General features: G+C 44.7%; 1 protein-coding gene across 1 annotated transcript; it reads right to left on the bottom strand.

The window, feature by feature from the left end:
- Nucleotides 1-31,153: 31,153 nt before the first annotated feature.
- Nucleotides 31,154-130,423, bottom strand: CD59 (CD59 molecule (CD59 blood group)). Its single transcript, XM_069221867.1, has 4 exons — nt 130,235-130,423; nt 62,484-62,562; nt 55,281-55,385; nt 31,154-33,593 (listed from the first exon to the last, which is right to left on the bottom strand). The coding sequence occupies exons 2-4, from the start codon at nt 62,551-62,553 to the stop codon at nt 33,400-33,402; spliced, it is 369 nt and encodes a 122-aa protein (XP_069077968.1). The 5' UTR covers nt 62,554-62,562; nt 130,235-130,423; the 3' UTR covers nt 31,154-33,399.
- Nucleotides 130,424-144,179: the final 13,756 nt, after the last annotated feature.

Raw genomic sequence — 144,179 nt, 5'->3', positions numbered from 1 at the left:
CGCCTCCCTTACGGCTCCAATGGAGAGGTGTAGGCTTTTGTGCATTCTCAAGTTTACGAAATCTCATAAATGTGGGAATGTGTCAAATGTCATGGGTGTTGCATGGTAACACCCACCGTAATGTCCATGGCACGCCTCCCTATCGCAGGGGTGAGGCAATGCAGCGACTTGCGCTGCGTTGCCTCAGTCCATATCTGAAAGGTCACGGAGGGTGGCATTACGTGGCCTTGGAAGTATGGCCCGACTGGACCATCACTGAAAATGATGCTCCAACAGCGCAGGGGGGAGGCTTGTAAATATGCCATCAGGTTTATTGGATCCTGGTAACCAGGAGGAATATACGGGGAAGTAGCCGTGCTTAGTTTGTATAAAATAAAATTTAAAAAAATAGATGCCACGAACACACTTGCACCAACCATTGTCCCTGCCAGCGCTACCGTTGACAGTATCAATACAACTACTAACCATCACTCTTACAAGTGTGACAATTTATACTGTTTCGGGCCCTCAAAGCTGTAGGAATGGCTTGCATGGTAGGTATTAGTCATTAAAAATGTATATTGAATGAATAAACAGCCTTTGTTGTGCTCATATCTAAATTAGACAGACTGCGCCACCATGTGGCAGACTGACCTAAGCACTGATGCTGACATTTAAGTGCCGGTGTCAAGCACCGGAAACCTCCAGCTCAAATTAAGTACTCAAAGTAGCCCTATATACACCAGCCCAGAGAGGATTCGGTTCAGGACAGTGCAGAACTGAGATATGTTGGCTGAAGGGCATCCATGATCACTTCTGAATTGTATATTCCTTCACTTGTATTAACAGACTTTTATATGATACCTCTTGAAAGTTACTGTTGCATAACGTTGAACCTCCCTCCCTGCCCAGTGCGGGCCAATGAAAACTATTTATAAAAAAAAAAAACATTGGCAAAGCCACTAGGTTGTATGTTGGCTTCCAGCCTTTTAATAATTCTTGTTTTGTCATTTCTCTTGTAAAACTTTATTGCTGTGGAAGCACTGCCCCTTTATCAATCTAAATAAATTAAACATTGAGTAAGGGAAAAAATGTTTTTTTGGTCTCGAAAAAGGACATGTTACCTTATTACTCCATGGAACTACTTTGCGTGTGTGAATGTGCTACTTGTGAGAAGGCAGCATAACCTAACTCTTAGTCAGTCAGTGCACATGTCCTAAAACAGAAGTGAGGGGACTAACCGAGCTAGACAGTATGCTAGTGACATCACGGGCACATGGCATCAGAGTGAGTAACCCCACACACACATGATGTCACAGGAAGTGACATGACAGGAAGTGGCTTCACAAACCACACACTCACAAGAGGTGGCATCAGTGGCAATGCCCAGTGATACACGCCTATTGGATCACCATTATTACTACACTTTCCACTATCACAGGCACACAACTTGAGGTGAACCTAAGGGTTGCACTGCCAGGCATTGTTAACGACGTGAGTGGGCCCCATGGTGCTAGGATACTGATAGACTTGGGTATGCTGATAATTGCACGTTATTGGAAAACCTCCACAACCCCTTTGTTGGAGGTATTGACCAGAGGCATGGACTGGTGAGGTAAACTTGAAGAAATGATTTACATGGCATGGGGAAGGTATGGGGCACAAAGTGAGCTCCATCCTTGTTATGTGGGGTGAAGACTGACGGCTGTCACCCTGGTTGATTGCTGTATCGAGAAGAGGGCTGTAGTCCTGTACAGTGCTGTGACGTGATGGGACCATGGACAAATGTCCACTGTTATGACCCCTGTATGCCCGGAAGGGGTCATGGTGAAGTGAGAGGGTCATCACCCTGGAGCAGAGTGGCGCTATGAAGGAGAAGTAGGCCGTGACCCACGGAGGAAGAGCAACGATTGCCTCCGAAAACAAGACAGGTTTGGAAGAAATGGTGGAACTACTATGGTCTTGGAACTTAGTAAATAACCAACTACCTGTGAGGTATGTTTTTCAGACAGCTTATGTGTTTTTAAAATTGTGCCACAAGGGAGAGTGTAGATATACCTGTTGTGACGGTAATGTACAATTCAAATGTTTTGGTACTCAAATGCAAATGCAGATAAAATATTTCTATTAAAAAACTGACATCAGATCTTAAGATCTCACACATCTGTTTAGCAGGTCTATGAGGAGTACATTAGAGCACATTACAAGATTTAACAAATTAAAGCTGATCAGCACTTACGCCTGTGACATGAGTTTCCTGCCTAGAGGAAATGACAGCCCAAACGGGGATGAAGTTTGTCATCTGACTATCTACAGTAGACAAGTCACTGAGTCCTAGAAGCTAGGCATACTAAACTTGGCACCAAGAACAAAGCTCAATTATTGCATTGCATTAAAATACTAGAAACTGCAATGGTGAATATCAAAACTATAACATTTATTAACCTACCACCATTATACACACTGACAATCTTAGCACATTTCATTTGATATTATGAGCATGGCAAACAATACTTCCCTATGAACAATATTGTTATAACTGGATATTTTTCACATATATTAATGTAGACATTCTGGACCTTCCTTTATTGCCACAGTCTGTTTAACCAAAAGTAATTAGTGAGACCTTTCATATCATTGCATCCCTAACACGTGGGTAACAAAATCACTTTAAAAAAATCCAGTGCGTCTGACATCTTTTGTTGTGATAGGCAGCAGGATCTACCTTCTTAGACTGAGTATTCTACACATGGGGATGAACAGTCAGTCATCTGTTAACATAAGGTAAAAGATTCCAAAGAGGAGAGCCCATGAGATCTATGCACATTAGTGAAGAAAGATGTGCGATACCAGGACAGTTTCATAAGTGCGACTTTATCAAGCTCATGGTGCTGAAACCTCTTTCATGTGCACTTAAAAACACTGGGAGTGTTTCTATTGCCCTCAAAATAGGTTGCAGTTGTTCTGTAATCCCATTCCCACTGCTTTGTCAATATATTATTTCAAACCTTCTCATACAAGTCTATAATTAAGAGAGAATCTCCTGCACAGGTCTCTACACTAACACAAACTACACATGCTTAAGATTTCTCTCTTGTGTTTTTCCTTGAGGTGCCTGCTGTTCAGCCGCCATTAATGTAACCAAGGGCCTTAAGTATATGGACCGTCAGCACTTGTCGAGTATACATAAGTTGCCTATGCATGCTCTTTAGGAATGACTCCTTCAGCTTTAACCCTACACCGTAAAATGTAATAGGACAAAATAGTACATGAATACCAAAAGAACATTTCTGCATTCAAGAATCAATAGTCGACATCACTTAGCAGAAAAAAAAAATATTGGGGGATTTTTACATGCCTAAAAGCTTAAATGTCTAAAGTAAAATATTGAACTACGTGGTGAATTGATCATTAAGCTGTTTGAGTTCAAAGTCGACTAATGCAGAGACCGCTGTGTAGCATGCATATTCGTTTGAATCATAGCCACCACGCCACCTCCAACTTTCATCACTGTGGAAAATTGATGTGATTAGAACCACAGAGTTCAATTAGGAATATCTACAGTTATGAGATAGGCACGTTGAGTGGAGTGAGACCTTAGTAACTGCAGAAAACAGTGCTGAAACTTGTCAGTCAGATCAGTGGCCAAGGTATGGAGTACAAAGTGAGCTCCATCCTTGTTATGTGGGGTGAAGACTGACGGCTGTCACCCTGGTTGATTGGTGTATCGAGAAGAGGGCTGTAGTCCTGTACAGTGCTGTGACGTGATGGGACCATGGACAAATGTCCACTGTTATGACCCCTGTATGCCCGGAAGGGGTCATGGTGAAGTGAGAGGGTCATCACCCTGGAGCAGAGTGGCGCTATGAAGGAGAAGTAGGCCGTGACCCACGGAGGAAGAGCAACGATTGAACTGCCCAGGCTGCCTTGTGTTTTTTTTCTTCTGTTTAACGAAGCCACACAAACTGTATTTGTGTGGCACTGTAAATCCCCAAAATATTTTGTGTCAGGGTTGTGCCACAAAAGTGACACAAACCAGACGCTACATTTAAGTCTCAACTTAGCCATTTATTTTTTTAAAACCCTGCCACAAAGAAATTGGCAACAGGGAGAAACATGAGAGTAAATCTATTCTGCTTAATTGGCTAAGGGCCTGCCTTGGAGTTTGGCGGAGGGGGTCACCCCGTCATAAACACGACGGATATCCCGTCTGACGTATTACAATTACATTATAGCCTATGGAAATTGTAATACAGTGGAAGGTATATCTGTCACGCTTGTGACAAGGTAACCCCTCCGCCAAACTCTAAATCAAGCGTACAGCACATCATGTAACATGCAGATGACATTTTTTTATTTTATGTTGGTAGGTAGTGGGGTACTACCTTTAATCTTTTGTTACTTGCAGTTAATACATTGTAATCCTTCCAATATAGCACAGTGCACTATGAAGGACAAGAGGTGACTCTCCTGCATCCTGTAACCCTCACTATCCTATGTAACACATCCTATACACTGATTTACACACTTGTATCATTTGTCAGTGCATAATGTGTACATGTGATATAAATCATGCTGACACCCTGCACTGCTATAGGAAGCGCTATAAAAGAAATTTTAAAAATAGTGGTATTATTTGTGTAAATACTGGGACCAACTGAGATATCTGGCGTTCTTACAGTGAATACATACCTCTTACATACAGATACTGAACAAAGTCAAAGGCCTGTTAACAAGCTGTGTGCCTTTGTTTCTCCTCCATTGCATGTGTGTCATGGTACAAGGCTCCAGATAGCTCCCATCCAGGATACTCTGAATAAAAGGAGGCCTGATAGCCCTTTAAATTCAGCCTTTGTTATGAGCCCAGCTGGAGACAGAAATAGCAAAGCCCCCTCTCTGCCTCCACGTTGCCAGACAATGTGCAGGTGCTGCTAAATGTGTCCGGGTGTCTGAAAATGACACCAGGTCAAGTTTAACACTTAACAGTGTGGCCTAACTTGTTGACAGGCTGGATGGAGTCCACCCTGTGAAAATAGTGGGTGGACACCATCTATCCGTGTGTACCCTCGACTTGTTCCCTGCGCTTAGTCAAGTCAGCTGAAGTGAGCTGACACATTGCCCCTTGATAAATGCTAGAGTAGATGGAAAACATGTGAATGACAACCATAGACTAGTGGATGAAGGTTGGCTGAAAACCCCCATAAGTAACTTTGTAATAGACAACATTTTAGTAAAATTAAAAGGTCTTGGCTAACACATACCTAAAAAGCCAATTGGTCTGGTATAACGTAAAAGCCTCTTGCCTTTAAGTAAGAAGCCAAAAAAAGAAAGAAGGCATGACAGATAGAAAGAAGGCAAGGAAGGAGAGAAACAAGACAAGAAGGCAAGAAAGACAAATGAATGCAATAAAGAAAGGAGGCAGGCAAGAAAACATGCAAGGAAGAAAACAAAAAAAGAAAGAAAAGAAAACAAAGAAAAAAGAAATAAGGAAAAAGGAAAGAGAAAAGGAAAGAAAAAAGGAAAGAAAGAAGGCAAGAAAGAAAAAATGAAGGAAAAAAGAAATGAAAAAAGAATAAAGGAAATAAGCAAGGGAGGAAAAAAAAAGAAGAAAGCAAGAATGAAGGCAAGGAAGGAAATGAAAAAATGATGAAAGAAAGAGCAAAGAAAAACAAGGAAAGATAAGGAAGGAAAGAACAAGGAAAGAGAAGGAAAGAAAAAAGAAAGGCAAAAAAGAGGCAAGAACTGTCAAGAAAGAGAAAGAAAGAAGGCAACGAAAGCTGACAAAAAAGGGCAACCATGAAGGCAAGGAAAGAAGACAAAAAAGAAGGGAGAATGAGGAAAGAAGGAAGAAAAAAGAAAGAAGGCAAGAAAGAAAGCAAGCAAAATGAATAGAAAGAAGAATGAATGTAAGCAAATGGAAGTAAAGAAAGATATAAGGGAAGAAAGAAAGCAGTCAGGAAAGAAAGTAATAAGGAAATAAAGACAGACAGGGTTGCAAAGACAGAGCATACTCAGGAGCTCATATTTAGAGTTTGTGTGAGCTGCTGTTTGCATTGCTGTTGATTTTCAAAAGGCTGTGTTCTCCACAACCTTATCAGACTAGTGAAATAGCAGCAGTCAGGTAAACACAGCTCACTCCAAAAGGAATTTACAAAAGCACTGTCAGGGGACATCGACTGACATAGGCTTCAATGTGTCGTGTACATCAAAAGTGTTGTGCTATCACACCAAGCTCTAAACACAAACACAACACTAAAGTAATTATAAATGTCTATATATATTCTTTATTGCCAATTAATTTAAATAATTGAAATATAGAACAGAGTATGTATGCTGAACTAATTGACGAAATCAACAAGGAATCAAGTTAAAACAGAAGATCATATTAAAATGCCAAGACAGGCGGCAGTAATGACCGTAAAAGATCGGATAAAGAGTTAGTCACATTAAAACGTTCACGCTAAGCAGCGATTAGAGCGCTGGTAGTCATGGCTGTAGAAAAAAAAGTTTACATTTTGAGAATCCCTGTGATCCGCGCTTTAAAGTACCTGTGAGTATAAAGTGACCAGTGCTTATTAACAAATTAAACTGTCTTTTAAGTGACAACTGTGACATGTTTATCATGCAAAATACATTGATAAAAGAGATGCTAATGCCTTATTGCGATAAAGACTGGAAGTGGAAACCATCGCAGGCACATAGTCGGACAGTGTCTGAAGTTCAAAAAGGTGCTAGCTCGTGCAAATCATTGCTGCTTTCACGTGGGGTTGGACGATCTCTGAATTTCTGGGGTACTTGGCTTTGTTGGCTTTCAAAGGTCTTGCCCTGCCCCAAATGACTAGCTAAAGGCACATCATGAGCCAAACCCAGTAGGAAGTCTCTGAAGCACTAGGCTACCACCAGCACACAGGCTGCCCCAGGCTCAGCAACCTTAGGCTCACTATAAGGTTGCAGAGCCTGGGGCAATAAATCAAGTGTGATCCAGACTCCTAGCCAGATGCCTGGTCTGCAGCCTGCTGCCGCAAATCCTCTAGAGTAGTGCATGTTTTCTTAACCTCACAGAATTCCTCGCTGGTTGGACCCCCTTCCTGCTGCCACTGAGTCAGCTCGAGCACCTCCCCCAGTTCAGCCACCTGTTACCCTGTAGGCTCCAGGGCATCCCCCTCAGGTTCAGCCTCCCCCCTCCTCCCCAGGCAGGCAGACCCAACATCTCCAAGTGAGACCTGTGTTCCACCTCCTTCCAAGGGGAATCCTCCAGGCCATTGCCAAGCAGACAATCAACAGGCATGGTTGGACTCACAGCTAACCTCAAGGAACCTGAGACACCCCCCAACCCAAGGGAACCTGCGCCACTTTGGACAGGCGCTCAGAGTTGTCTACCGCAACTAGAGCTGGCGCAGCTCTGCAAAAAAAAAAAAAGACTATACAAGTGCTTCCATGCAATCAAATTGTACAGCGCCTCATCAGTTACCTAACTGCCCTTCACCCAACCATCCAGTAACATGCAAAAAAAAAAAAAAGACTCTACACTCTCCAACCAAGTTTGGGATCCTTTTTTCTTATAAGACCTAAACATTTCCTTATGCTACGCAGGCATAAGACCATACCTGGTGAGTAGGGCATCCTTCATGATAGAGCACGTAAGACCCTAAGGATCCTATAAGGAATCAGAGTGTCCCTCCCCTCTACCTCAAAGTGCTTCCAGGGACCCGCCCCCCCCAAAGCGCTTCAGGGACCATGTTCATGTGGAGAGCAGACTCAGTCCCCTTGGACCACAGATAAATGTCATCCTCCCTCTTATAATCCTTTACTAAGTCCTTTGGAATGTGTTCCCTCCTCTCAGGCTGCACTTTGGTACTGCTGCCACCATCTCTGCTGGAATAGCTCCTTTGGTCCAGCTCCCTCAAATTTAATTCATGAGACAAGAGCATCTTTTTCTTTTCTAAAGCTAACCTTCTCCCCTCCATCTCCATTTTGAGCTTCTGTAGCTCAAACTGGTGCACCCTCTCTGCCTGTCTGTCCTGCAACTCCTCAGACCCTTGCTACCTGCCCTGGAGACCCTTCCCACAAGCAGAACAGGGACATCCATCATACAACCCGGATTGCTTTGCACCTCCTCACCCTCATTCTCCTTCTCTGTGTGCCCCCTAGCCTGCCACCCAGGCCCTCAATACATTTTGCAGTTCCTCCTTCCTGATGGAGTTCTTGATGGGGCAGGCATGATCTTTGCAGAACTGTTCCAGTTGAGCTACTGTATACTCCAGTTTCTCCAACTCAAAAACAGCCTTTGTAGCCACAGCTGGTGCATCCCCAGATGCCGGGGACATGTTGGTGAGTACTCAAAAATGCAAAGTTCCAAAAGTAGTTCAGAGAGTTCCCAAGAGAAGTTAAAAAAAAAATCACAAAAAATGGACGATGAAAAAGTCCAAAAAGAGAAAAAAGCAAAAAACAAGTAGTATGTAGTCACGTAATGGTCTACACTGGAAACAGCATTGTACACCAATCACTGTATGCCAAGTACAAATACAAGTTCTATCCTCATCGCTGATTATCAGTGCTATAAATGGGGTCTCTGGTTGGCAATCACTCTAGTCAGGGTAAAGGAGTTACATTCCTAAGACAACCCCTGCTCACTCCTTTGATAGCATGGCACAAGCAGTCAAGCTTATCTCAAAAGCAATGTGTAAAGTATTTGGACCAACACACACAGTAATACAGGGAAAAAAACTACAAAAATGGACACCACACCAGTTTAGAAAAATAGCCAATATTTATCTAAATCAAACAAGACCAAAATGATAAAAATCATACACAAGGAAAGTTATGAATTTATAAGAGATTAAACTTCAATATAGCACTTAGAAATACAAATGCTTCAAATTGGTGATATTACGGCATTCGGACGGATTTGTTCCCAACAATCCAACATAATGGTGCTGGACACGGAGTCACACAGAGCCCCAGGTACAGTACCTTGTGAAATGAGGAAACAAGCCGGTGCACGGAGTCTGGGATCGAGGCATAGCTGGATCCGGTGTGGTGTCAGTTCCGGTGCTGTAGCACGAAGGAACGGAGGTGTCAGTGCAAGGCATTGGGTCCTTGCTGCAGAGCTGTGAAGGTGAGACCTCGTCGGTGCTAAGCGTTGGATCCACGCACTTCCGACGGGGTAGATATCTGGCGGTCACGGTGTGGTGTGGTGAAGGCAGGTATCATGGACATCGGTGACATAGCATTTTGGGATTCACAGAGTTGCGGACTTCACGAGGCTGCGGTGGCATCGGGCCTGCGGGGTCGTCACACTCTAGTGACGACCACAACTTCAGTTGCAAGCTGGGTCATGGGATCTGGCAATGGCATCAGTCCGGGGTCGACCAAAGTCAGCGCAATTGGTTCTTCTTGGTTTTTCACCAGCTTCTCCTTTCAAAGGCTCACTTGGTAGGGTAGGAGTCTCGACAGAGGGTCCAAGTGGTGGCAGAGGATGTCTTTGATGTCCCTGAGACTTCAGAACAGGGAGAAAGCTCAGTCCAAGCCCTTGTAGACACTTCACAAGCAGGAATATAACCATAAAGTCCAGTCTTTGTCCTCTTTCAGGCACAAGCAGCAACTGCAGGCCAACCCAGCAAAGCACAGTCACAGGCAAAGGGGCAGTACTCCTCCTCCAGCTCCTCTCCTTGGCAGTGATTTCTCTTGACTCCTGAAGTAATCTAAAAGTCTTTGGTTTTGGGTCTGCTACTTATACTCCTTTCTGCCTTTGAAGTAGGCAAACTTCAAAGAAAAGTCTCTGTTGTTGTCAAGATTCTGCCTTGCACCTGCCTGTCCCCAGACACACACCAGGGGGTTGGAGACTGCCTTGTGTGAGGGCAGGATCAGCCCTTTCAGGTGTGTCAGCTTCTCCCTCCCCCACTGAAGCACATGAGACTCATCAGGATATGAAGGCTACACCCCAGCTCCATTTGTGTCAGTGTCTAGTGGAGATTCACTAACAGCCCAACTGTCATTCTGACCCAGACATGGAATACACAAGCAGGCAGAGGCACAGAATGATTAAGCAAGAAAATGCCCACTTTCTAAATGTGGCATTTTCAAACTGACAATCTAAAAAACAACTTTACCAAAATATGTATTTTTAAATTGTGATTCCAGAGACCCCAAACTCCAAATCGCTATCTGCTTCCAATGGGAAACTGCACTTAAAAGATATTTCAAGGCAGTCCCCATGTTAACCAATGGGAGAGATAGGCCTTGCAACAGTGAAAACCAAAATGTGGCAGTATTTCACTAACAGGACAGATAAAACACATCAGTTCATGTCCTACCTTTAACATACACTGCACCCTACCCATGGGGCTATCTACGGCCTACCTTAGGGGTACCTTTGTAGTGAATCCTAGTTTGTTTTAATGGGATACAGGAGTGTAGGAAAGTACCATCTTGCCTGGCATGTTACCCCCATTTTTATTTGTGTGTCAGTTTGTTTTTGCATGTGTCACTGGGATCCTGCTAACCAGGACCCCTCTAGTCATAGTTTGTGGCCTATAAGTGTTCCCTGTGTGGTGCCTAACTGTGTCACTGAGGCCCTGCTAACCAGAACCTCAGTGCTTATGCTCTCTCTGTCTTTTAAATTGTCACTGCAGGCTAGTGACCATTTTACCAATTCTAATTGGCACACTGGAACACCCTTTTAATTCCCTAGTATATGGCACCATGTACCCAGGGTATTGGGGTTCCAGGAGATCCCTATAGGCTGCAGCATTTATTTTGCCACCCATAGGGAGCTCAGGCAATTCTAACACAGGACTGCCACTGCAGCCTGAGTGAAATAACACCCACGTTATTTCACAGCCATTTTACACTGCACTTAAGTAACATATAAGTCACCTATATGTCTAACCCTCACTTGGTGAAGGTTAGGTGCAAAGTTACTAAGTGTGAGGGCACCCTGGCACTAGCCGAGGTGCCCCCACATTGTTCAGGGCAACGTCCTCGGACTTTGTGAGTGCGGGGACACCATTACACATGTGCACTACATATAGGTCAATACCTATATGTAGTTTCACAATGGTAACTCCGAATATGGCCATGTAACATGTCTAAGATCATGGAATTGCCCCCCATGCCAAATCTGGTATTGGGGTGCCAATTCCATGCATCCCCCGGGCTCCAGCATGGATCCCGGGTACTGCCAAACTAGTTCTCTGGGGTTTTCTCTGCAGCTACCGCTGCTGCCAACCCTCAGACAGGTTTCTGCCCTCCTGTGGTCTGGGCAGCCCAGTACCAGGAAGGCAGAACAAAGGATTTCCTCTGAGAGAGGGTGTTACACCCTCTCCCTTTGGAAATAGGTGTTAAGGGCTGGGAAGGAGTAGCCTCCCCCAGCCCCTGGAAATGCTTTAAAGGGCTGAGATGGTGCCCTCCTTGCATAAGCCAGTCTACACCAGTTCAGGGATCCACCAGCCCCTGCTCTGGCGCGAAACTGGACAAAGGAAAGGAAAGGGGAGTGACCACTCCCCTGTCCATCACCACCCCAGGGGTGGTGCCCAGAGCTCCTCCAGTGTGTCCCAGACCTCTGCCATCTTGAATGCAGAGGTGTAAGGGCACAATGGAGACCTCTGAGTGGCCAGTACCAGCAGGTGACGTCAGAGACTCCTCCTGATAGGCTCCTACCTGGTTAGGTAGCCAGTCCTCCTCTGAGGGCTATTTAGGTTCTCTCCTGTGGGTTTCTCGTCAGATAACGAATGCATGAGCTCACCAGAGTTCCTCTGCATCTCTCTCTTCGACTTCTGCCAAGGATCGACCGCTGACTGCTCCAGGACGCCTGCAAAACCTCAACAAAGTAGCAAGAAGACTATCAGCAACATTGTAGCATCTAATCCTGTCGGCTTTCTTGACTGTTTCCTGGTGGTGCATGCTCTGAGGGCTGTCTGCCTTCAACCTGCACTGGAAGCCAAGAAGAAATCTCCCGTGGGTCGACGGAATCTTCCCCCTGCTAACGCAGGCACCAAACTTCTGCATCACCGGTCCTCTGGGTCCCCTCTCATCTTGACGAGCGTGGGCCCTGGAACACAGGAGCTGGATCCAAGTGACCCCGACAGTCCAGAGGCCCTTCTGTCCAAATTTGGTGGAGGTAAGTCCTTGCCTCCCCACGCCAGACAGTAATCCTGTGTACTGTGTGAACTGCAGCTGCTAGGGCTTCTGTGCACTTTTGCAAGGAATCCCTTGTGCACAGCATCGCTCAGGTCCCCAGCACTCGGACCTGCATTGCTCAACTCGCTGAGTTGACCACCGGCTTCGTGGGACCCTCTTATGTAGTGTTGAGACGACCACGGTGCTCAGATTTCTTGAATGCCTGTTCAAGTGCTCCTGTGGGTGCTGCCTGCTCCTGCGTGGGCTCTCTGTGCTGCTGAGCGCCCCCTCTGTCTCCTCCTCCAAGGGGCGACCTCCTGGTCCTTCCTGGGCCCGGGCAGCACCCATTTTCTTCAACTGCGACTCTTGACGCTAGCAAGGCTTGTTTGCGGTCTTTCTGCGTGGAAACAACTCTGCATCCTCCACCACGCTGTGGGAAATCTTCTGACTAAAGGAGAAGTTCCTAGAATCTTCGTCTTCTTCCACCCAGAGGCAGCCCTTTTGCACCTTCATCCACGGTTTTGTGGCCTCCTCCCCCCCCAGACACTTGCGTGACTCTTGGACTTGGTCCCCTTCCTTTACAGGTCCTCAGGTCCAGGAATCCATATTCAGTGCTTTGCAGTCCGTTGTTGCCTTTGCAGAATCCCCTATCTCGACTTTACTGTCTTTCTGGGGTAGTAGGGTAACTTTACTCCTACTTTTCAGGGTCTTGGGGTGGGGTATCTTGGACACCCTCAGTGTTTTCTTACACTCCCAGCGACTCTCTACACATTACACTAGGCCTGGGGTCCATTCGTGGTTCGCATTCCACTTTTGGAGTATATGGTTTGTGTTGCCCCAAGGCCTATTGTCTCCTGTTGCATACTATTGTATTCCACAGTGTTTGCACTACTTTTCTAACTGTTTACTTACCTGATTTTGGATTGTGTGTATATTTTGTGTATATTACTTACCTCCTAAGGGAGTATATCCTCTGAGATACTTTTGCCATATTGTCACTAAAATAAAGTACCTTTATTTTTAGTAACTCTGAGTATTGTGTTTCTTATGATATAGTGCTATATGATATAAGTGGTATATTAGGAGCTTTGTATGTCTCCTAGTTCAGCCTAAGCTGCTCTGCTATAGCTACCTCTGTCAGCCTAAGCTTGCTAGAACACTACTAATCTACTAATAAGGGATAACTGGACCTGGCACAAGGTGTAAGTACCATCAGGTACCCACTATAAGCCAGGCCAGCCTCCTACAAGCAGTTAGCTTAGCCTTTGGCTTGCAGTCTCGTGCCCCGTCACCTAGTGACTTTTACCCTACTTAGCTTGCTCTGTTTTAGCACATTTATTTCATTAAATCTTTTGAGATGGCTGCCTTGTTTTTAGTTAGGCCCATGTTTTAGTTTGCGTTATCACTGCGCTAAGGCGTTAATATCAAGCAACAAAGATGAACAAACTGTAGGTGTTCACTTGAGGTACTTTCCCTCTTAATGCTTTTGAAGGAATTTTGTATATAAATTACTGTCCCAAGCATGCCTTCTTATCTATTGTTTGGGAACAGACTTATGTCTTGGGGTCCTAGCAGATCTCTATAAATACTCCTCACTTAAACAGATAGTCAGAGGGATTCCGACCAGATGCCATTGCTGCTATACATCGCCTTGACGCTGACCCAGTCTTCATGTCCCTACCGATTCTGAGCTAGAGACCTCATTCCAAGGTAACAAGGGTTGGGGGCTCTTCTCATGGACAAGGCATTGGCAGATTAGGTTTAACATACCTAGCTCTCTTTTAGGTTAGAGGTTAGGCTCATTATGCTAGGGCGTTAGGACATATCATATACTTTATGTCATTACATGTTATTGCAAGATGGTGGGGCTCTTTGTATTAATGACTTGTCTTTACCATTCTGTTTCTTACATTTGTTCATTATCCTAATCATCGCAGCCCAGGCAACTTATCGCAGATTACAGTTTTGCTAAAATAAAACCTATTGGAACTTTACTGCATCTTCACTGCCTGTGTTTGATTGAGACATGTTATTAATGTGATAAAGGGGTAATCTCTGTTTAACCACGACACTCCCTAAGATGTCACAGTTTTGAGTCCATGCGTAAAGGCTGCCACAAATTTCCTTTTACTGTTTGGGTTTCTAGTGAGATGCTGCTTGTGAGCCGGGAGGGTTGGGACGACAGTTGCGACTGGTTGTAGGACTACAAACATAAGTACTGTCATCCTTAAACCAGCAGCCTTGCCTAGAACAAGAGTTCAACTACGACATGGCACCACCAACGATGGTGTTTAGGCACTAATTTACGGATACCCTGATTATCACTGTCTCACAGACAACAGGTACCCTAAGTACCATTATACGGAGATGTCTGTGGTTGTGGGGAAGATCCTCCTCAGCTGGACAGGGACCACCTAATTAGGCTGTAGGTTGTTCGAGCTCAAACTTTTAAAAGGACTTTACTCCCCATTTGGTGGTCCATCTCTTATACCTATTATGCAAGGTTGCTAATGCAATAGACATTCCGTAGAATGCTAGACAAGCATTAACACTACACCTAGTAGCGCATGGCTTAACAGATAAGGGCCGGAATGTCACATTCATAGTAGAAGCTAGTGATGCTTACCAGCCAGAAACATTCTACTCTTGGGTCACCTTTCCCGAGGAACACCAAAGATCATTTACATTCTACTCAGAGAATTGCAAACGTACCTCAATGGTACCAAGTTTACCAGTATCTTGAGATTCCAATTACTTATCAAGAACAACAGAACTGGTTTAATGGCGCCCTACCACATGTGATACAACCCGTGAGATTTGGTCCCTTAGGTAATGATGGACCAAAGTGGCCTATGTTTGCCACATATACACCTCACCTAGGCATAAAAAATATGCAGGCAGCAGACCTGCGAGACTTATATCTTGAACTAGTAACACTTTACAGATGACTCGTAATGCAAACTTAGAACACTACACCAGCGCGTCCAGCACCACCAGCTCCTGCTGGATAACAATTGGCTACTGGAATTAATCCACAAACAGTGGATACTATCATGGGTAAGGTACCTGAAAAACGAGAAAAAAATCCCGTTCTGGATAGCCCAGAAAACAAATCAGCTGAAAGCTGTGTTTCCCAATACGGAACTACAGGAGAAACATAGAATTCTCACAATGTGCTTGCCCTTCGGTATGGTTCCCTCGGTGGATGACTGCACCACATGGGGTACAGTCTTAGCAGCAATTTATACTACCACACATGGTACCCCAACACTTGCCAATTTTCCGGAAGTGTTAAAACAAATACAGAATGAGCAGGTGCTGCTCCAGTCATAGATTTGGGGATGAAATTAATGCGTAACTTCGACACAGTCTCCTCGATCATACTCAGTAATGTTAAAGGGGAAGCGTAAGCATTTGCTATACGCCAGTGTCTCCAAGAGATTCCACATTTAGACTGGGAGAAAGAGCTATAACAAACATTATTTCCGACACCTATGCTAGTATAGGACGGGATAGTTTGGGAGCCAAGCCGAAGAAACTCTAATTACAGAGTACCACCCCTAAGGAAGGTACTAAACAGGCACAGGAGGGTTTTAAGAAGCGCTGGGAAAAGCAGAAACAATTTAAAGATAGACCAAATCAGAGAGCAGATTCTCCACATCCGGAGAACTATGAAAGGAGATACACTCTAAGAAATAGAGAAAGTATAAAAGCTCCTGACAGATACACTGATTCACGCCCCACTCGTTCCTTTCACGACGCACCGGATAGACATAGCGAGAGAGGGAGCCGTCCTGAATGATGTCCTGAAAGTGTTGAACAGAAGAAAGACTCACTACAGTTGTTAGACAAAAAAAGAAGAAAAGTCCCCACACAGAAGCCATAGTTTAAAAAGAAAAAGGTGGCAGCACTGTCAATTAAAAACGCCAGTACACTTGAGAACATTGCTGAAGAACAAGATGTGGGCAGTGACACTGTTAGACAGCGCAGCAGAGGTCACGATATGCCGCCAGAGTCTGAAAGATCATCTGGTTACGACAGCAACTAGCAATTTTATTGCAGTTGAGACTGCGGACGGCCGCGTACTCCAACCTGACAGGGTTTATGATTTAAATATCCAAATTGAGGGAAATGTGGAGCGCTCCATTGGGATGAACTTAGTTGTGATATCCTGCTGGCCAAAAGGGACTGGCCACCTGAGCACGTCCGTAAGCTCCCACATGGGGAAGATGTCATTTTGCCTTCTTTCTCTGATCTTGTTCCGGAACCAGTAAAACAAGCCTACGCTTTCAATTGGACTTTAGCGCAGGCACCTGCGTTGTACCGCAATCATGTAGGTTGGGACAAAGCACTCTCCTTGTCATGTAATACCTATCAGGTCTACACCCCAACCTCAGCCACAATATCCTGTTACACACGAAGCAAAAGCTCCAGTGAGGGAGATCCTCACTCGAGTACCCGGGAGAAATTGAGCCCTGTGTCTCTGCAATGAATAATCCGTTATTCCTGGTTGCGAAACCAGACCATTCCTACAGAATAGTCTTAGATTACAGACACTTAAATAGTCATACATGTACATACACTATACAATATTCACACAGCACAACACTAATTAACAATATAGTGCAAAAAAAATACAAAATGACTTTGGATATTTCCAACGGGCTTTTCTGCCAAAACTTAGCACACGAAAGTCGGGACCTGAGTGCATTCTCATTTGGCTCACATAAATGCTTTTGCCGTTTGCCCCAGGGCTACAAGAACAGCCCAGGGCTATTCTCAGCCTGTATAACATCAATATTACATGATATTGATCTCAAGGCGTTGTCCTACGTGGATGACATCTATCTCACAGATGACTACCTCAACATTCATCTTGCCAGGGTCTATCGGATCGTCTTACGATTCGCAGCCCTTGGCTACAAATTAAATTTTAGAAAAATTAAAATAGCCTTTCTCAGCGTATTGTTCCTGGGATACGAGCTATCAAACGAGGGGAAGAGCCTGGCCCCACACTTTCTGGAGAAATGTGCTCAACTCCATCCACCTAACACTCTGAAGAAACTACAGTCTTTACTTGGTTTCTTCAACTTTGGCAGAACTTACTTTCCTGACTATGTACAACATATCAAGCCACTCTATGACTTAATACGCCCTGATTTTTCTAGCAGACACTGGACAGTTGAACACACATGCATCCTTAGGGAATTACAACAGGACACACTAGAAGCCAAACACTTGCACACCCACGACAATAAAATAAATTTGGTCATCAGAATAATTGCTGGTGCCATTGGGTTTACTTATGTCACCTTTGATGAGGGGAACACAGTGCCCAAAGCATATAAATCACATTTATACTCCAATGCAGAGCAACGTTTTGCACCCACAGAAAAACATTCTAACTGCAGTTCAAATGGCTGTCATTGAAGAGAGGCCACTTTCCCAAGGGAAACGCATCATTGTTGTTACTCCAGTGCCAACCTTCGAGGCCATCACCAAAGCAAGCGTTCCTAATGCTAAAGCATTACATCCACGCTGGATTCAGTGGGCAACCTCCCTGACCCCCACTGATGTTCACTACATCTTTGATCCAAAACTTCAGACACAAGAATGTTTCCAATACGAAAATTACTACCCTGCTCCTCTAGATATTTTGCCACTTGGCAGATACCATACTGTCATTTATACTGATGGTTCAACTCAACCAGCTGTAGGTACCAAACATCAGTATTCAGCTGCTTGCGCAGCCGTGAGTGAAGTAATAAAGGATGGAGTTTTCCACCCTCATAATACCTACATGCAGACCCTAGGGGACTGCACAGCTCAGCTGACTGAACTTAAAGCCCTTCTTCTAGCTCTAGAACACACAGGGCTAGGCTTGCCGACTCTAATTGCCTGTGACTCATCCTACTGCGTCCAGTCCTATAATGATTACATCAATCATTGGAAGCTGAACGGGTTTAGAGATTCCCAGGGGTAACACCATAAAACTCAAAATATTTGTGGGGGAGGGTGGCTGATATTAAGGATAAGCTACCATGTATCCAGGTAGTACATACATTGGGCCACCAGCGTGTAGGAGTATACGTTAGGGAAGGAGCCAAATCTACAGTAGCTACGGCTTCTGTGGCTGCAGTGACTCGTTCTCAGACGAGATTGGATAGTGAAATTCTGACAGCCGTGAAAGCTTCGGCTGAAGGCAGGTCTCTCCCAAAAGCATACCCTATAAAATACTCTTACCACATCAGTGCACAGAATGTTGCCTACGCAACTATTCCTGGGGTTGGAGATTGAGCAATCCACAATCAAGACCAGAGATTAGATCTAATAAAAGCAGCATGAGGGTATCACTTCTGCTCATGCTGGTATCTCAGCCACAGTAACACATTTACAGAAATGCTTATGGTGGCCAGGTCTATACAAACAGACAAAACAATACGTCCTTTGTTGTGACATTTGCAGGCAAATAAAGGGCTCTAATATCAAACGCCCACCGCAGATATCCCTCTTAGAGTCCAGCAGGCCACTACAATGTGTGTACTTGGACCATTGTGGTCCACTTCACACGGATGGTGCATACAAATACATCTTAGTCGCTGTAGATTCTTGTTCTAAATTCCTGTGGGTATGGCCCCAGCTGTCGGCTGACACTGGAACTGTTATAAAAGACTTGCTGGTCTTTATCAGTACATATGGGGTTGCAGCATTCCATTCAGACCAGGACCCTGCATTTGACTTTAATGCATTCAGGGACACCAGGGAGACGATGGGTGTTGAACTCCATTACTCCTCACCATACCATCCTGAGGGAAATTCGGTTGTGGAGAGGCAAAACCGTGATCTAAAGCAGTCCTTAACAGCTAGAGTATTAGATTCTGGCTGCAGTTGGCTTCATCACCTGTCTGGGGTCCAGAGAGCACTGAACAATCTGCCAAGACGGTCCTTGGGGGGACGCACTCCTAATGAGGTTCTCTTTGGGATACCTATGTATGCCCCAGATCTTGAGGGCCCTGGTTTGGTGGCAGCAGACACACCTTTTGACATAAATAAATGTCTCACTGTTTTACAGGAGCTTCAGCAATTTCGTGATGATAAATCACCCGCCAGTGCTGCCACCTTAGGAATAAGGGATTTACCAACAACTTCCACTGGCTGGATTCGTTAAAGTTGGGGAACTGGTTCTTGAGAAGATCGCTGTGAAGAAGGAATTCAGTCCATCATACAGAGCACCAGTCCCAGTCCTGGGAGTACAAGGTACCAGAACTGTCATCTTACCACCACTGCCTGGTTTGAGAGCAAAGAGATTAATTTCCATTGATGACGTCAAAGTTCACTATATCACCGATCCTGCACAGTAGACCCAGAGGTTCCTTGGGTTGTTCCCAATCCCCTCTCACTACCCATCAGGGTATACCTCTTCAAAGTAGAATTAACAACACTACTTCGGACTACAATACAATGTCCAATGATACTACAAATACCTCCTCGACCGTGGAGAGGGTGGAAAATGAGCTTTTGCTGATTCCAGTTACCACTTCAACAACAGCATCTGTCCAAGATTTGGCTGTTTTTTTACAGCAACACTACACAGAATGATGACACCCTCTATGAGCCTCCACGTGAAGTGGATCCATCCATCAGTATTGCACCTGCTCCTGCATTAGCAGGGACTGCTTCTGGTTATTTCATCGACATTGATAACTTTTCTTCAGACTCATCCACTCCAGTAATTGAAAATGTTTCAAAGACACGTAAGCTGTATCTATGGCTTAAAAATAACTATTTATTCCACCCATGGAACTATTTATGGTTCTGTTTGACATTTTTTGCATTGTGTCTATGGATTGGTTTCGTGACTGTTTTCTTTTTACTCATATATGGTCATTACCTTCCTGAAAGCTCCTCAGTTGAGCTTGTGGATGAAGTCTTCACTCCATTTCATTCCTCACATAAGGTCTGAAGAGGCTTGTCCCTTGTGAACATTTCAGCTGTGCCAATTCCTGATGGGACTGTGTGGGACAATGTTCTATTTGATATATATGGGCCTACTGAGGTTATTCAAGTTCCATAAGTATTCAAAATTTCTATGACAGATGTAATTACACTTGGTGTTGTATCTGATGATTGGGATGTCCAGACAGTTAATTCTATGTTAGCTGAAATGAAGGACTATTCAGTGTTTGAAAGTGATGATGTATATTGACATACAATGAATTATGGGGAAATGTTCTATCATAATAACTACCTGCACTGTCCCACTAGACACAGACCAGTATTTAACTACACACAGTGGGAACATTGTTCAACACCACCAGGGGGAAGCCCAAAACGTTATACAGATAAGTTTACTTATTTTTCTGGACATGACAAAAAATCCTGAGTCATTATTTCAAATTACATCCTTCCAAAATTAGAAAAATTGTGCTAACCGATACAAAGCTGATTCTCAGATTCCTTTGTTTCCTGTCTTGCAGTTGAAGGTTATGAATACTGGAAGGAACACTGTTGATTTAAAGAGTGTATAGGGAACACAAGATTGGCAAATACAGGATAGGGAAGCTTTAGTTAGTGCATGCCTGATTCCTGTGCAAATGATCTTTTTAAATTACACCATTCAACAGACGTCCTGTCTGGGGTTAACAAAAATGAAAGAAATGAACATGCCCAGTATCCCCACACCGGCAAAGTTTCATGATTGGCAATTCTTCCTGAATGTCACAGACGAAGGACTGGATGCAAAGGTTCAGACTGGTACCTATAACTCTTCACTTTCCAGTCCCGGCGGGTGGTTGATTTGGCCAATAGACACCAATGGATGTCAGGCACGCTTTTTGAATTCCTCAGGGGGTTTCAAGATTAGCCGGCTAGATCGACGCTTCGTCTCGGGTCAACACATGGGTATAGTTACAACATACAGTGTGGGTAAACTGTGCCAACAATGGGTACAGTCTAACACGTTAGTCGCAGTAAAAGAACATCTTAACACTCTTTCTAAGGATATAGACTTGCAGGACTTTTTGCAAGGTCCTAGAAAGCCACGCTCTAAAAGATTAATATATGCTATCTATAACGCGATCTGGAAGCTTTCTTAGATAGAAGCTGCTGCACGTTTAAGGCAAATAGATAAGGAAAACTTAAAAAAGGCTTTAGCTGTTGACGATAATGGCATGAATACTCTGTTCAACAGAATTTATTCCCTGATGAACATAGTGTTGTCTGCAATAGATATCATTCAGACAGACATGTCCCTTTTATATCATGGGCAAAGTCAGCTGTGTTCCATCATGCAGCTAGGTTGGACGTTACAGACTTTGAAAAATGGGCGAATTCCATGGAAGTACATTAACGGTAGCGAATTGTTCACTGCCTTTAATTATCCAGGGAACAGCAGATAATGGCTAAAAGGGAAGCACGTTTCACCATGCTTCATATAGAGCAGTTAGAAAAGTTGCCTTTCACAGTTGCAGAGTCCTTCCACAGTATGGCTCCTACATGGCATTATTAATCTGCCCATTTCCACTGTTCATTTTTCGAAATGACTGAAACACCTTGCCATGGGCAGGTACGAGCAACTAGGCGATAGCTATATTAAAGAAGAGTGAGAGTTGCCTTTTGATTATAAATGTCTGAATGGCAAAACAGAGGTCTCTCTTAGCAGAAGTGAATGTGAGACTACAGTTAGTCATTCAATGATCTGCAAGCAGGTGTCCCTTCATGGCCTTTGCAATGCCCTGGTCGCAAACTTGGCCTGTTTTCTGAAGGGAACTCCAGTCCCTTTGATTCGACCAGCATTTCATGCACTTTCAAATGGAAGTTATGTGGTGCTGAGCGACCAAAGCTGTTGCAGTGCGCGACCAGGAATTGCCTATGCAATTTCAGTCTCTAAGGTTGTTATGGCCAAGTTTTATTCACCCCCCCACACACAGGAGTTAAAAGTATCAGAAATGTGGCCTCACATTGGTACTGTAAATGTAAATTATGACAAGCTGAGCCGACTAAAGGCACTACTGTTTCAAAAACAAGTTGCATTGACATCTGCTAGAGAGACTTACGCTCTCCAGATAGGGAGATCATCAGTCCCTATTGAATACCAACTTCCCCAAGCACTTTGGAGAGCTGGTATCCAGAATTTTCAACACTTCGAGTACTACTGGGATTGTCCATTTCTTTAAGGCTGTCGGGTCTGTATTCATGTCCATCTTCCAAACTGTCTTCAGTGTCATCGAATCAGCCATCCATTCACTCTTTTCGAGTTTGTTTGCCGGCTTTCCTATAATTTTGGCATTGATTGGCAGGATACTGCTGCTATTTCTTCTGACTCGCAGTGGTTTTGTCTTTCCAGCTACACAAAGCAATGGAGCCGTTGTCACTAGCTCAACTGTGCCGTGACGCATGGTTCAGGTCTTTGATGCTTCCTTTCTGGAGGAATGGGAGAGTGACTGGTCATTGTCATTCCGAACACTCCTATGGTGTGTAAAACCAGTCTTTTGCTGTATATGTTGCCTCTTCGAACACTTGCCTACAGTGTGTCTTGCCAGTGCCTCCTGTGGACCAAGAACTGCTGATGTCCCCAAAGAGGGTTCATTCACGGTCGTGCCCTTTGAGACTAGGGCTGATTCGCGAGGCCGCTTATGAGCCTTCCTTGCTGAACAAGTTGGCTCTTTGCACTATGGAGGATGGCACTACTGCAGGTGGACCTGCACAAGAAACTACTCTACACTTTCCTGCTCCGTGGATCAGTCTGCCCATCCTATGATTGATCTAACATCTGACGATGTGGCCTCTTTCTTGAGGTCCCTTCCATTCGATGGCTTCAAAGATGCTCTTCAAGATCATGACTATTGTTAAACAATTTGATGATTGGCTTATTACACCGAATCCAAAATATACATTATTGCCCTTACTTTTGCCTGCTGTGCTGGTCATGGTCGATATTAGATCTCTGTGTTTTTTTAGCTTTTGATTTGAAATTTTTTTTAAATGTGATTTTTATCTAATTTTTATGTTTTTAGCTTTTAGTTCAGATCATTTTTTAGCATTTGGACTTTCTCACCTTCAGTGGCGTCAAGTTATGGCATCATACTTGTTACGGCAATGGCACGGGCGTAGTGAATCCTAGTTTGTGTTAATGGGATACAGGAGTTAGCTTAGCCTTTGGCTTGCAGACTCGTGCCTCCATCACCTTGTGACTTTTACCCTACTTAGCTTGCTCTGTTTTAGCGAATTTATTTAATTAAATCTTTTAAGATGGCTGCCTTTTTTTTTTTTTTTAGTTAGGACCATGTTTGAGTTACCAGTGCCACTGTGCTAAGGCGTCAATATCAAACGATAAAGATAAACAAACTGTAGGTGTTCACTTGAGGTACTTTCCCTCTTCACGCTTTCGAAGGAATTGTTTATATAAATTACCGCCCCAACCATGCCTTATCTATTGTTTGGGAACAGACCTACGTCAGGGGTCCAAGCAGATCTGTATAAATACTCCTCACTTAAACAGATAGTCAGGGAGATTTCGACCAGATGCCATCGCTGCTATCAATGCTACACGTCGCCTTGACGCTGACCCAGTATTCATATCCCTACAAAGTCTGAGCTAGAGACCTCATTCCATGGCAACAAGGGTTGGGGGCTCTTATTATGGACAACACATTGGCAGATTAGGTTTAACATACCTAGCTCTCTTTTATGTTAGACGTTAGGCTCATTATGCTAGGGTATTAGGACATCTCATACTTTGTCATTACATGCTATTGAAAGATGGTGGGGGTCTTTGTATTAATGACTCTTGTCTTTACTATTCTTTGTCTTGCATCGTTCATTATCCTAATCATTGCAGCCTATGCAACTTATCGCAGATTGCAGTTTTACCAAAATAAAACCTACTGACACTTTACTGCATCTTGTTCATTGCCTGTGTTTGATTGAGACATGTTGTTAATGTGAGAAAGGGGTTCTCCATTTAATCACAACACTCCCTGAGATGTCACACTTTTGAATCCATGAGTAAAGGCTGCCACAAATCATATTTAACTGTTCGGGTTTCTGATGAGTTGCTGCTTGTGAGCCGGGAGGGTTGGGACGACCGTTGCGACTTCTTGTAGGACTGGCATAGTTGCCTACAAACAGAAGTACTTTCATCCTTAAACTAGCGGTCTTGCCTAGAGAAAGAGTCCAACTACGACACCTTACATGTATAAAAAGGGGTGGATTGGGCCTGGCAAGTGGGTACACTTGCCAGGTTGAATTGGCAGTTTAAAACTGCACATGCAGACACTGCAGTAGCAGGTTTGAGCCATGTTTACAGGGCTACTCATGTGGATGGCACAATCAGTGCTGCAGGCCCACTAGTAGCATTTGATTTACAGTCCCTGGGCACCTCTCTAGTACACTTTACTAGGGACTTACTAGTAAATCAATTACACCAATCATGGAAAAGCCAGTTACGCATACAATTTACACAAAGAGCTCTTTCACTTTAGCACTGGTCAGCAGTGGTGAAGTGCCCAGAGTTCCAAAACCAGCAAAAACAAACTCCAGCACACAGTCAAAAACACAGGAAGCAGAGGCAAAAAGACGGGGGAAACCACACCAAGGATTTCAGGTCTAACAGTTTGTTTACTGTCAGATGCTTTCCAGTGTCTTGGGGCCGTGATTGAACGTGTCTTGGTGGTTTGTGGCGAAGGCATGCCGCTTACATATATCCTCATTGAGAAAGGAATGGGCCAAGGATGGAGGATGAGGATTTAATTGTTTGATTACTTACTGGTAATAATCAGCTATCTGATCATTACTCTTTCGTCCCAGTACTTATGTGAACACCCTTCCATCTGTAACTGTCCCACTAAGTGGTCATATGCTATGATGCCAGATCTCTAATCTATTTTAATTATTCTTTGCATGAGGGACCAGAAATTGTTCCATGGAGCTTGATCTAATTTTCACTAAAGGCAACATGCTCCTCCTTCAGCAGCCAAATTCCCTTCTGCTCTTTGGAATAATATTTGTGGGTACTAGCTTGATGGATATGGAATGCCTCTGAAGTGTTTCTAAGAATGAATAACCGGGCCAGTATGATGTCCTTTAACTGCCAAAATGCTTAGTCTTCTAATATATGTAGTCTTTTTATGTGGCACAGCTTACAAACATTATCCTGGGAGCCGCCCAATTAAACAGAAGCCCCTTTCTCGGTCCTGCTCATACCTGCCGTGCTCTATCCTAAAAAACCAGCATGGCCGCTTCAGGTCCAATACACACCCAGGAGACAACACAAATTGCCAAGCTCAGAATATCAAATACAGTGTACAATTTGCATTTGTTTCTTATGATGATCAGAGTGTTTATAATTGTTGGTGTACACAATGGTGCTATCGTGGGTAGATTAATACATTTTATAGTTCACAATTACAGTTTCTAGCATCTTATTGCAATGTTTTAACTGCTTTGTTCTTGGTGCCAAGTTTAGTATGCCACAGGCTTAATTACCGATCAGCATAATACTTCTTAAATCTCTTAATAAATTAAAGTGTGTTCATGATAGACCAGCAAAACATGCAAAATATTTTGAAGAAGTTGGAGGGTGTAGAAGCAGAACAACGAGACGGCATTGACTTGGCGGGTCATGGATAGAGAGGAGTTCAGGATGATGCCCAGATTGTGTGCTTGGTCCGTGGGAACGGGGGTGTTTTCCAGTGCGGTGGGCCACCAGGAGTCGTTCCAGGCAGAAGGGGTGGAGCCGAGTACGAGGATCTCCGCCTTGTCCGAGTTGTTTGAGGCAGCCGGCTTCCATCCAGGCGGCGACTCCTCTCATCCTGTTGGGGAAATTTCTCTTAGCCTTTACAGGGTCACCAGAAGGGTCTGTCCCTCGCTAAATGCTGGCTATTGTACCTTACCATGTTCCGTCCCTCCCCAGCACCATCTTTCCTGGAGCCTTTCTCATTCCTCCCAAACCACTCTCCTGGTCCTTCATCCTGCCGACCTTCCCTTACCCAGACACGGGACAGACTTCTATCCACCTCTCCCAGAGACTTCTTATTGCAGTCTATGGATACACAGCGAGGGATGGTGATGCCCACCCTTGGGTAAGTCCCCGTCATTCTCAGTCCTTAGTTCTGCAGTTAGTAGGTAGCTATCACTGATACAGTTGGATAGTAGCACCGGTCCCTACAAGGATGAGAGGGCCACTGCGCCTTATTCATGGCAGTCTACTGTTCAATAAAAGGTAATGGTGTCATTAAAAACCTGCTGGGATGGTTCATATCTGTAGTTCTTGTTAAACCTAAACCTAGAGCGCAGGCAGAAGATGCATTACCCTCCAAGCTCCTTTTGTATTGCAACATTTATATAGCGCTTACTGCCCATGTGGGGCCCTACACCGTGTAGGGTGTGGGCGGAAAGGCTTTGTTTTTCTTTTGATCCTATGCTGGAAGTTTTTCCAAATAAATAAATGAGAAGCAGTGCCTGTCATTCAGTCACAAGGGGTTACAGGTCAGGTCTATACTAGTCAGGAAAGCTATTTTAATTGGATTTATTGGAGCAAAGGAGCTCTCCTTCGCACGGACATCCCAATGAGTTAATGGAGTCACTGCAGAGATAGATTTCAGAGCGTATAACTTGTAGGTCATATTTAATTAGTCAGGACCTACTCATTTGTTCATCCTTCAAAAGGTAGACGAAACGAAAATGAATGAATGCAATAATAATAAACAAAGGTTTTTTTCTTGACAGCGCTGCCATTGCCAAGCTTGTGTGGTACTAGGCGCTATATATATATGTATGTAAAGCTATTTGTAGAGAGCAAACATCACTAGACAGCAGTGGACGCTGAACTACGGGAGTAACCTGGGGTGCGATTCATCATGGTTTATAACTTCTTGTTGGTTACAAACACAAGAGGGGCGCCCCAATTGCACAACAAGCACTGACAAAGCCAGTAGTTCTGTAAATGAGATCCATTGGTTTTGTCAGTCCTTAGCCAAATTGCAAAGCACCACAACCGAGAGTAAAAAAATAAAGCGTCATGGCGTGGCCAGCGTTGAGCGCGTCACTGTGCTTTATTTATTTACTTTGGCTAAGAAAATATTAACAAAGCCATTAGATCACGTATAGGCGAGACCTATTGGCTTTGCCAATGGACAAGCTTGAGGTGCTATTAAATAAAGTCCAACCCCACAAAACTGCCTCAGGTACTAAAGACTGCAAAAACTTTAATTACTACTTTAGTTCCATTTTATATTGCACGAATCAGAATCGGGGCGAGTGTTTCATCTAGCATGGATGATCAAGTTACATTATGAAAATAATGGTCACAATTAACAACATAAAACAATCAAAGAATGGTGGTGTAAGATAGCCCTCAGTAGGTTATGATAACTATTTACAGGCATTGTGAGTGTCATCAGGCACTGGAAATAAGGGATAGATCAGGTGGATCAGCAAACTTTTTGAAGAGTTTAAGTTCCATATCATAGGTGAGGTCCCACGGAAGGTCTCCTTAGAAGTTCTTGTTTGAAGTTCAGAGCTTCAAGGAGCAGCCTGATGGAGCGGAACAGAGTACAGTGAGCTTTTTTGCAAGGTAATGTGGAGTGTCCGAGAGAAGAGCTTTGTGCACTATATGCTCGGACCGGTGTTACGCCCAACTATAGATTCCAAAATACGTGGTTACCATAATAACATGGTCAAAGTATCATGACTACAGAAATATAACTATCAAATATACTGAAGGTAATTTTTTTTTATCTAAGTTTAAAATATAGGCAGCTTTAGCCATCACTTAGTGTGTCACAAAAGTTTGTTCTGTGTACACACCTAGTTAATTTGTGACCCTTACTAGTGGATTTCTTTTTTTCTGTCCTCTTTCGACTCAAGCCTTCCAGACAGCCATGTTTTTGGAGGTTTGAGCCACTCTTTCTCCACCAGAAGAGGTTCCTTTTCCAGGGCATCCACTGACTAGGAACCTCTCCGTGTTGGCAGGGTGGCTTCGGGAAGGTACCGCCCCTCTGACATCCACACTGTGCAGTTGCAGCCAGAGATTGATGGTAGTGTGTTTATATATAACTCATTAAGGTTAATTTTAATTGGTATTGGAGATAAATTGAAACCAGATGTGATCAGTTGACCAAGGACTTTTATTTTATTCATATAATACTTCTAAGTACCATTTGTTAGATTTTTTTAAAATATATTTTGTCTCTTCAGTTCGCGTCGGATCAAAGTCATCAATAATCGAAGATGTGGTCTTGTTGTAATGTGTGGTAACCCCATTTAAACCTGTGTCAGCTAGCTCATCTTGCAGATAGGATGCATGCATCAAGAAAAGGGGAGTACATTTCAAAATATTCTGACGCATTGTTTGGGTCTAACAGGATTGCCAGTGCTAACAAATTTGGAGAGTTAAGTGGAAGAACTGCATAATAGCAGATGATTCCGGTTGATGTGAAAGAATACAAGTTCAGAGATGAACTTGTTGGAATCTGATCAGTGGAGATTTAAGTCTGGGTCTATCAAAAGTATTGTTGGAATATTCCACAATAAGTCCCTTAACTTGTTCAGTAAAGTGGAAGCTGCTACCTGCAAGGTGGTAGATGATGTGGAATTTTGTAGGAGTTGACTTGAACATTTTTTATTCTACCGACATATATTCAATGGATAACTGTTTACATTGGAGTCTCTTACAAGGAATAGAGTATCTAACGGTGAATGCTACAACATCCAATTTTGCCTTCCCGATCAAGAACTGAATAGTTCAGAGGAATGACAAGGACTATTATTGGTTGGGAGGAGTTGTTCAGCCATGTAAGAATTCAGGATCTTGATAATGCTTCTGCAGAGGTTTAAGCAATTAGGTATAAACTATAGACACTGCCATTAAAAATATATTTAGATTAAAAATAGAGAAAGATATAGCTTCTATCTGGAACTAAAATTATATGATGGCGTAACATATGCTGCTTTAGGAATTAGAGTAAATATTAGACATTAAGAGCTTTTCCCAGATCCTTACGTGTGAAATAGATCACCATGACGGATAAATAGACTGCATTCAAGTTGGGTGAATTATTGGTTCAGCGAAATGTTCTTATGTAATCATTTGTACATTTATGCTTGGAGGATGTGCTTGGATTCAATATGGATGTTAGCACTTCAATGTTGCTATATTCAACTTTTGTTTTTTAGAATATATTGTTAGACGGCAGAGAAACCATTACTTTAGTAAGTTAATTACTGTGTCTTAAAGAGGCAATTAGGTAAATGTCTTTTATATGCAGATTTCTTTAAATGTTCTTAGTCAGATTTTTTTGTAGTTTAGGTCCGTCAGCCTATAAAAATAAATAAATAAATGTAAAAGAACTTGTCGGAGTGGAGGTTGTTTTCTTTCAGCTTGGTATATTAAAAGTAATTCTTTGAAGTTCTTGGAGTACAATGTGGGGCAAGTCTATGGATGTGAGGTTCAGGGAACATAATGGATTGTGAAAAGAGGTATAACTGCATCATCTTTGAGAAGTTTTTTGTCACCATCATCAACGGTCAATAGGGCCGTTTGTGTTACATTAAATTTAGAGACTGCCTTTATTTCATTAAGGAGGGAGTAGCGTTGGGGCAAAAGAGGATGGAGGTTGATGGAATTGTAACAGTGATTACCTTCATCCTTGGAAAGCTATCGCCCCTTCTTCAAGACCAAGGTCTCGCACATCCAGATTAAATAGTCAAGGCCAGCGATAGACAGAAGTTTTTTTATTTATTTATTTATTTTTAATTGGTAATGGAGGTAATTTGATGTCAGATGTGGTCAGTTGATCTTAAAGTTCTCTTTTCTCCATTCAATACTAAGTACATTTTTGTTTTGTATTTTGTCTCTTCAGTTTGCATGGGGCGAAGTTATCAATATGGGATATGTAGATTGTGACCACATAGGTGGTTTAGAAGGAGATCCCATAGTTTTAATTTTTTTTTTTTTTAAATAAGTGAGCTTGGGTGGAGTGGTCCAGGTGCGAGTGTCCAGTTCCTAGGACAGGGAGAGCACGCCACTGCATATTTAGGCATTAAGGAGGCAGTATGGTTTGAGGAATCCCAGCCTCTGCCGTCTATGCCCTGATTAGGACTTTGGTATATCACACTGTTTGCTCTGCTCGGTGTGGCTCTTTACTCCGTTATGCAATTGATTTTTGTTTGCATTTATTCTCTAACTATAAGCAACAGATTAGACAGACTCAATTTTTATGGTTTGCTCTCCCAAAAAGATAACTAATGCTCTGGATATCGGTTTATGGGAGGGGGTGGAGGGAGGAGGGTGATATATTGCCTTTATAAACTGGTACTTGTTATTTCGAAGTGAGGTTTGGCATACTTTCATGTATGTATACATTGGGGTGACACTGTTGAGGGGCATGTTTGACTTTCTATCTACAGTATTTTATTATAGCCTTAGAACCCGCCGTAGCCGGCTCTACCGGCTATTAAAGGCCCGCTCACACATTAAAGGCCCGAGCCAAAGGGAGAGGGCCTTCAATAGCCGGTATAGCCTGCTACGGCAGGTTCTAAGGCTATTAGAACATTCTGCCACTCAGGGCAGAATGTTCTATTAAATAAAACAAATTCCTCACGGAGCCCGAGGGGATTAAAATCCCCTCGGCTCCGTGAGGCTTTGTTCACAGCTGTTGCTGTGAACAAAGCAAACATTGGAATGTTGGCGCTGCGGGCTTTTACCGGCCAGTAAAAGCCCAGAGCACTCCATTGTTTTCAATGGAGCTGCCGACATTCCAATGTTCTAATACAAAATATATTTTAGTGGATTCAGTGTTAAACTTGTTTTTTTAGTTCACAACTGTCAGTTTGCCATCTAGTTAGTTTCACAATGTATTCAATACTTAAAACACAATGAAGACAGTAATAAGAGCATCCTTAATTTCTTTAAAAAAAAAGTATTTGGTAGATTGAGCAGCAATGTTGATCTGGGAGACATCAGAGAACTAAAATTTTCAAGAAATAGGCTTTCTTTGTGGTCGTATTGTTGTGCTTTGAACTTGCAAAATATAAAATAAACCATAACTTCAGATTATTTTATACATTATTTTATTTGTAAACAGAAAAAAGGAGAAAAACATCAATGTGAGGTTACAATTTTTTTTTTGTGTGTTCAGGTGCACACCAAGTCCTCAAGAAAAGGCTCACACACACAAAAAGCAGGTATAAAATCAAACTTAGCGCAAATAAACAGGGCGAGAGAACAGAATGGCGGCGATCAGCAATTTTGATATAGGTGTGTGTTAGGTGGAGATGGACCAAATGATAAGGAGATGCTCAGTTATCGGATTATGTAAAATAGGAGAAGAGCCGATAAAGATTAAACTGGTTCTTGCTGGCACGACTAATTTGCAAGCACGCATGGAGTCTACTCTTTTTCGCTCAGCTGAATACTGAATGGTGTGAGTCTGGTCAGTGACTGTCTTTGGAAACTCAATATTACTACTGACAAAGTCAGCATAATGTGCACTTGGCAACTTGCTGATGGTGAAACTGTGTAATCGGGTGAGGGGGTTCAAATCTAGAGACTCACAAACCATTGGTGTTCTGATTACTAGGAAGACCACGAGTGCCCCATTTACAATGCTACCGGCTCTTTCACAAAAAAAAAAAAAAGTCAAAATAAAAAAAAACACACACACACACAGATTCTGCCCTAAGTGGACAAACTGCCGCTTTGTGTTCATGTAGCAAAGTTGGTTGATTACATTTCATTCACAATGTTAGTCATCTCTGGGAGCCATAAAACATCGACTTTTCTATCAGATTAAGTGTGCCACTTCGCATGTAGTCCATCAAGGATTTATCAGACATTCACTGTTTTGATACAGATGAATTAGAGAAGTAAAGGTCTTGTATAGAGGCTTTAATTCGGAAAGTCACAAAACAGTGGCACTATTCAGTACTCATATTTAAATAGAATCCATCATGAAGACTGAAAGTCATCTTGTTAAGCTTTGGCGGGCTTAAATATATTCATATACATTTCAATGGCTAGCTGCTGTCTCAGTTCAAGGGGGATGTGGCTTGATGAGAGTAGCAGGCAGTGTCTCAAGGTGCAAATTACGAGGTAGGGATAGCAAGCTGTGAGATGACATGTAGTGTTTGCGGCTTTCCAATCTAGCGCCTTAATCGCCTCCTTTCCTTTGCCACATGCCCACTAACATCTGCTGAAAATAAAAAATAAAAAAAGAGAATCTTTCTTTTATGAAAATGAAAACCAACTTTATACCAAATGAGAAAATTAGTATTTGGGCATCCTACCTTTAAGGGCCTACGGTATCTAGCAATTGTCGATCATTTCCTATCGAGGAAAGTTTTCAACCCGGAAGTAAATGGTGGGCGTTGGCATTTACAAGAAGTCTGTCACTTTCTAAATGGGGCAAAGGAAGAAACAGAAAAGTTCTGTTTCACTCTATAACGAGAGTTACTCTTGCAGGGTTTTCCTCATTTAAAGGGAAATCTAGAGCTATTAATGCACTAACAACTAAACACATACACAATTTTTCTGATCTAAGATCTAACCCTTCTGATCGTCTTTGTAGGTGTATAAAATACCACCAAACACACTTTCAGGCTAATATTGTTCCAACCCCCCCCCCAGTTTAGCATGTAAAACATTACTCCGGAAACCTACCACCGCCACTTTCAAAATGGGTGTGATTTTTTTTTCTAAGCTAGGTTTGTTCAGGCTTTCCTACAATGTTTACATATTCTATAACAGAGTTGTCCAAATGGGTCCATGGGAGCCTGATGTGTGCACAAATCCTACACCCAACGTTGGACACAACTAATCTACAGAGATTGGAAAAGCAAGCAGAGCGTAATTTCGACGAAAGCGTCAACTACTGGCCAGCTCGTTTTTAATCATTTGATCGTTTTGTCACTATCTACCGAGAACCAGAGATCTCGAGTGGCCAGGAGAAAGCAGCACTTCTGGCAAATTTTTTTTTTGCTTTGCATTCTAAAACTTGCAGACTTGCATTTGTAATGTGAAAGTTCACAAGTAACAGAATTAGAACAAGGTGCAGGTCTAAAGGCCTGATTTAGAGTTTGCCAGACTGGTCACTTCATCACAACTTGATGGATATCCTGCCTGCCTTATATCAAGGGCCATAGGATCTAATGTACTTGTAATACAGCGGACGGGATCACTGTCGCATGACGGAGGACCATGTTTGCCAAACTCTAAATCAGCCTCTACCTCTTTACAATGAGCATGTCAGGACCGCCCGAGAAGGAGCAGTCTCATGATCCGGAGTGGCTTCACCAGCTGGTTTAGAAGCAGATCCAGACCAGCGCGAGCATTGCGACCAGGCTCATAATGGTCTTGTTTACCACCGTCATCACACTGCTGTTGCACAGCTCCTTCTGGCAGCAGTCATAGGAAAAGGTGCCGAGGTTATATTCCTTTGCAAGGAAGTCGTTGTTGCAGGAGTTGTACGCCAAGCAGGTGGTAAGTCTGGCGGAACCTGCAGAAAAGGAAGCATGCATTAAAACTCCTACGTGCATATTTTAAATGCCATACAAAACTTTTGGTTTAGGGTGTGCACTTGCTTTTACTATTTTTACAATTGGCTGCAAAAGCAGCTGTGGAGGACACCGATATGACAACGTGTATAATGGCTCGCATTTAACATTACCACAGGCTGACGTCACTTGAGGTTCAGCATTTACTAAGATTACAAAGAATGCTGGCTATTCAGCTTGCTATTTTTTCCAGGGCTTCAATGGTAGGCAAATTGAATGGAAGTCTGACCCACAGGGTGGCTCGGCAGCATTAGCAACCACAGAAAAACAAGCATTGGCAAAGAAACAAAGGTCTGGCACTTTGTCGATGCTTGTTTTGTGAGGTTTCTGCAAAACCTTGTTGCTTTTCAAGCTACTGAGCCCTCAATTTAAAACTAAAACACAAAAAAATCTGAATATTTGTTTGGTCACAGAACGCACACATTTTCAAAGTCGTCAATGCCACTTGAAGAACTCATTATAATGTCTTTGGCTACTTGGGCAACAGCAGAATGGTGTCACTGACAGTAGAGAAAATGGCTGATGTGCGCTGATCCGGTGTCCCATGCTATGGTGGGTGGAAAGAAAAAAAGTGTATGACACAAAAACAGACCAATGTATGAGAAGAGGGGGCTGAAAGACACCATAAAAAGGTATATCATACATATAATCCTGAGGGAAAAAAAAATAAAAAAAAAATCTAAACATCTATAAAAAAACCAATCAAATCATTGCGGGAAAGTGCATCTATGCTCTAGTGTTTCAACTCCACTTATGTTCATTCCTAATAGACTAGAAGTACCCTCCACCTGCCTTACACACTACATTGATGCAGGAACCACAACCCTCTCTATTATCCCAGGCAAAGCTAGGGAGTATCTTCTAAGACCATACCGCAGATCTCAGAAGTGGTCAAACAAGTCTTCATTGGATGCTACCCTTGGAATCTAAGGTCTTCTTTCAGAGTACACTGGGAAGTTTTCTCAGGCCCTACCTTGGCTCTGCATGGAGTTGTCCTCAAAGCTATGTACACCAAGCTATGCCCCCCCCCCCCTCACATTCAGGCCCTAAACTGTAGGACACTCGAGGACCCCTTGGAACCTTTTTATGTCATTGTAAAGGAGCCTCTTCTGGACCTAGCTAGAAGGGATCTTACTGCATTGTGTGATGCTTCCAATGGACTTCTATAGTTTTTTTTTTTACAGCTATGCCAAATGCGCACTGTGAGCTTCTAACATTATGTGGAATGATTCCCTACTTCACACCAAAGGATCCTCTTTTTTGCATTTGGAGTTGCCATGCCAAAAGACACCAACCACTGCTCCTGAAACTCGAGAATCTCTCAGGACACCCGTTTCAATCTCTTTCTTTTTAACTAACGCAAAAGTCCTCCAGGTCACCCTGGCTTCTGGAATGAAACTGACAAAAAGATGTAGGAAAGTTACTTGCTTTAATTCTGGTTCTCATCCACAGATATCTTAAACAAGGTCACATAAATATTTGAGTTGGTTCTTCCTTGGTATAGATCCTAGAACATTTTAGAAAGAAAGAAAGAAAAAAAAAAAAGAAAAAAAAAATACCTACCTGTAACTATAGTTTTTCAGCATTATCTTTCATGGAACAGCAGATATGGACAAACATATCAATGGTTTCAAGTATCGTAAGTCCTAAATCAAAAAATAAACCAATCAGCATCTCCAGTTTATGCACATAAATCCACAGAAGAGGAAGCACTCTTTCTTCACAGCTCAGCAGCCAGATAAATTATTGCCACATTTAGATATTTACACCCCTGCTAGGTGCTAAGGTCTAGGATTAACTGATCAAAAAATATGGAAGAACACTGGCTGTGGAGTGGGTGATGAACTATCACTGTTTCAAGTTAAGGAATGAGTTACAGTGAGTTAGGATAACTATAGCTGGTGGATTTCAGTGGCTTTGTTCAGGTCAGCAAATAATTTGGCACTGTTTGATAAATCTTTATGAAATGCTCTAAATGAGGGGCTCTTTTTTGCCCAGTCTGTGCATGGAAAGATTGTGAGTGATCCGTCAAGTGTGGTTGGGGCTGGTTCCCAAAACAAAATTCCCATGCATTTTCCATAGACTTTGTTAAAGATCACTACAGCAAAAAAAAAAAAAAGCTGAATCTAATTACACCAAATTTGGCACGAGTCTAGATCTTCTTCCGCAGATTGGGTTTGAGATTTAGTGTAAATCCATTCAGTAGTTTTGAAGAAATTAAGGGCCATATGTACGAACACATTTTCCCATTGACACAGAATGGGAAAAACCCTTTGCTACATCTGGCCCTAAGCTCCAAAAATATTTGTATATATGGACGATTGGGCTCAAGGGACTCACACAACAGCTCCTCGAATCCAGTTTTAAGAATAGAGCATTCTGATTGGCCCAGGACCACTTTGCTCCCACAAGAGACACTGGCAGGAGAGAGTGCTCTGATTGGCTGCTGCAGCATGATAAAAAAAAAATTCTCACAGCCATTACAGAACTTTTGGGTGACTTAGTCCCCTCCATAAGATGCAGAGTAGTGATACATTGCCAATCCTAGGTACTGTGGGGTGATCACCCTGCCATCCCCTAAGGACAAAAAAAATAAAATAATAATAAATAGTTAATTGTTTCTGCAATCCTGGAAGACTCCACCCATTGTTTAATATATGGGGAGGGGGAACATGAGTAGGGCCCCCCCCCTCCTCAAGCCCATTTTGGGCTCCTGGGAACCCATCCCCCGGGGCTGAGTATGTTATTGAGGAGCCTGTCTCCATCCCTGGCAAACCCTCCAGAGGCTTAAAAAGGCCCTGAGGATCCCATCATCCAGGACTGTCACTTCATTGAAAACTGGGAAACCTGGGTACCCTCCGGGGCCTGTTTACTTACTGTGTCCTGGGTAGCCCACGAGCACAGGCCGGGAAACGTGTTTGCTCCTGTCTGGTGGGTGCATTTTAAAAAATGATCTGGCCGGCTGAGTGCACACTTACGTTCTGTGTCCCTGCCCGCACTGATGTAGGCCAGGAAAAAAATTAATTAAAAAATGGTTCCCACCCGGAGGGATCAGTATAAATCGCTACTGCCTCTGGACGGGAGCAATGCTGGTTCCTGCACCATGCAAGCTGGCTGGGGTTGCAGAGCCCCCTGCAGCCTCCAATGTGTATATGGTGAGTGCCCTCCATAAACACTGGGGCACACACCTATTTATAATGCAGGCAACCGGGGATGGGGTCTCGGGGGCCAACATAGGCTCAGGAAGGGAGGCCTTGTGCCCCCCTACCCTTTTTTATTATATTTGGCACTGTGGGCCTATTAGGGTCAAAGGGGGGTGGAAGGGGGAGGCACAAGGCCCTCTCCCCCTTTTTATTTGATTTGGCCACAGGGGATGGCATCAGTGGGGCCTATTGGGGCTAGGGTGAGGGATGCACGCCCCCTCTTTGGGTGTGTGGGGTCCACGAGGCCCAAGAAGGCCACTTGCCCCTCCCCTTTTTAAGTGTAGTGAGCCCAGGGGATGGAGTAAGGGGAACTGCACGCCCCTTCCCTTTAGATTTAGGCCCCAGGGCCCTAGAAGGCTTGAGGAAGGGGGCACATGCCCCACCCCTGTTTAACTGTATTTGGCCCAATTAGATGGGGCCCAAGAAGGCTCAAAAAGTGGGGGCTGCATGCATGCATGTTTTGGCTACAGGGGATAGATTCCCCAGGGCCCTGTGCTCACCGAATGCTGTTTGCATTGTGGGGTTGGCAGCCTGGTGGGAGCTTGGGTACAGGGCCTTGTGGCAAGCCAAATCTATGGGGTTGACTGTCCTGGTGGGGTCTACTGGCTTTATCAAGGGGTGATCATATAAATATTTACAAAGAAGATGTATCAGCTTTATCCAAAATCACCAATAATTTTAGCAAATGCAACTTGCAGCATAAGGTTGTCTGCCTGCAGGCGGTGGGCTTTATGTGTAGTAATAAAATATTACTTTACTTGAAAAAAACTAGAAATTCACTGGGAAAAACAAAGGTAAAAGTGATGTTCTAGTAAGGTGAATAGGTCGGTGACAACATTAATGCTTTGAGCTACAAAAATAAATAAAAACAAACAGAGAAACTCACCAGTTACAGTTAGAAGAGCTAACTATAGCTTGTGCCGCTCCATACAGTGCTTATGGCCTCGCATATTACATCACTTGTGATATTTGCAAGGCCCTAAAAGCTATTTTCATTGTGGCAGACCGAACTGTCCTGTGTACAAAATCAGAGTACAGATTAAAATGCTAATACTGTATCTCAGGATATGAACCAGCTAGATATTGTGACTATTTTTAGTTTTCAAAAGTCCAATTGAATAGTAAATTTGTATTTTAAATAAATATTAAGGGAAAGTAACTTTCATAAAGCTACCTTTTTCCTTCCTGAAGTTCTTGAAGTCTAATTTGAATTAGCTCTCCATCTTCATCATAGCCTGAGCTCAGCCCCATAAGAGGTGTAAAAGAGATTTGAAATGTCTCCTAGGTGCACGCAATATGCTGACCTGAATGGGAAGAGGTGAATTCTCAGAGATTAATACTGTGTAGTAGGGGGCGGGAGGCTGTGGGTATTCTATTGGTACCAGTGTGTCAAATTCTGCATGACAGATCTATCTGAAGCACATGTAAATGTTTTGCGCCCTTCAAAGGGAGTAGACAAGATGCCAGGACAAGTCATGTGTATCCACTGTCTGGTTCCTGGAGCATCTAGCTTGTGTCCTACTAAACGTCTGTCTCTTGGTTTGTTGTGTATACAGTGCCTGCTTCGAAATGGATTTTAGTATTAGATTTGGGAGCATACATGTGATTACCACATTGCTGTCCTCTACCCCCCTTGCCCAAGTGTAGTGTGGCCGAACACTTTTCCCATCTTGAACATGACCTGATATGTGGCATTTTGACCTGTTTGCCACTGAAAAAGTATGTTGAGCTGCCCCTGGCAGTCATCCCCACAGATGAGCTAGTGCCAGGCATAAGTGTGCCACTCAGGGGTGGGAGGGCCCATCAGAACACTTCCAGACTCGCGAAAGATGCCAGACACATTGAACCTGTTTCACTTGATATATGTGACCTGTGAGAAGGACCCGAGTAGGTTCAACCTCTGTCACTTGAAATCCAAGGACAGAAAGATCTCCAGACATCATACAGCTGAGTCGCTGGGTGCATCAGAAACGTAAAGCTGAAGAGGGCATTCCTAAAAAGAATCCAAGATGATTATTATCAAAAGGACCTGGACTGGGCTTTACTGTTGCTCTTCCCCTGACAGCCTGAGAGTCCCCAAGTACTTTTCCCTGAGATCACGGAGCCTTCAAAGTGGTTATTAGGGCACCAAAAGAAAATTGGGAATTTTCTTTAAACTTTTGCTCCAGAAGTTCACCGGGACCAACCATGAAAGTAACCAATTGGGAGTTCCACAGCATCAAGTTGAAATTTAAGTTGGTCTTGCATGAAGAAGGGTGGATAACTCCTGCCTCACCATGACACTCATGTCCTCAATGAAGTAGTTTCCTATGTTGCAGTGATATTATCAATGATGGCACATGGCCTCATGGTGATGGTCAGATCGCTGCAACCTGGCTGATTACTGCTCACCTTACAACCAGCCTTTCCATGGTGGTCAGACTAGTATAACTATGGAGTCTTCCCCACGGCTTTGGTGGACCACTTTTAGTACTGCCACAGTCATAACGAGGCCCTTAGACTTTTATTTATTTTTTAAATAAAAAAAGCAACATGGCGGCGGCGCCCCCTCCACATTAAAGATATACAGTACCCAGGGAATGTGGTCTCCAGGGCGTGAACAGGCTTGAGGGTGGCACACGCCCCCTTTACTCTTCGAGAGGACTTGTGCCGCCCCATTTCCCCTGGGCCTGGCCTACCTGGAAGGGGGGGGGGGGGGGCTGCAGATTTGTGTATTCACCATAAATTTTCTGCAAAATATTTACCAAAAAATATTTTTTTTAAAAAGCCCACGTTTTTGGCCCCAGGAGGAGTCCCTCTGAGCCCCCCTTTGTCCTCCAAGTCCCTGCATGTAAACTAAATGACGCATCGCCGTGTGCGGCCCGAGAAATTGACGCACACCCCTTTGTTTTCACGCTTCTCCTCCTCTGCGGCCCTTTGTGGAGATTTTTCACGCAAACCAGGTAATTTGTGCTTGGAAGAGACTTTGTTTGCTTTAAAAAAGACTTAAGACACTTAATATCACTTTTCAGTGATATTTCTACATTTACTTATTGCATCTTTGATCGTTTTGACCTGCAAATATCCAGATAAATATTATATGTTTTTCTAACACTGTGTGGTGTATTTTTGTGGTGCTATATGGTGTTCTAGTATGATCTATTGCACAAATACTTTACACATTGCCTTCTAAGTTAAGCCTGACTGCTCAGTGCCAAGCTACTAGAGGGTTGCTTGGACAGGGGGTAACCTGACTGCCAACCAAAGACCCCATTTCTAACACTATGGAACCTTGTTGTAACTAGAACTACACACTGGTGAAATACTGTTCAACACATTGGTTTAATCTTTCAGTCAGCCAGTCTGTCTGTAGGTGGTATCTAGTAGATAGAAGAACTTCCATATATAATTCTTTACACAAAGCGAACCAATTTCTTGAGGTCAATAAAGACCATCTGTTGGTTACTTAAACAAGAGGCACACACAAATTAAATCATCTTGGGCAGAAATAATTTAGTTACCTCTTAAATTGGGCGACTGAGGCAAGAAGATGAAATTGCCACTTTTCACTAAACGGCTCACAACCAACAAATTTACAGTGCAACTTTAACTATTGGGTAATTTACTATAAAATCAATTGATGCTGTATGCCAGGGTTAGGGTGGAAAAGACAATGGCCTCCGAAGACACAGAGGGTAAGAAAGGGAATTCAGCCCGTGCACAAATAGAAAATGTTTGTACATATTTCACTTCAACAAATCAATTTAGTCACAAATATCTCTGGACAGCTGCTAATGTTATAGCAATTCTGCATGACTAGGAATTTTAGAATCATGAAGCAAACTCAATGCCCAAAGTTCAGTTTATGCAACAGGCCAACACAGCACCCTTTTTTTCTCACTTTTGTTTCAATACAAGGATCTTTAGCCATAGCCTATTTCTTTACATACTTTTGTTAAAAGGTATTCTACATTTAGGCTACAGAAAGACTGTTCATTGACTTGGATAGCAAAATTAATGGTGGATTAAATCTTTCATTTTCAGGTTAACTATTAGGGCAGTGCACCTGTTTTACCAATATTTGGACCTAGTTTATAATTAATTACAACATTATAATCAGAAGTGAACAGGATCCATATAAGCTGTATGGGAGTCAATACTTTGGCTGATTTCAAAGACTGAAAATTGCAGTGATCAGTTTGTTTCTACAGCATGTTTAGCACCTAACAAATAATGTCTCTGCCCATAAAATCGCATCAGTTTCAACAATAAAGGGATGATGCAAAATCAAGGCAACAGAAACATGTTTTTTCAAAAGGCACAAATTCCCGATCGGCTCCCTTCCGTAGTAATGTGGTAATGGGTCTTAAGATTTCAGAAAGAAGATGAATGAACCACCTGCAAAGTCTTAAAAAATGCTGTGTAGCTTTTAGTGAGATTAATTTTGGCCATTCTTCAATGGCTGAGAGTCTGCTCATACATTTTAATACAGTAAGAGTTAAATATGTAAACCAAAATCTTTACCGTAATAGTAGTAAAGACCAACTTATCTACCTTAGCGAAAAGATAAATAGTTTTAACACTGTCTTGACAGAATGCATGCATCTCCAGAGAACCTGCAGAAGGAAAATGTCATTTACCCAGTGTACATCTGTTTGTGGCATGTAGTGCTGCAGATTCACATGCTTTGCATAAGTCTACCATCTAGCATTGGGCTCAGAGTGTTACAAGTTGTTTTTCTTTTAAGAAGCTTTAAGCCCCAATATCGAGTGACTCCTCCTCTCGGTGATAGTGCGCATGGGCATCGAGTCCTTTGTTAGACTGTTTTCCAATGGGGGGGGGTGAAGTAAGGAGTGAAGAAATGTATATGTACATATCTATAGTAAGATAAGAAGATGTCCATGCAATGTATATACACATATTTACATAAAGAAAGTGCTAGAGGAGAGAGCGTTTGTGAATCTGCAGCACTACATGCCACGAACAGATGTACACTAGGTAAGTGACATTTTCCGTCTGATGGCATGTGTAGCTGCAGATACACATGCGTTGCATAGACTGAAAAGCAGTGCCCTCCTAAAATAAGCGGTGGCTAGCCTGTAGGAGTTAGAGTAGTTCAAAATAGTGTTTTAAGCACTGCTTGACCAACATTTGCTTGTTGGCGAGATAGCACCTTCACACAGTAGTGTTTAGTAAATGTGTGTGGTGTGGACCATGTGGCTGCTTTGCATATGTCTGCCATTGGTACATTTCCTAAGAACACCATTGAAGCTGCTTTCTTTCTAGTGGAATGTGCTTTGAGTTAATAGTTGCCTTTAATCTTTAAGATAGCAAGTTTGAATACACTTTACTGTCCATCTGGCCAATCTTTGTTTTGAAATAGGATTACCCTTAAGAGGCTGTTGAAAAGCCACAAAAAGTGGTCTAGTTTTCCTAAAATCTTTTGTTCTGACTTTATAATACGTGAGAGCTCTTTTAAGATCAAGAGTGTGGAGAGCTCTTTCAGCAACTGAATCTGGCTGTGGGAAGAAGATTGGCAATTCCACTGACTGACTGATGTGAAATGGTGAAACCACTTTGGGTAGGAATTTTGTATTTGTCCTAAGTACTATTTTGTGTTTGTGAATTCTAAAGTGAATGTTTGAATTTCACTAACTCTTCTTAAGGAAGTAATTGCTACCAGGAAAGCAACTTTCCATGAGAAAAATTGAAGAGCGCAAGAATGCATGGGTTCACATGGTGGACCCATAGGCCTTGTGAGCACAATGTTAAGATTTCGGGCAGGGGCTGGTGGAACTCTAGGTGGAATAACTCTTTTAAGGCCTTCCATAAAATCTTTCATAACAGGAACTCTAAACAGAGAAGTATGCTGTCTGTTTTGGAGGTAGGCTGATATTGCTGTTAAATGAATTTTAATAGATGAATATGCAAGATTTGCTTTTTGTAAGTAAAGCAAATAACATACAATGTCCTGTACTGATGCATTAAGTGGATCAATGTATTTGGGTTGACAGTAATATATAAAATGTTTCCTTTTAGCTGCATTACACTGCCTGGTTTTAGGTTTATGTGCTTCCTTTAGAATGTCCATACACTCTGATGTAAGCTGTAGCTATCCAAGCTCTATGAACTCAGGAGGCAAATCGCCAGGTTGAGTATGCTGGGATTGGGATGCCTGATTTGACCTGTGTTTTGAGTCAATAGGTCTGGTCTGTTTGGGAGCTTGTGATGTGGTACTACAGATAGATCCAATAGTGTTGCGTGCCAGTGTTGGCATGCCCACGTGGGAGCTATGAGTATCATAGTGAGAGAAGTGTGACAGATCGTGTTGAACAGAAACGGAATTAGTGGGAGAGGAGGAAAAGCGTAAGCAAGTATCCCTGACCAATTGATCCATAGAGCATTGCCCTTGGATCGAGGGTGCGGGTACCAGGATGCGAAGTTTGGGCATTTTGTGTTTTCGCTTATTGCAAAAAGGTCTATGCTTTGTGCTCCCCACATGTAAAAGTACTGTTGGATTACTTGTGGGTGAATCTCCCATTCGTGTATTCGTTGCTGCGTCCTGCTTAAGAGGTCCTCTAGTTGGTTGTGTATCCCTGGGATATACTCCGCTAGTAGGTGAATGCAATTGTGAATTGCCCACTTCCAAATTGTTTGTGCTAGAAGGGACAATTGGGATGAGTGTGTCCCCTCTGTTTTTGCAGATGAAACATTGTTGTCATGTTGTCTGTCCTTATTAACAGTGTCTTGTGTGTGATCTGTGGCTGGAATGCTTTGAGTGCTAAAAACCCTGCTAGCAATTCCAAGTGTTTATGTGGTAAGTCTGAGGGACCGAGTCCCATTCTCCCTGTATTGTAATATTGTGGAGATGGGCTCCCCAACCTGTCAATGATGCATCTGTGGTGATTATGGTCTGTGGCACAGGGTCCTGAAATGGCCGCCCTTTTGATAAGTTGGTGTGATTCCTCCATTGCAGAGAGTTGTAAGTCTGGTGGTCCAACAACACTAGATCGTGAAGTTGACCCTGTGCCCGAGACCATTGTTGTGAAAGAAACTGTTGGAGAGGGGTCTCATGTTTAGACGTGCATTGGGTACTATTGATAAGCATGTCACCATCATTCCCACTAGTTTCATAATAAACCTTACTGTGTAAGTTTGATTGTATTGTAGCGGAGATATGAGACTGTGGAACGCTTGAATTCTTTGTGGGTTTGGGTAAGCTAATGCAGACTGAGTGTTAAGAATTGCTCTTAGATATGGTTGTATTTGCGCTGGTTGAAGGTGAGATTTCTGGTAATTGATTGTGAACCTTCGCCTGTGTAGGATATGGATTGTATATTGTGTATGTTGTTGACAGGTTTAAAGATGGTTTGAATGGTGCTGGCTTTTATGAGCCAGTCATCCAGACAGGGAAATACATGTGCCTTCTGAGGTGTGCTGCAACCACTGCTAGGCATTTGGTAAATACCCTTGATGCTGTTGTTACTCCAAAGGGTAGCACTTTGAATTGGTAGTGCTTGCCTGCTATCCCAAACCTTAAGTATTTGCGGTGTGCTGGATGATTGGGAATATGAAAGTAAGCATCTTTTAGATCTAATGCTGTCATGTAGTCTTGTTTTTGTAGCAAAGGAATGACATCCTGAAGAGTGACTATGTGGAAGCGCTCTGAGAGAATGTATTGATTGAGGGGTCTGAGATCAAGGATTGGTCTGAGAGTGCCATCCTTCTTTCGTATGAGGAAGTACAGAGAATATACTCCTGTCCCTTGAGTTATAGGTACTACCTCTATTGCACCTTTGAGTAGAAGTCATTGTATCTCTTGTTTTAGCAGAACAAGGTGTTCTGGAGAAAGCTTGTACGAGCGAGGGGGAAAATTTGGCAGAGTGGAGTTAAGTTCTAGGAAATAACCATTATGGATAATTGACAGTACCCATTGATCTGATGTAATGTTGTGCCATTGATGATAGAAATGTTGCAGTCTTCCTCCCACAGGAGATGTGTGCTATGTGGGGATGCAGAGAAAGTCACTGCTTTGATGAGGTGGAGGCACCTCTTGTGGCAGTAGATCTCCCCCTACTTCCAAAGTTGTGTCCTCTATAAGAGCCGCTGAAAGACCCTCTAGAGTAATACTGTTGTCCCTGCTTTTGTTGGGACGAAGAGACCTCTGATGTTTAGGGTTTAAAACCCCCTCCGAACTGGGGCCTTCAAAAAGTACCCCGAACAGGTGTTGTGTAAAGGGTACCCATGGCCTTTGCTGTGTCTGAGCCCTTTTTTCATTTTTTGATGGTGGTATCCACCTCTGGTCCAAATAGCTGCTGTTTGTTAAACGGCATATTAAGGACCGCTTGCTGTATCTCAGGTTTAAATCCGGAGGACCGCAACCAATCATGCCTCCTGATCATTACACTAGTATTTATACCCCTAGCTGTGGTGTCTGCTGCATCTAGGGCATCTAATTTGCTTGCTGGCAATAGCCTGTCGTTCTGCCACTACCTGTTGTGCCCTTTTTTGATGTTCTGGTGGGAGATACTGGAGGAACTATTGCATCTCATCCCAATCGGCCCTGTCATACCTGGCTAAAAGAGAGTTGGCAGTTCTCCACTGATTTGCAGCTTGAGTTGCCACTCTTTAGCCTGCTGCATCAAATTTGTGCCATTATCAATCAGGGGGTGGAGCATCCCTGTGGACTGACTAGTTTCCCTCTTTCTAGCTGCACTGACAACGGAATCAGGTGGCAATTGTGTTATAAAGAGTGGATCTGATGGTGCAGCTTTATATTTCTTGTCCACCCTCTGTGTGAGTACCCTAGACTTTGCTGGTTCTTTAAAAATGTCATCAGCATGTTTTAGCAAACATTGGTACTGTTTATGTGTAGAGGATAGCATGTTGGATAGAAAGTCATCCTCTATCGGTTCAGAGTGCAGCTGTACATTGTGGTATGTGGCTGCTCTAGCAATCACCTGATTATAGCCTGTGGTGTCTTCCGGTGGAGATTGCCTAGTGGGATATAGATAAGGGTCATTAGATGGGATAGGGTCTGATCATACACATCCCATGGGTCTACAGTATAAGTACTGTCTTCCATATAATCCCCATGTGAAGAGACAGGAGATTGCATAGAATACTGTGTAGATGAAGGTGGTGGAGTATCAGGTGCCGGAGAAGTGGGAAGAACAGGAGAATGCAGTGGAGAAGGCTGTTGTACTGCCTTTGGTTTTTCCTTGTGCTTAAATATTTTTGCAGGGGAAGGCCCAGCTTCCAAACTTTCTTGGAAAGGCAGTTTCCTTTTGGTTATTGAAGGAGGAGAGGCAATAATTTTCCCAGTGTCTTTTTGGATCTGTATTTTCAGTTGTTTATGGTCCATCACTTCAAGAATGGACCTAATGTCTGTTGACTCCTCTGCAGAAGTAACATGTTTACTTCCCATAGTTGTATGCCTCGAAAGCGTGGTGACTGTCTGCTTTAATTGGGCTGAAAATGTGGACTCCGAAACAGATGGGAGCTTTTTCGGCTCCGAAGAGGAGCTTGGATGCTTCAGCTCCAAGGTGGTATATAAACATTTTGGTTCCAAACTGGAAACCTCCATTATGCAAATCGATCTATAAACAGGCGTGGCAGTCTGTTCGGTCGAATGCATTCTGGTCTTCTTTGACGCCGAACCAGAGGGCCGGTCACCGAGATGTAACTTTCGGGTCCGACCATGGCCAGCAAGCAGTGGTGGACCCAAGTCCATTTGTGCTGACTTTTTTTGAATATTTTTGGTGATGGGAAGGGGCTGGCGTACTCACGTACTGCGCCGCAGGAGTACCTTGCCTGTCCCTATCCGAGTCTTGGTCGGAATCTGAGTCTGTGATGGAAACTGCCATCTCTAACCGACGCACTCTTCGATCCCGCAGAGTCTTCTTGGAACACAAGGATTGGCACGCCTCACAGGTTTCTTCCTTGTGATCCGGAGAGAGTAATAGGTTACACACCGAGTGTTGGTCGGTGAAAGGGAACTTGGCGTGGCACCAAAGGCAGAATCGAAACGGAGTCTGATCCACGAACCTGTGATGCAATAGGCCCGAGAAGGGTATGGATGCCCGAAAGTGCATTTAAGTGATTCCGATGCTGCGTTTGAAAACGATACCGATGTTTAAAGGAAAGATAGAGCAGTTCAGATAGTACCGAACCAAGATCTACCGGAGCGAGAGGGAACACATCCCAACCCGACGGCAGAAAGAAAACAATCTAACAAAGGACTCGATGCTCATGCACACTATCACCGAGAGGAGTCACCACTCGATCTCGTGACACGAAAAAGCTTCTTCTGAAAAAAAAAAAAAACTTGTAACACTCCAAGCCCAACACTAGATGGCGGACTTATGCAAAGCATGTGTATCTGCAGCTACATATGCCATCGAAACATTAAGATATCATGCAGATTACATCCAGATATATTCCGAAACTTTCACCTATGAAGTATTTAAAGCCCCAAGAGCACTGCAGAGTCAGAAAACCTGACCTGGCATTCAAATGACCCAAATTTGTTACCACCTTCTCAAACTCCGAGTAGATGATATCCTCCTATAAGGTCTAAATATTTTAAAATTTGACAGCTTAATCAGATGGGTAATCGTGAACACTGAGATTTTATATCAGCCTTCTCCCCCTTCTGAGGAGTGTTGGATCTTTGACACATCACTGCAAGAGCTGGTACCTGCAATCGCTAAATACCCCAATTCCCAAGCTCCAGACCCAGATGCACTCCTGTTAGACATCTTTAAGGCAAACACTGAGTTCTGGGGACCTCTACTAACAATTGCTCTGGAGTCAGCTTGTAGAAGAGGTAAACTAGCCACTTAGTCCGAATCAATAATATGAAGCAATTGCTACCGCCCAATTTCCCTAGTGGATGTGCTGGTTAAGGTTCTGGGAAGAATATTATTAGGCAGGCTTGAGGAATGGGTGGAGGAACTTCCCATTTTGGTTGACACCTGTTAGAAATTGGGTTTTTGGTTAGCAGTCAGGTTACCCTCTGTCCAAGCAAAAATCCTCACTCTAGTCAGGGTAAGTCACACACAATCCAAGATGATCCTGTGCCCACCCTCTGGTAGCTTGGCACAAGCAGTCAGGCTTAACTTAGAAGGCAATGTGTAAAGTATTTGTGCAATAAATCATACAATACCACCATATAGCACTACAAAAATACACCACACAGTGTTTAGAAAAATATATAATATTTATTAGGATAATTGTAGGTCGAAACGAATATAGTTGCAATGTGAATTTGTAGAGATATCACTGAAAAGTGATATAAAGTGTCTTAAGTCTTTAAAAAGCAAACAAAGTCTCTTTCAAGCACAAAGTACCTGGTTTGGAGTGGAAAATCTCCTCAGAGGGCCACAGAAGAGATACGTGGAAAAATGGTGCGTGCGTCGATTTCTCCCCAGCACACACGTACTTGCGTCGTTATTTTTCACGCAGGGAAGTCGTGCGTCATTTTCCGGCGTGCGGACAGTCTCTTTCTGTGGATCGCGGGGATTACCAGATGTCCCGGGTCTGTGCGTGGATTCTCCTGCTTGTTTTCCGGTTTCGTGTCGTTCTGCAGGGCTGCGCGTCGAAGTTTCGCTCTCACGGCAGGCGTTGCGTCGATTTCTCCTCTGGAGGTCGGGCGGCGTTGTCCTTGCGAGGCCGTGCGTCGAAGTTCCAGTCGTCCCGAAGGTGTCGATCAGCGTCGGTGTGCAGCGTTTTTCTCGCCGCGGAACAAGCTGTGCGTCGAAAAAATTTCGGCGCACGAAGCGTCCAAGTGAAAAAGATAAGTATTTTTTGGTCCTGAGACTTCAGGGAACAGGAGGCAAGCTCTATCCAAGCCCTTGGAGAGCACTTTCACAGCCAGACAAGAGTTCAGCAAGGCAGCAGGGCAACAGCAAGGCAGCAGTCCTTTGTAGAAAGCAGTCAGGTGAGTCCTTTAGGCAGCCAGGCAGTTCTTCTTGGCAGTATGCAGTTTCTGGTTCAGGTTTCTTCTCCAGCAAGTGTCTCATGAGGTAGGGCAGAGGCCCTGTTTTATACCCAAATGTGCCTTTGAAGTGGGGGAGACTTCAAAGAGTGGCTAAGAAGTGCACCAGGTCCACTTTCAGTCCAATCCTGTCTGCCAGGGTCCCAGTAGGGGATGTGGCAGTCCTTTGTGTGAGAGCAGGCCCTCCACCCTCCCAGCCCAGGAAGACCCATTCAAAATGCAGATGTATGCAAGTGAGGCTGAGTACCCGGTGTTTGGGTTGTGTCTGAGTGAATGCACAAGGAGCTGTCAACCAAGCCCAGCCAGACGTGGATTGTAAGGCACAGAAAGATTTAAGTGCAAAGAAATGCTCACTTTCTAAAAGTGGCATTTCTAGAATAGTAATATTAAATCCAAATTCACCAGTCAGCAGGATTTGGTATTACTATTCTGGCCATACTAAATATGACCTTCCTACTCCTTTCAGATCAGCAGCTACCACTTCAATATTGTATGAGGGCAGCCCCAATGTTAGCCTATGAAGGGAGCAGGCCTCGCAGTAGTGCAAAACGAATTTAGGAGTTTTGAGGTTTGCAAAGGATTCTGGGTAACCGAACCTGGTGAAAGCCCCACAAGTCACCCTATCTTAGATTCCCCTACGTGTCTAGTTTTCAAAATGCACAGGTTTCCCTAGGTGCTGGCTGAGCTACAGGCCAAAATCTACAGATAGGCACTTTGCAAAAAACACGTCAGATTTCAATGTAAAAATGTGATGTGCCCATGTTGCGTTTCCTGTTGCGACCATTAGGCCTACCCACGCAAGTGAGGTACCATTTTTATCAGGAGACTTGGGGGAACACAGAATAGCAAAACAAGTGTTATTGCCCTTGTCTTTCTCTACATTTTTTCCTTCCAAATGTATGACAGTGTAAAAAAGATGATTTGAGAAATGCCCTGTGTAAAGAAATGGCTCCCTGTTGCAGTTACCCCCCACTTTTTGCCTGATACTGATGCTGACTTGACTGAGAAGTGTGCTGGGACCCTGCTAACCAGGCCCCAGCACCAGTGTTCTTTCACCTAAAATGTACCATTGTTTCCACAATTGGCACAACCCTGGCACCTAGGTAAGTCCCTTGTAACTGGTACCCCTGGTACCAAGGGCCCTGATGCCAGGGAAGGTCTCTAAGGGCTGCAGCATGTCTTATGCCACCCTAGGGACCCCTCACTCAGCACAGACACACTGCTTGCCAGCTTGTGTGTGCTGGTGGGGAGGAAATGACTAAGTCGACATGGCACTCCCCTCAGGGTGCCATGCCAACCTCCCACTGCCTGTGGCATAGGTAAGTCACCCCTCTAGTAAGCCTTATAGCCCTAAGGCAGGGTGCACTATACCACAGGTGAGGGCATATGTGCATGAGCACTATGCCCCTACAGTGTCTAAGCAAAACCTTAGACATTGTAAGTGCAGGGTAGCCATAAGAGTATATGGGCTGGGAGTCTGTCAAAAACGAACTCCACAGCTCCATAATGGCTACACTGAATACTGGGAAGTTTAGTATCAAACTTCTCAGAATAATAAACCCACACTGACGCCAGTGTTGGATTTATTAAAAAATGCACACAGAGGGCATCTAAGAGATACCCCCTGTATTTTACCCAATTGTTCAGTGCAGGACTGACTGGTCTGTGCCAGCCTGCTGCTGAGAGACGAGTTTCTGACCCCATGCGGTGAGAGCCTTTGTGCTCTGAGGACAGAAACAAAGCCTGCTCTGGGTGGAGGTGCTTCACACCTCCCCCCCTGCAGGAACTGTAACACCTAGCAGTGAGCTTCAAAGGCTCAAGCTTCGTGTTACAATGCCCCAGGGCACTCCAGCTTGTGGAGATGCCCGCCTCCTGGACCCAGCCCCCACTTTTGGCGGCAAGTCCAGGAGAGATAATGAGAAAAACAAGGAGGAGTCACTGGCCAGTCAGGACAGCCCCTAAGGTGTCCTGAGCTGAGGTGACTCTAACTTTTAGAAATCCTCCATCTTGTAGGAGGATTCCCCCAATAGGGATAGGAATGTGACCCCCTCCCCTTGGGAGGAGGCACAAAGAGGGTGTACCCACCCTCAGGGCTAGTAGCCATTGGCTACTAACCCCCCAGACCTAAACATGCCCTTAAATTTAGTATTTAAGGGCTCCCCTGAACCTAAGAATTTAGCTTCCTGCAACTTACCGAAGAAGACGACTGCTGAGCTGAAAACCCCTGCAGAAGAAGAAAGACACGAACTGCTTTGGCCCCAGTCCTACCGGCCCCGTCTCCTGCCTTCTAAAGAAACCTGCTCCAGCGACGCTTTCTCAAGGACCAGCGACCTCTGAATCCTCAGAGGACTGCCCTGCTTCAAGAAGAACAAGAAACTCCTGAGGACAGCGGACCTGCTCCAAAAAGACTGCAACTTTGTTTCAGAGGAGCAGATTTAAAGACCCCTGCAATCCCCGCAAGAAGCGTGAGACTTGCAACACTGCACCCGGCGACCCCAACTCGACTGTTGGAGAACCAACACCTCAGGGAGGACCCTCCGGCGACTCCGAGACTGAGTAACCAAAGTTGTCCCCCCTGAGCCCCCACAGCGACGCCCACAGAGGGAATCCCCAGGCTCCCCCTGACCGCGACTGTCTGACTCTAAAATCCCGACGGCTGGAAAAGACCCTGCACCCGCAGCCCCCAGCACCTGAAGGATCGGAACTCCAGTGCAGGAGTGACCCCCAGGAGGCCCTCTCCCTTGCCCAGGTGGTGGCTACCCCGAGGAGCCCCCCCCCTTGCCTGCATCGCTGAAGAGACCCCTTGGTCTCCCACTGATTTACATTGGAAACCCGACGCATGTTTGCACACTGCACCCAGCCGCCCCAGTGCCGCTGAGGGTGTACTTTTTGTGTGAGCTTGTGTCCCCCCCAGTGCCCTACAAAACCCCCCTGGTCTGCCCTCCGAAGACGCGGGTACTTACCTGCTGGCAGACTGGAACCGGGGCACCCCCTTCTCTCCATTGAAGCCTATGCGTTTTGGGCACCACTTTGAACTCTGCACCTGACCGGCCCTGAGCTGCTGGTGTGGTAACTTTGGGGTAGCTCTGAACCCCCAACGGTGGGCTACCTTGGACCCCAATCTTAACCCCGTAGGTGGTTTACTTACCTGCAAAACCTAACAATACTTTACCTCCCCCAGGAACTGTGAAAATTGCAGTGTCCACTTTTAAAACAGCTATTTGTGTTTTATGTGAAAAGTATATATGCTACTGTAATTATTCAAAGTTCCTAAAGTACTTACCTGCAATACCTTTCAAATGAGATATTACATGTAGAATTTGAACCTGTGGTTCTTAAAATAAACTAAGAAAATATATTTTTCTATAACAAAACCTATTGGCCTGGAATTGTCTCTGAGTGTGTGTTCCTCATTTATTGCCTGTGTGTATGTACAACAAATGCTTAACACTACTCCTTTGATAAGCCTACTGCTCGACCACACTACCACAAAATAGAGCATTAGTATTATCTCTTTTTGCCACTATCTTACCTCTAAGGGGAACCTTTGGTCTCTGTGCATATTATTCCTTACTTTGAAATAGTGCATACAGAGCCAACTTCCTACACCCAGTAATTCACATGCATGTATGGGCTCCCCGGAATTCAGAGATTTGCAAATAACCACTGCTTCTCAACACCTTATCTTGTGCCCATTTTGGAAATACAAAGGTTTTCTTGATACCCATTTTTCATTCTTTATATTTCAGCAAATGAATTGCTGTACCCGGTACAGAATGAAAACCCATTGCAAGGTGCAGCTCATTTATTAGCTCTGGGTACCTAGAGTTCCTGATGAACCTACAAGCCCTATATATCCCCGCAACCAGAAGAGTCCAGCAGACGTAACGGTATATTGCTTTTAAAAAAAACTGACATCGCAGGAAAAAGTTGCAGAGTATAATGGCTGGTTTTTTTCATCTCAATTTCAATATTTGTTTATTTCAGCTGTTATTTTCTGTAGGAAACCCTTGTAGGATCTACACAAGTTACCCCTTGCTGAATTCAGAATTTTGTCTACTTTTAAAAAATGTTTAGCTCTCTGGGATCCAGCACTGGTTTCACACCCATTTCTGTCACTAACTAGAAGGAGGCTGAAAGCTCCAAAAATAGTAAAAATGTTGTATGTCCCAGTACAATGCCAAAATTGTGTTTAAAAATGGGGTTTTCTGATTCTAGTCTGCCTGTTCCTGAAAGCTGGGAAGATGGTGATTTTAGCACCGCAAGCCCTTTTGAGGGAAAACACCACAAGCCTTCTGCAGCCCTTTTTTCCCCATATGTTTCTTAAACGAAATTTTCGCTGTATTTTGACTAATTGCTTGGTCTCCTTCAGGGGAACCCCCAAAGTCTGGGTACCTCTAGAATCCCTAGGATGTTGGAAAAAAAGGATGAAAATTTGGCGTGGGTAGCTTATGTGGAGAACAGGTTATGAGGGCCTAAGTGTGAACTGCCCCAAATCGCCAAAAAAAGGCCTGGCATCTGAGGGGGAAAAGGAATGGCAGCGAAGAGGTTAAGAAACCTAAGTGTAAATTGACAAATAACTTTGCCTAGATGACCAAGTTTCTGTTATAAATTTTTTTTTTACTGTGCACTCCTTGGTTTATTTGCTCTTGCTACATAATATTTATTGTGAGAAATTGGGGTGTTGGTTGACCATGATGTGAGCCCTTGTAAAGCAACAACCGCAACCCTGTGCAGGGTGAACCTCAAAAAGTCACTGATTTAACCTGTGCTTAGCCCTGGATAGCTTGGCACAAAAAGCAGTCGGGCCAAACTTACAGGCAATGTGTTAAGTATTTATGCAGCACACAAACTGCAATACAGTGGAGAATAAAACACAATAAAAGTCCACACACAATTTAGAAGAATAGAGTACATTTTAATAAATTATTTGACAATGAAACCACCAAAATCCAATTAGTCCAACTCGCATTATGAATTTTTAAAGTTAAAGCTTAAAAACGAAACCAGACAACCAGGTACATCTTACCCTTTTGCCTCTTACCCATAACCCCTTACCCTTAACTCCTTGCCCCGAACCCTTTACCTTTTAGCCACTTACTGTTTAACTCATCCTAAAAGTATAACCCATCTACATTTTACTTTTAAATGTTTTCATTGGGTGACTTGCAATGCAATGACCAACAATGAGATGAATCTGTCGTCTACAAGGAAATACCCAAGAGAAAAAGGCATGACAATGCAGTAGATGTGAGCAAATGTTCCATTCATGTTTGAATGTGAAAGTGAAATGTGGTAGCTACCAGCTACAAATGCAGGAGGAAGAGGCTCACATATAGTCCCAGTTTGAAATGCCCTTGCTGCAGGGTTATCCTTTATCTTTTTGCCTTTCCCCTTCTATTTTTCTGACCCTCTTTTTCAGTTGTGCTCGCGAGAGGAAAAGGGGCGGGACAAAAATAAAATAAAAAATAAAATAAAATAACAAAAAAAATAAACCCTTGATCCACTCCAGTCCTCCACTGCAGGCACAAGCTCCCAGCCTGTCCTGCGTCCAATCCGAATGCTGCTTTCATGCTGCTGGCAGCGTAAAAGCAGCGTTAGGATTGGACGAAGCACCCAGCCAGGGCGCTCAGAGGCAGAGTGAGTGTGTATGTCTGCTCTCTCCCACCCAGCAACACAGTGCCGGGTTGGAGAGAGGCTAGTGCGCATGTATGTTTGGCCTGCCTACGACGGCCGGCCAAACATACACGCACACTGAGGGGGGAGTGCGCTCCCCCTCTGTCACCATCACACCCCATGGCCCCACCCCTTTTATAGTAAAACCATAATCAACGTCGTTTATTATAGTTTTACTATAAAAGTTTTGCAGCTGCTGCTGGCGGGGGGGGGGGGGGTGGGGAGGCAGCACTTCTCAGCCATAGCGGAGGAGCGCTCCTGCTCTTCATGTTGGCTTTAGGACTCTGGGCACTTTACCAGTGCTAAAGTGCATCTGCTCTCCACCCTAAAACTTGGTATGATTGGCTTACACCTGTTTGGCATATTTAATCTACTTGTAAGTCCCTTGTAAAGTGGTATACCATATACCCAGGGCTTGTAAAATAAATGCTACTAGTGGGCCTGCAGCGCTGATTGCCTTTCAAATCTGTCTCAGGCCAGCCACTGCTCTGGATCGGAATACAAGAGCATCTGTAAGCAACAAGTGTCAGACTTGCAATAGCACATCATTATCCCAAGAACAGTCAACATGCACAAAATGGCGTATGTTTCTTTTTAGGATACTAAATGTAAACCATTATGTGCTGCATGTCATCGCTGCATTTGTTTTTCCATAGAGTCCTTACAGTTTTTAAGTAAATCAGGGTCTTTTTATTTTTTTATTATCTTGAATGGAAGAACCTATACGGATAATACATCAGGCCCCTCTTAAATGCCTGAACAAGGCCACATACCAGATTTAATCAGGAGGCAGGCATCCTTTCCAGCTTGGCAAGTTACATTCGTCGTACATGCTTTTTCGCTCATAATGGGGCAGTTGAAACATTTCAGGGCATATCCTAAAAACAAAAGGAGAAAGAATGCACTAAACCATTGTCACTGCATTTATAAAAAATAGTCACATCACCTTATTAGATTTATCCTGTAAGAAATTGGGTTATTAGTTTGGAAGATGATATTCTTTCACAAGTAATACATCAGCAACTTTTTCTTTATTGGGAACCAAGTACCCCACTGAAGCACTTGACTCAAGGTAGCGAAGTAGAGCAGTCCTGGGCCTACTGCAGGTGGTGTGGGCTAGTAATCCCCAGCTCACTCGTATGCAACAACACTCAATACATCATTGCCCAGTCAGTCCCTATAAAAAGGGAAGGAACTTTAATAACTCTCACGCACTACTAAATACTAAGCATTAATTAAATACATACACAATCTGGTAGATGGAAATACCTTTGGTGACACCACCGTAACATGCTACAGCCCTAATGGATCCTAGACCCATAACTACAACACCCTCACCCATACTAGATGCAAATTCATAATATAAGGGGTTTTGTTATTAATAAGTCAGGCCTACTACCTTTTTCAGGGTGTCATCACATTGATAAAAGTAGAAACATTATAATTCAACATTGCACCACCACTGATATCAATGGGGGGAGGGAGGGGTCTGTGAGGAATGTGGTGTGGTGTGCAACCTTACCATTTAAAACACTCGTAAAACTGTCTTGGGGCCAGTTAGGCTTCTTTGTAAAACTTAGCATAACTCTGGTTAGCTGTGACTTCGAGCTGAAAGGCTTAAAAAAGGAACTAGAGTAAAGCATTTAGAAGCACCAAACGATGAAATAAGAAAATCAAAAAACACCAACCAAAAAAAAAAAAACATTTGACACCATTTTATAAAAATACATTATAATTTGTAGGAATTTTAGTCACCAAGATGAGAAAAATCCACCACAGAGTTTCGGTTACACAGCTTTTCAAGTAAAACATAAATCTTAGCTATTTAGTCCAAAGTGCAAACAAGCAAAACTGTAAAGCATAGAAACTTTTGAAATGTTTGAAAGAGTTGTTTGGCTACTCAGGTCCATGCGGGGCAACCAAATCTGACGGAGAAGGTCAGGGGGCCACTAAGGAGTAGTTGCACAGAGACCTGGTCACCAAGGCAGTGTCAAGTCCAGTTCCACACTTCGATTGATCGCCATAGACTTCAATTGAGTGGGCCTGACACTGGGGATACAGGATGCTGAGGGTGTTGAAAGATGCTTTGGATGCTGTGCGGTTGACAGGGGTGTACTTGTTTCTTCAGCTTTGATGGCCCGAGTCCACAGGTAAGTTGGGGCAACTTTGGCCACAAGGGTTGTTGCCCCTCAAAGTCCTCTTTCAGGTAGTAGAAGGCCAGCTATGGCTGGGCTAACAATCTCCGTACACAACAGATCCTGCAGTGTCCTTTTGTGAAGGCTGGTGTTGTTCCTTAGGGACCAATCTGGGCTCAGACTACACTCCCGGGTCGAGTAGACTCAGTGCAATTTTTGGCTGCCAAGGGTCAGTCACATGGGTAGCCCAGCTGTGGTTCAAAGAAAGTGGCTACTGACTTGCTGAAAAGAGCTTCTTCAGCTTTAATGGCCTTGTTGCTGGTTTAAGGGGTCAGTCAACTGACCCTTGGATCAACTTCTTTGATCAAACTTTTCTACAAGCCAGAAGCCGGAGGCACAGTCCTCTCTTTGCTGCTCCAAGGAGTGGCAGGTGCAGTCCAGCAGGCGGTGCAGCCTCTCTTTCTAGGTCAAGGGGTCAGCAGTGCAGTTCTTTTCAGTCCTTCCTCCATTTCTGGTACGCTCTCACATTTAGGGTGGCAGAATATTCCCTGGTGGATGATGGGTTCAACAGCCAATGGGCTATCAGGATCGGTCCTGCCCTGTGACGACTTCCGACTATGTGTGGCATCTAGCAATCCCAGAGTGCACTAATCTGCCAACTCCCAAGATGTCAGAACCCTTCCTTGGGTGTTGGGAGTTGGTAACCGAGCCTAAGGGTGCGGTGACCTGTGGGCTACATGCCCACAGGAAAACTGGTTTGGGCACTGGTCTCCCCTTGCTGTTCCTCCCACCTGCTTGTCTACGTGAACAAAGGAGAAGACCTTCCCGAGTGTGATCACCATTTGCCCACCCCAAAGATGGCTTCGCCTTTTGAAGATCACCTTCTGGGTCAATACCCTGAGCAGCTTCCTGTAAAGGGGAGGTAATACCTCTCCCCGTAGCAGGCTTCTAGTGTTCCTGAGCCTGGGAATCATTCACACTACACCCTAGAAGGCAGTAACTGAAGCCATGCACCCCTGGTGTATCTTAAGATGGCATACTATCACTCCAGCCTTCCAGCACAGCATTCTGGTTCATTTCAAACTGGTAACCTTAAGTGGTCTATGGAAAGACCTTCCCTGTGAGCCTCAGCTCCCCTCACAAGAGATGCCTGATCACTTTCCAGCAAAACTTCAAAGAGGGGGGATGAGGGGAGGTCCTCATTTGTTTGTCTCCAGAGGTCTTGGGGTGGTTTGTTGGTTTCTGTGAGCCTGAGCTTACCTTAGGCAGCTTGGGCTGTTTAATCAGCAGATGCAGATTTCCTCTCACCTCTTTATTTCTCAGGAACAGGGTTAAGTATTGTTAATTACTTTGTGTGGAAAAGCCCGAGATCCTCCTGCTGGCCAGCAGAGTAATTAACATGACCCAGTAGTGGGGCATAGGCCTGGAAACAGATTATGGCTGGCCGAGAATAGAAAAAAAAGAAAATTCTCAAAATGGTATAAAGGTGTGTAGATTTGACAAAAGTGATAATGAATCTACACTTTGGATACATGTTTTCTCCAAGATTGTTACCTCAATGGACCCTGAATGCATAAGTGGCAGAGAAACCACACTTTGGTGCAGGTTTTACCTATAATGTGTATTTCAGTTAAGCACCACAAACGTTCGGTAAGCACAACAGACCTACACTAAAAATGCCAACTCTTATTATATGATCTATCCCAGGTCAGCACCAATCATAGAAGGGTACTTCCTGCGAAAGGCTAAGTTTGTGCAGAAACTGGGCTGTGCAAGATGGCAATCTCACACAGACAGCTCACATGCATGTACTCATATGGCCATGTGTAACCAGCACAAAGCCACACGTCCCCTCTGTGCAGCAGCAGACCTGAATTAAAAAAAGGTGAGCATGGGCGATTAGCCCTCTCACTCCATTTCCACAGAATTTACCATAAATGAGAATTAGGTGGCGAGACTCACTCACAGCAAGTCAAAAACTAGGCAGTCAAACGCATAAACTATTACCACAATGATAAAATCTAGTAACAATCATGCATTGAGAAAATTGGCAAACCATAAAGTATATTTAACAATATCAAACCTTATTAGCATGCAGTTAGAACTGTTTCATGAACAGAACACTCAAGAATTTTAAATATTTCAAAATCAGCACTACTAATGTGGTTAAAAGAATTGAAGAATTAACACACAACACAAAAAGATTCACTTGTGCCCTTAGAAATGAGAGGACTACAGCTCCCAGAATGGACAGGGTGCAAGGAATGATGGGTCAACATATGGTGTGCTGTTGTGAAAATGAACAGAAAAAAGAAACTATTGATAACTATAACCAAGCCTGTAGGTGGTGGTTGTTGTGTGTTTAATCAAACACAGATGGATGACTGCACCTGCTGTTGGAGACCTGTAAGGAGACCTCAAGGGCTGCACCTGCTCCCGCTTGTACCCAGGACAATTAAGTGATCTCCAAGGGTCAGCTGCTTGACCTCCTGTGTGGCTACAGGGAAACAACAACTGCAAGAGTCCTTTTCCCTGAATTGTCCACCTGACCAGTTGCAACTGGATCTGAACTGGACACTGCTGCTAGAGTGAGACATGGCCCCAAAGTGCTGTCAGAAGTCCTGGAACCCTTGGCTGTGTTTAAGGGAGCCTCAGCCCTCCTTTTCTGCGAGTATGATCGCGCCTGAGAGTTATCTGAAACCCATCACCTAGATTCCAATACAATGGAGGGGAACATAAGCACAGAGTTAATCACTTCACAAATATTGAAGGGAAACGTTTGAGGCAGATTTTTTTAATTTGTTGAACCCCTGTGTGAGTAGTTACACAAATAATTAAAACAAATAGCAAGTGCTATTTAAATTCAATAGCTCTACTTATCCAAATGTAGGGTGTCAGTGCTTCACATCACATTATACATTGATATAAAAATCAAATGTGTAAAGTAAATGTGCAGGGAATGTTACATAAGACAGAGGGCTACAAGGTGTAGGAGTCATTTATAGGCTTTATACATAGACAATAGGTGTTAAGAGTGTATGTTCAATAGAAAGTTGGGATTTAAAACGTAGTGCAGTGCTTGAGGTTGTCTGTGCTAATACGACTTTGCTACTACTCAAAGGAACCTTTCTAGCTGCTTTATAATAACAGTTCATGACAACTCCAGAGGGCACAAAGCCCCTCAACCCTATGGGGTCAGAAACACGCCTTTTGGTGGCAGTACACTAAAGGGTTGGTTAAAATTCAGGGGGCATCTCTGAAATGCCCTCTGGGTGCATTGTACAATAAATCCATGCCAAAAGGCGCACTTTCCTATAGGAGTCACACTCCTAAGACAAAACCCTCACCCCCTTGGTAGCTTGGCACAAGCAGTCAGGCTTATCTCAGAGTCAATGTGTAAAGAGTTTGTACCCACACACACTAATGCAGTGCAAACACTACAAATGGACACCAGACCAGTTTAGAAAAATAGCCAATATTTATTGAAGTAAAACAATACCAAAATGTCAAGATCCAACATACACAAGCAAAGATATGAATTTGTATAGATTAAATCCCAAGCACCTGTGTGCTTCTAGATGATGCTATGGCCATTGCCTCCTCTTACTTCCCAGCATGTCTAACAGCTGCAGCAGACTGAATGCCAGCTAACATGTTTAAAGGGAATTCCGAGAAGGCCGAAATGCTTATTACAGGGAGACCTCCTTCCTTATTCATCTAGGCTACTGCTTACAGACCTTCAATCTCTAGATGGTTCTAAATTCAGAAACTTTAGCATAAACTTGTTCTGGTGGGTTCTTCTCTTTCCTTTGGATTTTACTCCAGATTGTCTAGTGAAACACAGGGCAGACAGTCTCAGGTGTTGGGTGCATCTGGGTGACCAGATAGGATTCTTCTGGGCAGACAGTCTCGGGTGTGAGCTGCATCTGAGTGACTGGATAGGCTTCTTCTGACGTCAGCAACCAGGCTACCCTCAGAAGTGTAATCTTGGCAGGGGCGCAGCTCCCACCCAGCCATGTTGTCAGGAAGACCCACTCCCATCTGTACCCAGGCCCCTTTGTTCACTGTCTGGCCCAAACAGACATTTGCTAGTGGGGGGAGCCACCACCAGCCCAAGAGCAATGGCTACTCACAAGAAGGCCCAAGGAGCATTAGGAAAGGAAATGCCAACTTTCCAACATAATAATTCAAAACCTTGCTTTGCCATTAAAGAGGATTTAAAGTTACAATCAAAATGAGTGGAAGAGGCATTTCTCTATCTGGTCCCAAAGGGGATTTATCACTTATTAGCTGTAATAGGGTAAACCATTGTTGGTCTAAGGAGTCTATCCTTGCCACAGTGAAAAAACGACTCTGGAGGTTTTCACAACCAGGACATGTAAAACATGATAGACCTGTCCTACTTGTAAAATACCTTGGCACCCTCCCTGGTGAGATGTTGAGGCCTGCCTTAGGGGTGACTTATAAGTATTAAAATGGAAGGTTTAGGCCATCAAGGTTTATTTTGCCAGGTCGAAATAGCAGTTGGAAACTGTACACACAGGCTGCATGAGCAGGCCTATAGACTTGTTTCACAGCGCTACTTTAGTGGGTAGAACCAGGAGTGCTGCAACCCACTTGTAGCATTTCATTTACAGGCCCTGTATACATGCACTATCATATAGTAGGTTATTATAAGTCAATTAAAGGTGGCAATTAGAAGTAGGTCTGTGGCAATGTTACCATGTTTGGAAGGGAGAGCACAGGCACTTCACCACTGGTTAGCAGGAGTAAAGCGCAGAGAGACCTAAAGCTAACAAAAACGATTTCAGCAAAAAATAGGGTATTATAGCAAAAATGTGGGAGAATACAAGATGGTAATGTTCAACATAAGGGTATTATCGATAGAAATTACAGCGCTTAAAATGATATCAGTGGCACTGAAATAAGCACACAATAGTGCTATATAAAATCATTAACTCAGACTTTCATCCTTCCACTTAGAAGTGTGGTATTTGCTACTACAAATAAAAACGAGTTATTTCCATTTAACTTATTTTCAGTACTGTACAACACGTTGGCAATTGCCTAAAAGCAGGGAACAAAATAAACCAAATCACACGGGTCTTCATTGTATGTACATTTTAATTTCCCTTTCTTGGGAATCCAAAATCCTTTCAAGATGGTTTCTATTAAGTGACTGGTTTTGTCATTTATTTAGCCTGAGAAGACCTTGTTTCCTCGCCTGTAGATGCAGTATGTCCCTACTGTTCACTTGTGCATGAACTCAGATGGCCTCACACCTGCAACAATGGTCAGTCATTGCTTAGTATGCCTTAACGAATGAGGCAGATAAAGCCCATCCATGACAGGCACCACAGATATATTACACAAAACGCTCAGGACGGTAGTCCACGTGAGTGGCCTTTGGGAGGGTCTTGTCTGCTTGACCCCTGAATTCACCCCACCCCATGTTTCTTGAACCAGCCCTGTGCTGTGGTCTGATTTTTGGTTATCTAAACTTTCTGCTTTTCAGTGAGAGAGTGGGCATACTAATGCCCTTATCAAACAGATGAGCCGTGCCTGCCAGGCTATGTCCACTTCTGGGTGGCCCGTGGATTTCCTACGCCGGTTGTGAGACCAGCTCTGGCACCGGCCTCAAAACGTCGCTGACTCTAAAGGTCATGCTTGGCACATGGCCCCCTGACCGTGTGATATAGCAATCCGGGCTTTAAATAACTCTTGGTGACGGATGGCCGAAGGGCATGCTGGGAAACCTCGGGCAGTGCAAGGAATGAGCCCGCATTGTAAAACTCAGTGAGACAGATCTCAGGAGCAGTCCTGAAACTTCACAAGCCTTACCTGAACCAAACAGGCCCAGAAGGACAGCCGACACGGCCAGCAGAACACCGTTCATTCCGACCCGGGCCATGTTTTCTTTCTGGAGAAAAATAAATAAACAAACAAGCATTGACAAAGGGAATAGTTTTTGTTTCGTATAATGGGCGAAAACCTCTGTGCACTGTGCCACGACTGCCCTGAGCAGAGAGTTAAGGCCAGAGCCAAAAATACCTGTTATCCAAGCTTGCACAGAAGGCTTTCATGATTTTGAAACAGTGCAATGTTAACAATGATAAGTCTAATGGTGTGAAAATATACTTCTAATATTCTCATTTAGTAACATAAAACAGGGCAAGAAAAACTCATTTATGGTCCTTAGGAACTGCAAAATCAGACCAAAAAAAATATACACCACCTCTTAGACCTCTCTCCTGACTGGCACGAAGCCAAGAAAGTGAGCTTTGCCAATACTTGGTTTAAACAAAATTGTATTGTTTTGAATTAAAAACATAAAGCAATAGCTGCCAGGACACATTACAAATGATGAATAATGCACTACGACAATACACGAATAATGCACTAAGACAGTAGATAGTAAATAGATTAAAAATGACAAGCAAGCAAATACATATAATAAGTTAAAAATGACAATTAAGCAAGTACATATAATAGATTAAAAATTAGGAACAAGCAAGTACATCTTCAAAATTCACCACAGCAGTTCCAAATCCCACCCAAGACGATCCATGCAAGGTCAGTAATTACCACCCTCCAGAGAAATCATAGAGCTATTTGACACGTCTGTCTGTCATCATTCGATGCCAACAAGTAATACACAAGGTGCTTTCATGGTCTAGTCCTTTCAATCGTTTCCTGCCCTCTTTTCAGCTCTCAAAATAACACAGCACTCTCAAGACCAGCCCATTTAACCAATTCTTCGTGCCATTTAATCACTCTAGGGTCTTGTGTAAACTTCCAATGAATTGTCAATGATCATTTTGCCAGAATCTATTCTGTTTTTCCCCTTTTTGGGGTGAGGGTATCCCCCAAGTATGCAGGCCAAGGAGGTACAAAGGCTAGCTCATAAAGTTAGCTCATTAAGACAGTTCATTCTAGCTTCCCAGAACTCCACCAAGGATGGGCAGGACCATACTATACGGAACATTTCTGCCCCTAACTCCACATATTTTGGACATTTTGAAGCAGCAGTCACATAACACCTACTGATCTTGCCAGGCGTACGACAAGCTCTGCACAGAATATAAAAATAAATGAATTTGAACCTGGCATTATGAGAAACAGCAGGTGTATGTGCTAAGATGGTCTCCCTGTCCATATCAGTAATCTGAAGCTCTAGAGCAGTGTCCCATTTCTCTTTCAGGTCACTGAGGGAAGTAGGAACACCAGCACAAATACCAGGATATAGACATGTGAATGCTTTTACAGGACGCAGTGTTGTACAGAGCAACTGACACTTTGTGTGTTACAGGTTCACTGCCTCCATTCCCGCAGTGATTCCTAATCGTAGCAACCACTGCCCTGTGCAACTAGAATGGGCCTCCTGGTATACCGTATTTTTCAGCAAAGTTTTCAAACATGAGCAATACTCTATCCAGGTGCAAATCCCCTACATGATTAACCCCATAGACAGCCAACCCCTCTAGCCCCTCTATCCACCAAACGCTCCTATGCGAGCCAGTTTTTTCAGCCATTTAAGTGGCAAATCATGCAAATAAGGCACCTGAACATGGGTTAATTGTAGAGAACGTTGCTAGCACTGCTGTGTTATAAGGCGCTCGCTGAGAGATCGCAGGTAAATGTCGCCAGGGAACCAAGAGGACCTGCAATAAGTCCCACATGTCAGGCAGCAAGCCAATGATACCCTCTTCTTCTAGATTCATTCTGCAGTAAACCCATATTTACTACTAAGGTCTGGGGTGTTCTCCCCATAGCAACCCCACCTCCCAGAGGAAATGTGTAAATCTAATGGTGCATTTCACAGGGCACTTTGCAAAGAACATGGCCGTACAGCTGCAGGTTTGGTTCTATGTGGACACTCATGAAATAATCTAAACTAACAGCACCCTAAGTGGAGATGCCTTTCGCTGGATTTGTTGAGGAACTCACTACCTCCCAAGAAAATGTTGAATACGTTGAGCATAAATGACCCTCATGGAACAGCCCAATACTTTTATGAAGCACAGGTAGGTCTCAACCCCCGTGTGATAACAAATTATAGCAAAAGGGAGCATTTTTTCAGTCCAATTTCTTTTGAAAAGGCGTAAAAAGCTATAGGATTCACAGGCAGTTCAAATAATCATGTATGGTTTGAAACTGCCTCCTACCACTTAAAAATAAAATTACTACACCTTTCTGTATTTCATCTTTTATTTCATCACCTTGCCCATGACAAGCACATTCTTCAGTCCTATATTATCTCTGGGAATCTAGGTGCAGGTAGCATTGCGGACAAATACAATTATGCCACGTTAGTAGGCATGAGGTTACCCCTCCAGTTGGAGTCACATTACCAACTCAGAAAGAAGAGGTACCACTCAGGTTACAAGAACATTACAGGTTCAGACATGACATCATTAGTGGGTTATACGAATCTTTCAGGCTGTGGCCTCACACACCAGTGATGATGAAAATGCACATAAAAGTATCAGGGTAGATGATGTGCTGCCAATGAATCATGAAGCAACTGCTGTGTCAGCAAGTGCCCTCTTGTATCAAGAAAACAGCAGCAACTAAATGTGACCCTGACTCAACATGGATATATTAAAGAAGAGTTATAGACAAGTTACGGAAATGCTGTTACACCTAAACGCCTTCCTACATGCAAGCTTTCTATTGTGAGTAGGCTTTTAAAATAATCCCTCGTCCACCAAAAACCAGCATTTGTTAGTAAATCCACTAGTTATTTTCAGCAGAAACTGCCTGTCATTTTTATAAGCTTTTCTTCACATGCCCATGTATTACAATCTTATGTCAGGGATACTTATTGAATGGTAGTTACAGCCTGCACAAGTCATGAGTGTCCACCTTTTGTTAGAATGACCAACAGAAAGCAAAGGTGTCTACAGGGTCAATGATATCCACGTCTAAGCTTGCAATATCCACAATAGTGCCAGGGATGATGCAATGTGCTAAGGATATCCACCTTATGCCAGGACTAGCATTATGCCTCAGCCACCATAATGCCTAGAAAGGCAACAATATTCCCAGGTGGGCTTGATCATGCCAGTTCCACCCTATGCCTCCATGACAAGAATGAGGCACAAACATGCAGCTGTTGGCTTCACAATAGGCTTGTCCCTGTGGTTTGTGTGCCCGAGGGAAGATCACACTGCTGCTGCCTATCCTGGGCCTGCTCTCTCTGATGAGACAGTACTGGTAGCCTATGGAGTGCCAGCAGCCTGTGAGACCTGGAGTTCCTATATAGAGGAACGGATGTTGATCATAGACATAGAAAAGTGACAAGTGTTGGGCCCGGTCATTCAATTTCATGTCTGATTAAAAGGGTTTCCATGACCTTCCTTCTTGACCACGTTTTGCTTTTAAGTATTTCCAGTTTTGTTTGTACTGAGAAAGGTGCCCAGTACAAAGGACGCACTGACTGCTGCTTGGCGTAAGTGTTCTCGTGAGATCAGTTTAATGATGGCAGATGGGACAATACAATCCGCATATGAAATGATCTTGAGCTTGTTTGCTAGGTCTTTCTTAGGAGCCAATTTCAAGACAGTTGAGCAGTTTGTATAAAAAAATGTACGAGGCTGAAGCAGCTATTGAGGCCTTTTTGTCAATAAAGGACTGATAGCAGAGCAATTGCCATATGAGTGCATTATCACGTGGATTTGGGAGTGGACTGAAGGAATGCCTGATGTCTTTGACGAAGGGCTTGATGGCCCACATTGGGCACGGCCACAGCCTGGTTAGAGGAAGCTTTGGGTGTGGAGATACAGTGTGTGTGTGAAGGATGCAGAGATTTTAGTCTCAGATTTGGGTTTTATACAGTCTCTTTTCTTGCTTAGAGCTCACTGGCTGCTATTTTGCTCTCGAGTGCCTCACCGTGTGGTAAGATTTGGTATTATATGGCACATTCCCAGGAGTGTGAGGGATGTTACCGGCTTTCGGGATAAGGTTGATGAACTGGTGACATCAGATGTGATTGCCAGGGTGAGGAGTTCTGTCTAGAAAGTTTTCAAATGTAACTTCATGAAGGAGCAGTACTGTGGTTTGGTGGGTTTAAGTGGTTGAGGTGGTGGGTGGTTGCTGTCAGGGGTAGATTTTCTCTGGGAAAAAAAATCACAAACTAGGCGCTTTTTCCTTCGCAGTGGTCTCATGTTTCAAAAAGTACGATTTTTTTTTAAACTTCCAAAAAAATTTACGTTCATGAGAGTTCAAAATGCGTATGCAAATGTTTACCTTGAATAATAACAGCCTTAAATAACAAGGCTGCCCGCTCGCCTTAGACGCACAATCAGGGGCTCCCGCACTGCCATGGTTAACTACACACCTTTGTCTGGCCGGTGGTCCCAGCACCGCCGAGGAGCAGCTGATTTACAAGTTCACTATGCACTGAACCCTCTTGCTAAATGCAACAAGCTATTGGAAACCGGGGACCACCACTGAGTCATTAATGGAAGCCAGGGTCCCCGGCCTAAGCAATTTTGATTTAAACCACAAAACAATGCACAAATTATTTCAAGTTTTAGTAAATTTACAAATACGTGAAAAAAAAAAAAAAAAAAAAAATCATCAGTTTTAAATGTTAATGGGCGGTTTATCGCTTTTCTAAATTCAATTAAGGAAACCCATCGTCCATACTGTGTTCTGTTTGAATCAATCTAAGGATACCAACTTAATTTTTAGACCCCAATTTCAAATTCATTCCAATTTACAGAACATTTAAAAATTTTCAATTTTACATTTTGCTTTTTTATTTATACACACATTATTAATCTGTTGTTATTATTTAACTTTCTAAACAGTGGTGGGCCTCCTGAGTAGGCTTTGCGGAGGACCAGGGGTCCCTGGACCTCAGGTTAAGAACCACGGTTAAGAACCACTAGATAGAAGACTGGAGAGTGGTTTCTGAATACTACTACAGGTTGTGGAATTCAGAATTCTGAAAGTTTGTTTTGCCTGAGCGATCAGAAAGGAGATGGGGGGGGGGGGGGGGGGGGGGGGGGGGGTAGGAAATTAAGCATTTCTAATGCAATGGATCTCGCGTTTGCTCGAGTTAGAGCTAGTAGCGTTGTGAACTTCTAACAGGACTTTTCTTGCCACATAAGCTGAAAATAAAAAGTAAAACAGTTTTGCATAAACGAGCCGACAGCCACCATGTGCGCAAAGCAGACACACAAAGGGAAACAGAAGTTCACTTGCAGTGAAACTTAATCGGCAAAAGTGCAATTATCCATGTAACAGGGTCGATGTCATGCAAAGGGCTCAACTACTGCCCAGCGAGATCGCGCTGCCTACAAAATAAAAAAGAAAAAGTAGTCCAGAAACTATACGGAAAACATTGAGCCTCATATGTTTTCAGTAGTCGGCCAGTGCGCTCGAGGAGGGCTAAACACCAGAAAAGGCATAATGTATGTATGCCTTTCACCAATGAAAATCAAGCAAATTTTGACAAGCCCACGAACCAACCAAACTGATGGGCATGGTTAAAAGCCCACAAAGAGATGACACCAGGGATGGAACGCTTTGCACGCTTGCCTCTAAAAAGAGGGTCAGCCGGTGATGCCCGATAGGCATGATCAGCACCAGAGAAAAAAGCTGAAGAGCAGCCAAAGAAACAAAGTTATTGGAGAAAAGACAGCCAATCTGAGAGTAAGTGGCAAAAAAGGTATGATAGTGAGAGGCAGGGGAGGGGATTTTGAATGTTCAAGTTAAAAGGGGCAGAGAGAGACAAAAGGAGAGAGTGAAAAGCAAAGGACAAAAGCAGCAACGTGAGACAGAATAGAGGCAAGGAGAGAATGAAAGGGGAAGAGAGTGAAAGAAATAGTGACACATTCTGGAACTTCTTCAGGACCAAGGTAAGTATTATTCTGCTTAGCCAAATTAGTGTTAAAACGAGTTCTAAGTCACTGTCTAATTAAAGGATTTAGGTCATGTGTGTTAAAAATGATTGGACCTGAAAGTCCTAGACACAAAGTTTTTGCGCGCTGTGTAACAGTGTGGACATATTACCAGAATACTCTAGTGGGTTGGAACCATTGTGGACACTCAATCATTCCCAGAACAGCACCTGCCCTGCCCTCCCAAAGCATTCCCTTGCTGGAACAAGACGAGTCCGGCCTCAGGTAGGCACCCTAGGGCCAGGCATCCAGCTCAGAGGGGACGCTTTTCAATGATGTATCTCAGTGGGTTGAGTCCATGCATCAGAGTCCTTTGTGTAACTGTACTTCATGCCTGAATGCCGTCTTATCATTCCAATGGCGATAAAATGAGCATCACCGAGCTGGGCAATAATAGGTAATGAGGGTCACTAAACGGAGTAAAAACTGTGTATTGAGTGTCACTGAGCTGGGCAATAAGCAGGGCATAAGTCAGGGGTGGAGGGAGTCCCTCCATTTATTTATTTTAAATAGGAGACTCTGTTCATTTTCTTTCTAGGCTGCGAGGTGTCACCTTCTGCCCCACCACTGCAGATGCCTGCAGTTGTGAAGACTGTAAAAGAGTAACCTGGCCTTGGGATGATTTTAGGGTCGTGCCTGCGAGTGCGTAAGCCAGCGCATGCGACTCACATGTGAAACACTGTTGTGTTCAGTAAAAGACTTGGAGCCTGCCTGTCCATTTGTTGGTTTGTGTGGCACTCTTTCTAACAGCCTCGTAAATAGTCAAGGCACGCCTGGCATCATTTCATTTCCGTTCCTCTGCGTGGAGCAGGGAACAAGCACCAATTGATGCAACTTAATTAGTGCCCGTTGAGGCACTACTTGTTGTTTTTAACTTCGAGTGCTCTGCAAACAGAAGGCTTGTGACTGGTAAAAACATGCCCAGCTGGCACACAATTGCAAAGTTTTATTTTTTAAAGCTAACTTTATTTTGTTTTGCCTAGCCACCTTCTCAGTTTCTTCTCATGATTTCTTCTGTTTTTTGCTCGTGGGAGCGGTTGTCAAAAGGTGACAATTAACTTGTTCGAAAGATTAGACCCCGTTACATTGCAAATGCTTGTTTTAAACTCCCCTCCCATTTGGAGCATCCCCTTTATTAGGGCCGGACTGGGAACCCAAAGCAGCTGTGCAAATTTTGTCATACCGGCCCCTATAGGGTGCATAGCGAGCGGGTATGACCTCTACAATGGAGCTTGGGTCGTTCACCCCCTCGGCCCAAGAAAATATAGGAAAAGAAAATAGCAAAAACGTACATTCTATAACATATTTTTCATTATTATTATTTAATTGTATTATCATTTAACGACTAGTATAAGATGACCTTGCAGTGCACAAGTATTCAACAATCTTTATTGGGGCTATTCATTAATACATCACAATCACCCTCTAACAGTGCCTCTCATCTCCTCCTAGCCCCTCTCTCTTATGTATTTCATTTGTCTTAAAGCACCTCTCCTACCAGTGTAGGGTGGGTTAGGGTTGATTTTACTAATAATTTATTTCTACCCAAGCAACCACTTTTCAGCAAAATTAGGACAATCAAAGACTTGGGAAAAACCTAACTTTCTAACCTGTACCATGCAGCTCTTTGATGGCAGTTAATAGCTCACTGTGCCAGATTAGGATTGTAACTTGAACTGCACAGTAACAAAAGGATCTCTGTGACAAAAGCATTATCCCACTGAGCTATGCACACGAAATACTGTTCTGTGATCTGCTTTGTACACATTCTTTGCAGCAGGCATATTAAGCTTCTACACAGGGGTGGCCCTTCTGCTATGGCAGAGGAGCATTGCCCCACTGCTGAAAGGCATCAGAAAGCAGATAAATAAAATTATAATAAATGTCTAAACATTTAATTTTTCCGCTTAGCCACTGCCAGTCTGCAGAGTTAGGGCGGGGACAGCATCCTCCGCGTCAGCAAGGGGAGGAGGAGCGGTAGGTGCACTCTAAGTGTACATGTCGGTTTGGCCCGCCAAACCAACATGCGCATTTGGAACTCTTCACCTAAGCTGTGTTTCACAGCCACATTGAGAACCAGCACAGGTTGCCATTCCTTAACCGAGTGGCATTTCAGCTTGCTCAGGCCAATCCCGGCGCTTCTCTCATGATAGCTAAGAACATGAGAGAAGTGTCTGTACTGGTTGGGGAGGGGAGCAAAACTAGAAGAACCAAAGCAGCACGAGCGGAGGAACAGAGGGCTGGCAGCAACAGGTCTTTATTTCTTTTTTTTTTTTTATTATTGCCAACCGCCCCCAACCCCCGCTGCCCCTCCAAGCCTTCCTGGCAGCAGTCGCCACTGCGCTATCCTAGAGGACTCAAATGTGCCAGAAGACAAAACCCGGATATCTCTCCAGCAGGTATATTAATCACCAGTTATCTTGGCGCTTTTATTATTGCCCGAAAACTGTTGGATATACAAGGAACTGGAAATGTGAAGCACACCAGATAACCACCATCACCCAGAAACAAGCCAGTACACTCTGCAACTTTAAGGTTTTTACACTGCTAATGCCATTAAAGCAGTTTAAAAAACTTCATTTACATGCTCCACGTGACTACTTAAAATATACTGCCACTTTCAGCAAATTCCAAGCTCAGTTGCCCTTTTCATATGCAGAAAACCACAAATGACTGATGAAAATATTTTTGGGGGGTTATACTTTTTAGTTTTTTTTTTTTTTATATGTTCATTTGTTGTTGTGCAAGAGGCCCTTTGACCTTTAGGGTAAGGATCATTATAAAGGCATTATATCACTTGTGACACCCCTTCCTGTGTCGTCATTTGTGATCTGCATATTAAAGCTGGGTATACAATTATTTTCTTTAGTGATTATGCACTGGTAATACCTGGGTATTGAGTGCCACTTAGCCGGATAACTATAATGTAAGCACCAGTGACAAACAAGTGTGCAATTACTGTGTGCATATTAACAGACAATGCTTGTTATTTAAAGCTCCTAGAAACAGCGGACGGCTGTTGACTGCTTAATTAATATACTAATCTTTCGTTAAACATTACTGCGACCCGTGATGAATCTGGATAAAAGGTGACTTCCATGGCGAGGAGTGTCGCTGCTGTGTCTTGGACAAAGGCTCGGCAGGTGATGAGTTCCAGTCCTGGCAGGGCCAACTCCGCCTTTCATTGTTCCGCGCAATAACTCGAGGCCGTTTAATAAGCCGAGTCTAACGTTGTGCATAGGGTCTACAATGGCCAAAACCTTTGCTGTTAACCAGTTAAGGACCCCGATGGAGCCGAAAATACTTCTCCATTTCAGTGACACTTCATGTAACATGATTTCATAAGCCAAATTAATGCGGTGCTGACCGTGCATGCGTCTGTATTGTCGGAGCGGTACTCTCTTGCAACAGGATATGGGCAGATTACACTGAGGGCCACTGGAATTATGCGGCAGGCGAGGATCAAGTTATGCGGCAAGAAAAGACCAATCATTCAGCACATTGCGGCACATTTTGCGATAGTAAAACCATTTTTTTGTAATTATTCCTCCTACCAACGCTACATGGGCAAAGGTTTGACCTCATTAGTACCAGTCTGACAACCTAATACAGCAATAAAAATAAAAAATGTGACCTGTTAGCCACGGCAAAGTGTCTTCCACTACTCATGAACTTATATTGTGCGCTTTGAGTAACTTCTGAATTTTGTTTAAACTACATTTTTGTTAAACCCTGAAGATTATGGATTGTGTGTCAACTGCGACAAACCCATAATTATGGGTAAGAAAAATATATATATATATATATCAATCACAGCCACATAATTGCACAGTTCCAGTGGCCCGCGTTATAATGTAGAGCGGAACGCAGAGCTCCCTAGAGGGTGTTCACTGGGGACCCATCACACCAGAGTGCTAGCTTTGCCATATGACAGGGGAAATTGTGTGAAACTTGTGTGTTAACTCACCTTTTAGAACTAGTAGCGCTTAGAAACTGGCAGAAGTTCGGAGTAAGAGCAAAGGGAATTCATAAGTTGACTTATCAAATTAGCCTCATTTACATGTTTATAATTGCCTTTAAAATCCTACCATCTGTCCATTTATTTTCTTCTGAAACCAAAAAAATCGATTTTTAATCCTTGCGTGCCTGACTGATGAAACTGTGTGAACCCCTCACAATTATTTTTGTGTGCATCGTATAGATAATATGCCGACAAAAGCAGGGGGCATTGGTGGTGATTGACAGAGCACTGCTAAAGCCAACAGGTTTGCCTTACAAATTAAACGGGTTATTGATTGTTGGTGTCTATTACTTGGGAAGGGCGAGATGGCGATGGGAAGAATGAGTTCACGAGTGAATGAATGAGTGAGCGTAAGGATGAGTGACCACATGCATTAATAATTGCAAAGTGCTCTGATGGAAATATCTTTGTTTACCCATTGAGTAGTTATTTGGTGACAAACGTAGGCAAAAGCAAGAGGCAGTTCCAGTAAGAACCCAGTCCTACAAGATTTGCCTACGCTGTTCAGACTTTTAACCACACCCATCACTTTCACTCATTTGTGGGTTTGCTTTTCAAAAAAATCACTCGATGTCATTGGTAAATGTGTTACATTTGTCCCCCCTTCAGGTTGTGTTTGTCACGCCTTGTAGACTGCCCCCGTTACATGGATTATTGCACGTTTAGCAATTAATCCAGCATGGGCAGACTATTTTTTTTCTCTCTCCCCTTCGTGCACTCCCAATGCGAACAGGCACAACAGCGTGAACTCGATGGGTGGTATTGAAGCGCAGGTCACATTGTTCACAGTTACCTAATCAGAGTCATTTCTTGTGGCTCCCCTTAATACACTTGAAATTGATAAATGCTTTACAGAAAACAGAAATCCTCAAAGCAAAAGCTACTCTCAGCACAGTGGGAGAGCCGCTACTACAATATACACTCCACTCAGGAAACTTGCCCCATAATGCTTTGCACAGCATTACTTTTACAGAACATTGTTGCCCATAACTCACTGTGTGGTGGTCCTATGACAATGGGACCACCACCAAAACATTCAGCACACCACATTCTATCTGTCCAGGTCATCTCAGGGTCCCCACACTAGGTTAGTGGGGACCCAAAAATTACAACCTCTTCCACCTTTCAGTGTCTTTTTAAGCATTCTCATGGCTGGAACTTGTGTTAAGAGCCTCATTTGTAATGTCATTGCTATAGGCCTGCTGTCCCTGAAAATATGTAATGCACCATGCCTTCAATGGGCTAAATATATGGTTACTCTGCATTATTTATTGCCATTCTCATTCTCATTTCTGTCTGGTTATGTCCTCCAGAGGCTAACTATATAGTTACATGACCATGTTTCTTACAAATGCTATTTTCACTGTGGTGTCTCTAGGGGCTGTTCTAAGCATTAGTCATATCAACATATTAATCTATTTGTGACATGGAAACTGGCCCCATAATGCTTTGCAGAGCATTACTTTTCCAAAACATTTTTGCTCATAATTCAGCCTGTGGTGGTCCTAGGACAATGGGACCACCATCAAAACACTGACCACAATCTTTCTATCTAGGTCACCTCTGGGTCCCATACTATGTTAGTGGTTACTCCAAAATAATAAACCGTCCCACCATTCAGTGTCTTAAGCTTTCACATGGTTACAACTTTTGTTTTACAGCTTGGAGAAATTTGTTTATAATATTTCAATAGGTCTGCTATCCCTAAAAACAGCCTCTAAGGGCTAAGTATATGGCTACACTGCATTACTTACTCAAGTTTTATTATCACGGGGCTCTGCACTCTAGGGGCTAACAATAGGATTACATGACCATGTTTCTTACAAATAATATTTTTGTTATGGTGCCCTCTAGGGACTGTTTTGAACATTACAGTCAGATGCCAAAAGTTTATTTCAGATAAAAGTTTAAATAATAATTGTCTACATTTAATAATCTTTCTTTATTACAATTCTGACCATACTTCAGGCCAACTAAACATCCTTATTACACTATGACTGTTTGAACACTCTTGATGTTTAGGTGACTCTTCTAGTTTAATTCTTCTCTGTGGCTGTCTTGTGTTTTTTTTGGAGCGGAATCGTGTTAGCCGGCAAGCAACTCGGATGATGGGGTCGTGAAAGTGGTATTGTATTGGAATTAGCATGGCAGATTTAAATTAGGATGCTAAATGGCAACATTTCCATTTTTTGCTGCAGATAGGGGAAAAGGGTACATGGAAATGCTTTGGTTATAGGCAGGACCACTGGAATTGCATGTCAGGAAAAGATGAAATTATGAGGCAGGGTTGACCAATTTATGTGACAAGAAAAGTCCAGTTATGTATTTATAATGCCAATAGTCCTAATTCAAGCAAATGCGAGACCTATTGCATTGTAAATGCTTGTTTTCAGTTGGGAAGCCTGCAGTTACTGCTGGGAAATCTCTGACTCACTCTCTCCCTCCCAAAATCACAGAGTAAGGTATGGCCCAGGTTATAAGATGCCTGCCTTTCCTCCACTGGAATCTCATATTGCACAATGACCCACAATTGACATAAGTTGCAAACCAATGGGGTGGAGTTACCTAAAGCCTGCTCCGCCCTTAGGAGTCCGGTTAATCAATGAGCGACGCACCAATGAGATACAGAGTTATACGAGGCCTGCTCCACAGGCTCAGTTGCCACAGAGCACGTTCATGAGTATACAGGTGCGAAGGTTGGACTGTGCACCCCAATTCCCCCACGTGGGCGATGTTGGAGACAAATTTACTCCAAGAAAATTATATATTCTCCCTGCGTTTAAGCCTGACCACCCACTACTGGTGAATGTTCCTGCATTCACAGTTCTAAAGGCTTCGTCATAAAACACCTTACCGCTGGACATACATGAACATTAATCTCATTTGAAAGATACAGGCAATCCCAATGACGCATCTGCTGATCATCTGCCTAATGATCGCAGTCCCAGGTGACCACCTGGTTTTCACACCCGAGACATCTCTTCTTGTAATCGCTGTTTTGGTTTAACATTTTGTTATTGATTTCGTCAGTCAGTAAACACAACCCAGCTGGTGTACCTCAGCACGCCCCTTAGACAAGCCTACACCTTCAGCACCACGTACCCCCAGACCTGGCTCTCCCATGGTCCCAGACTTTCAGGGGTGCCCCAGATACAGCCAGCTCCGCCAGCAGATAGAACTGCCCTGATTAACTTGAACAATTCTTAAACAGTTCTGTTTTCCTTGAATTTATTTTTAATGAGGGTGATGTATGATAGTCTATTACAGACATTTTGTAGAAAACTATTGGGTTTGTTTAATGCAACAGCCATAAAATGTTTTTTTTAGTTTAAAACCGGACCTCACATATGAGAAATGGGAGTGTGTCACAGAGATTATGTGCAGTAATATTGGTGAGCTGCTGCTGTGTTACAATATTAAAAGAACATGTCACTATCCCTGAATATTTTATATAAACTCATTTAGAATTTGGACGTGCCTGTGTGCTGTCAGTGACCTAGCCAAAGAAGGCATGAAAGAGCTGAAACTGGACCCTAAATTAAAATCTTTTCGAAGCACATGCCCCCCAAAATACGTTTGGGCCAGGGCCCCAAAAACCCTTAAGATTTAGCTGGATCCACGTGCACTTTCCCATGGCAAAAATTGCACTTGACCTTTTGTGTCTACATTACCACTTTAACTGGACCAGTAGGGGATACACCTATGAGACAAGCAGTGAAGGGTACAGTAAATCTAGTGCATTCAGGGGGTGTAAAGGTCTACAATTGAGCAGCAAGTGAGATTAATGTGGCTCACCAACAGAAGAAATATCTAAGTAGATAAAAATAAAAGTTGGTCATATGAATCAATAGACGCTCAACCCAAAAATGTTCTCACCCATTAGGCATTCTGCAAAACCAATTTAAATAACAACCCAAGGGGACAATGAATTTTATATCTACCTAGGAACAGTGTAACATTAGTGCAATAGCAAACGACACAGCTATAAGCATCTCTGGCCATGGCTTCTCCAAGTACTTCACTCCTCCCCAGAATGAGTTATGCTTTTTTCAGGGGTTACTTTTAGTGCAAAGCTAGATTACAACGCAACAGCAGACTTGTGGGTCTGGCGGTTCAGTGAACTAAACTGACCAGTGCAAAGATCTGTGTTCGACCAGATGGCCACCGAGTGGAGTCCCGGCAGGTCCACCAACTGTCGTCAGGCACTGAAAAAATGCAAACTACTGAGCTCGGCAACATCAATAGCAGCCAGAGGCCTAATTGTGATGAGCGTAAGCGCTACATAATGTCTTGATGTACAGAGTAAAGAATATGGGTTTCATCAAGCAAGACTGAGTAAGGGGTCTGCAGGAAGACTTTAGAGCTAAAAGGGGGTGACTTCATGTTAGACACTGAAGGTATTTCAAGGAGTTACAAGAGGGTTAGTGCCTGTTGGCAGGTGCAGAGGGGAGTATGAGTGCTTCTTCAGCAGGAGGCCAGTGTTTGGGGCCTCGAGATTTTACTTAAATAAATGAGGTTTTGGTTTCTTTTGTGTGTGAAGAATGGGGTTTCCCGGCTCGGGGCAAGGATCGAGTCCCATATTCGTGGTCCACGGCAGCCTCGCCATATTGTCCTTTCTTTTTCGCACGCTCTCATTTACAAACTGGTGATGTTGCTGCACCCCAATACTTGGCCTTCTGGGTATGATGGGGTGCTAAATGGCAACATTTCCATTTTTTGCTGCAGATAGGGGAAAAGGGTACATGGAAATGCTTTGGTTATAGGCAGGACCACTGGAATTGCATGTCAGGAAAAGATTAAATTATGAGGCAGGGTTGACCAATTTATGTGACAAGAAAAGTCCAGTTATGTATTTATAATGCCAATAGTCCTAAGTGAGTGTAAGGTCTGTAAGAAGGTATCTTTTTGAGGAGAATGCTGACACGTGAAGCAACCCAGTGGGGTTCTGAGGGGAGATGATTGGGTCCGAGACTTCAGTCCTTCGCTCAGTCCCCCCTGCAGGATGGAGACAGCTCTTCAGGGAGGTCTGCTGGGTTTTTGGCACCCATGCCTTAGTCAAGGTGTACAAAGGACTGCTTCGACAGGAGCTTTGAAGTCTGACTGACAGAAAAGCTTTTAATTTGTGGAGAAGGAAGGGTGGATATAAGCTAGTTAAATACTCCTGTGCCAACCTAGAACCCCTGTGACTTGGGAGACCTGCTTGGCTGGCGTCGGTTTGGAGTGGAGCTGATTGGAGGGGATGGCTCAGTAGGAATCTAGTAGAGGTGTCACAGTGGGTGAAACTTTAACTGTAGTAATAGTAACAGTAGATATAGTTAGTGCAAAAAATCTCATAAACATGAAAAGGAAGTGGGTTGTGCTGTAGGTGGTGATTTAAAGTGCATTTCACACAGGAGGCAAAACTTGACAGGAACTAGAAGATGGAGGCCAGAACACTGCATGGTTGCTGCTCCCAAGAAGTGGGATTCAAAGCATCCGTTGAGGTGTCGTAGCATGTGTGCGCAAGCGTATAGGTAAGTGCTTGGATGAATACAGCACTCACCTAGCTGAAGATATATATTCAAGCCTGTGTCTAATCAAGAGGGAAGCAACACAACCTGGCAGTCTAAAAACTGTTACAAGTGCAAATAGAACACTTGTCCAAGGATTAGTAAATATTACTCTGTCGACCATGGTAAAACTGCTTAAACTGCACACAGAGGGCTCTTAGCCTGAAACTGCCTTTGCCACAATGCGATGCATTTCAGTAGTGGCATGGGTTTGACAGTGACAGCACTTACTCAATTTTGATTATCTCTTTATATCTATGTAACTAATTGACTGTGATAAAGTAGATATATTTGACATTATTGCACAAGTTTACAAAAAAACATCACACACACACACACACACACCCGCTGTTGCCCAATCATAGACGATCTGAAAAAAGGACTGGGCTAATGGGAGTCTTTTTTCTAGGAGTGGCTGCTTTTAATAGAGGGTGTGGACGAGACGCTCGGAAGGAGCCGAAACGTGTTGGATTGTCAATTACGGCATCCTGCGATCTTGTTGAGACCCAATAAAGGGCCCATGTCTAAATCTTTTAAAATCAGCTGTCCAGCGTTTTCCTGTTAGAAGGAAAGTGATGTGGATTCATAGCGAGGGTCTGTTTCCCACAGTCGGGCCTGGGGCTTCCTGAACAGAGCTCGGGTGGTGAGGATATCTATCTATCGGTATAGACCACTAATAAGGAACCGTACATGACCATGAGTTTTGACGGCCTTCTGGCTCTTATCGATGCAGGACAGGCAGCCTCAGCCCTCTGATAAAACAGGCCAAGCTAGAAAGGGAAGTATAAAGTAGCATGTCCAACTGTGATAGTGAAGTATTTCTACCCCAGCTACTCATAAAATTCAGGCCCAGGAAAAGCCCAGCTTTCAAATAGGATATTGATGGAATGACCAAAGTGGCATGTTTGTCTAACTTGAAAAAAATAAAAAATAAAAAAAATTGCTTCCTAGGCTACATCGTGGACATGTCCCCGATTCCATCCTTCGCTGTCAAAGGGATCTCTTCCTTAAAAGGGCCGAATGGGGAATTAAAAGCAGCCCTGGCGAAAATGTTCAAGTCAGAACCACGCCAGTCTTAATCCATACATCCTTTCATTATCTGTCTCTAACATCCTCTCTACACCCTCTCTTTGCTCTCTCTCCATCCTCTACATTCACCTCTCTCTCTCCCTTCTTTTGCTCTCTCATTGCCTACGCCTTGGTGTTATAAAACGACAGGAGTACCACGGACCTTAAAAACCACCAGCAACCAGGGAAATGCCTGATGAGACTAATGGCCTGACCTGCCCTGCTCGTTTCTGTCCTGTGCCTTACTGCTTGTAGAAATGTCTGACATCGGTCATGTCTCTGGCTTGCACTTCTCCCCAGAGAGGAGGTCTCGTTTTACACGACAGCTTGGGCCAAGACACCTTCTCAGTCAAACCTTTAGCCCCATTTCCCGCCCATCGTCCCCAAGGCTTCGTTTCCGGCCTACAGGGGTGTCTCCAGAACCTCTTCCCTGTGCCGGACAGATTGCCCCAGACTGGCAGACTCGGTCCTGGCCTCATTAGGTGGCATTATTAAATCTAGCCTCGGGCGCTCTGGGCTTCAGACCTTTAGAGGCCAGGCCTACATGTCACTCAGTCTCCTACCGCGTCAGGGTGGACCAGTTAACCTCACTGACCCCCATCCTCCCCCTGTGACAAGGTGTGAGTGTGGGGTGAAACATCCAACAGCTTGCAGGGTATCCAAGTGAAAGGTGGAGTCTACACAGTGCACGGGGGGCTGCAGCGCCCGAGGGAGCGGTGTGCCTGCACAGAGGGTCTATGCAGCCTGGCAGCTGAGGAGTAGAAGCAGGCAGGCCCAGGCACCTTCGGTTAGTATAACAACAACAAAAAACTAAATGTGTACATGTGTGAGACAAGGGATGTGAGCGTGTCTAAGTGAGTGACAGGGAGACTTATTGACTGGGAGAATGAGTGAGACGGAGTCAAAGATGACTAAGTCAAGAATGAGTCAGAATGAGCATAACTAAGAAAATGAGAGGGAGTGAGAGTGAAAACGAATGGGAATGAGTGTCAGTGAGTGTAAGCGAGGATGGGTAAGTGAGAATGTTAGTGCAAGTGGGGTAACGGAGTCTGCCTCTGGCCTTGGCACAGTGCAGGTAACACTTCACATATGGATAATCCATAGCAAAATACGGACACTGGCATATTGGGAATAACTCCTGGATATTGCAGCCATGGCAAAATAAGCAGCTCTTAGCATCTGGAGCACCCAAAATGGCAACAAGAAACTAGCACTGGCGTACTGGAGGCAAACAATAGCATAGGGGACGACAATAATGGGTGGGGTGAGAGGGTGTTTAAGTGTGAGGTAATTAACCACAAGAAAATGCGGACTGTGCCATAACAGAAATATTTTTGGGGGCATATGGGTCACCCATGGCAACTGGCCGGCATGAACGGCACAATGCTGGCACAAGCACACAGTATTTAATTCTTGCCATCCAGGGGCACCCTTCACAATGCAAGAGCTGGCACAAAGGAGCCCATACGGGACATAAGGGTAGCAACCACTGCGCATTCTGAAAAAAATGGGTCAAGCCATGAGAAGCACCTTGTTTCACTGGCGTGTGACATCGTGAAATCACTTGAATATTTAAGGAGTGTCCTATCAGGACCCACGGCTTTTACGAAATGTGATTATTGTGCTTTAAAATGCGCTACCTGACCACTCTAGTATTTTTTTTTTTTTTTTTTTTAAATCAAAATTCCCCCCTCAGCCCCAAACCCCCACCATCACCTCCCACCCACACTCCTGGCATAAACAGGGCTCACTCGCTTTGCTCGCTGACACGCGTCTCACCAGTTTCAAAGGTCTGCAGCCTTCACAGGGTGGGTGTGGAGTGAAGATGAAACAGAAAAACAGGTTTGAGCTGCAGGCAGCAGAAGAGAAGGTGGGAAATGTACTATGAAGTAGTAAACTAGGTGTGAATAAAGGGGGGTGCAGGCGGACAGGCACGCGCTGCACAGAGCGGAATACTCTATGGGAATAACTGGGGTGCAGTATCACGTCTATGCGGTATAATAACAGGCGTGATATGTTTGCAAGATGTTTGGTATGCATTGTAGGAAGAATAGAAAGCGAAAAAGGCCATGAAGGGGGACAGGTATGCACCGTCGGGTATGTGTACTGTAGGGTATATGTACTGTATGGTATGCACTGTAGGGCTATGCACTGAATGTATGAGGACATGTTCTAAAGTGAAAGGCATTTCAAATAAGAGGACCGATACACCATATCTTCTGAAGAGGGCTACGATATAACACCACATTTGTAACAAATAATCTCCTTCCTTAGGGCACTGCATAGCAAATGTATGATGGCACAACGCATGCGGGAACCTTAGCAACGCCGTCGGAACAACGACTGCATTGTTTCTACCCATTCCTTTGCCACACAAGTCTTTACAAAGATTTTTCATTGTAAAAGCATGCCTAGTAAAGGCATGTGTGGGAACAGCTTGTGTGGTTCTATCATGACACTCCCCATCCACCCTTAGGCCCTAAACTCCGCCACCCCTAAAACTTAAACTGCCCTGACCCCTCCACCCCCCCTAAAAACAAAACTACCCGCCCCCCCACCCACCCCCCTAAAAACTGACCTACCCAATACCTCACACCCTCCCTGAGCTCCAAAACCTTCCCCGACCCCCCACCTGCCCTAAAAACAACCGACCCGTCCTAACAAAACTACCGCCCCAAAAAACAAAACTATCTCAACCCCCTCACCTGCTCCTAAAAACAAAACTACCCCAACACCCACACCCCTAAAAACTGAACTACCCGACACCTCCCACCCCCCGAGCCCGAAAAACTTCCAACCACCCCCACCCGCCCCAAAAAAAAAAAAGAACGACCCACCCTAAAAACAAAACTATCCCGACCCCACCCCAAAATACAAAAACTACCCCATCTCTCCCACCTGCCCCAAAAAACAAAACTACCCCAACCCCTAAAAACATAACTACCCGACATCTCACCCACCCTGGGCCCTTAAACCTTCCACCCACCTGCCCTAAAAATAAAACGACTCCCCCACACCTAAAAACAAAAACTACCCCAACTCCCCCACCCCTTAAAAACAAAAAAATAGCCCAACCCCCCCACCCCAAGTCTGAAATCCATGCCCACCCCTAAAACTACCCCAACCCTGCCCAATTTACCTGACCACACCCTCTCCGGATCCACTGTAAAAAAAAAAAAAAAAAAAAAAAAATCCCCAAACATCCCCCCCACCTCTTCCTGTATATAAAAATAATAATAACAACCCATAGCCCAACAACCCCTACCTCCACCCAAAGCTGTTTATCCACGCCACCCCCCCAAAAACTACCCCTCAACCCCAATTGCCTGACCACGCCCTCTCCCGATCCACTCTGCCTTAACCACGCATATGCGTAGTTCAGCACATGCGTGGTTAAGGCAGAGAAAAAGCCATGCGTTGTTCCGGCTTGCGTGGGAACCCCAACGCGTTCCCCTGTCTAGCCGGTCTTTATTGTTGACCAACTTAATGGTACTCATTTTATCTACCTCAGAAGGATGAGAAAGTGAGTGTACCCACCGGGATTTGAACCTGTGTGCATGAGGTCAAACGTAGATTGGTAGAGAGGATGCATTAGTCGACGGAGGCTCCTTAGCAGGTGATCTCCTAATAGGTCACCTTTACAAGGCTGTGAACAGGTCCTAACTTGATAAGCACCACGGAGTCTGCTGCAGGAAGTCATTGACAGATTTTTGATTAATGTGTACGAATGATCGCACCTACAAGCACAGGCTGCTTCTGCCTATCAAACCAGGAACCGGGTTTGTTTGTGTTGCTAAGATTTTAATCTCTTTCTCAAGCACACTGAACACAGATCTGCGCTTGTCTACCACAGGCCAACACTCTTTCCAGGCTAGCATGCGGCGCCCTTGACATTTGAGAGCTAAGCCTCTCGCTCTAGAAACACGCGGCGCTCAACAAGCAAACTGAGAGGCTGCTCTCATGAGTCTTGGGAAGCCCAAAACAAAGAAACGCCAGTTTTATGAGGAGAAAAAAAAAAAAAAAAAAAGAGGAGAAAAGAAAAAAGAGAAAAAAAAAGAAGAAAAAAAGAGAAGAGAAAAAAAGAGAAGAGAAAAAAAGAGAAGAGAAAAAAAGAGAAGAGAAAAAAAGAGAAGAGAAAAGAGAAGAGAAAAAAGAGAAGAGAAAAAAGAGAAGAGAAAAAAAGAGAAGAGAAAAAAAGAGAAGAGAAAAAAAGAGAAGAGAAAAAAAGGAGAAGAAAAAAAGAGAAGAGAAAAAAAGGAGAAGAAAAAAAGAGAAAAAAAGAGAAAAAAAGAGAAAAAAAGAGAAAAAAAGAGAAAAAAAGAGAAGAGAAAAAAAGAGAAGAGAAAAAAAGAGAAGAGAAAAAAAGAGAAGAGAAAAAAAGAGAAGAGAAAAGAGAAGAGAAGAGAAAAGAGAAGAGAAGAGAAAAGAGAAGAGAAGAGAAAAAAGAGAAGAGAAAAAAGAGAAGAGAAAAATATATAGTGGTGGGGGGGGAGGAAGAGGAATAGGGCGGGTCTAACACACCAAGGGATGCGCAGGGCCATCCACATCGCTAATGTGATAAAGAGTGAATGCATCCATTTATTTGTCACTGGGTCATTCTTGCATTCACCCAATCACCAGTCTGCGGCCATGTAAGACTCCCTCGCGAACTGCCAAAGGCTGGCAAGGGCCTGGCAGAAAACACCACCTGCTATGTCCTCCTAAAATGGCCTTCCAAGGATTATCCCAGTGCAGATCTTCAAGGTTTTGTATACGGAAGTAACCACCATCAGAACGCTTGTCTGTCACAGTGATCGAGATTCTATGTAACAAGTACAGGCGTTTAACAGTGTAATAAGAATGCACGTTTAAAGACATATTGGTTTTAACATATGATTCTCACAAAAAGTCAGTCCTATTGTGCCTGTTATTATTTTTCATACTAAACAGATGGAACCTATGACATTGGTTCATAGGCTTAAAACCTTTATCATTAGCTCATCACCAAAACCAGCTCAGACCTACCCTAACAAGCATGGCTTTCTCATAAGGCAGGCACCAGGAAGAGATTCAGCAACATGACTAATATCTAGAGAATTACTGTCAGAAAAACTCCTTAGGAAGGTCTAACAAGGACTATCACAGTGAAAGTCTTCGACCCCAGGGGTTTACTCAAAGGGGAAACCAAAACCCTTGCCTACCACAGTAATTTGTGAGAATCCTTGTAACGCAGTATCTGCCTACGGGCATCTTTCACACAATGCTGAAACAATCCTCCCGTAATCCACCCACCCATAAAAATGTAGACTTATGGCCTCCAACATAACTTTTCCAATAACCCAGATCAATATTTTAAACTAAAGTGCTGATAACAATTTCCATCAGGGTGCTGTCCATCACTTCTCACCGAGGTGCTGCTCCTCTGGTACGCTGGGGTTATTATGCTTCAAAGGTTTCTTGGTCTCCTCCTCTCTATGCTACCCACAATTATATGTTTAGGTTTACCCCTCTCAGTGTGCTGTTTTTCTCTCTGTCGCCCACTGAATCCAGGATTTCCTCCAAGGGCTGCTCTCGTACGCAGATGTGCTTTCCCGTCACCCTCGTGGGGCAGCTCCCCGTCTGTGGGTGTTGCTCATGCCGTGGATGCTCCTCATCAGGGCGGCGTTCTTCTCTTTGGATGTGTTGTCCTGTCCACCTGAGTGTGCTACTATCTCTGGATGCTCCCTCCCCATAGGAGGCCTTTTCACCTCTGGATTCCCAACATCCCTAAAACACATCCATACTTGGGGCGCTGCGGTTACTGTGAGCTCCACCCAATGTCATGAGAGGCTCCACTTAAGGAAATCCTCTCATGGTGCTGCTGCCGGATGATAACTCTCGAGGAAATCTTTGCAGGGTGTTACTGTCTTATATTTCTGGTGCTGCTGTGCCTCATTGTGCTGTCCCCTCTATGTGAAACCTCTCCGGGGTGCGGACTTCTCGGTTATCTCTTCTCAGGGACACCTCTCAGTGTATTGTCCATCTCTACACTACTGCTTTCTAAGGGAGCTATTGCACACTCTCTCTGGTGCTATTTCTCAGGCACTGCCCCTTACCTGTGAAACCCCATCAGGGTACACGGTTCAGTCTACTTCCTCAGAGTGCTGACGTCTCTTTGTGGTATTGTGTTTCTTAGTTACCACCCTGCCAACTCCCTTTTAGGCTGCTCTACCATCAATATGCTTCCCGCCTCAAAATACTATTCAGTTTTTCTTCTGAGTGTGCTGCCCTCACCCGGGATGCGGTACCATTCCTGGAAATCCTCTCTATGGGTGCAGGTTCCTCTAAGAGTGCAGCTCTGTGACACTGATAATACCCATAATGCACCACTGTCCCTTTGAGATGCTGAGGCAGGCGTCCTGTGCAGCCCTTCTCCGGATACTGCTCGGGATACTGCCTAGGGACCTGCCGGGTGCCACTGTTAGATCCAGTAATGTACCTCCTGGTGCTTCCGCCTCGGTCTGGAACCCCCAGGGTACTGCCCTGGCTTCTCCTTTTCTGTGCTGCCTTCAGTGTACTGCCCCCTTTCTATGAAATGCCTCTGGGACACTGTTCTTTCTTCACATCAGGGTGCTGCACTCGCTCGGAGTCCTATATCCTCTGCTACCTCGAGGATTGCTGTCCTTTCCATCTGCAGCACTTATGCTACTGTTCCCCCAAATGCACTCAGCTGGCTGTCCCATCCACCCAGGTTGCTCTGTTCTTCTACATATACCTTTGCCGTGATATCTATTTGATCCTTGTTTGTCCACAGATCATATGTCTTACAAGAAGGATCCATTTGTTCTTACTCTGACCCATTCCTACACTAAGTTATCCTTTTATTTATGTAAAGCAAGCATGTGATTTACAAACGTATAACTCAGTTTACATTCTATCTGTAAATCTGTTTATTTTATTTGTTATTTTTGACCTGGTCATTCTCCACCCCTTAGTACTTTCATTCTTCTTTCAATCTACTGGCTATGTCTGTCCACCCATCTGTGGGCCGTGTTTCTCCTTCATGTCCACTGGTACACTAGTTATCCTTCCAGTGGCATGGTCCCATTGCACATCTACTGTCTACACCCAACACTTGACTTTCCACCCATCCCTTGTTCCTGCCTGCCCAGTCATCTCATCTACTGTTCCGCCCTACGGCTTTGCATCTCCACCCCCGCTTTGGCTCCCACTCTTCATCTGTGACCGGTCTCTTGATCTTGTCTCCAAAGTATGCCTTCGCCTTGGTCTCAACACCAGTGTATCTCCTATCCCCGGTCTCACCACTAATCTTGGTCTTTCTTCACATCCCAGGCCATGACTCACCTCTGCCATTTCCCTTCAGCCCACACTTTGGCTCTGTTTTTCCACCCGTATCTTTAGCATGCCTGTCCACCCATTCCTTCACTCTGGTTTCTCCACCTGTTGCTAGTATCTCCATGTACCTACAGTCCTTCTGTCCACGTCTGGTGTCCTCATGCTGTCCAATCCCGCCAACCTTCCTTTACGGTTACTCTCCCTTGCCTCCACCCATTCCCTGACCCTCCACCATATCACCCTGCCCTTGTACCTAACTATTCTATGCCAGCCTGTGCCACCTGTCCTCCGTCTGCTGTCTGTCCCTTCCACCCGCTGCTTGGCCTTGAAGCTTCAGGCAATTCACAGTTTAAATTAAGGACGAAGTGAAATTGTGGCCAAATTTAAGAGACTTGCACATTAAATTCTGATATCCAATAACAAGAGGACACAGATTTAAATTGTGTGTTTAGCTCCTGACATTGCACAGCTGGTTAATGTGCTAGCTGCTGTAATGTGCACATAGCCTTTGGGTTATGCTTTTATCCTGGCAACGTTGTACTGCCTCAGTAGGTCATCCTTCTGAGGTCGGCAAAAATAGCATAAATTATGGAGGGTAACAAACCCATCTGCTAAACAAAGAAATAAGGGGTCACACACGCTCAGGGACTCCAGTTTCCTCTAGGCTGCCTCTCAGTGCACCCACATCAGCATCTGTCCCTGTACAGGCCTCGGGCACTGCTGGTCTCCCAACTGTACTCCCTTCCCATCCCTGCTTCTCACTTGCTCATTCAGTTTCTGGGCCCCAACGGAGCAACTTTTAGGTTTCTGCTGCAGCAGAGATAATCATGTTTTCTGGGGTTGGCGGAGCCAGCTTGTTAACAGAAGTAGCACCGCAGGGGGGGGGGGCTGCTAGCCCCTCCCGTCAGGCCACCAACCTCTGCTGATTAGACGTCTCCTGGCTACTCAGATGAAAAAGGCATGCCACTCATTGAAATGGCGTGCGGCGCTATGGATGAATGAAAATGGAAGCCCCTGAATGCGGAGCTACAGGCGACAGCAGGAATTGTAGGACGGCGATTGGGTTGCCCAATCGAGGTCAGATCTGTGCCCTGAAGGAGAAACTGCAGCCGGCCTGCAGCCCGGGCTGAGGGAATCCCAATGGGCGTTGCACGTCTGATGGAAAGAACTGCTAAGTTGAGACAATAAGGTAGAGGGTCTGAGTACCTTAGTGAGGAGCTTCAGTTGAGTCGATGATGGGAGAGGAATCTATCAGGCGAGGTTCTAGGCTAAGATGGTCAGGAAGAGCTTCAGGTTAAGTTCCCAAGAGGTCAGGGTTAATTCAATCAGGAAGAGGTTCAGGCGGTCAGTTGCGAACATGTTCAGGCAGCTGAGTGGCTGAACAACCTGAAGGAAGGCCTCGGCAAAGTCAATGAGAGTAATGTTTCAGGGTGTATGAATTATACTGCTGCTCTCAAGAAGAACAAGTTACTTACCTTCAGTAACGCTCTTTTTGCTGGATACTCGACCTGTAGCTTTCTCACCTTCTAAGTACCTCCAGAAGCCAGGCTGGATCTGAAGAGGGTTTTTCCAGCACTGCTCCCACGAGCTGGTAATTTGGGTCATGAGGACTCGTGTTGACTTCATCCTGTCCCGCCAGGGAAGCCAGAGCCACTTATGTGCCACCCTAGCACGTGGACATCAGTGTCTTTCTTCACTGTCCATACTGCCGGACATGGAGCTTATTAACTGATCTGTTATGAGGGAGGGTAGTAAGTAATCAGGGGCAGAACAAAGTATGCTGGAAGGGTGTTGAATTGTCCAACGTGAAAGGGCATCGCAACTTTGGACAAAAACTCCACTCTAGCGCGCAACACGGATTTGTGCAGAAAAAATGTTGTGTACGATGGGTGAAGAGAGTTTGTAGCTCACTCACACGATGAGCTGACGACATTAAGACACAGAACTGTCTTGAGAGGAGACGCAAAGGACAGCTGTGCACTGGCTCAAATGCAGTACACACCAGGAGGGTGAGCATCAAACTAAAGTCTCACTGAGCAGAACAAAAGGTTTAGGGGGAAACATAGGGACCATATTTTTAAGGAAATGCACCGCAAAAGGTGATTTAAACATGGAAGACTGGTTCAGTAAGGCAAAAAGGCAGACAAGTAATCTTTGGCTATGGCCATGGTAAGTCCTTGTTGGACTAAAAAGACATCACAAACAGCAGAACATCTGGCAACTTTGCTTGTAATGGGTTTGTGGACTTGCATCAGGCCACAAACTTGCCTTGGCTTCAACAGATGTTGTAGCAGGATATCTGGTACTTGGAATGGCATTCACTACTTGGTGAGGGAGGTCAAAGGCAATTAACTGTAGCTGCTCAATGCCTAAGCATGGACAGGTGCAGGTCTATTGCTACAGCGACAGAAGATCATCCTGAAACTGCAGCCTAATTCAAGAAAAGATGCTCATGCCTAACAGTTCTTGGCCCCACACTCTCCTGGCCCAGTCTGGAGCTATTAAGATAGGTGCTGGTCATTTGTGATCTTTTTCACAACTCTGGGCAGGAGCAACAGCGACAGAAAGACATACAGGAGTACCATGCTCCACTCGAAGTGGAATGTGCCTCAGAAACATATCCCTATTGGGACCTCCAATGCGCGAAAGTGTTGACAATGCACTTTCTCAGATGTGGCAAAGATATCCAGCCAGGGCTCTCCCCACTGCAGGAAGCTGTGCCACCTCCAAGCGCATTTGTGAGGCATAGTCCACTCAGTTTGCTGGCCCTGGTATTTCAAGATTCCGCCAGGTGGTTCACAACCAGGGAGATGCCCTGCCAAATCAGCCTGTTTTAGAGGCACTGGGCCTCCTGGCACAGGACCCAGTCACCCCACTCCACCCTGCTTGTTGCAGTACTATAAGTGAGTGGTCATGTCCCTGAGCACCTGGATCAGCCTTCTTTCGATGGACGGTAGGAATGCCTTCAACATCAACCAAATGGGTCGGAATAGCACTCAGTGGAATATGTGTAGGTGGATTTTCGCCGGAGACACGAGTCCTCTGTTATCTGCATTTCCCAGATGACCTTCCTAACCTAATCTAATCTAACAGCGACATGTCCGCCATCACAACATGCTCTGGGTGGGGTAGAGAGAAGGGTCTGCCACCTGTCCAACTGAAGTTGAGCAGCCACCACAGCAGGTCTTTTGCAGTGTCCTCTGAAACTTGGATGGAATCCAACAGGTTGACTAGGTACTGACCCCACTGAGATTTCAGATCAGACATCTGAGACCCAGGACCAAGGCTGTAACATCAGGATCATAGCCTGAATGCTGTGGCATCAATGATCTGCAGAGAAGGCTCAAAACGACACTATATTGAGAACACCCCTGATGAACGCAAGTTTCTGCAAAAGAGTAAGGTGTTACTTCAGCAAGTTGATCAAAAGCTCCAAAGATGGTAGGAGATTCACCGAAGAAGCAGACCACCTCCAGACAGCAACCAGTCGTCAAGGTAGATGCAGATTGGTGTCCCTAACTTTAGAAGATGTGTTACAACTACCACCATCATGGACGGTGCAGGTGAACACCTGAGGAGCAGAGGTAAGCAAGAGAGTAGCCAAAAATTAAAATACACTCCACCCCCCCAGGTTTGTACTAAAGCTTTTATGGCACCAAGCAAGAGAATCCAGTCATCACAACATTCTCCAGAAGAGCTCTCATGTCTCTAGTCTCCTCCATCCATGCCTCTATTTATTCATTCTCCCATCCACCCACTGATATGCACCATTTCATTTTCACATTCTGTCATCAATTTATTCTTCCACCAATCACTCAATATTTCACTATTTAGTCCGTTGGGCCATCTGTCTGCTCAACTATATACAAATCTATCGATCAATCGCCAGACCTATCCATCAAACCTATCCATCAAAACCATGCATCCATCCTCCATTGACCCCTTCACTCATCCATTCTTCTATCCAGTTTCACCCAACATCCATCTACCCATCTATCCCTTCATCCTTTCACTCCATTTGTCCTACCTTTTATTCACCCTTTCACTCAGCTATCCACCCTTTCACTGATTCACCCTTCCGCCCATCTATCCCTCATTCATCCATCCATCCATCCAGCTAATCTCACTCATCCATCCTTTCACCTACCATCCATCTCTCATCATTCATCTACCCACCCCTTCATTCATCCAACACCCATCCTTTCACTCATCCAATCCTCCCCTTCCACTCCATCCATCCTCACACTTATCCATCCACTCTTTCACTCACCTATCCAGACATCCATCCACCCTTTCAATTACCCATCCATCCTTTCATCCCTGTATTGATCCATCCTTTCTCCCACTGTTTAACTCCATTCATCCTCCCTTTCACTCAGCCATACAACCATTCACACTTTCATCCACCCCATCCTCTCTCTCATCATCCATCCCCCCAACCTTTCACTTATCCATCCACTCACTTTCACTCATCCACCCTTCACTCATGCAATCCACCCTTTCACTCATCCATCTACCCTTTGAATCATTCATCCATCCTTTCATTCACACATCCATCCTTTCTCCGTCATTCATCCATTTACCCCTTTCAATTATCCATCATTTTACACTTTCAATCATCCATCCAATCTTTCATCTATCCATCTTCCCTTTCATCCATCCATTCTTTCACTAATCCTCATTACATCCACTCTTTACTCCATCCATTTCACTCACCCATCCGCTCTTCCACCCATCCTTCCATTGCTTATCCATCCATTCATCCACTTACCCTCTCACCCACTCATCCATGACATCATCCATCCTTTCACTTATCCATCCATCCATCCATCCACTCACCTGTTCACTCATCCATCAATCCACTTATCTATCCATTTGCTCTTCCATCAATCCACTCTACCACACTTCCATTATTCCACCTTTCACACATTCATCCATCTAGCCATCCATTCACTCACTCAACTACTTTTCACGTTAATATGAGCATTTGTCTGTCGTGTTGCTGACAGAGGAGGCCCATCAACACCTCCTACCCCGCTGTAGCTGCCAAAACAGGATGTTCAGGACGCCCGTGCTGGTAAGGCGGAAGGGGAGCACATAGAACAGAAAATGCTCCAGGCTCACCTTGGAGATTAGGTAACACCTGTGTGACTGAAGGGCGGGAATGTGAAAACTGGTGTTCTGCAAGTGCAACGCTACTAGCCAGTCTCCTGAATCCAGGTCGGACAGAAATTGAGCCAATCTTGAATTCGTTTTTTTTTTCCAGGAAGAAAAGGAGAAAGCAGAGATCTAAAAACGGATGAAGGCCTCTCCCCTTCTTCGGCACTAGAAAACAACAGTAACAAACAGTCCCAATTGCGGATGCCAGGACCCTCTCGCTGGCTCACATGTGCAAAGAAGCGTTGACCTCTTGTTGTGGAATAAACAAATGGTCTTCTCACTTATCTTGCCTCCAACAAGATGGACAGGTGTCACCAAGCGCAAGCTAAAGAAGTTTAGTGGCTTGAGGGCCTGACCCAGACCTTAAAAAGACTGGGGGGGATGGAGGGAGGGGGCTGTTGTGATAGTCTTTATGCCAAGCCTCGAAAGGTGCAAAATTGCTGGTGATACTGCCACACGGGCACATATGGGCCAAGAGAGCAGGGCTGAGTCGACTGTCTCTCAAGAGACGGGTGCCATCAAATGGCATGTCCATTAGTGACACTAGAGCGTGAATTGAAAACCAAATGGACCTCATCCCAATGTGGCGCCGGAGCACTACTCTTGTACCAACTGCCCTGCTTAACCAGCAGGTGTCCATCCCAGAACGGATGACATATTTCACAGAATCTTGCCCATCTTGTATAAATTTGCGCAAGGTTGGCACGGAAATTCTTCAGGGACCATTGGCAAGAGCTAGCCAACCATACCCCCACAACGTATCAGAACAGCATCCCAGGAGGCAAATGAGCAGAGTGAGAGGCTGGCTTAGGGGAACATTTTTTTTCTGAATTGCTCCATATGTTTGGATTCCCTATTCGGGGGAGAAGTAAGGAATAAGTTAGGATTGAATCTGTTAGATAATGGAATGTTATGACATGTTGATGCCTAGTGATGTGGGAAAGAAGCTGGAATGTTGAGGCTGCCTGTCGGCAGTTGGGACGAAGCACCTGCCAGGGTTGGTTATAATATTGGAACTTAAATAAAGTAATACGATGTTTACATAGAAAACGACATTGGAGTATCTTTTCAATGGCGACGAGGGTAGGATACTATGTGTAAACCGTGGACCAACCCTGGCAGTGTGAAGAGGTCGTTGAGGTGATGGAGTCGTCGGTGAGGACCCAGTGTGTCTACCCGATCTGTATTTCATTTACTTGGGACCAACGCAAGCTACAATCTGTGAAGGAGGGAAAAGCAAGCGCTGAAGTGCCAAAGAAGTGTGTGGGCACATTTGTAGAGGCGTATAAATCGAGCGCAGGAGCACTGACATGCCGAAGAGTGCGGGTACATTCGGGCGTGAAAAACGTACCGGTGTACACGTCGGCGTGTGTGAGCAAGAGAAGAAAACAGACTAGGTAAAATTTATACATTTATTTTACCTCCTGCGGCAGCCAACGACCGTTGGGTCACGCAGATGTGCTGCGTGTGGGCGCGCGGATGAAGCCTTGTAGGCACGCGGATATCCGGCATCGAGCGTTTCCCAGGCAACGTGGATACGGAACTGGGAGCACGTTGCGCAACAGATTCATGCGTCAGCGCGCACATGACCAGAGGAGAAAAAGGTAATAGCGTCCTGAGGGAAAAATCTACGAGTCAGTGGATTTTCTAATCCAAAGTTGTATTCGGAGCGAATAAGTGAATAAGTGAGTGACTTTGGACAGTATTCACTTTGGACAAAGTATTTTCTTGAAGTTTCTTGCAAATGTTGTTTTGTTGTACATCAACATCAACAGGACAAAAATAAAAAGGAAAATTCGTACAATTTGAAAGCAAAGGAGGTAGATTAAAAAAAAAAAAAAAAAAAAAGGAACACAAGAGTACTGTAAGTTAACTGTTGCGAGAACTAAGAAACATGCAGTCAATAGTACCGCCTCCGGTATTTGAGTATGCCACGTGAACCGAGTATGCCTTGGGAAGATTGGCGTGAGGCATTTGAGACATACCTGGAAGCGTTAGGTGGGGCTATTTTTAGGGCGAAAAGAAAATTGGCTTTGCTCAAACATAATTTGGGTGTTGAAGGGAGGAAGGTATTGAAAGCACTACCTAGTAACAAGGAATTAGTAGTCAATAGGGATGGTTCCGACGAAGAAGATGAGAATAATGATGTATATACGAGAGCTATGACAGCTCTGGAAGAACACTATTGTAGAAAATTTAGTATTGTTGTGTAACGACATACATTTTTTTCTAGAGTCCAATCGCCAAACGAATCGGTGGATCAATATGTGTGTGCATTACGATCGTTAGCCAACACGTGTAAATTTAAAGATTTACATGAAGAAATAATACGGGATCAACTGATATGCCATACCAAGGACAGGAAAATACAAGAAAATTTGTTATCGCTTAGGGACCCATCGCTAGTTGAAGCATTGTCAGCAGCAAGGCGCATAGAAGCGACATCCAATTATATCAAGGAACTAGAAAAAAAAAAAATGCCGTGTCTGTCCAGGAAGTGGATAAGATTAAGTGTGAAAGTGATAAGTTGAGGGCTGGAATTTTTTTTTAAAGGTGTGGCAGTGTAAAACACTTAGCGTTCCCGATGAATTGCCCAGCCAAGAACAGCAAGTGTTTCAAATGTAATAGAATATGACATTTTTCAAATGTTTGTACCCAGAAAAAAATGGAAAACAAGAAAAATGTGAACTATTTATGTGATGAAAATTCCTTGGAAGTTGGGGAGTGTTATGAACAAGTAGAAGTACTGATGCTGCAAGGTATAATATCGGAGGGTACATCTGAATTTAGTGATGTGTGGATGATAGGTAACGACGACTATAAACCACAAAAATGTGAGGTGGAATTAAATGGAATACAAGTGAGGATGTGGGCGGATTCGTGTTCTCCGCATACCTTAGTTGATAAAGAGACGTTGACAAGAATGGGTGAGGTGGAGTTATTTAAATCCAAAGTAAATCTGATAGGTTACGGAGGAAACAGAATACCTGTATTAGGTTGTTTCAGAGGAGAAATTGAGTTGAAACAGAAAAAAAATCTCTAGTAACATTTATGTGGTGGAGAGTGGAAGATGTTTATTAGGCTGGAGTGAACAGAGAACTTTAGGAATTATACTGAACCCAAATACAGAAGAACAAGTGTTGGTGGTGGAGGGTGAAGACAAGAAGTCAGTTAGGTGGAAATTAGAATTTCCAAAGTTATTTAGCGAGAAACTAGGGTGTTTGAAAGGATTCCAACATAAAATCATATTGAAGGAAGGAGCTGTACCTAAGGTACACAAGGTGAGGAGCGTTCCAGTAGTGTTAAAGGAGGCTTTGAAGTGTGAGCTCAAAAGATTGTTGGAAATGGGGGTGATAGAGGAAGTAGAATCCTCGGAATGGCTTAGTCCATTGGTTTTGCCACGCAAACCTAATGGAAAAATCCGCAAGTGTGTGGATTTGAGGGATCTAAATGAAAACATCTGGATAGATAGACACCCGATACCTAACATAAATGAGCTGCTGGCAAGCATTCAGGGTGGTGAGATTTTTTCTACCATTGATTTATCCAATGCGTACCACCAGATCATGTTGCATCCTTATTCAAAACATCTAACGTCTTTCATAACTCCGGAAGGAGCGTTTAGGTATTTACGCATGCCTTTTGGTTTGGCATCCGCTTCGGCGGTGTTCCAAAGAGTTGTGCAAAGTTTGTTGGGTGAGGTTAAAAATGTAAAATTCTTCCAAGACGATGTGTTGGTATGGGCAAATGATGTAGGGGAACATGATATGTTAATGAGGAAGGTATGTTCCATATTAGAGAAAGCTGGATTGATGGTGGAAATGAAGAAGTGTAAATTTGAATGCAAAACTGTCGAATATTTGGGTCATACAGTATCGGGAGAAGGTGTAAAGCTGAAAATGAACCTACTAGAAGCAATTGAAAAAGCACCTATTCCTTCAAATAAAGACCAACTAAGATCTTTTTTTGGGTGTACTGGAATATTACGCGAAATTTGTGAAGAATTTTGCTGATGTGGCCCAACCACTGCACTCTATAATGAAAAAGAATCAGAAATTCGATTGGTCTAAGGAATGCCAGCAAGCGTATTCTACCTTAAAAAACAGTGCAGTATCAGCGTGGTGGAACTAAAACCTTTTGTAGCAGAAGATCATACCATTGTGCCTACCGATGCGAGTATGCATGGCCTTGGAGCAGTACTAATGCAGTCACACAAAGGGAAGGAACGTGTAATAGCGTTTGCTTCTAGAATATTGAAGGGAGCAGAAGCAACATACTCCGCCATCGAGAAAGAGGCTCTTGCTTGTTGGTGGGGTGTCAAGTACTTTAAAAATTATGTGTGGGGGAGGAAGTTTGAACTGCAAACAGATCATAAACCACTAATCGATGTTTTTACAACAAAGGGTGCAAATCGAGCATCTTCCAGAATACCAAGATGCATGTATAGTTTGCAGGAGTATGATTTTGTTATAAGATATGTACCAGGGGTGAAGAACGTGAATGCAGATTGCTTATCCAGACTACAAATTGAGAATCAAGCAGATGAAGAGGAGTGGATGGTTGCAAGTGTCCAAGATGCAAGGACCGATGCAATTAGTGAGGAACTTTGGCGTGAGTCAGTGAATGGAGATATACAATTGCTGAAGGAATATTTGGGAATGCATTGGTCCAAATTGGTAGACCGTGCGAACCAGGTGACAAATTTCAAGAGCGTATGGTCAGAATTGTCCAATCAAGATGGATTGTTGAGACGGGGTGACACGTTGATTGCTCCATATAAATTGAGAGGGAGGTTATTGGAAGTGTTACACGAGGGTCATGGAGGTATGTCGGAATGAAGAGGAAGGCAAGAGAAGATTTTTGGTGGCCGGGGATGGACCGTGATGTGGAAAGGTTTGTAAGGAACTGTGTGGAGTGTGCATGTAGCGATAAATCCCATGTGGGGGTGAAGACACCGGTTATTCCATTTCCGGATAAACCTTGGCAGAAAGTAGGGATGGACATATGTGGTCCTTTTTTATTGGACACTAATGACAAGGTTTTTGTTGTGGTAATGATAGATTATCTTTCCAAGTGGCCTGAAGTGAGCGTAGTGAAGGATGTTAGTTCAAGTGCTGTAATTAAGTTTTGCGAAGAGGTATGTAGGAGAGAAGGTTATCCAGAGTCGATAGTGACGGACAATGGTCCGCAATTTACATATGAGGAGTTTGGAGATTATATGAAAAGGTGTGGGGTAAGACACATTAGAACTGCTGTAGCCCATCCTAGGGAAAATGGACTGGTGGAGAGGTTCAACCGAGTGATAAGTGAAAATATACAATTGTCAGTGCAAAATGGTCTGAACTGGAAAAAGGAAAGAAATAATTTTTTGTGGAATTATCGCATTCTCTCATGTTGGAGACCCCGTTTGTTTTGTTGAAGGGTAGAAAGCCGTGTACTAAGGCTGTACCTGGGTGGATGGGCAAAGCAGGAAGAGAGAAGGTGAATGAGGAGGAAGTGTCGAAGCGGGTAAGGGAAAGGCAAGAAGCGTATGACGGAAGAAACAAGGAGGGTTGGAAGATGGGAAGTTTGAAAATCGGTGATTGGGTGAGAACTAGAGTGTGGAATAAAAGGAAAAAAGGTGTGTCTAAGTGGACAATACCTAAGCAAGTGGTGAAGGTAAAGGAATATAGTGTGGAGTTGGAGGATGGTAAGAGATGGAATGTGAGCAAAATAACGAAGTGTAATGAAGCAGAGTTGCGAAAGTGGAAGGGTATGAGGATGACGGCAAGTGGAGAGAGGTGAGCAAAGAGGTATGTAAGGGAAGGAGGTTGGTGAAGAGACCTGCGTATTTGAAAAACTACATAACGTAGGAACTTTTTTTTTTTTTATATTAGATATGGTGAGGTTAGTTTTGTTCTAGATGGGTTTTCCATGTGGTTATATAGTGTAAAGTAGGCTATTAATGAACAAAGTTAGGATATATTTATATATACATATTTTAGTTATAATCATTTTCTTTTGTGTAAGGTAAAGGGGGAGATGTGTTAGATAATGGAATGTAATGACATGTTGTTGCCTAGTGATGTGGTAAAGAAGCTGGAATGTTGAGGCTGCCTGTCGGCAGTTGGGACGAAGGACCTGCCCGGGTTGGTTATAATATTGGAACTTAAATAAACTAATACAATGTTTACATAGAAAACGACATTGGAGTATCTTTTCAGAATCTACTTGTTGATGCCTAGACCCGCAGAAGGTAGGCTGGGTCGCCAGTAGCAGGTTTCTGTCATCTGGCAACCTGTCTGTTAACTGGTGGTTAAGTGCCATGCTTGGCCTAAGTACCCATTAGTGATTCCATCAGGCTTCATTAAAAGGAAGAAGTGGTTCTGTGGAGGTCCATTAAAAAAGTTATCATAATGGTGGGATGGCTCATCCCCACAACTGTACCTGAAATAAAAAGCAAAAGGAATGTTGAGTGTTCTGGGGAGAGGTGGAGGTAGCTCAAGGGAGGTTGAATCGACTGCACCCGAGGTCGTGGTAGTAATGATTTCAGTCAAGTTTGCGTCAGATTCACTTCAGAGTCTGACAAAACAATGGGTTCTTACTCTGGCGTCTATGCTGGCATTAGCACATGGGAGACCAGTAAAAGATGAAGATGATGGTGCTGGATTTGAAGTCGGGTGAGATGTCTTCCCGGAGTCGGGGCAGACCCTGAAGGGGGAGGGGGGGAGGAGATATCAAGAGGCACAGATGGCATAGGACTCAAGTTCTCCACGAATCCATGGATCCCAAAGGCTCCCCAGAGGGAGGGAGAAGGGTGCCCATGATGCTTAACATGGCCTCCTTGAAGGCTTTTACTTGTTGTGGCGGTCATGGATGGACTAGAAATTTGGGTTGGATCGGCACAAGCTGATCGATCTGTTACGCAGTAGTAGACCAGGACCGAGAGGCACCTTATCATGCACAGGACTTCTGCTGATGACTTGGAAATGGAAGAGGACTTTACACAGGAACAGCCACGAGAATGGGTCCACATCCTTGGCTTTGATTAGGACCAGCACTTACGCCCTATCTGACTGCATTCAGCGACAGAGCTTAGCTTTGCGGTTTTGGACCATCGTAAGGTTCATCCTACTGCAGTCTTTGCACACCTTTGAGTCGTGCAAAGACACTAGGCACCAGTGACATACTTGATGGGTTTGTCAGACATCTTTGTGACCGAACCTGCAACTGCAATAACCTTGGTGTTTTTGAAGGGAGACTTAGTCCTTGTATACTGCAGAGAGAATTTGGCTTAAAAAAAAAAATATATGTTGTGGAAAATGACAAGAACATTTGAGGAAGCAAGGTCTGGATCTGCATCAAACGGCACAGAAAGAAAGAAAGGAACAGATGTCAGTGCACAAGGGAAGTGCTTTTATGGGGCTCCAGCATCACTTACAGGATGGGACGAAGCCTACACGGAGCCACCAGCAGGTGGCAGCAGTGCTGAGAAAAAGTCTCTGGATCCAGTCTGGTACACAGGGTTGTATGGTAAGGCCACCCTCCCCCACTCCGCGGCTTCCCTACAAAGTGGCGCCTGGCTCTGCTTTCACTCTTTTTCTGTCCACAAATGCCAGACTGCTAGGATCCGGAAGGCAACCTTAGGTAAGCTGGCAAAAATGACATCACTAGCCCGGTCTAAATTCAATAAGCAGCAATCCCAAAGCTACTGCCACCTTGTTGAGACAACTGCTTGGATTTTCCACGGCAGTGCAGATGGCAGCCGGCGCTGCTTGTATCTTCCTTGATGGCACAGAAAGTGGGCACCCCCTGTAGGCAGTCGCTAGAAAGGTGCCGGGTGGGTGGGATGTCGCATTCGCTAGTTTTGGTGGTATGCCCAATTAACGCCCGCCCTTGAAACCTCAAGTCAATTAGGATGAAACTGAACTGAACGGAAAGCATTAAAATAAAATAAACTCTCAAACGCAGTCCTGCAGCTGCCATTTATAAAGAATAAAAATTCAAAAATCTCTCTAGCTCACTTGACCCCGCTTGGGATTTTGCTGCCTCATTTCCCTCCCCTCTCCTCCTCAGGTCTGTTACCAGATATTATGTCTTCCATCACGTCCCAAAGGAATCTGACAATCAAACTTAATTGTAGGTTAAATGTTCTTTGTGGGTTTAAAAACAACTTGTTCTTTGACTGTTGGGCCCGGTCCACGAAAACACCCTGTTTAATAATCAACAGGGCCAATAGTTCCGTCTACCTGCATCAGACCTCCAATGCCACCAATGAACTCACTGCTCCTCTCAATCTCTCCTTTCTGCTCAACACCCGCCCACATTTTAGCCAAAAAACATTTCAAGAAATAAAGTAAACCCTCTTCTGACTTCTGTAGACCCCCACTTTATCATTACAGAAACCCAAGAACCCCCACCGACTCATTATTGGAATCTGGGGACCCACTACTGAGTCATTACTGAAAGCTGGGGACCTAATCTGTTATTAAATTTTCTAAGCAGTCGCGGACCCCCTGAGAATGCTTTGCGGATCCCCGGGGGTCCCTGGACCACAGGTTGGGAACCACTGCTCTACACTACTGTAACTATCGTTGAAAACTATCCGGAGAATCCCAGGGCTCTCCGCAAAACCATCTGCAGTGATGGAATACGACATCAAAGATAGTGCAGAGCTCTCATAAAAATAATTACATTAAAAGACATCTCTTAGGGTGTGGATCATGACATGCATGTTATGTCAACACACCCACGCAACACTTTAGCACCTATTCATGGGGTCTGTTCAGGGGACCCACCAATGAGTCATTACAGGAAGCTGGGGACCTAATCTGTTAATATTTAATTTTCTAAGAAGTCGGGGACCCCCGGAGGAGGCTTCGTGGACCCCTAGGGGTCCTCGGCCCAAAAGGTTGGGAACAACTGCTTAAAGCATCAAAAAGGAGCTAAACTAAAACAAAGTTTCTTGTTTAGAGACAATGTTTTTACAAGAGAGTAAAAAGACATAACTTTAACCGACGACATCTATCCCTCAATCCAAACAAGTGCCTGCCCACAACCACTCCCAGTTCCTTAGCTTTTCTTTCTTCGTCCACTCGGTGTACATCCACAGTGTTCCCCTTAACCCCCACAGACTCCACAAAGAGTTACTAGAGACTTGTGTCTCTTCCACTACCCCTTGTGGTGGCCAAAGAGACCACGAGGGACCCTTTTGGGAAAGCGAGATGTTCTCTGCTGAGTGCTTGAACAATGGAACTTTGTCCTTGGAGGTGAGCGATGCAAGGAATGCGAGTGGACTGGCAGAGTGGGTTGGAGAGGAAAGGCTAAAATGAGTTTTGTGTTCTCTGTGGAGCGTGAAAATAAGTGAAATACCTATAACATGAGACTGAAAATTATTTTGCACCCTACTACATCTTGTGTGCATTACTTCGGGCGACTCGTCTGCTGTTGTGCAAGAGCAGAACCATCGGTGTCTGCACGGAATCCAGGTGTGTTCTTGTGTCCTCTTACTGCCTTACCATTTCTGGCCTTCACATCCGGATTCAAGGCTCATTGTCGCAAAGTTAACTTTTATTCCTTCGGGCAGTCTCCAGAACTTGCACTGGCTTGAGATCCAACTAGAGCGCACGTTTGGATAGTCAGTGTCTAGCATGCCTGACCCCCTAGACCAATTTACCAGCATGCATGTTAAACCGTCCCTGGGGTCCCCATACTAGTAAAAGCACACACTGAAAACCAAGCACACCCCTTCAGCACTCAACCCTGAAGCTAGCAATGGCAGAGCGGTCCGAGGCCATCTCAGGGAGGCGATGTGGTTTAGAAACTCAAAGAGTGGACACAATAATACCATTACACCATTGTACAGCCAGTGACTTTACTTTTTAAAAGGAAAACTACTTTAATTCACACAAAGCTAGACAATGCACAGAAAGAAAAATATATACACAAGATATACTTAGTAACAGTAAACTATAAAGTATGCAAGTCCTTGGTAGGAATAACAATCACAATCACAATCCCTGCGAGAAGAGACCTCACAGATCACCAAAGAAAGGTAAGGCCTACAAACTTTGCCAGGTTAGTCGCAGCCAGCTTTCGAGGCCACCTCTGAGATAACATTCACCATGAATAACACAAGTCTAAATGCTTCACCAATGACATTCTGCAAAAAGTGAGTTAAATGATATTCCATCTAAGAGACAAACACACCACTGGTAAGATCTAAAAAAAATACATTTACACATTAACAATATGGTAACCATTTGTCGTGAAAAGCAGGAACAGAGCAATCAGTGCTCTGAATACTGCTCCAGACCTAGCTTGACCCCCTGAATCCGGGACACAGCCTAGTTCCAAGTGCTCTCCATCACACATGGGCAAGTGAAGGTCACAGGCACTTCACAGAGCCAGAACCTGACAGCACATGTTTGTGCCAGGCTTCTCAAAGTCACCCACTTCAAAAGGGCTACAACTGTGAAAGGTGTCCACATTGACATGTGAAGGACTTGATGACAGCAACGGACAGCCACAGCCCCCGCAGTTAATTTGGAAATGCCATGCATAAGTGGTTAAGTGAAAACAGGATAACCGGCTTCGATGCACGCCTTTCAATAGGAGCCTCAGCCTTCTGTGCCAGGGCTCCATCAACTAGCACCACCTTTCAGGGGTCACCTGACCACCACACATAGTTGACTGTAGTTCACCCGCCATCCCCCACCCACCCCACCCCCCTCTTGCTGCGCAGCTAGGTTCTCGTTTTCTAGAGTGTTCTCCGGCAGGGCAGACTTCCTCTGCCCTCGTCACATCAGGTTTCAGACTGTTCCCTGATGGCAGATGCCAGTTTCCCAGCTCTGGTAGCACCCATAGGCACCCGGGAGCTTCACTGACTTCACAAGGTACGCTTTCATAATGAGGATACAGACCTGCAACCCCCTTTCACCATCAGACAGTTCACCCTTCCCAGGCAGTCTACAAACACCCCCAATCAAACTCTTGGCACTGGAGCACAAGTAATTCCTAGCACACTGGTGTGTCAGTCCTGGAACGGGGAGGTCAATGAGACTATTAGCACACTGGCCTGACTTTCTACCCAGTGTTAATAATAGCTCTGCATGAAAGATGCATTTTCCAGAGAGCCATCTCTGGAGCTGGGTTCAGGCAGTTCGTGACATTTTGTTTATTAGCCCAAGTCTGGCTTTCTTTTTTAGGCCTCAAACTCATCTGCAAGACAGGTGCAGCATGATGGAGATGCACGCATAAACCACTTTTACTTTGGGAGTGGCCGATGAGAAAGGCTGAATCTGACTGACTCCAATTAAGTTAAAAATAAACTTTTAGGCACAGCGGCGATGGACAGTACATTCCCATCAGGATATTGGCGTATGCTTGCCTAATATACAAGTCACTGCGTTTTAGTAAGGGGCAACAATTATTCTTCCCAGTAAGCTCTGCACCATGCACTAATGCATTGCATGCTGTAATACAGAGAATATTGGGCAACCCAAAATATATTGGTGTCACATTAAAATACCCACACAGAGGACTCACCCCTATGTAGGGACAGAAAACTTAATTCGCCTAAATGCAAATTTGGCCTCCAGATATCACCTCTGTATTTAAAAAAACAACCTTCCTAGTCTACAGTTAAGATGCAGTGAGGGCAAAATATATTGAAGAATTTACTTCTGGTAGTAGCTTTGTATGTGAATTTGGCATCCTCTGATTAATAAAAAACCACCAAACGCTTCACAGGACCTCGAAATTATCTGTCATTTACAATTATCAACGTCCACCATCACACGCAAGCAGAGGCCGAGTGGGCGTCTTGTGCCACATCTGTTGTGCTTAACAGACCCAGAGCTCTCCTTTCCAAATATTCTTGGACACTGCACGCTTCTACCTGTGTATCACCAGGCAGTCCGACACTCGAGGCAGAGCCTGGGAGCAGAGATCTGCTCCCCAAACTACAACAGCTTGGAGTTTCCCCTCCAGATCAAGCAGCTTTAGAAGGGCCCAGGATCTCACCACCAACATTTAGCTCAAATGAGGTCCCTGAAAGAGGTCCTGCTTGACCCTTGGCAACGATGCAGTGTTCTGTTCTCCACACCGGATAGTACAGATCACCAGTTACACATTACAGGACTGTGTGCTGAGCAGAGAGAGGATTGAATGTCTTGGGTCCAGAGTTTGAGTTGGGCCACCTTTTTTTAGGGTCGAGCCTGCGTCGCATGCGCTTACTGTCAGTGTCTTTCAGTGGTTCGTGGGCTTGCCTGTGAATATCTGCTTGCTTTTATTAGGGGAAGGTATGCATACGTCATGCCTTTTCCGGTGGTTAGCCCTCCTCGAGCGCAGCGACCAAGTACTGAAAACATGCGAGGCTCGCTGTTTTCCGTCCAGTTTGTGGACTACTTTTTATCTTTGTTCGCAGCGCGATCTCGCTTGGCAGAAGTCAAGCGCTTTCCATGAAATCGACCCTGTTACATAGTTAATTGTACTTTTGCCGATTATGTAGATAATTGCACTTTTACCGATAGGTTTCACTAAGAGTGAACTGTAGCAGCTTGATTGTGCTCTTTTTCCCCCCCATTTAATGTGGCAAGAAAAGTCCGGTTGGGCGTTTACAACTGCTATTAGCTCTAACTCAGAGAAATGCGAGACCCGCTGCATTGCAAATGCTTGTTATTGGATAGTTGTTTAGTCGCCATCATTGCTATAGTTTACATTCACAGCACGTGTGGCCCAGTCATCTGCACACCTTGAAGTCAAGTTCAGATCTGCCTAAGACTAAGGAATTTATGCATTTGGCTCACTTTCTCAATGTTGTGAAATCTGGATAATTTGTTCAGTGGAAGAAGGCGGACAGGAAATACTGCATTGCAAAATAACTAAAAATATGAAAAGAAGAGATTATTTTTGTATCTTTTTTGTTTGTTTTTGTTTTAAAAGTCGTCCAAATGCGCTGAGTAGAACTAATCCTAAAGCATGTCCTCATTTTAATGTGGTGTCTTGATTTATTCCACCTGATTAAATGTGACTGGAGTCTGAAAGGAAGTACCTTGTGGGTCCGCAACCTAGGAGCTGTAGGCTACACGGAGAACATCTGAAATAGCTAAGTGGATGTACAGCGCCGGGTAAACACTGCCTGGCTCACCATCTGTCATGTTCATCTACTCAGGTTGTTTCATGGGAACAAGTACTGCAATCTGGTAAGTTCAGCCTCATGCTTCTTCGTCCATGGCCACTTTGAACTTGGAGCGGAGATGTGGCCCTCGCAGCATTCTGGACAGTTTACTCTGGTCTGCAATGGGCTGGGCCGCTTCCTAGGGCCTAGGAAGGCGGCTAAAATCGACTGGTCGTTGCAATGGACCATCTTAGCTTCCAATTACCACCCTAGTATGCCCCACATGGTAATCTTCTTGTGTTTTTGTTGGGTACGTTTCTTGTTAATCACAAAGAATGCCTAGGTCGCTTACTGGGAAATCCCATTACGTAGTGTTCCTTTTCCTCGCCTCAGTCATTACTACAAGATCCATTTTTGAGTGGAAATTCTAGCTTATTTTCCTGAACTACAACAGCCGCCTTCTCCAACAGTATGCCACAAAAGGGCCTGGCATCCCCACTGCCCTGAACCCAAGGCCAAACAGAGCAGGGCAGGCATGCAGTCCAATCACACAGACAGAAAAGAAAGAAGGACTGAGAGCACGGTTGACTGTCAGTAACTGAGGCACTTCCTCCAAGCCGCTTTCCATGGAACCACTTTTTACTCTACGGTACACCGATACTGTTAATCAAACTTTGGTGCAACAACGAATAAAACACAACAGGCAACCAGTACGGCAATAACCCCAGAGCCACAAATCAGATAAGCTAGTAGCCGAAGAGAACACTAAAAATCTAACATTCCTTCCAATAACCTTCAATATCTGATCTGCAATGACAGAAAAAAAACTATTTGGTCAAAGTCCCTGAAGCAGGACTGCATAGGTGCACTAATGGAATGCCAGGCACCTCTGATATGGAACCCGCTGTTCGCCTGGTGCAGGATGGTACAGCAATGGTAGGCTCGATAAATACAGTGTATGCTGCTCTCTATGGACCAAAAAAAAAAAAACAAGCGATATGTAGCCCTTTTTCGGGAAAGATAGAAGATGCCCTAAAATGCCACAGTGGTTGGACATATATCAAGATGATGCTATAACTGTTCCAGCACCGACAAGAAGCAGGAAAGGGTTTCCTGTTGAGTGGGTGAATATAGATGGAATCTCTGTAAAAAAAAAAAAAAAAAAACTCAGGTCTATGTGCAAAGTCAGAGTTAATGGGCCTGGATATCACACGCACTCACGCGCACACACGCGCACACACACACACGCGCACACGCACACGCACGCACACACGCGCTACCAAGAAGGTGACCTTCATAGTCTGCGAACTCCTAATCCACTTCCATCAATGACTCATCTTGGTAAGAGCGCAGGAGGGCACCGGGCAGATATGGGAGATTCCAGGATGGAATGATGGGCTTAACCTGGTTCCAGGAACAGCAAATTCTGAGCAATTCAGCTGTTTGAGTTATACCCTCACAGGGAATCCTAAGGGTAGAACTGCAAGATATATGTAAAGCACATATCAAAAGCTGGAAAGTGCATGAAATCCAGAATCTAGAGCAGAATAACCTCCCCATCCGAACACCTGTGATGCTAGACTCAATGCTTTAAAAAAGATGTAATTAAACGGCTCCAGGACTGCTGAATGGCAACTCCCCTTGAGCCTTTCCACTGCAACACTGCCCTATGAAATATCCGAAGGTGAGGTCTATGTATGGAATCCTGCCCTACCTTCTGGCTCTACTGAAGCAGGGGAGACATTTTGGGGAAGTTCACATACTTTGGAAATATGGAAATAGCTAAATATAGTAGACTGTAGAAAGAGAGTGTAACCTATGCATGGTTATAATGGAACAAGGCTCACCAACAATTGATATTCCAGAATCCTTGTTACCAGGAAGTTAAAAAAGAACCTGCTTTACCACTGCAGAAACAATGCATCCACTTTAAGTTTCTGCACGAGGGTTGCAAGATTGAGACTCTTGGCATGTAGACATTTACAAGAACCACAAATATATCTAGCGCCGAGACCACAAATCCGTAAAACAAGACTACAAAGGCTTTGAGACGGGGTCCTTTCTGGAAAGACATCATTTAATTGATACAGTTGGCCATTGCTTAGACCCCACCTGTGTGATGTTGACAGATGCAAAAAGTTGTGCTATGCCCAGAATTCCAAATGGGACTCAAGGTGGCACAGGAATCGGATTTGGGTGCCTCCTCGACACTTAACAGATATATCATTGTCCCCTTATGGTCTGACCTTGCATGGTCGGCTTTCCGGTGGATACAAAGAACAAAATATATTAGGCCACTGCACCAGCTTCTCCCACTTGGAAGGGAGATGTCTTTTACAGCAATGATCTACTGTGGACTGTCCTGGGCTTCACTGTGGTGCCTCAACCATGGCCACTGGCCTGTGTGGTACCTACTCCTACTTTTGGGGCACAGTGATAGCACTGTATCCTCTAGCACTGATTAAGAAGTTCAAAACATCACAGTAGCTTGTTCTATATAGATGCTATCGGTTTCGCAAAGTCTTGAGATGTCTGGGACGTCACAAGAGAATGCCTAGGGTATTCTAAACACACTGACTGACCTGTGAACCTGCACTTTAAGTCACAGGGGTGTAAAGGCCTAAGTTTTCATGATCAGCAACTTCAATCTGGATGTCTTTTCACGAGATGAACGCCAAGCCTAGATCTGTCTCAAAGCAAGAGCTTGCAACTGCTAAATTTCTGGGAAGGAATTACTGGGATCTCTTGCTATGAAGCAGTAATCTAAGGGCCAAATTTCACCTACAGGACCCTCCTTTGGCTTCTACTGGAGTTGATCATAGAGCAGCCACTCATCTAGGTAAATAGAGGTACTCGACTCAAAAACTAGCATCAAAGAAGTAAATATGCCAGAAGTGGTGTCCGTATCTCTTTGAAGACAGAGCGTTTTACTACCACTGTCAAAACAAACTGTCCGAGGTTCTCCAACACTGCCGTCATGTGGTAGGTCTGATGATGCTACATAACTTGGAAGTGAAGCATTCAAAAAAACTTTAGGTTCCCCAGGTCTATCTGAGGAATAATCTTTTGAAGGGTCTGAAGTTTGATTATTATTTTCTGCACAACTGGCTCACTATCTTAAGATGGATGATAAATTTGTGTCTTTGCCTCTATAAACACAGGTGTGCTATGTAAACTTTTCTTTGAGTGCAGATTTCTAATGCGAACTTCCATGATCAATTTCTTCTCCTTTAGATCAGGCCATGGATTAGTTCTCACTCAAGAGCCTTGGCGAGGAAGGTGAACCCTATGACATATCTCTTCGGGGTGATGCCAATGCTAAGAAGCTGAAACTGATCCCAGTCTTGAAAATGTCAGACAACCACCACCCATAAAAGATAGACCAAATACAGCACAGTCAGAAGCTTAAGCGTTCATGGTGTGGATGGTCACTGCTTTAAAGATCCTGCCCTAATGGAGCTTTCTGCCTCAGCGTGTTTAAAAGGAAAATTGTTGTCACCTTCGTAGTTGCCTGAAAGACATCGCTCTGGTATAGGTCGAAAAGCGACATTTCCCTTCCGAAGCGTAGAGGACTATTTATTATTCTTGGTGGATCTTAAAAACTTCTTCCAATTCTTGCTCTAGTTGCCTCACTACCAAAACTGGTATCTTCCCTAAAGTTAATTTAAGTGAAGAAACTATGTGCCAGCCCTGCACAGGAAGATTTTGTGAAGAAGGAATTGATGCACCTCCAACCAAGCAAGGAGCTCATCTCCCCAAAAAAGTAAAATCACAGAGAAACTTGGCATTCCATCCCCTGAACCAAAGAACAACCCTCTGCTCCACCAACTGCGTTAAACAAGGTTATTCAGAGAGAATGTGCAGTGATGTACAAAGCAGAAAAATAACTGTTGGAAGAACTAAATGAAAGCCAATTCTTACTGAGAGCTTCATCTATCTGTCTCTATGCATCTCAGGGTGCATCCCTCAGTGTCCACGTAGGTATGCCCACCAGAACGCGTGCTGAAGAATCAAGTGTGTTGGTATCAGGAAGCATTTGGTCCATGAGTAGCAGAGAATACTTTACTTGCCACGAAGAGGGCAAAAAGGAATGTTTTCTGGATCCATGCACTTTTGGATGATTATGTCGCGGATGTCTTTGTGACGAGGCAAACACACTCTGGTGAACTAAGAATACAAGTCTTGATGAAATTCGGGTACGTGGGAGTCTCGGGAGGATGGGAGCCGGGGATTGGATGCAATAACGCCACATTCTCACTGCTGCAGAGTGCGGATACTGTTTTTTTCCCCAGTTTAAGCTGTTTTTGGGATCTATAACAGTTTACTCCTGCTTGTTGTAGTACACAGGCAGGAGGTGTTTTTACTAAAAATGCTCATCATAGCAACAGGGCATCATGCAGCATACAAGGTGCCAGCAGAGAGATGGCATGGTATAGTGAGACTTAGATACAAATGGCATAATTAATGTGAATATTTAGAGTACACGTGGACACTTGCAGGGTGGATCACACAGATGCGCAGAGGATGCTGAATCGTGCTAAAATGTAATATTTTCCTTACATATGAGGAAGAACAGATGTTGCAGCATTGCAGCTCAGTCATTATTTAGTGGTCTCAATGGGGTAGTTGGAGAGGTGAAAAAAGAAAAAAAGAAATCGGTTAAAAGCACCTTTGTAACAGAATCTTTCTAAACAATTTACAAGCAACGATCAGTAACTGATGTGAGTGAATGGTACTCCTCCTGTACGCGAAGAGGCCCACACTGCAACCTCCGCTAAAGGCTGGTCATCAGAGTTGGCATGATAAGTACTGACGTCAGCACTACCAGATTGACGGAGGCCAAACCATACAATAAAGGTGTTGGACTTCTACCCTAAGATCAGATATGGCTCCCCGCGAGTCTGAAGAATCCTAGATTTGGCTTCATGACCGGCTGGTATCAGATAGTGGCTGTACATCATAAAACTGACATTCCCATGCATCTACTCTACAATATCAACTACCAACGTATTGTCGGTATTAAATGTATATATAAGCATATAAAGGGAAGTATAGATTTACTACTCGTAACTGTGCATCTGCTTATCTTGCCTATATTGTGGAGTCTGTAAAGGTGGATATCGATATTACACATCACAACTCACCCATCTTGCTATACTAGCAGTTGAAACTCTTAAATGGTCTCATATAAGACATATGTAACTGCTCCACACCAACATTCCTGTTCTCCGAAGCTCTTGATTCATATTCCTATGTACACCTTATCACACACAACTTTGGAATTTAAAAAAAAAAAAATTGGTGGGGGGGGGGGGTAGAAATTCAGACAGAGTCTTTGATCTTTTACAGATTTCAAACAACCCTATTAGGCTGAAACAAATTATTACCACCTATATCTGAAACCCTCTTGAAAGAAATCAAACATAACTTCCATGTTAACTGGTTCCCAACCAGTGGTCCGCGGACCCGCGAGGGTCCATGACATTCCCAGGAGGTCCACAGGCCTGGGCCGGCAGGATGGCATTTTTCCAGATGGGGCCCTCTGCTGTGTGTTTTTGTAGTACTTCAGTTGTGCAGCAGTTTTAAAAGCACTGCACCTCTGGAGATTAATGTACCAGCTGGAGAGAAATGGGAGTTTTGTCTAGTGGCAGTTTAAACTCATCTAAGGTAGCACATATGGTTAACAAGCCTGCTGCAAAGAATGTGCAACAATCAAAGAACAGTATTTTATGTGCATAATGCTGTGGATTACTGCTTTTGTCACAGAGATTATTTTGTTACTGTGCAGTTCATAAATTACAATTGTAATCACGCACAGTGAGCTATGAACTGCCACAAACCTGCATGGCACAAATCAGAAAGTTATGTTTTTCCCCAGTCTTTCATTATCCTTATGCTGCTAAAAAAAAGGTTTGCTTGTGCAGAAACACATTGTTATTAAAGTCAACGCTAACCACTGTGATATCATCTGAATCCAGAGTTTGTGCTTCTCCAGAGCAAGCATTCTTAGAAAATGCCTACCAGTATAGTGCTCCAACACTAACTGGTATGAGAGGTGCTATAAAACAAATGAAATATATGTGACAGAGAGGCTATGAAGAGGTGAGTCCCTTATAGTTTGACTTCCTTTCCACACACATATATATGTATAAAAGCTTTCTCAGATCTTATGTACATAAAAAATAAAAACAAAGTCACCTAAGAAAAGCAGAATCGCATCCGAGGATTCAGCTTACCTAAATAAAAACCAAACATTGAAAAGATTTGGTGCCGAGACGCAGCACCAATCTTCCCATTAAAATATTTACATTTTGTTTCCAAAATAAAATAATTATATCTTCAGTAATTCAACTATTTGGTGTTTACTCGTTTGTGTATTTTTTTTGCAAATTACGGTTTCATTGTTTTAAATTTAAATCGTACAAATTGCTTAGGGGCCCCCGGCTTACAGTAGTGATTCGGTGGGGGTCATCAGGAGTCAAAAGGTTGGGAACCACTGCCTTAATACATAGAAGTCTGTTCCCTGGCCACCTCTCAAAACAGCTTAAAAATCTGATCCACATCCCAGAGATTCATATGTATCTTCAGATGTTCTTCTTAAATACATTCCCTTCATAACTCTACATATTAATGGACTTTTTTACCAGCTGACATCCCCGAATTAAAAAACAGATTTGTTGCTATTGCAGACCTATAACAATTTACTGTTCTATATGAAAAACCTTTCTTCATAATTCTGCCAAGGATGGTGTGAATGTATCATTATTTACATCACATTCCATCAGCGGTGCTAAAGCTAGTAATAAGTTTATGACGGCATAGTTTGGAGGAGATAATAAAAGCAGCAGACTGGTCAAATGCAACTGAGTTTAGGAAGTTTTATTTTTGACCAACATAATTGTTTTCAAGCAGTGCTTTGAAAGGCGTTGAACATGCATAACGGCTCATGCAGAGGAGAAGCCCAATAGCCAATAGTAGAAAGACTGCAGGCTGTCCAAAGCAAGAAATAATAGAAGGCCTTCTTCTAGAGGGGTTGTTGTGGCCAGATATAGCTCCCAGGGGGCTACTTTATTTATTTTTTAAACAATGTGGGCGCACAAGAACGAACTGGTTAAGAAATTCCACCAGAAAAACTCTCTTCCAGAAACCCTCTTAATGGTAGAGGAATAAAGCAGGGGCTTGATGGCGCCCTTTGGCCAGAGGACTGTAGCTTTGGAGGCTGACAAACCTGGCAGAGGAGTAGATTAGAACATGGAAGGCATGTCAGGCTGTCAGCCTGTGTAATGCTGATTATGATTTAACCATTTCCGTGTGTCGGATGCCCCCCTCACGTGCTCGCACGGTAGGCAGGAAATTCCCTTTGTGAACGCACCACAGGGATTCATTTTCATGCTCCGTCTCAGGCTGCATGGAAAGGATTCCACTTGAAAACCAATATGGAGAGCGAGACAGAGAGAGAGAGATTTCAATAATGTACTGTGACATCACTGAAATTGAAACTAAAAGCAGCAGCTGACAGCTTGATTACTGCTTGGGGGCAGAGACTGGCACACCAGGCACAAATCTGCACAGTATAGGTAACTCTTGAAAAACAATGGGATGGATACTGCCCCATCCTGACATCAGGCTACGCTCCCTTCCCAAAAGCTCGACCAGTCTTTCTACCAAGGAGGGAGGCAGATTGGGTGTTTTACCTCCAATTGGCCCTCACAGGGAGGCGGGAAGCCTACAAGGCAACACGAATAGGCATCACAAAATAATAAATCTTTTAAAAAAAAAATGAATGAGGCGATGTGGTGAGAGCCGGTTCCCCTCCTAACACCATGCCACTCCCTCCTATTCCCGAGACCAGTTTTTATGACAATGGCAGCCAATTTATCTGTTACTTTCACCGCGCATAAACTGCTTCATTACCCTGTGGTGCGATTATATATATATATATATATATATATAAAAAATAGTTATTATTATAGGTAAGTTTCAGGGTTAAGCCTGCAGTTTGACTAAGATAAAAGCTTAGAGGAGGGGATTTGGAACAAGGTTAGCATTTAGGATAGGATTAAATGTTAGGATAGGATTAGGACTAGGGTTCAAGGTATTTCTAATAAAGCATATTATATATATATATATATATATATATATATATATATATATATATACACACACACACACACACACACATATATACATACATACACACACATACAAATAAAAAGTAGGGTCACGATGCAAACACCAGCTTCTGCCTTTTAATGAACTAGTTGAAAATTTTAAAAAAATATCTGAACTGAAATGTACGAGATGAATTAGCACTTGTACACATCATTCCTGGCGCTTGATGCTGCTGTCAATGTTTTAATTTCAAAATGACGAAAGAAGGGTTTCCAGGCATCCTAAGGGAGGCAATGCAATTGTTGTCTCAGTATTAAAAAACAACAACTTGTTTTGCCTACTCAGTACCCATCTATTAAATTGCTTACACATGCGCCACAAAACAGTGCTATGCCCTTGAGGAGTGCAAGCGATTGCCACAACACCACACCTGAGCAGGAACCCAAGATAATCACAGACACAAAATGAATGTACTTCCAACAATGTCCTTTCAAAGAGCACTTTGGACCCGTTGTCTGCAGTATGTAGGAAGTCCTCAAGTTTGTGTCAGTCGACAAGAGAGGCTTGTAATAACAACATGTACCACATATTCCTGTGATAAAAGTAGTCCTTTATCCTTACAGCACATATCTTATCCCTGTGGACAGGTGGAAGGGGAGAGCTGGAGGGAGGGGTGGATTTAGGTGGACCAGGATTCTAAATATATAGAGCAGAGTTTCTAAAATTATGAGTAGCAAAAGTACTGGTATAAAGCAAATGGAATTATGAGGAAGGAGGGAGCCAAGTTATGCGGCAGGGTTGAGTAAATTATGCAGCAACAAAAAGGCAAATTGCGCAGCATAATGCAGTACGGTTTGTAATAGGAATACTACATTATTTTGTCATTTTTACACTTGTTAACACTAACTGGGCAATGGGTGCACCCCATTATTACCCGCCTAACACCAAAATATTTGTATTTCTAAGTCATACTTCAGAAATACTTCCCGTTATAGTAACTATGTGAATAGTACCTTTTCTTTGCACCAATAAGAATTATATTTTCTTGTGCTGTTCATTAAAACCAAAAAAGGTTTCCATACTGGTTGTAAGTACTTCTACCTGCTGGGAAGCACCAGTTCTGGTCTATAAAAAGGTATATATATTTTTATTTATAATTTTTATTGGAAGTCTCCATTTAAACAGTTAGTTTCATTATTATTAATCTGAGTCATATAATTCCAGTACAAAAATAGCCATTGCACCAGTTTGCCAAGGAAACACCTATTAGCCTTGCCAATGCTTGTTGTAATTGCAGAGGCACTGTATTTTTTTGCGCTTTTAAATCCAACTTTGGTAAGCAGAATATTGGTGTGCATAATTCCACAGGAACAGGTTCTCAGGACATGTGTCCCCATTGATGGGCCATAGTACCAAGGTGTATTCGAACAATATGGTTGACTATTGACAGTAATAAATTTAGTGATCGGAGAATGAACATGGATCTTCCTAGGCGAGGTATGGAGGAGACACCGGGAACCTAGTGAAGACCCATAAAGTAGTACCTTTGGGGCGCAGCTTCAGGGGGCGGTGTTCCACCGTCCTAACAAATGTATCTTTTGATAAATAGTTGGGTACAGGGGCTTTTAGTTGGGTACGGTGAGGGGTCATGTTGGATTTCACCAGGATTATATATTTTTTTTCTTCCTTTCTCTCGTTATGTCACAAAATAATGTGCTTTCCCTCACTTACTGCCCCTACCAATCTGCATTCATCTCACTTTCACCTGCCCATAAGCCCCTCGTGTTCCCTGCTTGTCATATAATGCATTATAACATTATGTGCCAGCGTGATCGTTAAGAAATCTAAAGCTCACCTACCCCCCCTTCCCAAAATCCTACTGACCAAGCTACGCCCCCGATTTGCGATCACTTTCAATGCATTTTTCCCCTGAAGGTAATTAATTTTTCATGCTATGGACAATGTACAGTAATTTAATCTGGATCCTCTAACATGGAACAACGAAAAGTGGAGGTGGAACTACTCTGAACTTGTAGCCTTCTCCATGAATGACTGGGAAGGTTGATATAAAGGGAATCATAGTCGCCCAGGCACAGCACAAACTTGTATAATCATGAACCTCACTCATGGTTTGTGATTGTTTATGGTTTACTCTGCACACACAAATCCCAAACATGCATTGCAGACCTGGGATGTGTGCCAGCCCCCCCGCAGGTCAGCGCCACATTCGAAGTGGCGAGGACTGCTTTGTGGCTAGATGCATCAGTGGATGCAACTAGTAGGGCAATCACCAACTCAAATTCCATAGGGTGCCTGCTGGTCTTACAGAACAATGGTCTACATGAAACATCTGCAGGAGTTTAAAACCAACAACCTTCCGCAGGCTAGCCCAACACCAAAATTCACACTGTAACAGACTTCCAAAGAACAGGTATTCATTCATAGAAAGTGACAAATAAGTTTCCAAGGCTAACTTTGGAGGTTTTAAATTTTCCTCACAATGAATGCTGATCAGCCTCACTCCATTACAGATCAAGGCAAGATTCCTACGGTAGGGTGAGGGACAACCCCTTCGCATCCACACCAACCACATGCAGTGCAGTACATCACCCATGTCAATAAGGCACACCAAACACATCTGACTGATGGGATCACCTTCTATTCTAGTTCTATGTATCAGTATAAACACAGCATGACCTTTACTGCACTCGGCCATTATTAGGAAGCAGTTTGATTTGTTCCATAAAATCAGGAAAACTAGACCATGAGCTCAGCTGTTCATTTAATTAAGTGCGGACAGTGCCTCTCACAGCATCATAAGCTCTCTTAAATGAGAAAATAAATCAAGAAGAAAAAGAAACTAATGGCACTGATAGATGAATAGATCAAGTAGTATTTTTTCCTCTATCGATATGGAGCAACGTAGGGCAAATGATCCGTCACACCTGTTGTTGATCTCACCAAGTATTTTTTTAAAGCTTACCAATGATTTTACAACAAGGAATTAAAAAAAATACAGTCTGCTATTGCCTACAACTCACATCAATAAATGCTGTTTAACAAAAACAAATAAAAAAGGCGGATTATCTGCCAATTCTCCAATAACGCCTTGTTTGCCCAATCCCTAAGAGAATACAAGGATTGGCAAAACCAGTTGGCCTCACTTGTGAGAGTGACTGGCTTTGTCAATGTTTTAGTCATGCTGTGTAGCAGCATAGCACTAGGACGTGGTCGGAGTGACTTGCATGTGACTGACCAATGGGCTAAGTCGCAGTGGCTGTCTTCCTCTTGTATGACTACCTCCACATGGGATCAGATGGTGAGAAAACAGCGCAGGACACATGGCACTCAGGTTATGTCTAGAAAAGTGGTTCCCAGCCTGTGGTCGGGGACCCCTTGGGGTCCGCTAAGCCTCTTCAGGGAGTCCGCGGCAGCTTAGAAAGTTAAATAATATCAATAGATTAGGCCCCCTGCTTTCAGTATTGAATCAGTAGGTGGGTCCCAGATTACAATAATGATTCATAGGGGGTCCCTGGTTTCCGGTAATGATAAAATGGGGGGTCCACAGAAGTCAAAAGATTGAGAACCGTTGGTCTAGAATATTCCATCAGCATGAGGTGGGGGTGTCCTCTGGATCAGAGGCATGTGTTTCTATCTTTATCCCATTAAAGTGCTTTGCGCTTTGTGATCTTAGGCAAATCCGTACATTACAGCTCCACACAGGGTGGGATACAACAGCTCAATTGTTTCTCATCACCCTGCTCTTGATGGTGGCAAACAAATCCATTCGAAGTGTGAGCAGGGGCGGTGTCTCCTTTAGGGCCTTGGGGTGTTGCCCCACTTATATTTTGCCCCCATATTAAATGTGAGTAGTTTGAAGATTCTGCCATGGCCGTCCTGGGCAGGTTGCAGTATGTCTTTGGGTGCAACCTGAATCCTGGGAAGCCAGTGGGAGCCTGAGGGGGCGGGGCTTACAATATAAGTGACTGACTGACTGTCGTCAGAGTTGGGACCCAAGTGCGCATGTAAGGTTGGACAGCTGTCTCTCTCTGGCCAGCCTGACATGCACAAGAGATGGCTCTGAGTCTCAGTACTAGAGCTGGGGGGGGGGGGGGGGGGGGGGGGGCTCACAAGTCAGAACCCTGCATCCAGGTGCTGCTGTAAAGGGTGGATCAGCGTCTGGATTGGCTTAGAAATGACGTACAGTAGGAGGTGGGAGACCACTGTCTCTCCTTCCTGTGGCACAAACTAAGAAAAAAGGGCTGATTCTGTGCTTCGATAATCCTGCTTAGGTACATGGATTTAACTCTGGAAAACGGGTGAAGTAATTAAAGCCATAATGTAGCTGTGGTTTGCGGTGAATGTTGCAGTGGGTTGTGTTTGTGAGTATTAGAGCAAACGATTGTCACTCCATCATGAACATCATTGGCACGTGATGTGAGGAGAATGCAATCTCACTGACCCCTGCAGCTCACACCCCCATGAGGCAATAGAGGTAGCAGTGATTTTACAGTAGTGGAACAGCTGGAGAGAATTTAAGGAAGGTTGAGACAAAAGTCACATTAAAACGATGCAAAGATCAGGTGCATTTTCAGGATGGTAGAGCAGCCTTCTTCACACCAAACATATGTATTGGCATACAGAAACTTCCAGAGGTGCCAACTTGATCATCCTTGAAGGATGAACAGCTGCAGTGAGTGTTAGGCCATTTAAGCCACGTACTCAAAACAAAAGCCTGTTTCTTCAGGAAACTCCATTTCTATTGTTGCAGTCCCTTCAACAGGCCCCTAAGGCAATTGGCCTAGTGAATGCAAAATTATTTTAATCGTGGTTCTTTCAACTTGAAACAATTATGATTAAAGAATAATGTTTTCAACCCAAGATGAGCGCGCGCCGAGCCGTGCTATTCATTAAAAGTAACGAGAAAGAACAGCGCAGAATGGAGGTGCGCACCGCAGAGGGCCCTGTTGTATAGGATCTGCAATAAATTTGTCATTGTCGGTTAGGGGTGACTCTACTGTAGCCAGTGTAATAGATTGAGCATATTTTGAAAATGTACCTTGATTCATAATGCTTGCTACATTAGCCCTTGCTTGAAGGGGCAGGCAGCTGTACTGTGCATCAGGCGTTTCGAGGGGGCTGGAGGGATAGGGAGTGATTTTATAACAAGGCAGCAATTTTAAAAGCACTGCAGAGTTCCTTGTATGCAACAGATTTCAGACAACAATAAACGTGCCAAGACAATCCTTGTGATTAATGTACTGGCTGGATAGAGATTGGGGTTTTCTCCAGTAGCGGCTCACGGGGTGTGGAAGGGGAATAAACATTAATTTAATTAAAAAATAAAATAATAAAAAAAACATTTACCTTTCCTCACAACTCCTCTTCTCCATCGCTGCAGGCAGGTACTGGCTCCCAGCCTGCCCTGCAGCCAATCCTGATGCTGCTTAGAGCAGCAACAGGGTTGTCTGGGAGCGCCCAGCCAGGGTGGTCCCAGGCAGACTGGGAGCCTGTGCAGGCTCTCTCCAGCCTGGCAACTGTGTTGCTGGGCTGGAGAGAGCCCTGTGCGCATGTTTGTTTTGCCAGCCCGAGACGGTTGGCCAAACATACATGCGTAGTGAGGGGAGTGCTGAGCACCCCCACCCCCGTTGCTGCTCATCACCCCCGTGGCCCCACCCCTTTATCAGAAAACGATAATAAACTCAGTTTATCATTTTCTGGTAAAGGTTTAGGAGCGGCTGCTGCTTGCAGGGTGGCGACGCTCTTCTGTCCTAATGGAGGAGCCGCCCCTGGTTTTCTCTGGTGGCAGTGTTGACTCACCTAAGGAAGCGCAGAGGGTTAATATGCCTGCTGCTGAGAACATTTACTAGGCAGATCACAGAACTGTATTCATGTGTACAGCTCAGTGATATACTGCCTTTGTTACTGTGAATTCATAGGCTACGATCATAATCTAGCACAGTGAGCTATGAACTGCCAAAGAGCTGCATACAAACTGCCTGGACAAACAAACCATACACTAAATCACTGATCCCTTCATGGGTTTAATCCATCACTTCTAATGTAATTCTTTTGCTCACCATGCCACCCTAGTTTGCACCGAGCCATATGCAAATCAGTCTTGACCCTGTTTCCCATAGGAACAGTCCAGCCCGAACTGCCAGGCCTGGTCCTCCCTGGACCGGAAACAAGCACTGGAGTGACGTGGTGGGCAAAAAAAAAAAATGACTGTTTAAACCCAAATCTTTGTTACTGGGGGTGAATGTTTGCATTGTTCAGCAGTCCATCCATCATGTGTTCTTTTTGCTGTTGCAGTCAGACAAAGCGCGCCCTGCCCTCATGCGTCGCGTTACCTGCACTCAGACATAGCACACCCTAATGCACTGCTCTTTCAGCCTTCAGACAGAGCACACCCTGCACTCGTGCTGCTCGCCTTGCCCTCAGATATAGCTCACAAGTCAGGGAGTTAAGGCGCTGTACATAGCTCCCCCTGCCCTCAGATATAGCTCCCCCTGCCATCATGCGCCACTGGCTCACCCAGTAGACATACACTGCTCACCCTGAACTCATGCACCCGTTGATCGGAAGCAGCATGATATATCTTGGAGAGAACTGAGCCGTAGATGTGGGTTTTTAGGGCCGGTTCCGAGCACAGCCGCGCACCAGAATCCTCAGGGGCCACCCTTGCAGGCTGAGTATTTGAGCCAGTACAATCTGTTCCTGCAGTATCCCGAGAAATCAGCTGAGTGTGTTATTCCACCTCACCCATGCTGCATATGCTCTAGAGCCTTGTCACCCAGTGCTTAATTTGTAAATAAAAACGTGCCAGTGCCCAAAGCCCTCCTTTTAAATATGCAGCTTCTGCAATTAAATGTGCGAACACTGAATACTAAGGCAGTGCAATCCTGAAGCCATCTCGGGCCTCTTCAATCCATGTACAGCCACTCCCTGCCCCTTCAGCTCACTCTCCCAGCTTTCTCCCTTTGTGGCGCCTTTTTGTTTTTCTCTTCCTCCGTCTTTCCCATATGTATCTTTTGCTCGCAGCAAATGCCTGATGCAGAAAATTAAGTGCCGACCCTCAAAAATAAGTGACGGTGCTCTGCACCAGAAACAACAAGCACAAATTAAGCATCACTGTCACCCCACACTCTATGGGGGGCATGGCTGTACCTAGTAAGTCCATCACAGACCGGCCTGAGCCCCAAAACCATGGGATGGAAGGACCAGATGGGACAGCCCAGGCCGCGCCAAGGCCCTCGTGTCTGGACCACCTGCCATTCACTCTCACCACCCTAGGCCAACCAGACTCCAGACTTCCATCGCTGCTGCACTGACCCACCGTCCTCACACCAAAACGCGTGCAGCAGGGCCGGCTTTAGGGCATTGCGACCTGGCCTGCAAAAGGGGTAAGGGAGGGCACTGACCTTAGGAGGAGCCCCGTTATTAGCAATAACCTAGTAATTGAAAACACCTGCTGCAGAGTTCCTTGTGTGTGCGGCTTTCAAGCAGCAATAAAAAAATAAAAAAAAAGGGAAGATGATTTTCGCACTCGGTGCCACCAACGCTAAATCCGGCCCGAGTGCCTGGCACAGGCGAGCGACTGCCCAGGCGCAGCCTGGCTGTCCGGCCCGACTCAGTGCTCACCCCTTGCCCACAACCATGACACCAAAAGGATCGAGTCCCGGCATGCCAAATTAGCCTTTCGTCCTTTAAAGGTCGATAGAAGGCGCCCCACTGAATTTGGGGGTATAGGCACATTCGGTCACGGAATGTGTGCAACAAGGTGACATCTAGGAGCTACATAAAGCACTTCCAAACAACGGACAGAACTTCACGGACCCCACAGGTTTCTCCTAAAGTATAATAGTTATGTTATGGGGACTAATACTACAATTCTGACATTTCTAAATTGTCAGTAGTCATTTTGCCGACCTGGGAAAGATGGAAGGCTTGTTTAGTCTTACCATGATCAAAGCCCTTAAACCATAGAACCAAACGTGGTTCGAGAGCAGCAGACAACTCACTTAACTATCGGGTTGCAGACAAGAATACCGTTCGGATCTGAATACCCAGATTCACTAGTTGTGTTATGTTTCATTGATTTGTATAGCGCATTAATCACCCGAGAGGCTATGTGGGCGCTAGATTTATCGTGGGGCCTGGTCATTTAGATTTTCAGTTGGGCCTGGCCATTTTAGTAACGTCCGACCATTTGAAGGACACCAGTCTCTCTGCCCTCGCATCACATATTCTGTATCCGAACCAAGCTGGGGAGTCCCCGGCATTAGTGATGAGGCGCCTGACGCTTCTCTGCAACCCGCTTGATGCAGTTTTGGGGCATCTCCTGGGTGACTCCCATAGGCATCATGAAGCCCTTGGATGACTGTAGTGATGTATTGGTTTGTATGTAAAAGAAGAATGCTATGACATCAGGGGCAGTGGAATGTTGGGGCAGTGGAATGTTGGGGCAGGCTGTGACTGGGGATTGGAATGTTTTCATATGAAAGGTCAGAGTTGTGCCGGTTTGGGGATGGCAAGCTCATGTATCTCTGTCTGTACATTATAACTGGAAATAAACTTTTAAGGAAAGAACAAGAAGAGCCAGTGTACTTACTTCACATGGCGACGAGCAGGATCGTAAAGCAGCAAGCATTGGACTGAGAAAACTGCAATTATTGGAAGGCAACGCTACAGACATCAGACTGAGGATTGGAGAGCAGCTATTTTCGGACCTGCTTTGTTAAAGGCAACTTATTTTAAGCAAGTGAGGGAAGTTTTTTTTTTTTTATTATTTATTTATTTTTCTCTTTCTCTAATACAGTTGCCGTTTGTTTACTTTGTTTGAGGCGCGTGTGTACTGCTCAAACGTTAGATTTTTAATCGCCTCGGTCCTCGCGTGCACCCCCGCTTGGTTACTGGTTGCCTGGACAACATAATGCTTAATAACAATGTCTTGTGAACGTGCTGGTTCTTGCGCTGGAAGTTACATGGGAGCAGGAACAGCACCCTTTTAATGTTAATTAGTACCAAGTACATGGTATTATTTTTACTATTCTTAATTTTATAGCAACTTCCTTGCTGAAGTTTATCCGGCACAAAGGAAAACTAACAGAAATTATTATAACAGAGATACATGTCTTGCTGAAGAAGTAAGCTAAAGAGTTATATTTAACAGCTATAATTTTTAGTACACCATGTCTTCGAGTGGAGAATCTTCTGGTACAGGGACGTCGCTTTCTTTGCAGTTGAGTACACCAAAGGAATTTTTAGCGTCTCCTGGTGAACCAGCTGTACAATGGAAGGAGTGGAAAGAATATTTTTTGAATTACATCGCAAACTTAGAAGATTGCAATGGTTTAATCTCTGCTGAAAGAAAAAAAGGATCTTAATGCACTGTTTAGGCCCTGAAGGTCTTCGTATTTACAATCAACTACAAAAACACGATAGAGGCGATGAAGATGTGTTTCAAAGTGCTATTTTGGATTTAAATGATAATTTTTCTCCTGCTGTTTGCATTGCGGTTACTCGTCACGCATTTTTCCACAGGAAACAAGAGAAACACGAGGACATAGAGAGCTACGTTTCTGCTTTAAAACATTTAGCTAGCTCATGTAGGTTTGCTGGTCTACATGATGAACTGGTACGGGACCAGATTGTAATGTATACTAAAAACAAATCTATTCAAGAGAGGTTGTGGATTGAAGGCGAATCCAGTCTAAAGGATATTATTGCTTTAGTAAAGAAAGCAGAATTATCCGAAAGATGTGCGAAAATCACTTTGGCACAGGATAAGAACTTTGAAGAAGTTGTTGCCAAAGTTACTGATCGCAAGCACAACAAATGGTCCATGGATAAGCGGGATAATGACTTTAAAAAAAAAGAAAAATCAAACTTTTGCAAAAAATCAAAAATCTAACATGCCTGATCGATCCAGAAATGAGTGTCTCCGTTGCGGGAGTTCCTTTCATTCTGCAAAATTTGATGGGTGTCCAGCTAAAAATGCTAAGTGTTTGGAATGTGGAATTGTAGGCCATTTTGCTAGGGTGTGCAGGAAGAAACAACTGAAGAAGGTGAACAGTAAAGTGGCCTGCATTAAGGAAGTGGTGGAAGACTGTTCTGATGACAGTGATGAAGACGTAAATTATAAACTGAGGGGTCACAAAACTGTGGTTTTGAACATTTCAGGACAAACGTCAAACAAACCCTTGTGTTGGATATCATTTGGGGGAGTTATGTTGCAGGTGGCAGCAGACTCTGGTTCCCCATACAGTATTGTTTCAGAATGCACATGGCAAAAGCATTTTGTACATAGTTTAGGGGAACATTTAGAAACCTCTGACATTTCGCCTGAAAGTTACACTGGTGATAGAATAGATATTATTGGTTTTAGATTGCTGGTATTCAAATTTAAGCAAAGACAAGCCGTATGTAAATTATATGTGGCTAAGGATGGTCCGTCGGTATTAGGCTGGAAAAACCAAAAGAAACTGCATATTGTGCTTGATCCTAACAGTGTAGAGCAAGTCTTAGTAATGTGTGATGAAGAAGACACAAAGAAATGGGTCACACAAGAGTTTCCAGGAGTGTTCAATGGGCAAGTAGGTCAACTGAAAGGCTTTATACATCAGATTAGACTCAAAAAGGATGCCAAACCAAAAATTCATAAGGTACGGAATATTCCGTTTATTGTCAGGGAAGAGGTAAAAAAAGAGTTGGACAGGTTACAAAATTCACAGATTATAGAACCAGTTGAAGCTTCTGAGTGGGTTTCACCTTTGGTTGTTGCGCGTAAAGCTAATGGCAAAGTGCGTTTGTGTGTGGATTTGAGAGGTTTGAACAATAATATCATAGTAGATCAGTTTCCTTTGCCTCGTATTGATGAGATGTTGTCTGCCACGAGAGATGCTAAATGGTTTTCCACTTTGGACTTGTCGTCTGCTTACCACCAGGTTAGGTTGGACTATCATAGCAGACATCTTACAACTTTTTGTACACCATGGGGTTGTTTTCATTTCAAACGTATGCCATTTGGTTTGGCGTCGGCGGCTGCCGTCTTTCAAAGGTTGATGGCGCAGTTATTTGGACATTTGCCTAATGTTACATTCTTTCAGGATGATATTTTAGTTATGGGAAGTAGCAAGAAACATCATGATAAGGAATTGAGGAATGTTTTGAACATCTTACAAGAAAAAGGTTTGACCGCAGAGATCAGTAAATGTAGATTTGCACAGAGAAAAGTAACGTATTTAGGACATGAGATTGATCATGAAGGCATAAGACCTAAAAAAAAGTTGGTGGAAGCTATTAAGAATGCCCCACATCTAAAGATGATTTGAGATCCTTTTTAGGTCTAGCCGAGTTTTATTCGAAATTTGTAGAAAATTTTTCAGCTAAAACCTACCAAATGAGACTGTTACTAAAAAACAAAGTGAAATTTGAATGGAATGTAAGTTGTCAGAAGGCTTTTCAGGAAATTAAGAATGCAATTGTGAGTGCTCCAATGTCGCATGGGTACGATCCAAAAGCTTGTTCTATTATCACTACGGATGCGAGTGGTAAGGGCCTTGGTAGTGTATTAGCACAAAGTGACAATGGGGGTAAAGAATATGTGGTTGCATTTGCATCCCGTTCTTTGTCTCCCACAGAGGAAAAATACTCTGTAATAGAGAGAGAAACTTTGGCATGTGTATGGGCATTAGAACACTTTCGGAAATTTGTTTGGGGGCAAAAATGCATCATACGAACTGACCATAAGCCTCTTACTAAATTGTTAACTACAGAAGGTTTATGTAGAGCATCTGCGAGAATAGCTAGACTATCTATGAGACTACAAGATTTCTTATATGAAGTGCAGTATGTTCCTGGGGTAATAAATGTTACTGCAGATTTTTTAAGTAGAATGTCCTTACCTTTAAGAGAGTTGGATCAACATCCATGGAATGACTGGTGTGTAGCTGGTGTGTTTGATGAGAATACTTTAAGCTCATTGCAAAAAGAAGAATGGATCATGGAGTATGGAGTATGAGAAAGACGAAGTGTTGAAGGAAGTTAAAAACAAAGTGATGTTCGGTTGGTATAATGACAAGAAAGTCAAAAGCAGTGATATGTTAAGAGCTTTTTGGGAAGTGAGAGATGAATTGAGCATTGAAGGTGATTTTGTGTGTAGAGGTGGGAAGATTATTCCCCCCTGTGGTATTAGAAATAAACTTATTGCTATTGGACATGAAGGTCATTCAGGAATATCTCGCACCAAAAGAGGAATTAAAGTACTTTATTGGTGGCCAAAAATTAATGTAGAAATTGAGAGATATGTACGTGACTGCATGGAGTGTGAGAATAGTGACAAATCTCAAAAGACACTTAACCCGCCAATTTCTTCTTCAAGTTGTCCTAATATACCATGGGAAGAAGTTGCTTTAGACATTATGGGTCATATTACGTGGCATGATGGGACTTCAAAGTTTATTGTGGTTTTAGTTGATTTGTTTTCAAGGTGGATTGAATTTTCTGTGTTACAAAAAATTGATACCAAGGCAGTGATTAATTTTTTGGAGGAAATATTTTTGAGGGAAGGATTTCCCAGAATTTTACTGACGGACAATGGTGTTCAATTTAAATCTGAGGAAATGAAAACTTTTGCTAAAATGACTGGTATTGAACAAAGGTTTACAGCTTTATATCATCCCAGGGGGAATGCTGTAGTGGAACGTATAAATAGGATTTTCAAGGGCATCATTCAAATTGCAAAGCATGGAAACAAAAGTAATATAGATTCTGAGTTAAGGAAAATGTTATGGGCTTATAGAGTGACACCTCATGAGACAATAGGTCAAAGTCCGTTTGATATAATGCGAGGTAGAATTCCATTTTCGAAGATTAACCCTGGTTGGATGCAAAGAAGCAGACAAGTACTTTGGAGCAAGGAACATGTAAGAAAGTGCATAAAGAATTCACAAGAAAAGAACAAGGAATATTTTAATAATAAATATGGCACTAAAGAAGCACATTTGAATGTGGGAGATTGGGTGAGAGTGAAATCCGTAAGGAAAGTGGCTAAAGGTGAGAGCAAGTTTGGCGAGCCTATAAGAATTAAGAAAGTGATGAGAAATACTGTCATTTTGGATGATGGCAGTGTATGTCACATGAGTCGCGTTGCTATTGCTAACCCTTGCAAACAACAATTTGTGCAGTATGATTTGCTGGAAGGTAATAATAACAAATATTGGTGGTTGGAGTGTGATATTGATGGTAACAAAGATTCTAGAGTTATTGGGGAATTGGGAGCTAGGGGCTGTCAGGAAGGTGTCCAGACTCGTATTAATATGGGAGAATTTGAATGTAATGTGAATGAGCGGGAACAGAATAAAAATGTAGTTTGTGGTGAAGTGAAGAAAAGTTGTTTCGGCAGGGTTTTGAGAAAACCTAAGGTATTAGAAAATTTTGTGTGTGATTAAATAAAAATATATATATTTATTTATATACATATTATTATTTTATTTTTTTCTTGTTTTTTGGTGTTTTTTTTGTAAGGGAAGGGGATGTGTAGTGATGTATTGGTTTGTATGTAAAAGAAGAATGCTATGACATCAGGGGCAGTGGAATGTTGGGGCAGGCTGTGACTGGGGATTGGAATGTTTTCATATGAAAGGTCAGAGTTGTGCCGGTTTGGGGATGGCAAGCTCATGTATCTCTGTCTGTACATTATAACTGGAAATAAACTTTTAAGGAAAGAACAAGAAGAGCCAGTGTACTTACTTCAATGACCCGAGCATCTCCAGCCTGAGTCAGCTGCACCCCACGCCCCCAGTAAATCGGGATTCCTTCAGTCCCCGCCAGAAACAGTGCAGCGCCGCTGCAGGGCTTCGAGGCGCAGTGCCAGGCGCCAAATGACCGAAAAATGTAGTCTCCGGAGGCTTTCTCCCACCCCAGCTGCCTGACTGTACCTGGTGTCTGTCCGGGGGCCTAACAGAGGCCCCCAGTAGGGGCGCAACGCCACCACCGTCGTGTGTTTTAGCCCGGGTGCAACTGTGATGGGCTGTGCCACACATGAGGCGCACTTGCAGCCTTCTACTAAGAATTGCGCATGTCAACTAGAAATGGAAGTACATTAAATATGGGAACTGTGACCCCGAATGTGGGAGTCGGGAGCTATAAGAAAACAAAACACTCCAGAAAGTATCACTTTGTCATAGATATGGAGACTTGAGTGGGTTGAGGACGGGAAGAAGGATCCACTAGGATAGTACGCAGGGTAAGGATTTATTTACCCAAGTAGTCCTCTTCAATTTCAAGAAAATACTTCCAGGATGTGAACAGTTGCTAAATGAGGACCAAAAAACATTATGGCACAGCATGACGAGATAAGCGGAGAGCGCACAGCAGGAAAGCGAGTTCGAGGCCTTGGGGAGATTCATTCTCAGTTAAACATTGTGCTACAGAGCTCCAAATAAACATCATTATATACCTGGAAAAGTGATATTACATCTCAAACATGGTTTGCAAGGCTGCTAATTCATGTATCCTCTACGTGCAGAATGAGACAAAAACAAAAATGATCATATACTAAGAAGATAAATGCAAACAGCACCAACCATGTTGAAAGCAAGGCCTACATTAGCTAAAACTAACATAAGCAAATTGTCTCAACAGAATTGCTTGATGTCACTATGTTAGTCACACTGTGTTAATACAATTATGTAACTCGCCATCATCAGTCAAATGGAAAACACAGTAAACTCCAAATCTGTACTTTGTGTAAAATAATTATTTCTTGTTAACATAAATGGCGCAACAAAACTAGACGGGGCCCCCCTGCAAAGTACGTAGAGGACCAACCACCTACCAATCTTGCTGAGAAGGCGGCCTGGAGCCTCCCACCACGGGGGCTTCTGTTACGCCACTGAACACACTCAAGTTACCAAATATGCTTTGCTTTTAGTCTTGGGCTTTTGTTTAATGTATCATTGCATTATGGGATTTTACTCAATTTATCCAATTACACATACATGCTGAGAATGATTTGTAAAAGAAATCCCTGATTGGTACTCACTCTTTTCCACAAATGTAATTTCGCTACATAGGGGTTCTGGTTTAAGCATGGACCTCCTCAGCCAACCAGTCCACCTCCCTGCCCATTTTTGCCCTTTTTTTTCTCTCCAGTTTTTATATAGTGCAAATTCGACCCGCAGGTATATTGGAATGCTATACAGCAGCACCAGTTACATTACACCAGGACACATTTTTTTTCATAGGCACGGGGAGATTAAGTGGTTTGCCCATAATCACAGGATGATAAGCTGATACAGGGACTTGAACCTGGCTCCCCAGTTCCAAAGTTGACAACTCTGTTCGTTACACCACATTCCATCCCCCTCTATGTTTCTGAATGTATGCATTTGACGGTATGAATATTGTCTGCATGTATGTCTCTGTGCACATGAGTGGATGTGTGTGCCTTTTTTGGCATATCTTTACACATTCCACCAAGCAATGCTATCTGATTTAGTAAATTTATTTTTTCTGCTACTTAGCCCAAAAAGACCCATTCATATCAGTGCATTTTATTGCAAGACGATGGATTCACCCGCAACAAAACACCCTTTATATTATTCTGATGTCGGGAGAGGTTTCATCATATCAGATGACAGGGCCAGCTTTAGGGCACTGTGTCCTGTGCAGCGTCACCTGGCGCTTACTCCGCATGCTCCGTAAGATCTTCCGCTGGATCCCCGCCGACACCAGAAAAACCGTGACCCACGCCCTCGTCACGAGCCGCCTGGACTATGGCAACACCCTCTACGCCGGGACCACAGCCAAACTCCAAAACCGCCTGCAACGCATCCAAAACGCATCGGCCCGCCTCATCCTCGACGTACCCCGCAACAGCCACATCTCCGCACACCTGAGACACCTGCATTGGCTCCCAGTCAGCAAAAGGATCACCTTCCGTCTTCTCACCCACGCACACAAAGCCCTCCACAACAAGGGACCGGAATACCTCAACAGACGCCTCAGCTTCTACGTCCCCACCCGCCCCCTCCGCTCCGCTGGCCTCGCACTTGCTGCCGTCCCTCGCACCCGCCGCTCCACGGCGGGTGGGAGATCTTTCTCCTTCCTGGCGGCCAAGACCTGGAACTCCCTCCCCACCAGCCTCAGGACCACCCAGGACCACTCCGCTTTCCGGAGACTCCTAAAGACTTGGCTGTTCGAGCAGCGATAACCCCCCCTTTCCCCCCTAGCGCCTTGAGACCCGCACGGGTGAGTAGCGCGCTTTATAAATGTTAATGATTTGATTTGATTTGATTTACTGTTTGTGGGGGTGAAGGGGAGGACAGTGTGTTTAAAGACAACTTATGGGTTTAAAAGCAAGTGAACTTCCTTGTGTGTCTAGCAGTTTCAAGCAACAATAAAAATGTTAAGATAACTGGCAATAAATGTTCCTGCTATTGACTCAGAGTTTTCTCTAGTGGCAGTTTTGACTCATCAGAAGTTGCGCCAAGCGTTATTGTGCCTGCTGCAAAGAATGTGTACCATACAGATCACAAAGCCGAGTTTGAGTAAACTATAAGTCACGCTTAAAAAAAAAAAAATGAATTGTATGTCAAAGAGATGAGGGGCACTGGTGGAGAGTGGTAGTGAGGGAATTCGTGGAGGAGGTGGTCACGGAAGGCAAAAAAAAAGACTGCTGCAGAGGGCACCTCCAGCGCTAATGCCGACCCTGCAGATTGACAAGAACAGCTTTAAACCTGCAGTATTCCCTTCTTAACACCATCCATGCCTTACAATGCACTGAGTCCCCAGACGTCTTATTTTCCAAGGCCTGGAGAACCTCAGACTCCCTGTGCCTGGGTTTCCCACAGGGGTGTAGCTTGGTCACGAAGATTTGGGGTGGGGGGTACGCTTTAGATTTCCCAGGAATCACTCGGGCACAGAATGCTAAAATACATTATAGACAAGCAGGGCACAGGACGGGTGCTGCAGGGGCAGGGGAGAGAGAGAGAGGAATAAGGCTTGACAGGGGTACTAAGTGAGAGACAATATAATTATAAAATAACCAGCATTTGTGAAGGCTTTGAAAGCAAGAAAGGGTTTGAGCACGTGCAAGCTTTTGTCTGTGCGTGGGTAAAAATGCCTTATGAAATCCGAGAGACGCCTCACCACACCCACTAAAAACACCTGTACCCAACTATTTACCAGAAAATACGTTTATTAGGGGGTGTAACACCCTCCCTGAAGCTGCGCCCCTGGTCCACCAAGTCTTGCCCAAGGCACCCACCCCTCCTCAAGCGGCCCAGGGCTGGATGTCGGGCCTGTCACTCAGGGCAGCGTTGTAAGGGCACGAGGGACCCGGGGGTCCTCACCTCCTCGTCGGGCTGGGTACCACGGAGTAACGGGATCAGTCGCCCTCTCCTCTCAGGTAGGTGCGGGCGGGGCGCAGGCAGCTCCTTGAGTGCGGGCTCCGGGGAGGCGCTGTCTGCTGGACATGGGCCTGCCACGCCCCTCCCGTCCGAGCGAACAGGACCCGCCCCCACGCCTCCACTGGCCCCGCCCTCACCGGGCCTCGGACCTATCGCAGCGCCATCCTGCGCTTACCTCACCCCCTCCGAGGCGGAGGTTTCCGAACCGAACCCTCCCTCAACGGAGCCTCGAGCCTATCATCGCGCTTACTGGCTGCTTCCGGACCGAGCTCCGCCCATGTCAAAGCCTCGAACCTATCACCGCACTAGAACTCAAATCTCTCGCGCTGGGGCCCCGCCCCCGCACGCCTCCACGCTGGGCGTGTTGACGAGGGACGCTGACAGGTCGGCGTCACTTGCACTTAAACCCACCTCTTGGTGTGTTTATGCTTGCCTTGACCGCTGACAGAGCTAAACGCTTGTCTAGATTTTCTCGCCCCCACCCCCAATGCCACTCCCACCCCCAGCGGAGATGTGTCCGTCCAGCCAGGTGACGCCCTCTGCTGGAGGAAGTTATATGAGGAATAAGGTATATCATGCACACCCTAAGAGCCGTTCTCTGTCACTTCAATATACATTTGTGTTAGTATTTTATTGTGGAAATGCAACATTGATTTAGTTATTAATATATTTACTTTCAGTTTTATATAGCGCCAACCAGACCCACGAGGGTAGCAAAGCGCTCTGGAGGGTCCCTAGCCAGTAGATGGGATGAAGTAGAAGTAGTTCCTTCCCTCCACTCGAGTCACGCAGCGCTGTTTCCAGTGCTGTAACTTTCGTGTGACAGGCTGATGCATTCTGGAGGTTGTATTATTGCTTTGCTTTTATTAAACTAATGAGACCAGCTCACTTGAAATCGGTGATTTTGTAGCTGAAGTTACCCTAGGGTAGGTCGCTCCCCCCGCCGCTGCAGCTCCACCTGCCCAGGCCCCTGCCACCTCCAGCAGACCGTAAGTGCCCCTTTGTGCTCCCCCCTGTCCAGCCCCTCGCTTTTCTTCTGTCTTCTGTGCTCTCTCTCTGTGTCCAAGCTCCTCGTTTTTCTTCTGCTCTCTCTCTCTGTCCAAACTCCTCGTTTTTCTTCTGCTCTCTCTCTGTGTCCTAGCTCCTCGTTTTTCTTCTGCTCTCTCTCTTTGTCCAAACTCCTCGTTTTTCTTCTGCTCTCTCTCTTTGTCCAAACTCCTCGTTTTTCTTCTGCTCTCTCTCTTTGTCCTAGCTGCTCGTTTTTCTTCTATCCTCTGTGAATTGCCCCCTTTTTTTCCAACTACTCTTCTTTTTCGGCCTCCCGCCCCCCGCCCTCTGCTTTCCCGCCGCTGCCACCCGTGCGGCCCCGCTCCCATTCATCACCCTCCCTCCCGCTGACCCCCCCACCTCCCTCTTATGGCGGGCGCGCCAAAGGCAAGCCCGTCTGCGCCTGTCCGTGCCTGGACCGCGCCCAGCGCCAAAACCCCTAGCCCCCAGCGCTCCCAAAACCCACAGCACTGCTACGACGCCGCCTTCCTCCACGCACTCAACCCGGGACGTACCACAACCTGCTCCCAAGCCAGCCCGAAACGCACTCATGGACCTTTCGCATGTCAAACCTGCAAGCATACCTTCCACCGCGACTGCACCCCGTCCACCAGCCCACGCGCCAACAACCACCTCAAGTGCATCCTCATCAACGCACGCTCCGTCCACAAGCACGCCATTGAACTATGGGATCTCCTAGACTCTACCGCACCGGACATCGCCTTCATCACTGAGACCTGGATGAACGCCTCATCGGCCCCCGACATCGCCATAGCCATCCCCGACGGCTACAAGATCTCCAGGAAAGACCACACCAACCAAGTCGGAGGAGGAATCGCCATCATATACAAGAGCTCCATCAACGTCACTACCTCCACCAAAGACACCCCCCTCGCCGCCGAACACATGCACTTCCAGATCCACACCGACCCCAGGACCACCCTCAGAGGAACTCTCGTCTACAGGCCCCCTGGACCACGCGCCCTTTTCAGCGAATCTATCACAGACTTCATCTCCCCGCACGCCCTAGCCTCGCCAGACTACATCTTCCTCGGAGACCTGAACTTCCACCTGGAGCAGAACAACGACACCAACACCACCACCCTGCTCAACAACCTCGCCAACCTCGGCCTCAAGCAACTGGTGAACACCCCCACCCACATCGCTGGGCACACGCTCAACCCCATCTTCTCTGCCAGCAACCACGTATCCTTCAGCCACTCCTCCAAAATACACTGGACCGACCACAGATGTGTCCACTTCACCTTCAGACGCAAGACTCTCTACCTTCGCACAGAACCTATCTCACGCAGACCTTGGAACAAAATCTCCACAGAACAACTACTCTCCACTCTCAACCACAACCAACCTACCATCACCTCCGACGCCAACAACGCAGCCCTCAGCCTCACACAGTGGATCACCAACTGCGCTGACAACCTCGCCCCCCTCAGACGCCTCCCAAGACAGACCAACACCAGGAAACCTCGATGGTTCACAGACGCCCTCAAAGAATCCAAGAAAACCTGCCGTACCCTCGAGAAAACCTGGCGCAAAGATCACACTGCAGAAAACATGTCAGCCCTCAAAATCGCCACCCGCGAACACCACAAGCTGATCCGCGCCACCAAAAGAGCATCCTTCAAAGAGAGACTGGACAAGAACACCCACAACAGCAAAGAACTTTTCAACATCGTCAAAGAGCTCTCCAATCCCAACGCCAGCTCCAACTCCATCACGTCCTCACAAGAACTCTGCAACTCCCTCGCTACCTTCTTCCATCGAAAGATCAGCGACCTACATGACAGCTTCGGTCCACAGATCCCGCCGACCACCACAGCCCCAGCCGTCACCCTCAACGCCTGGACACCCATCAGCGCCGAAGAGACCAAAACTACCATGAACACCATCCACTCCGGTGCCCCCTCGGACCCTTGCCCACATTACATCTTCAACAAAGCCGATGCCAGCATCGCCTCCTATCTCCAGACCATCATCAACAGCTCGTTTGCATCTGCCACCTTCCCCGAGAGCTGGAAACACGCGAAAGTCAACGATTTCCTGAAGAAACCCACGGCGAACCCCAGCGACCTGAAGAACTTCCGCCCCATCTCGCTCCTCCCCTTCCCGGCCAAAGTCATCGATAAGGCCGTCAACAAACAACTGACAAACTTCCTCGAAGACAACAACCTGCTCTACCCCTCCCAATCCGGATTTCGGGCCAACCACAGCATGGAAACCGCCCTCATCGCAGTCACCGACGACATCCGAACACTGCTGGACAACGGAGAAACAGCCACCCTCATCCTCCTCGACCTCTCGGCTGCCTTCGACACCGTCTGCCACCGCACCCTAATAACCCGCCTCCGCTCCACCGGTATCCAAGGACAGGCCCTGGACTGGATCGCCTCTTTTCTCTCTGACCGCTCCCAAAGAGTCTACCTCCTGCCTTTCCGCTCGGATCCCACCGAGATCATCTGCGGCGTCCCACAGGGATCCTCGCTCAGCCCTACTCTCTTCAATGTCCTACATGAGCCCCCTCGCCGACCTCACACGCAAACACAGCATCAACATCATCTCCTACGCCGACAACACCCAGCTGATACTCTCCCTCACCAAAGACCGAGCCACCGCCAAAACCAACCTGCAGGATGGAATGAAAGATGTCGCAGAATGGATGAAACTCAGCCGCCTGAAGCTGAACTCAGACAAGACGGAAGTCCTCATCCTCGGAAACTCCCCGTCCGCCTGGGACGATTCCTGGTGGCCCATGGCCCTGGGCACCGCACCGACCCCCTCAGACCACGCACGCAACCTCGGATTCATCCTGGACCCCCTTTTCACCATGACCAAGCAAGTCAACGCCATCTCGTCCTCTTGCTTCCTCACACTCCGCATGCTCCGAAAGATCTTCCGCTGGATCCCCGCTGACACCAGAAAAACTGTGACCCACGCCCTCGTCACAAGCCGCCAGGACAACGGAAACACCCTATTCGCAGGAATCACCGCAAAACTTCAGAAACGTCTTCAGCGAATACAAAACGCCTCTGCACGCCTCATCCTCGACGTACCCCACCACAGCCACATCTCCGCCCACCTGAGACACCTACACTGGCTACCCGTCAACAAAAGGATCACCTTCAGGCTCCTCACCGACGCACACAAAGCCGTCCACAACAAGGGCCCCGAATACCTCAACCGTCGCCTCACCTTCCACACGCCCACCCGTCAACTTCGATCCAACAGCCTCGCTCTCGCCACCGTCCCTGGCATCCGCCGATCCACTGCAGGTGGGAAATACTTCTCCTACCTGGCAGCCAAGACGTGGAATTCCCTCCCCGCCCACCTCAGGACCACCTCGCCTTCCAGAGGCAGCTCAAGACCTGGCTCTTCGAGCAGCAGTGACCCCCCCAGCGCCTTGAGACCCTCATGGGTGAGTAGCACGCTGTATAAATATGATTGATTGATTGATTGATTGAAAAGTTTAGGCCTAGAGGCAGTGTCATAAATGATTATGGAGTGGGGTGGCCCAGCTAGTGTGGGGTAATAAATGGCTGAAAGCTTCATCATGGGAACTTACGTTCCAATATGATGTTAGAAAAAGAAAGGTGGACCGTTATAAAAGTCTGACTTTCATAATTTCCCAACCTCCTAAACAACATCAGAATAGAATCGAACCATGATTTGGAAGTGGAGATGGAAAAGTAAAATTTCAACTTTCTTTTTTGGTGATGGAGTATGAGGGGATGGTTCTTAAAGCTTGTGAAATAGCATTCAAGTACTTAGCAACACTGCCCAAGAAGGAATGATCCAGAGTACATTAATTTTTTTAAAACGGCATTTCTAGATGGAGAAAGTTTGCTCTTCGAAGTTCGCAGGATCTAACTGAGATAGAGTCTGTGGTTCTGGTACATTATTGCAGGGTCTTGGGAAATAATATGTAAATCTCTTGGAGAGTTACATTTTTTTTAGGTTTGTCTAGCCACAGCGTTTAGCGTTTTCTTTTTAAAAACTATTTCATACTGTCCCAATGCTTACAGTGGGCTTTGTATCAGCTCTGGGCTTATCATTTGATGGCTTTCCCGACAATCGTGTTTGCCCACTTGTTATTCAATGGCTTTTCTTCCTCTTTTTGTGTTTGTCCCTCTGCTGAAGCCAGTGGAGTCTGGTGACTTTTGAAAGTGGTGGATCTTAATACCTACCAGGGGTTCACCCCATTTTAAAAAAACAATTGTGTAGAAAAGTGCCCTCTTTTTTAGCATGGTTACCCCCATTTTCTGCCTGTTGTCAGAGTGTTTTATTTTGTTCACTGGGATCAACCAATCAATCAATCAAGGCATTTATAGAGCACGCTACTCACCCGTGAGGGTCTCAAGGCGCTTGGGGGGGGGGGTACTGCTGCTCAAAGAGCCAAGTCTTGAGGCTCCTCCTGAAGGTGAGGTGGTCCTGGGTGGTTCTTAGGTGAACGGGGAGGGAGTTCCATGTCTTGGCTGCCAGGTAGGAGAAGGATTTACCTCCAGCGGTGGATCTGTGGATACGAGGAATGGTGGCGAGAGCGAGGCTGGCTGAGCGAAGTTGACGGGTGGGCGTGTAGAACGAGAGGCGTCTGTTGAGATATTCGGGGCCCTTTTTGTGGAGGGCTTTGTGTGCATGGGTGAGGAGCCTGAAGGTGATTCTTTTGTTGACGGGGAGCCAGTGCAGGTGTTTCAGGTGGGCAGATATGTGGCTGTGGCGCGGTATGTCGAGGATGAGGCGAGCGGAGGCATTTTGTATGCGCTGAAGACGATTCTGTAGCTTAGCGGTGGTTCCTGTGTATAGGGTGTTTCCGTAGTCCAAGGGGCTTGTGACGAGTGCGTAGGTAACAGTTTTTCTAGTTTCGGCGGGGATCCAGCGAAAGATTTTTCGGAGCATGCGAAGGGTGTGGAAGCAGGAAGACAAGACGGCGTTGACTTGCTTGGTCATGGTGAGGAGGGGGATCCAGGATGAATCTGAGCTTGCGTGCGTTCTCTGAAGGGGTTGGTGCGGTGCCCAGGGCCGTGGGCCACCAAGAGTCGTTCCAGGCGGACGGGGAGTGTCCGAGGATGAGGACCTCCGTCTTGTCAGAGTTCAGCTTTGTCCTGCTAACCAGGACCTCAGTGATTATGCTCTCTCCCTTCTAACATGGTAACTGTACTTTTTTCTCCCCACCATTGGCATACTGGTCCCCCCATGTAAGTCCCTAGTATATGGTACCCAGGGTGTTGGGGTTCCAGGGGATCCCCATGGGCTGCAGCAGTTATTCTGCAACCCTTAGGGAGCCCATGTAAAGGCTTCTGCAGGCCGGCCATTGCAGTCTGCGTTAAACAGGTGCATGCACCCGTTTTCAGTACAGGTCACTGCACCAGGTCACTGTAAGTCACTCCTATGGTAGGTCCTCACAGCCCAGAGGGTAGGATGCAGGTACCTGAGTGTGAGGGCATCCCTGCAGTAGCAGAGATGCCCCCACAAACTCCAGGCCCATTTTCCTGGACTTTGTGAGTGTGAGGAAGCCATTTTACACGTGTACTGGACAAAGGTCATTACCTATGTCCAGCTCACATAATGGTAACTCAGAACCCGGGCATGTTGGGTATCAAACTCGAGGACCGCACCGACCCAAACACCAATGCTCTACTCAACAACCTCACCACCCTCGGCGTCAGACAGCTGGTCTCCGCACCCACACACATCGCAGGACACACACTGGACCCTATCTTCACCTCAAGCAACCAGATCACCATCGAGACCATCTCAACCCCAGACTGGACCGACCACCGCTGCATACACTTCACAGTCTCCGCACCTAGGAGCCACACCTCCAGGACCCCCCACGAAATGGAATAAAATCAACAAAGAGCAACTCCCCTTATTGCTCACCTAATCCCTCTCTCCGATGATGCCAACACAGCAGCGCACAATCTCAACACATGGTTCACCGAATGCGCTGACACTCTAGCCCCTCTCTGTCTGACATTAGCCAAACGCGTACCTAAGAAAGCCAGCTGGTTCACCACAGAATTCCAAGAATCAAAGCGTACCCGCAGACTGTTAGAAAAAAAACGGAGGACCAGCCAAACCAGCGAAGACCTCGCCTTATTCAGAGCTGCAACCGCTGCCTACCGACGCAAAATCAAGATCGCTAGGAAGGACGCTCTCCGGGAGCGCATCAACTCCTCCGCACACAACTATAAGGATCTCTTCTTAGTCATCAACAAGTTCAAACATCCGCCACCAAAGCCACCAGCATCCCCCGTCACAGGATCTCTGTGACAAACTCACTTCCTTTTTCCTCCACAAAATCCAGGACATCTACAACAGCTTCCTCTTGGAAAATCCTGGCACCGGGACGTGTGACCAGCCCACCCCCCCCCTACAACCCACCCAGACCCTCCACAGCTGGTCCACGCTCATCACAGAGAAACAGTCAACATCGTGAACAGCACCCACTCTGGAGCCCCCTCGGATACCTGCCCACACCACATATACATCAGAGCCAGCACATCCATCGCCCCTGAGCTCTGGGAACACAATCAACTGCTCCATCAACACGGGCACCTTCCCCGGGGACTGGAAACATGCCGAAATATGCCCTCTCCTGAAGAAACCTTTGGCCGACCCATCAGAACTAAAGAATTTGCTGCCCATTGCTCTGCTACCCTACCCCGCCAAAGTACTGGAGAAAGGAATCAATGCACAACTACGGAATTTCATCCAGGCCAGCAACTCCCTGGAAAGCTCCCAGTTCGGCTTCCACAGCAACTACAGTATGGAGAAAGCCCTCCTGGCAGCCACCAATGACATTAGATTACTCCTAGACCACAGGCACACTGCAGCACTCATACTCCTTGACCTCTCAGCCGCATTCAACACGGTCTCCCACAGCACTCTGCACATCAGACTCCACGACATAGGAATCAGCGGAAGGGTCTGGAATGGATCCACTTCTTCCACCCTAAGAGGATGGAGAGGGACAGACTCCCGCCATACACTCCCAGACCCATAGGAGTCAACTGCGGTGTCCCCCATGGGATCCTCACTGAGTCCAACACTGCTTAACGTATACATGGCTCCCCTCGCTGCCATCGTCAGAAGCCATGGTATGAACATCGCGTCATAGGCCGATGACACACAACTCATTTCCCTCCCCGAACACCCGGACACTGCCAAAAGGAACTTCCACTCAGGAATGGAAGCCGTCGCCACCTGGATGAGAGAAAGTTGCCTCAAGCTCAACTCCAACAAGACTGAGCTCATCATCTTCGGAAACCCCACCTCAGCTTGGGACGACTTCTGGTGGCCCAAATCCCTCTGCACTGACTGAGCATGCCCGCAACTTAGGAATCATCCTAGACTCCTCCCTATCCATGACCCACTAGGTAAACTCTATTGTCTCCTCCTGCTGGCACACACTTCGCAAACTTCAGAAGATCTTCAGATGGATCACAGCAGACTGTCGCAGGACAGTCACCCACGCTGTAGTCACTAGCAAGCTTGACTACGGCAACGCCCTCTACGCCCGCACCTCAATCAGTATTATCAAAAAACTACAGCTCATTTAAAGTGCTGCCACCAGACTCATTCTGGACCTCGCTCGCTGAGAACATATCTCCCAACACCTGAGGACCTTCCACTGGCTACCAGCCAAGAACGAAATCACCTTCAAGCAGCTCACCTATACATACAAGGCCATGCACAACGCAGGACCAGCCTATCTGAACCACGCATCTCTTTCCACATCCCGCCTGATCCCTCCAGTCTGTCCAGATGGCCCTGGCCACCGTCCCACGCATCAGCAAAACCACCGCTGGAGGACGATCCTTCAACTACACTGCAGCAAAGAGCTGGCACAATCTCCCCCTGCACCTCCAGACAAAGCCCGTTTCTCACCATCTTCAGGAAGAACCTAAAGACGTGGCTCTTTGAATGAGGCCCTCCCCCCCCAGCACCTTAAGAATCTCACGGGTGGGTAGCCGCACTTTACAAATACTAATTGATTGATTGAAGCATGTGAGAATCATACCCCAAGACTAATGCAAATATTGGACGTATGATTCCATGCACTCTGGGGGCTCCCTACAGGACCCCTAGTATTGCTACCAGGAAGGCAGAACAATGGATTTCCTTTGGGAGAGAGAGGTAACACCCTCTCCCTTTGGAAATAGGTGTGACTGGCTTGGGAGGAGTAGCCTCCCCAAGCCACTGGTTTGTTTTGAAGGGCACATTTGGTGCCCTCCATGTATAAACCAGTCCACATCGGATCAGGGACCCCCAGCCCCTGCTCTGGCGCGAAAGTGGACAATGGAAAAGGGAGTGACCACTCCCCTGTCCATCACCACCCCAGAGATGGTGCTCAGCGCTCCTCCACAGGGTCCATGGGTTCTACCATCATGTTTCCAAGGTTGTCAGGGAACTCTGGTAGCATCTGAGTGGCAGGCCAGGCAGGTGATGTCAGATCCCCCTCCTGATAGGTGCTTACCAGGCTAGGTGACCAATCCTCCTTTTAGGGCTATTTAGGGTCTCTCTCTTGGGTGGATCCTCAGATTCGGTTTGCAAGATTCCAGCAGGATTCCTCTTCAACCTCCACTTCGACTTCTGGCCACTGGAACTATGACTGGACCCTCCAGGAACCGACAACGCTGCAATCCATGAAGAAGACTCTTCTGCAACTTTGTTTCCACTGCTCCTGCCAGCTTTGCAACATTTCCCTTGCTGTGCATCCTCAAAAGACAGCAACTCTGCAGCCTTCACTAGAAGAAGAGGGGGATCTCCCTTGGAGTGAAGGAGTCACTCCCCTGCATCCACAGGCACCTGCCGCAACGACAACCGGCTGCGTGGATCTCCTCTCATCCTGAGCTGCGTGGATCCTGCATCATGGTTGGTGATCTGGAGTAGTCCTCTTGGTCCTGTCTGCCAGCTTTCCAACTTTGGTTGAGGTAAGCCCATGCAGGACAGTACCCCCCCCGCACGTGTCTCTTGCAGCTGCAAAGGCTTGTTTGCATCTCCTCCAAGGCTTGTTTGCATCTCACCTACAAGGGACCTTCAGGCGACATGTAGCTCCAGTCCCCAGCACTCCTTACTGCGACGCACAGCCCTCTGCATGGTTCTCCTGTGGCATGGGCTCCCTTTCTGTAGTTCTGCATGGGCTCCTTCTGCAACTTCTGTGTCCCTGTCCTGTGGGACTCCTGTGGGTGCTGTGTCTGCTCCTGTGGGTCCTCTGTGTCGCTGAGGGTCCCCTGTGGCTCCCCTTCCTGGGCTGAGTACTCCTAGGCCTTTCTGGTCCCTGGCAGCACCACTTTTCCACTAACCGCAAGTTTGCCTTTGACAAGGCTTGTTGGTGGAATTCTTGCACCAACACCCATCTGCAGTCTTCATTCCAGCATGGGACATCTTCTGCATCAATCAAGAACTCTTCTCCAACTCCAGGGCTGCAGTGCTGACCGGTTCTTCCTCACTGTCGACCAGCTCCTGCAAGTACAGCTGGGTGGATAGCAGCTCCTACTCCTCCTGCACTCCACTGTGACTTTTGGACTTGGTCTCCTCTCTCTCTCTCCACAGGTCTTCTTCGCCAGTTTCCTAAAAATTGCCTCACTCATACTCACTCACTATCACACTTGCTTTCTTCCCCATCACTCACTCTAACTCACAATCACTTATTCATTCTGACTCATACTCACTCCCACTCACTGTTACTCACACACAAAGTACGCATACTCAGTGGTTATCATTCTCACTTACAAACACACTCATACATGCTCACCCTTTTACACTCACTGGGCCCATGTATAACTGCACCAGTTGTACTATTGATAGCTACACCTGTGGCTCACTTCCACTTGCTATCACAATCTCCAATTACTCACTCCATCTAACACACTCACACTCCTTCATTCAATCCTCCATACTCACTTTCACTTATTCATACACACTCAAACTTAGGTTCTCATTTAGTTTCACTCTCATTGACACTCAAAGCCACACTCACGCAGACACTTTCACTCAATCCCATTCTCTTTCAGTCACTCATAAACACACTCACAAACACATATATACACCAACAGAGAAATAACACTTTTTTTACTTACCTTGCTTCCTTTGGAGAAGAACAGGGATCTGGTTTTGGACAGTGGAACCAGCAAGCCATGAATCCTAATAAAGTGCCCAGCAGAGCAGCAAGGGCGGTTTTGAAAAGGGAAATACCCACCCCAATCCCTCTCCCAGCTTCCTGATAGGCCTGGAAGCACAGCCCTTAAAAAAGTTGGGACAGAGCGAGGGATCCTGGCCCGTCTGCTCTTTGTGGCTTCTCATTGGCCTCAAGTATGCACTGACGTTCTCCCTGACAGCTACATTTTTTCATATATACTGTGCTGCCTGAGGCATGCACAGTATGTCGGCTAAGGGAAATTGATTGTGCCTGTGTGAGGGGACCATATTTGAAATACGCCCTCAAAAATGCAATCCAAATATGCACCTACAGCAGGGGCGGTTGGTGTTTAAGGGCTAAGGGGCTTCGCCCCGAGCCTTTTCTGGCCTCTTTAGTGAAGCATATATTTAATTACATGATGAAAGTAAAGCATTTTCTGCACAACATTTTCCGAGTGAAAGTTGTGCACTTTGAAAAGCCCCACTGCGTCTGCGTGAGTATGTGGCTTAAAGCTGCACAGTAGGTCTGACAGGGCTTGCCCACGCAAAGCCCTTACGTTTTCTCAGAACGCAGTGACGTCCCTGGCTTATCTCCTCCTCCACCAGAAGCCCTGATAGTAAACAGCCTGGAGCATTATTTGTTCACCCCGGGTTTCTGAAAACTTCATGTCACTCCAATATTATTCTCCACCCTTTCCTTTTTACTCAAATGGTGGAGTATGATCAGAAGGGTCTACGTACCAGGGGTCACATTTTATTAAAAGAATGTGGCTTTGCGCAAAGAAAATCCCCTTTTCCTGCATTACAAGCAGTCTGTGGCAGAGAAATGGAATAAATACAATAAATAACTCCATCCAGGGCTCTCTGGGAGACAGGAGCGTGACCTGAAGCCCTCAAGTCATAAATATGCCAAAGACAACCCTGCACACAAGTAAGTTGGAGCTCTATCTTTTTTACAGACAATAAGAAACAAATCTGTTCTCTCAGCTCTCCTCTCCTTTCACTGCCTCTGTAGGTGATTTCGTCTCTCAAAGGCAGTAATGGTTCCAGTAATTTGTCATGGCTAGTTATTGTTTTATTTCTTCTGCAGACTAATGACGTGATATGTCATATTAATCATGTAACCTGCAGCTCAAATAAACGTGTACCTTTTATCACTGAAACTGCTGGATACTGGATGGGTGAGGCAATGTGTGTTTGTTTGAATGTGTTTGCAGGGCTTGACAGAGTGGCTGAGAAAATGTGGGTGTCTGTGTATAAGAGTTGTGTGAATGCCAGTGGATGACAATGTGGATGAGTAAATGGGTAGGTGACCAAAGGCAGTGGGTGAGTAGGTGAATGGAAATACGTGGGTAGTGAGGCTCTCTCACAAGGTGCAATTCCGTCTTGTATTTGTGCCCCACCACTGCTTTCAGTCACCAGCCACCACTGACCTACAGTGTTGTGTTTTCACAGCACTCTGTAGCTAGATCGTATATCACCCTCCTTCTTCTCTTCCTGTCATCAGTAGCCTGAAGACAAAGCCAAGAGGGCTGACCTGTGCATTGGCAGTGTTCACTGAGACAGTTAAGTTGTATTTTTGTGAGCACAGAAAAGGTGAATAATGATTTCTTATTGTGGCCACCAAGCGCGCGCACACATACACACACACACACACACACCCCCCCCCGTGTCATAGGGACTTTCATTATACAAGCTCTTACGGAATTGAATTGCCACCAATTTTATTATTTTTATATCCCATTGTATTGTCAAGCAGCACTATGTTCTCATTTTTTCTGTTTTTTCTTTTGCCCTCCCCCACCCCGGGTCCTCTATGGGTTTTGACAAAAGATTCGATATCACGGTTGCCACTGAATTGCCAATGTCTGTGGCTACGTTTTTAAATGACAAAGACATCACCATCGTAATAGAATTTGATACAGACATAAACCCGGAAGCTCGCAGGGATTTTTCTTAAAAACTTCATCCCTTGCATCATCAGCATTCTCCATGTGGTGTGCATTGTTATTATTATTATTATTATTATTACTACAATTATTATTACTAATAATGTCTGTTTTATCAGAATTTATCGACTTGAACCCACATGGTGCTGAGTTATCAACTTAACTTGTACTGATTAAAAATATAATAATGTGATACCACGAATAAGAACAGGGGACACCTTTGTTATAAATCTGCAGATTCAAACACACATTTCAATGCACCTGTTTTCCATTAATAGGAGGAAAATGAAAACAAATTAACAGAAAATTTGTGCATTCTCCCTGGACTTGGGGAAACCCCAAATAGCAGTGTGAATGCTTTATGCTCTGCAGCTAAACCACACACTCCCTCTTTTAAAAATGATATCAAGCCAGAGTGTGATGCCTAAAGCAAACTGGATACTAACAGCTGAAAATGACAGCCTTTGCCTCCAGTGCCTGTTCCAGAAATACAATATAGCAAGTTGTTCTGTCAAACAAGAATTTGTTGCCTAAAGCAGAAGAGACGCTGGCAACTGAGCCTGGCAGGACTGAAGGCAGGTTTTGCCTGTTCCAGAAATACAATGGATCAAGTTGTTTACATACAAAATGTCTGGATGAAAACAAAGAACTAAGGAGTTACAAATAAAACTGTTGCTCTTAGCAACCCTTCTAAGTCTGAACCAAGAATATTAACACATTTGCATCTACCCTTC

Source organism: Pleurodeles waltl, chromosome 3_1 (genome assembly GCF_031143425.1).
Source record: "Pleurodeles waltl isolate 20211129_DDA chromosome 3_1, aPleWal1.hap1.20221129, whole genome shotgun sequence".
In the NCBI taxonomy this organism is placed as follows: Eukaryota; Metazoa; Chordata; class Amphibia; order Caudata; family Salamandridae; genus Pleurodeles; species Pleurodeles waltl.
Note: the sequence above shows the minus strand (reverse complement) of the source record. Positions and strands in the feature narration are given on the sequence as shown.

Excerpts from the sequence above, each read along its gene's own strand:
- CD59 (XM_069221867.1), bottom strand. The coding sequence starts at position 62,553 with ATGGCCCGGGTCGGAATGAACGGTGTTCTGCTGGCCGTGTCGGCTGTC. Across the intron at positions 55,386-62,483 it reads TCTGGGCCTGTTTGGTTCAG|GATATGCCCTGAAATGTTTC; the intron begins GTAAGGCTTGTG and ends TTTTGTTTTTAG. Across the intron at positions 33,594-55,280 it reads CTGCCTCCTGATTAAATCTG|GTTCCGCCAGACTTACCACC; the intron begins GTATGTGGCCTT and ends CCTTTTCTGCAG.